This window comes from Pelophylax lessonae, assembly GCF_965119305.1.
Source record: "Pelophylax lessonae genome assembly, chromosome: 6".
Taxonomy (NCBI): domain Eukaryota; kingdom Metazoa; phylum Chordata; class Amphibia; order Anura; family Ranidae; genus Pelophylax; species Pelophylax lessonae.
Window position 1 is genome coordinate 9,752,553 of NC_138773.1, and position 107,222 is coordinate 9,859,774.

The 107,222-nt window shown below is 42.2% G+C and overlaps 2 protein-coding genes across 2 annotated transcripts in view; both read right to left on the reverse strand.

Annotated features, from left to right (window-relative positions):
• LOC309558203 (uncharacterized protein) overlaps positions 1–4,015 on the reverse strand; it is a gene marked incomplete at both ends in the record, with an annotated part of 14,835 nt that extends 10,820 nt beyond the window's left edge. Inside the window, one exon of the mRNA XM_082261223.1 lies at positions 3,688–4,015. Coding sequence (XP_082117349.1) covers positions 3,688–4,015 — 328 coding nt within the window. The remainder of the gene's footprint in view (positions 1–3,687) is intronic.
• A 31,647-nt stretch (positions 4,016–35,662) lies between these two features.
• Positions 35,663–106,384, reverse strand: LOC309558396 (uncharacterized protein; the record flags this gene model as incomplete). The annotated part of the gene is made up of 4 exons (XM_082261471.1): positions 35,663–36,210; positions 41,725–41,798; positions 98,179–98,302; positions 106,069–106,384. 4 exons carry the CDS (start codon positions 106,382–106,384, stop codon positions 35,663–35,665), a joined length of 1,062 nt encoding a protein of 353 aa, XP_082117597.1.
• Between the last annotated feature and the right edge of the window lie 838 nt (positions 106,385–107,222).

Sequence of the window (107,222 nt, forward strand, 5' to 3'; positions counted from 1 at the left end):
CCAACTGCAATGTTTGACCTCGTCCAAAAAAAAAAAGGGGGGGGGGGGGAGAGGAGTTGCTGTTGTGTAGCTGGCACTGGCTGTGAATGACTACACAGGAGTTGAAAGGCGGTGGGCTCTGCCCTCCTCCCACCCCTCTTCCCCTCTTTCTTGAGGTCAATAATTGCAGTTGGACACCTTTTTCTTTCAATGGATGTCTTCTTCTGAAATAGATATTGTGGATTGAGCCATGGTCCTTCCCTTTATGCATAGTCTGCTGGGTTTCTGAGTTTCCTATTTATCTATTGCCGTCTACCCTATAACCAGGCCTTTGAGATCCTTACCAGCTCAGAATATACACCCCCCTTTTTTCTAGGGGATTTCTTCCATTATATCCAGGTACACCCTCTGAACCCCTGAGGAACCAAATTTATGAAACGCTTTGGGATCATATCATCATCATCTTCCTCTTAGTTTGTGTATTTGATGAATACAGTTTTGCATATGTTGTTTTGACTATTGTGTGAGAGAGGATGACATTGAGGGTAACTGAGGTGAACAGAAATTGAACCCATGCTACATGCATTTTAGGGGATTGATACCCCATTATCTTTTAAACTGTGTTATAAAAAATATGTTTCTGTAAGTTTTCATCTGTGGGGAGGTTTCAGCACCACTAAATTCCCATTTCGTGATACCTTGGTGAACGCTACTCAACCCTTATTAACCCCTTCCTTTACTATTTCCCCTGAGCTATTTTTATTATTTGTAACTGTAATATTTATTTTTTAATTTGTTTTGTTTAGCTTTCAGTGTCTCAAAAAAAAAAAGGAAATTGAAAAAAAAAACCCTAATTTCAGGTGCTGCTTTATAGAAATATAGAAATATAGAAATATATATATATATATATATATATATATATATATATATATATATATATATTTTTTTTTTTTTTATTTTTTTTATTTATAGTAATTTATTTTATTTTAATACTGTGCAAAATAAAAATAAAAAACATTTGTTCCCATTTTAATGTCTGTTTGTTTATGGCTTTAAATAATTAAAAAAATGTCTATAAGTTACAAAAATAAATTGCAATAATGTAAAACAATAAAGAAAAACCTTGTTTGTCCCCCAAAAAGTCTGTATGCATTACTTTGTTATTTTAGGTAATGACAAAGTTAATACACAGGAACATAGTGAAAATGTAAATTTTTTCTCTGGTCCATCAGGAGTACAAGGGTTCAGTGTCTCAAAAAAAAGAAAATTGAAAAAAAAAAAAAAACCTTAATTTCAGGTGCTGCTTTATAGAAATATATATATATATATATATATATATATATATATATATATATATATATATATATATATATATATATATATATATATATATATATATATATATATATATTTTTTTTTTTTTTTTTTTTATTTATAGCAATTCATTTTATTTTAATACTGTGCAAAATAAAAATAAAAAAAACATGTGTTCCCATTTTAATGTCTGTTTGTTTATGGCTTTGAATAATTAAAAAAATGTCTATAAGTTACAAAAATAAATTGCAATAATGTAAAACAATAAAAGAAAACCTTGTTTGTCCCCCAAAAAGTCTGTATGCATTACTTTGTTATTTTAGGTAATGACAAAGTTAATACACAGGAACATAGTGAAAATGTAAAATGTTTCTCTGGTCCATCAGGAGTACAAGGGTTCAGTGTCTCAAAACAAAAAGAAAATTGAAAAACAAAAAACCCCTAATTTCAGGTGCTGCTTTATAGAAATATATATATATATATATATATATATATATATATATATATATATATATATATATATATATATTTTTTTTTTTTTTTATTTATAGCAATTGATTTTATTTTAATACTGTGCAAAATAAAAATAAAAAAACATTTGTTCCCATTTTAATGTCTGTTTGTTTATGGCTTTGAATAATTATAAAAATGTCTATAAGTTACAAAAATAAATTGCAATAATGTAAAAAAATAAAGGAAAACCTTGTTTGTCCCCCAAAAAAGTCTGTATGCATTACTTTGTTATTTTAGGTAATGACAAAGTTAATACACAGGAACATAGTTAAAATGTAAAATTTTTCTCTGGTCCATCAGGAGTATAAGGGTTCAAAAGCTTAAAGGGTTACAGCCAGATTTAAAAAAATGTAAAAATAAAAAAAAAAACATGGAAAGGCATCCAAAGCCTATAATAGATTCCAGTTTCTATATGTCCAAAAAATAAAAAAGAGATTTAATTTCTGTATATGGAAGGGCTCATTCCCAGTTCCAGCAAACCCTACTGCATATTCAGAAAAAAAAAAAAAAAAAAAAACAACTGGATGTGTTTCCAAATGTATAAAATAACAAAATGTAGCCCAATATTAATAGCTAAATAAAAAATGTTGCAGACTACTGATCCAGGAAGTATCCTTTAGGGAGCACAATTGAATTGTTTCCCCTGGTGAAGTAAATTGGATTATGCATTGAAATGTTTTAAATGTTTTTGAATTTTTTTTTTCCTATCTCCAGGGCTCTTACGATGCAAGTTTTATTTTTTCCTCTTGATTAAACCTAATAAACAAATGTCCACATAAGTCCACCTGACAAGCTGTGTAGCTATGTAACCTACCCCCATTATTAAAATAGTGTGAGTTTGTGGCGCGCTTCAGAAGTGAAAATAAAAATTCATTATAAGACGATGTGAATATATATATGATACTTGAATAAAACTGTGTTCTTTTGGCTGAAAATAATTGGTCACTTAAAATTGTACCTTGATTAAATATATTGCAAAATGTAGATAAATAATTAAATAATTACCTCGGGCTCAGTTAGAGCCCGAGGTACGATAAGGAGTTAAGGACGCCAGAAAGTGTAAAACCCCCCAGAAACGGACAGGACAGGAAATACCCCGAGGTCATAACAGGATATCGGAACGAGCAAAAAGCCCTCAACTATCTACCCGGAGGCTAAGTTGTATATAATAGGCGCAATATACACCTTATTAAGGTGAGAGTCCAGAGCACCTAGATGTGACACCTGGTGGAAGCAGAAAGTCACAACACTCTTCTTTTGCATGAGAGCACTTTTATACCTTTTGAAGATATTGAATGGAATTGCACCTTATTTTTTGATTCATTTATATGGACATTATGAACACTGCACTTTATTAATTTTTAATTGAAGAGTGAAAGCACACAGCACCTTTGATTGATTTTGAAGAAATATTTATACTGTATCAACAGGAATTTATTTATTTATTTATTGAAATACAAGCACCCAGCACTTTTTTTATATATAATCAACACAATATAGAGGCATATTGTAATTATTTAATTATTTATCTACATTTTGCAATATATTTAATCAAGGTACAATTTTAAGTGACCAATTATTTTCAGCCAAAAGAACACAGTTTTATTCAAGTATCATATATATATTCACATCGTCTTATAATGAATTTTTATTTTCACTTCTGAAGCGCGCCACAAACTCACACTATTTTTACCTGTTTTAACTGGTTTCTGGTACCAGTACCGTGGTGCTGCAGTAAGAAGAAAAATATACACCACCTCAGATAGCGCAGGAACTACCCATACATATAAGACTACCCCATTATTACTTCAGTACCTCATTCTCCTGTGTTGTTAAGGTGTGCAGAGCCCAATAAAGCAGAGGGGTTATTCTCACACTCACCAAGCTGGGCGAAGATCTCTCCTGTCTCATATGCATCCATTTTCCCCAAACCTCGGTTGTCCACCAACACAATATTACTTGTGATTTTATGTGGAATTCGCTCTGTTGTATGGCCTCCAAGATGTCCTCCATGTTCTTCGTCTGCCTTTGCCCAGTTCTGGTATTCACCATCTTGCCAGACGTATATACAGGTGTTAATGAATGAGGACTTTCCATGTCCCAACAATCCGAACAGCTGGATGAGGATTCTGTTGAAGCCCTGGTTGCCTCTTTTACATCTATCAAAGCTAAACTTATCAATGACGTGTCTAAGTTTGTCCATATCCATGGCTGCCTCTTGCAGTTCAGTCTTCCTTCTGACTGCAGAGAGTGAAGATTTCACCAACTTTAATGCCGACAGTAAAGGACTTCCTGCTGGTTTAGGTTTGATGATATGCATGTAAAAAATTCTCTTAAAATCGAAGGTGTAATGATTTCTCAGATTGTAAAGAGCTTGTTGTTCCAGTCACAGCCCTTCTTTCTGAGGAAATACAATGAACCTATCCTCTTCCTTGTTTTGTTTCATTTGTATCTTTTAAATTTTTTTGACACGTCACTTATATTATATTTAAACCCAAGAATGAAAATGTAATACATTTCAGCCTATGTGTCCTTAGATGTAATGTAATGACCACATTTGTTTTTTGTTGTTTTTGGTTCCAAAATTTTTATTGAAAGGTGTATGAAGGTGTGATGATGGTACTCACCGTCACTGGAGCTGAGGAACAGATATTTAATGGTTTGAATTGCTTCAGATGGGACAGTAATATTTGTCAGCAATATCTTCATATAGAAATATGAAGATTTCTCCCTCCCGTCACTTCCTCTAGCATTCCCCCCTTCTTCCTTTCACCCTCTCTCTACTTTCTCCTTCCCTCCCCCTCCCTCCCTCCCTCCCTCCCTCCCTCCCTCCCCGCCTCCGGTCCTTCTCCCTCCCACTCTCTCTCTTCCTCCTTCCTCCCCCTCCCTCACTCCTCCTCTCCCCCTATCCTGCCTCCCTTCTCTTCATTCCCTTCCTCCCCCCCTCATCCCCCCTCTCATGGCCTCTCCATGCTCCTCTTGCTTCTTAGCCTCACCTATGCTCTTCCCTCCTTCTCCCCTCCCCCTCTTCTCTCTTCATTGTCCTTCTCCTTCTTCCTCTCCTCCTCTTTCTCCCCCTCTTCTTCCTCTCCATCTTTGCCCCCCCCTTCTCTCCCTTAACCTTCCTTCTTCACCTCCCCCTTAGTCCACTCCCCCCTTACACTCTTACCTCCCCTCTCCTCATAGGTCCTCTTTATCTACCTTTCCTATTCGATCCCTCTCCCCAATCTTTGTCGATATGACTGAAAGATCTCATGTTCTATATATCATGGATTAGGGGCAAGAAGATCACTTGTCTGCTTTGGTCAATCGATTACTGTCATGGTACTGGCAAGATATGTAAGAATAACCTCCTTACTCAGTGTATACGTGTAACTCTAACTACTGCTTATGTCCATACTACAAATGTCATTCTGATGTGTTTACTATGTTGAATTATGCAATGACTTCTGTTATGTTTGTACTTCCTTAAACCTAATAAAAATTTCAATGAAAAAAAAAAAAAAAAAAGAAATATGAAGATTTAATACCACCTTACACAGTGTGTTCCATGTGCATGTCTGTGAGAGACACACAGGCTGCCATTGGCAGAATTTCCTATTGTTGTATATTGGGAGGGAATGTGGATTGTGCCTGTCTCATTGTTAAATGTTAATGACCTCACATTGTTCTGTCTGCATTAAGATAAGCTTATTACGGGATGTATATGTGTATGTGTATTGGCTGCTAAGGGGGAGGGAGGGTTGTCCCACAGTGTATATCTTTGTGTACACTGTATGGGAGTGTAGAACTCTGTTTCCATTGGATTGTGAATATCAGGGCCTGTTTTCAACAAGGTCCACCTGGGCTGTAACCTTGTGGGGGAAAACTGTATAAAAGTCTGTTTCTTGTTCAATAAAGTTGAGTTATACTTTACCCTCAATCTAGAGTCCTGTCTCTCATTGGGGGAATATGCTACAAGGGATTGCTATGTCCGTCATACTCCCTTGGATAATCCCTAAGCTCTTGTAAGAGCTTGTGTAAGAGCTTGTTCCTGTTTCTGCTGCACTCTCTGGGGAAAGAGAGGTTCACCCACTGGAACCTGTAGCCTTGTCGTAGGTCCAGGGTGGGTAGGAGACGGCGAGACCCCAACCAAGCTGCGGCGGTTCGTGGGGTCTGAGGTGGTTATGGTGTCTGGTGGAGTGCTTGGAGCCCTCGGGAAGCACTAGGAGCAGATATCCATCAACGGAGGTGCCCAGTCGGGGTGCCGGTTGATCCATTACAGAAGGGTTCAAATATTATCATACAAAAGATAAATGAAAATGTAACATTTTGATGTCAATGGTAAAACAGCTACATAAGAAGTATATCAAAATAAAGAGCCATAGAGATAGTTGAACATGAGTACGGAGAATAGAACAAGTATCTAGTAATGCATATGGTTTGATTAGGTTGAAATAAACAACTGTCTAGGTTTGAAGCAATAACAAAACTTCTGTCTGATACTGAAATATATCGGGCGAAAAACATTATATTTACTTGGGTGTTTAAGAAATTGTATAAGTGTGATTGAGTGTAAGATGCCAATATTTTGACAAACGGCCATGGGTGGCCTATTATCAGTAGTCATTGATATGGAGAGCTATTAAGAGAGAAAGGTATTTAGTAATGTAAAACCACAAAAGTGAGAAGGGACAGAAAAGAAAGGGGACAATGAGGCAAGAGTGGGGTGTAGATGGGGTTTGGGGAGGAAAAAGAAAGGGGGGGTTCCCTTTCTTATTCTCCACTGACAACTGAATAATATCTATATAGTGATATAGTAAGGTGTGAGGTTACAGGAGTCACATCTTGGGTTGTTGTGAGCTCCTAGTTAAACACAACACATCGACATGAGTCCTATCACACTCATCCCTTGGTTAGGGGTGAGTGGCCCCTTGTCACATTTTATAGCAAAGGGGTTTGGTAGAATGTGTAGAGTCAGTACGAGTCGAGTTAGAGTGGGGGATTAGGCTGACTTTGTCTCATCAGAAACTTGTATCTATCCGTGGTACGGAAGTGGTTCCAGCAAGCCCATGTATGTGATTTTTTTCAATTCATCTGAGCTATTCAGGGATGGTTGGGATGTGGGTTGATCTGTAGTGGTGAGGGATACACATTTCCGCCACATTAATCAGAGGTAGAACCAAGGTTTTACTGTAATGATGTGCTGACATGTCAGAGTGGTGGAGAAGAAGCTGTGCTAGCGTGTGCTCCAAGGGATATGTGGAAATCGGTGTTTTTAATTTGCATATCTGTGTCCAGAACGGCTGAATTAGTGGGCAAGACCACCAGATGTTTAACAACATGCCTTGTTCTCTGGTGCATCTCCAACATTTATTAGAAAAGTTGGGGTTGTATTTATTGAGAACTACTGGGGTTCGGTACCAAAGAGTTAAGACCTTGTAATTGGTCTCCGGGATCGAGGTGTTAAGAGAACCTTTGTGTGTAATCGTAAACATGTGTTCCCATTGATCCTTTGACATTTCTAACTGCATTTCTTTTTCCCAAATTGTGCACACCCTTGTTAGATTTGGTTAGAGTGCTTGATGAAAATATGTTATATATATATTGGAGATCCTATGCTATTGGGGAGTAGATTGGATGCATAGATGTTCAAAGGGGTTGAGTTGGCGAGAGATGGACGAGTCACGCTCAGCGTTTCGGAGGTATGTCTAGAGAGGGAGAGCGTTGTTAGTCAAGTTTGCTGCTAGAGAGGTATGTTCTATAAAATGTGCAATCTCAAAAAAATTGGTGTGCCAGAATATCTGGATGTTGCCAGATGTCTGCTAGAAATTGTGTGGCCATTTTAGAGGGAAAAGCTGGATTCGAGCTTTACCAGTGTAAGGGGACCGGGTACAGAAGAGAGATGTCGTTTTCGACAGGTTTCTCTAAAGCAGGGAAGCATTGAGTTAATTAGGGGGTGTTCCTTTCAGTTCGAGGGGGTATGCTGTGTAAGAATCCATGGTATTGTTTGTAAAGACTAGGGGGAGAAGGAGTCAAGCTGAACCCAATCCTTGCAGTGACCACGTATTGATGACCAATCTACAATTCTGGAGAGGTGACAAGCCCAGTAATATTTCTTAAGGTCTGGAAGACCAATGTCTCCTTTTGTTTTGGGTTTTGTCTATTGATCATAGGATATTCTAGGTAATTTCTGACTCTATAAAAATCTTATACACAGTCTCTTATAGGATTGGAAAAGGCCAGTGGGAGTCTGATGGGAACAGTTTAAAAAATGTATAAAATGAGGGAGAGAATATTCATTTTTAAGAATGCTGCCCTGCCAAACCAAGAAAATTGAGGTTTGTTCCACTTATTTAGGTCATCTGAAATAGTTTTGAGGATGAGCAAGTAGTTTTTAAAGAACATGTCCGAAAGAGTAGTTGTTAGATATATCCCAAGATATTTAATCTCATCACGTTTCCATTGGAAAGGAAAGTTATTTTGATATGGTATTACTGCGTCTTGTGGGAGGGTAATAATAAGAGCTCGTGTTATTTGGAGAAACTAATTTTAAAATTGGAAATGTGTTGGAAAAGTTCAAAATCTTTCAGAATATTTGGAATTGAAACATGTGGTTGTTTAATAAAAAGCAAAATGTCGCCGGCAAAGGCTGCTAGTTTGTACATGCGACCTGCAATCAGTATGCCTTTGATATGTTTATTGGACCTCAGACAACGTAAGAGGGGTTCTAGGGTTAGGACAAAAAGAATTGGGGATAATGGGCATCCCTGTCTAGTTCTGTTTCTGATGGAGAAGGGGTTCAACAGATGGCCATTGACTCAAACTCTAGCATTTGGCGTCATATAGAGGGACATAAATGAGTTGAACATCCGGTTCTGGAATCTGATATGTTGTAAAACAGCCCCCAAGTAGTCCTAAGCCAATCTGTCGAACGCCTTCTCTGCATCTAATGGATGAAAAATCCTTTGTGATTATGGGTGGTTATCCAATGGTGTAAATTCAGGGCCTTAATTGTGTTGTCCCTTGCTTCTCTCCCTGGGATAAAACCAACTTTCCCTATAAGGGAGGGTAAAAAAAGGTAGAAAAAGACTTGCTAGAATTTTGGCAAATATTTTGAGTAGAGATATCGGCCTGTAATTGCTAACTGATTATTTTTTCTTCTTTCAGTATCCCTGTGATGTGAACTTCTAATAATCTGTGAAAGGGAAGAGTGGATGAGGAAAGGAAATTAAAAGCCTTAAGGAAATGGGAAGAGAATGTGTCTGAAAAGGTTTTAAAATAAGTGGCTGTGAACCCCTCTGGGCCAGGGCTTTTACCAGATTTAAGCTGTTTAATTGCTCTTTTAAGTTCATCTTTAGGTATAGGGCTTTCTAGGAGGTGGGCATCTTCTTTTGCAATGGTAAAGGAAAATGAATTGGCAGCACTCCAGGTTGAGTCAAAATCCAGATTTATTGACTGGATATCCAAATATGACAATCGTGACAAGGTGAGCCAAAATCCAGATTTATTGACTGGACATCCAAATATGACAATCGTGACAAGGTTTTACCTTGTCACGATTGTCATATTTGGATGTCCAGTCAATAAATCTGGATTTTGACTCAACCTGGAGTGCTGCCAATTCCTTTTCCTTTATCAAGTTTTCACGGAGGCGATCTGGGGCATGCACCGGTGTGAGTCATCAGGCAATTACACCACCTTGAGCAGTGAGTTCTTGTCTCTTCTTTTGCAATGGGTTTAGGACCAATTTTTTTCAAGGAACTTCCTAATTATGGACTGCTGTGTGTCATTTCCTGTGTGTCTAGTTGAATGTCTGGGGAGGTTGTACAGATTAGAATAGTAGGAATCAAATTGGGCTGCAATGTCTGGAGAGGCAATGTAGGACCTTCTTTGGGGGTGTGTATGTTTGTAGTTGCTTTCTTTGAATGAATAGCTCTGGCTAGGAATTTTCCACACTTGTTGCCAAACTCATAATAGAGTTTTTGATGTAGGACAAATTTGCGTCGCGTTTTGCGGTCCAATTCTTCAAGTAGGAGTTTCCTAGTCTGAGTTAGGTCTTCGTATACCTGTCTTGCTTGGTATTGTTTATGTGCAAGCTCCAGGGTTTTAATTTTTTAAAGTAGGTCACCGATTGTGGCTTGCTGGGCCCTTCTCCAGGAAGTTTCTAGTGCTAGGAATATTCCCCGTATGACACACTTGTGGGTTTCCCATTTGCTAAGTGGGGTTGTATCATTCTCCAAAAATAATTCACTTATGCTGTTATAAATATAGTTAATGTCTGCTTCCGATGTCAGCAGCAATTAATCTAATCGCCAGATTTTTGTGAAAATATTTTTTGTTTGTAAAGGTCAGGGTCATAGTGATTGTGTGGTGGTCTGACAGGAGCATTGGCTCAATGGTTGCGTTTGATAAGAAAGGGAGGTCCTTCTGTGATAAGAATAAGTAGTCAATTCTAGAATATTTATTATGTGGGGCAGAGAAAAAAGTATAATCTTTGTCATTGGGATGAAGGTGTACGTCAGGTGTCATGTAAAAGTAGGTAGTGGATTTGCAGTTTAATCTGTCGAAGGACCTTATATGCCAGCGATGTAGACCCGGATGAGGTGTCTAATATTGGGGATAGTGCGACATTGAAGTCTCCCCCAAGGATGATTAAGCCTGAGTGAAAGTCTGCGAGAAGTTATGAGAGATTCCTAAAAAAGCTAACTTGTGCTGAATTGGCACTGTAGATGTTGGCTAAGGTTAAAGGTCAACCTTGAATCTTAACCTTTAGAAATATGTACTGTATCTGCCTTCTATGCCTATAAGCGAGTCCATGAGTTGCCAGTCAAGATTGTTAGAGATTTGGACTGAGACTTAGGACTGGGTTTTTGCGAGTGAATTAGTTGCATGATAAAACATAGGGAATAGATGGGGTTTGCGAGCTTGGGAATTTTATCTGTTCGAAAATCAGTTTCTTGTAGAAAAACGATGTTAGCTTTTAAATTGTGCATCATATTGAGGACTTGGCTATGCTTTTCGGGGGCAGTGAGACCACTTTGAGTGTAGAGGGTTTAGTGGTGGAGCGTGTATGCAACATTTTATCTATGGATAGTGGAGTGATAGAGAGGTGATGTACAGTTATTTCCCACAAATATGTGTAAGCAAGTTTAGAAAGCTAGCAATATCAGGGATGCTTTTGGTCGCTACGATAGTGTTATGATAGCGGAGACTGAGTAGAGAAGCAAAGAGAAAGTCGCCCCTGACAACGTCAATACGTGTGACGAACCGCGTTGGGTGGACCCTCATTGGTGGACGTTCGGACGCATGCCCAGTTGAGGAAGACGGTGGCCATTTTCTTGGTTAGAAACGGAACCACGCTAGTGACTGACCACACATGCACGCTGCTGCCACTCTGCTAAAATGTGAGTCTCTCTCTTTTTCTTTAATAAATTAATGTTTGATATACCACACCATGAGAGGCATTTCTTGCTTTGTCTTTTTGCGAGAACGCTAAAGCAGTCCAGTGGCTTAGGATGGAAGGCAGGATGTGAAAAATATGGTGCTTTGGATCGATGCTTCAGAGATTTATATCATCTGCTGTGTATGGCCTTTCTGATCTATTGATCTGGTAAGGGTATGTTTGGAGGACCTTTTTGGTGGCGGATCTATTTGAACCTCTAGCATTTCCAGGACTGTCGGTGTGGCTTCACATTGTCACGTGGATACATATTATCTTATATGGACTTTATCTGTCTATTTTTACGATTAGCGCTACATCCCTTATTATAAGAGAAAGTAAGAAAAAAAAAAGGAAGGGGGATGGAGGTCGAGAAAGAGGGGTGAGAAGACAAGGGTAAGGGAGATGGAGAGAGAGGGAAGTGGAAGAGAGAGTAGTCTGGAAGGAGGGAAGGGACAGTTAGCTCTCCCTTGGAATGGTATTTGATCTGGTGAGGATCTACAGGAGTGGTTGTGTTCCCGTCATGTGGAGAGGTTAAAGGTTTCTGTGTAGGTGAGATTAAAGAAGACGCCCAGTGCGAGGGGCGAAACATGTAAAGCTAACATCTAACGTCTGACGTCACATCCGGTCACATCCGGTGGTTGGAACGCAAATGGAGACAGCATCCACCACAAGATTTTGGAAGTTGATCTTATTTGTTTTAAATGTAAGTGGATTGTATTTTTATCTAATAAACATTGGAGTTCTCTCTTCCCGTTTGTATGAACAAGTTCATTTGGAGCCATTGGTGTAAGGAGGAATTATAGGAGCCCGACACCCAGGAGATATATATCTTACCTTACTTAAAAGGATTATAGAGGCATATACTTCACTGCTGATCCATCATCCACGCTCATCCCTTCTATTGTCCGGTGAGTGGGGACACAAGAGGGGAGCACAGAGTGAAGCACGAAGTTGTCCTATCACTATTTGTATTTTGAGCACCAACACTTTTAGAAGAACTTATTACACTATATAGTCATTGAAGACTATAAGGACTTTATCACTTGCCACTTTATTTGACATGAACTTATTTATTTATTGCTCTATTTGCACATTATAATTTTACATTGTAATAATATTTATATATTTTTGTAAGGTATTGCATTTATTTGGTGATATTAGTATGTTAGTACTTTATTAAGAGGAGCACAACCAAATTAATAATAACAAAAACAGATTATATTGATCATCCCTTTTGCACTTGTCACTTTTTACACATTTCACACAAAGGAGCAGCGCTGATATATATATCACTATACAACTCTCAAGGTATTTACCTTTGCTATCAGCAGTACATCATTTTCATAGTTATTTACCTTGGTTTTGGAGACACACAGTGATTTTCTCATTGGAGTGTACATTATATATTTTGGGAATACAACAAATTCATTCCTAATCGCGGGTTCATTTACATTTCTAGGGGAAGATTTAGTGTCTCGCAGAAGGAGGTTAGGTCTTCTGGTACATGAAGATTAGCTGTACGACCCTGTGAGGACTCAGATAAGCAGAAGGGGAATTTCCATCTGTATTGGATCCCTTTAGCACATGGCAAATTAAGGAGGGGGCGTAAGTCTCTTCTGTTTTTTGAGGGTTATGAGTGAGAGATCTTGAAAAAGTTGTGTATCTCTACTTTGATAGAGCAGGGTGTGGCGGTCTCTGGCCCTAGGCAGAATTTCCTCTTTCAGCTTAAAGTTAACAAGACAGCATATCACATCCCTGTCTCTGCTCCTAGGTTTTGGTGCCCTGTGTAAATGCTCATATTCTATGGGTGATTCAGGTGGTCTGCCTAGGAGGTCATTAAAGATGGCAATAGTGGCCTGAGCAAGTTGGTCATGTTCTACTCTCTCAGGGAGACCTCTTACCCGTATGTTTTGGCGACGTTCACGATTGTCTAGATCCTCCAGGTGTCTATGGAGATTTCTGATCTGGGTATTTTGAGATTGTGAAGAGGCTTGCAGTTTCTGGATGGCAGTTTCATGGCGGGTTGTTGTCTCCTCCAGATCATCCATCCTCATTGCCATGGATTGAATATCTCTTCTTAGATACGTGATTGCTGTTGCCAGCGTAGCTTTAATGTCCTCTGTGACTGATCTCAGGTCTTGGAGGTTAACAGGCTGTGAATTGCTGGATCCATTGTGCAGGGATTGCAATTATGATTGAGTTGATTGATTCATGCCTAGAGGACTGAGGCTGGAGGAGCGCTTTTGTGTAGGCCCAGTTAGAAACCGAGGCCTAGCATGTCTACGGCTGGAAGATTTCCGGGATGCTGCGGCTCATCTGCAAACCAGTGTCCCTAGGTGATCAGGACCTGGTTGGAGAAAGGTCTCCTATGGTTTTCGTGGTGTGTAATAGCTCAGCTAGGCTTCAGCTAATGCCTCTACTCTGACACATCAATAGAAGAAACTAGTAGGGCGGGGCTCCTGGACTCTGAAGGATTACACCGCAAGAGATGAGACAGCGAGACACACGCTCACGGCTCTAAAGATTAGCCTGAGCGGTGTGTTTGCTTTGCCTGATATCCCTAGTGTCAGGGCTTGACACCTCCAAATGTGAGTGTACATCAGATGTTTTTTTTAATAAATTAAATTTTTATAGGATTACGCTATGTCTGATTCTCCTTCTTCTCTATAACACTCCAACATTCTGGCTATAATGAAAATATAAGGCATTGAGGATCATTCATGCACTCTCTGGGAGATATAAGTGAGATTAAGAAAACAAAAAAGCTGCCACTTTGATACATTTACCACGGGTGTGTTCCTGCCTTTACCTTGGGATTTAAGCCTCTCATTCTGTCATCACTTACTCTGAGACTTGTGCACATTTGCTGGATTCACATTCAGTTTATTTTAATGGACTTTTCATTTAACCACTTAAGCCCCGGAGGATTTGGCTGCTAAAGGACCAGGGGTTTTTTTGCGATTTTTTACTGCGTGACTTTAACGGACAATTGCGCGGTCGTGCGACGCTGTACCTAAACGAATTTGACGTCCTTTTTTTCCCACAAACAGAGCTTTCTTTTGGTGGTATTTGATCACCTGTGCGATTTTTTGATCACGCGCTATAAACAAAAAAAGAGCGTAAATTTTGCAAAAATAACAATATTTTTCACATTTTTTTATATGAAATTCCCCAAAAAAAAAAGTAAAAATCAAAATTTTTTAACATTTTTCGGCCAATTTGTTTTATGCTACCTATGTTTGGTAAAAAAAATCGCAAAAAGCGTATTTTGATTGGTTTGCGCAAAAGTTATCGCGTTTACTAACAAAGAGAAAGATTTTTGTCATTTTTGGTGTTTTTTTTTTTTAACGCGTAATGGCGGCGATCTGCGATTTTTTTTTCGGTACTGCGACATTGCGGCGGACAGATCGGACCCTTGACTGACATTTTTGACACTTTTGGGGTTACCAGTGACATTACTGCAGTAATCAGTGCTATACATATGCACTGTTACTGCAAAAATGACACTGGCAGGGAAGGGGTTAACTTTATTGGGAAGGGAGGGGTTAAGTGTGTCCTAGGGGCGTGCTTTCTACTGTGTAGGGACATTCCTATTGGTGTAAAAGCAAAGATCAACCGTTCTACATAGTAGAACGGTCAGATCTTTACTTTTACACAGGGAGAACTGACAGGCAGCTTGTTTACACAAGCTGCTCTGTCTTTCTCCCTTCACAGGAGCGATCGCAGTGTGACTGGCGGACATCGAGTCCGCCGGTCACACGCACTGACTTGCCTGTGAACGAGCCGCGGCGGGCGCGCGCCTCGGCGGGCGCGCGCCCGCCCGCGATAGGCTCGCAAGTCAGTGACAGGCGAGTGACGTACCGATACGTCACTCTGCCTGGCCGGGGCTGACCGCCGCAGTATATAGTCGTGCGGCGGTCGGCAACCGGTTAAATACACAAAATTTGTATTTTATTGTAATGCACTGTATGGGTCGCACCATATATGATAGCGCTGCACTATTTTTGTTTTCTTATACTGTTTGATTTACTATTGATCAAGTGTTTCAGCTGCTTTCACAGTTATAATTTTCATATTTATTCACTTAGATTTTTCATTTTAGCGCAGGATTTTTTGTGATTTTTATTTTTAGATATAAGTGAGATTGCTGGTAATACCAGCTGTAATTCTAGTGGGTTAATTTAGTGAGCCTTGTGTGACACGGATGGTGGGATCATCACGAACGCACATTGAAAACACTTGCTATATGTGAATTGTGAGCACCGGCTTTTGACACCATTCCTGCACTGGCACTCTGCTATAATTGTGATTGAAAGACTGTGGACTTTTTTTTGGAAGATAGCATTTTAGAGTTATATATTGTGCATTTCATATGGGGTTATGAAATGTGATTTACAAAATTTCTGTGATTGTTATATATCATTTTTGCACTTTATACAAGAAATTTCCAGGATGCTGGTTAATTTTTTCCATTTGCACTTTAATTGATATTTGCGCTATGATTCACATCTTTATTTAATCTTCATACTTTTTCATATATTTAATACTTTTTTAGACAGTTATGTTCATACATTGCACATGCACTTTTTTGCACCGGACACTTTTTCATCAAGAAATTTAGTCCTATATATTTCCATTATTCGGATTACCGTTGTAGTCACATTGCACTTTTTTTGCATGGTGCACTTTTTTTTGGTCTACATAGATGTGTGTCAACATTGTTGCTACAATGGCTGACATCTTATAATATATATTGTTTTAATACACATTTTTGTTCATGCACACCCACACAAGTACCATATTTTGTTTTCACTTTTGGTGGTATATATAATTTATTTTATATATTGTCTCTAAGTACAAATTGAAATGTATATTATTTAGGAGATTTCAAGGTCTTGCACTGATTGTTATCATTTTTTCTCCCATTAATATGCAGATTATCTGCTATTAATTAGCTGCACTTCCCTATTCCCTGGATAATTAGCCTTGTAGTCTTAGGTGCTTGATTACTTTATCTATTATCCCCTCTTTTTATTTGAGAACAGCAGAGACATCTATTATTTACCACAAGGAAAAGAACCTCTGAAGCTGCCTACTTCATTGGAACAAATGAACAGCAGGTCATCTAGGTAGCGGCAAAATAATATAATGCCCCTTGGAGCACTTTTACTGCAGTATATTGTAGTGTGTCAGTGCAGTTTTACTGCAATATATTGTAGTGTGTCTGCGCAGTTTTACTGCAGTATATTGTAGTGTGTCAGTGCAGTTTTACTGCAGTATATTGTAGTGTGTCAGTGCAGTTTTACTGCAATATTTTGTAGTGTGTCAGTGCAGTTTGCCCCTTTGTGAGGATGGGATGAGTTCCGAGACTTTCCCCTTGTAATTGTGATCAAGGAGTGTTGCCAACCAATAATGATCCTTATCCTTGATGCCACAAATTATCGTGTCCTTTTGCAGGCTTTGAAGAATAAGGGAGGCCATGCACTGCAAGTTTGCAGAGGCATGAGAAGCAGAGAGTCCTCCTGGGCCACCAAGGATTACAGTATCTGGAACTGCCTCCTCCAAGCCACGTACAGTACTACTCCCAAGGTTTCTAGAAATGGAAAACCATCTCTTAAGGTTTGACATACGTCTTACTCTGCCTCAATACCTCCAAAACTGCCATCATTCTCCTCCTCCATTGAGAGAAAATAAATCCTCCTATTCTTCCTGCTGCTCGGCCTCTGCCTCGAGTGCCCTGTCCATAATGCCATGCAGAGTATGCTCTAGTACAGGGATCCTCAAACTATGGCCCTCCAGCTGTTGTGGAACTACACATCCCATGAGGCATTGTAAAACTCTGACATTCACAGACATGACTAGGCATGATGGGAATTGTAGTTCCTGAACAACTGGAGGGCCATAGTTTGAAGACCCCTGCTCTAGTAAGAACACAACAGGAATTATGTCACTGATGCATGCATTGTCACAGCTCACCTCAAATGGTGACAGTCCAGTGCATGCATCTTTTATCAGCAGCCATTGGCATGGGGGGGAGGGGGGGGAAGAGGTGCTCTGAGCCTGTTGTTGGGCCATACTCACACAGGTACTCGTCGATGGCCATCTGCTGTAGCATTGCCAAAGTTGAGTTCCACCAGGGGGGCATGTCACAAATCAGGTAGAATTTCCGCTGAATTTCATTCAATTGTACACTAGCTGTGTATGACCACCTGAAAAAGCTACAGACTCTTCTGGCCTGCTTTAGAAGATATTGTAACCCTGGGTACCTATTTAAAAAACACTGCATCACCAAATTGAGGACATGGGCCAGGCATTAATCAGAGAAGCAGCCAAGCGGACTATGGTAACTCTGAAGAGGCTGCAGAGATCCATGGCTCAGGTGGGAGAATCTGTCCACAGGACAACTATTAGTCATGCACTCAACCAATCTGGCCTTTATGGAAGAGTGGCAAGAAGAAAGCCATTGTTGAAATATAAGAAGTCCAATTTGCAGTCTGCAAGAAGTCCTGTGGGGGGGGGGGGGGACACAGCAAACATGTGGAAGAAGGTGCTCTGGTCAGAGCAAAAAAACAAAATGCAAAAAAGTGTGACAGAAAACTAACACTGCACATCACACTGAACACACCATCCCCACTGTGAAACATGGTGGTGGCAGCATCATGTTATGGAAATGCTTTTCTTCAGTAGGGACAGGAAAACTGGTCAGATTTCATGGGAAGATGGATGGAGCCAAATACAGGGCATTCTTAGAAGAAAACCTGTTAGAGTCTGCAAAAGACTTGAGACTGGGGCGGAGGTTCACCTTTCAGCAGGACAACGACACGAAACATCCAGCCAGAGCTACAATGGAATGGTTTACGTCAAAGCATATTCATTTGTTAGAATGGCCCAGTCAAAGGCCAGACCTAAATCAAATTGAGAATCTGTGGCAAGACTTGAAAATTGCTGTTCACAGACGCTTGCCATCCAATCTGACAGAGCTTGAGATATTTTGCAAAGAAGAATGGGCAAAAATGTCCCTCTCTACAGTAGATCTGCAAAGCTGGTAGAGACATCCCCAAAAAGACTTGCAGTTGTAATTGCAGGGAAAGGTGGTTCTACAAAGTATTGACTCCGGGGGGGATGAATACAAATGCCCCCCCCCCCACTTTTTACAGATTTATTTGTAAAAAAATGTACTATTATCCTTCCACTTCACAATTATGTGCCACTTTGTGTCGATCTATCACAAAAAAATCCCATTAAAATACATTTAAGTTTTTTGTTGTAACATGACAAAATGTGGAAAATTTCAAGGGGTGTGAATACTTTTTTAAGGCACTGTATATATCAAGTGAAAGGAAAATAATACTTTTTAAAAAAAAAAGTTTTTTTAATACATTACTGGATAAAAGAAACAAAAAAAACATGGTAGGAACAGCCGTAAAGTACACCAAATGTGAGAATGATATTAAACCAATATGGCTTCCCCCACCCGACGCATTCCTACTTCATGCCCACAAGGGACACCACACATCTCTCTTCAGCTACTCAGATCTGCTGATAACTAGTGATGTCGCGAACCTAAAATTCGCCGTTCGCGAACGGCGAACGCGAACATCGGCAAATGTTCGCGAACCAGCGAACATTGCGAACCGCCATAGACTTTAATAGGCAGGCGAATTTTAAAACCCACAGGGACTCTTTCTGGCCACAATAGTAATGGAAAAGTTGTTTCAAGGGGACAAACACCTGGACTGTGGCATGCCGGAGAGGGATCACACAAAAAAAGTTCTTAAAAATTTTAATTTTTTGATAGAGAGCCAATTATTGGAAAAATTAAAAAAAAAAATAAAAATAAAAAATTTCTTTGGATTTAGCATCTGGGGGGTCTAAAAAGTGTACCTGTGAAGTTTCAGCTCTGTAGCATGTCCGGAACCAGAAAAAAATACGAATTAGGGTTAGGGCTAGGGTTAGGCTTAGGGCTAGGGTTAGGTTTAGGGTTAGGGTTATTTTTATGGCTAGGCTTAGAGGGTTAGGGTTAAGGTTAGAGGGTTAGGGTTATGGTTAGAGGGTTAGGGTTAGGTTTAGTGTTAGGGGCTAGGGTTAGGGTTACGGTGAGATACTTAGGGTTAGAGTTAGTAGCCCTACCCCTACCCCTCTAACTCTAACCCTAAGCACTAAAAATAGCCCTGACCCTAACCCTAGCCCTAACCATAACCCTAACCCTAACCCTAACCCTAACCCTAACCCTAGCCCTAATTCTATTTTTTTTCTGGTTCTGGACATGCTACAGAGCTGAAACTTCACAGGTACACTTTTTAGACTCCCCCCAGACAATAAATCCAAAGAATTTTTTTTTTTTTTAAGTTTTTTTTTTTTAAGTTTTCCAATAATTGTCTCTCTATCAAAAATGACAATTTTTAAGAACTTTTTTTTTTGTGTGATTTAGTGTCTAGGGGGTCTAAAAGTGTACCTGTGAAGTTTCAGCTCTGTAGCATGTCCAGAACCAGAAAAAAAGATAATTTTTCAGTAGAGCAGGGATAGTGGGAACCCCTTTTACACCTATATGAATTTTTTTTTCTGGTTCTGGACATGCTACATATATATGTATATATATATATATATATATATATATATATATATATTAAAAAAAATACTCAAATACCAGCCCTCAAAGGGGCTTTTGGGGACAATATATATATATATATATATATATATATATATCACAGAACAAAAAAAATTACACAAATACCAGCCCTCAAAAGGGCTTTTGGGGACAATAGATATATATATATATATATATATATATATATATATATATATATATATATATATATATCCAAAAAAAAACTCAAATACCAGCCCTAGGAAGGGCTTTTTGGGGTGCTGTCCTTACAGCAGGAGTGTACCAAGAACACTGGCTAACAAGACCGGGAACTGTCCCTAGCTATAACAACAGCAGCAGCACCAGCACTTTCCCTGCTCTCAGTAACACAGAAATGATCTAAGATGGACGCTGCCCTTGCTTATTTATAGGAGGTGGGAGGGTGTGGGAGGGAGGTACGCTGATTGGCCTGGAATGTGTCTGCTGACTGTAATGTTCAGGGTCAAAGTTTGCCTCAATGATGATGTATAGGAGGCGGACCGAACATCGCATATGTTCGCCCGCAGCGGCGAACACGAACATGTGAAGTTCGCCGGGAACTGTTCGCCGGCGAACAGTTCTGTACATCTCTACTGATAACCACAGATTCTTAAGCCAACCCTATTGCCAAGATATTGTGACATCTATACAATCGCCCTTTAAGTGTAAGATTGAGCTTTCCAGGCGTCAGTGTTTCATATTTTCCTCCCACGGGCACCACCTGATTGAATATGAATTATACCTCTCACACCCCCGATGAAGGAGACATCCAAATTTATGAAACGTGTCGGGTGGAGGAAGACATATATATATCATTCTCCCAGTGTACTTTATGGTTGTTCATACCATATTGTTTTGTTTCTTTTATCCAGTAATGTATTAATAATACCTTTGTTTTTATAAATGTATTATTATTCTTTCGCTTAGTATATAAACGAGTGCCTGAAAAGTCCCAAAAATAAGGGAACCCCCATTGTCTGTGTGTCCAATTTCTAGGGATGTGGCATATCACAGAATTCAATCATCCTTACCTTGGTATTTCGGACACTGGGTGCTCCTCCCTCCCCATTCAAATATTGTTTCTTCTGCTGAAGCGTTGCCACACCGGTAAGGTAGCAGCCCAAACCTCCAAAAAAATCATGATCATCCACCTGCTGAACCACCAAATAACTACCAGTTACTCTTTATATTCTTCCAGTGTGGTCACCAGCACAAACTAATGTATACAGTAAGTACAGATTTTAATAACCACTTGCCAACCAGCCGCCGTACATAGTGCGGCAAAGTGTTTAGCAATAGTAGCCTTGCGGTGAGGCTACCTATTGCGCTTGCTGGTATGTATACAACCTTAGCAGAGATCTTGTGCAAAAAAAAAATATATATGTGGTATGTATGTGTCAAAATTTAGGATAGGAATATAGGAAATATAATGACTATTTCACACCATAAAATGCATATAATTCATTAACGGGAAAGTAAATAATAATATACAGTGCTTTGCGAAAGTATTCGGCCCCCTTGAACTTTGCGACCTTTTGCCACATTTCAGGCTTTAAACAAAAATATAAAACTGTAATTTTTTCTGAAGAATCAACAACAAGTGGGACACAATCATGAAGTGGAACGAAATTTATTGGATATTTCAAACTTTGTTAACAAATATTATTCAGCCCCTTTAGTTTCAGTGCAGCAAACTCTCTCCAGAAGTTCAGTGAGGATCTCTGAATGATCCAATGTTGACCTAAATGACTAATGATGATAAATAGAATCCACCTGTGTGTAATCAAGTCTCCGTATAAATGGACCTGCACTGTGATAGTCTCAGAGGTCCATTTAAAGCGCAGAGAGCATCATGAAGAACAAGGAACACACCAGGCAGGTCCGAGATACTGTTGTGGAGAAGTTTAAAGCCGGATTTGGATACAAAAAGATTTCCCAAGCTTTAAACATCCCAAGGAGCACTGTGCAAGCGATAATATTGAAATGGAAGAAGTATCAGACCACTGCAAATCTACGAAGACCTGGCCATCCCTCTAAACTTTCAGCTCATACAAGGAGAAGACTGATCAGAGATGCAGCCAAGAGGCCTATGATCACTCTGGATGAACTGCAGAGATCTACAGCTGAGGTGGGAGACTCTGTCCATAGGACAACAATCAGTCGTATACTGCACAAATCTGCCCTTTATGGAAGAGTGGCAAGAAGAAAGACATTTCTTAAAGCTATCCATAAAAAGTGTTGTTTAAAGTTTGCCACAAGCCGCCTGGGAGACACCAAACATGTGGAAGAAGGTGCTCTGGTCAGATGAAACCAAAATCAAACTTTTTGGCAACAATGCAAAATGTTATGTTTGGTGTAAAAGCAACACAGCTCATCACCCTGAACACACCATCCCCACTGTCAAACATGGTGGTGGCAGCATCATGGTTTGGGCCTGCTTTTTTTCAGCAGGGACAGGGAAGATGGTCAAAATTGATGGGAAGATGGATGGAGCCAAATACAGGACCATTCTGGAAGAAAACCTGATGGAGTCTGCAAAAGACCTGAGACTGGGATGGAGATTTGTCTTCCAACAAGACAATGATCCAAAACATAAAGCAAAATCTACAATGGAATGGTTCACAAATAAACAAATCCAGGTGTTAGAATGGCCAAGTCAAAGTCCAGACCTAAATCCAATCAAGAATCTGTGGAAAGAACTGAAAACTGCTGTTCACAAACGCTCTCCATCCAATCTCACTGAGCTCGAGCTGTTTTGCAAGGAGGAATGTACAAAAATTTCAGTCTCTCGATGTGCAAAACTGATAGAGACATACCCCAAGCGACTTACAGCTGTAATCGCAGCAAAAGGTGGCGCTACAAAGTATTAACTTAAGGGGGCTGAATAATTTTGCACGCCCAATTTTTCAGTTTTTTATTTGTTAACCGCTTGCTGACCACCGCACGACTATTTACTGCGGCGGTCAGCCCCGTACAGGCAAAGTGACGTAGGACTACGTCGCTAGCCTGTGAGCCTCTAGGGGACGAGCTCCCACCCCTGCTCGTTCCCTTACAAGTCCGCGCGTGTGACCGGCAGACCCAATGTCCGCCGGTCACTCGCCATCGTCTGGTGCAGAGGGAGAAAGGCAGGCGGCTACTGAACACAAAGCCGCCTGTCATTCTCCCTTGTGCAACTGCAGAGATCATACGTTCCTGCTATGTAGGATCGTATATCTCTGTGGTTACACGAAAAGAAACACCCCTTTACAGTTAGAAACACGCCCCTAGGGACACATTTAAGCCCTGTATCTCCAATAAAGTTAACCCCTTCCCTGCCAGTGTCATTTTTACAGTAAAAGTGCTTATGTATAGCACTGATTACTGTAGTAATCTTAATGGTACCCCTAAAAGTGTCAAAAATGTCAGTCACGGGTCCGATCTTAGGAATTGACAGGATAAATAATTGTCTACTGGTCACATGTGTTGAATTCCTCTGAGATCCATGCCTCATTCATTTTTATAAATGTGAGGTAGTCTACACTGTCATGAGCTAGGCGAGTGAGCTTATCTGTCACAATCCTCCCTGCTGCGCTGAACGTCCTTTCGGACAGGACACTGGACGGGGGGCAAGCCAACAGTTCCATTGAAAATTGTGCAAGCTCTGGCCAGAGGTCAAGCCTGCCCACCCAGTAGTCCAGGGGTTCACCAATCCTCAGATCGTCCACATCGGTCGTTAACCCGATGTACTCGGACACCTGTCGGTCTAGGCATTCCCTAATGCTGTATCCAGAGTACAGCTGTCGATGGGTCGGCTGAAAGAATGATCTCATATCAGAAGTGATCAACACATCTTCAAAATGCCCTCTTCTTGCAGGCGCTGTTGGATTGGTACCTGCAACTGTTTCTCTGTGGGAGGAAATTCCTCTGCCAGCACACGCAAAAGCAGAATGCAGAATTTCTCGAAGCAAGGCCTGAAAGTGCTGCATTCTGACGGCCCATTCTGACACTGTGTGCCAGAGATACATTCACTTGCCGCTGAACATGGCCATACAGCTCTGGAATGCCCTTCTGCGAGAAATATTTCCTGCCTGGGACCTTCCATTGTGGTGTTCCAATGACCACACATTTCCGAAAGGCCTCCGAGTCCACCAGTTGATATGGCAGTAGTTGGCGGGCTCTCAGTTCCGACAAGCCAGCAGTCAACTGTTGGGCAAGAGGGTTATCCGGCGTCATCATTTTTTTACGCTCCAACATTTGGGCCACAGAAGCCTGCCTTTTTTCCAGAACGTGGGGACGGCATGGTGGAAGGTGGAGTGGAGGACAATTGTGAGGAGAGAGGAGAAGGAGAAGAGGCTGGATGGTGAGAGCTTGGAGTGTGGCTTTGTGGGTTCTGATGGCGTTGCTCCCACTGGGCTCGGTGTTGGGAGTCCAGGTGCCTTCTTAAGGCGGTCGTCCCTAGGTGAGTGTTGGGCTTACCGCGACTTATGCGTTGACTGCAAAGGCTGCAGATGGCAACACTATTGTCAGCAGCGGACACATTAAAAAAAGCCCACACTGCGGAGCCATGTGCCGGCATCCTGGGAGCACCAAATGTAACTGTACATGGTTGATGGCTCGCTCCTGATACATTAGTGGTCTGCTATGTCCCTTCTGTGCAATGTAACTTCCGCATGCTTCTCCTCCCTATCTGCTGGTCCTTCTCTCACTCTCAACTCTCCTCCTCTTCCTCTCTTGTGGGCGCCTATGTGACGTCCATAGACACATCATCATCGACATCACCTTCCCCACCACTAACATTCAAGATCTCGGAGTAGGCAGCAACAGCGGGGACCAACCTCCTTTGGCTGATCTGGGTACTGTCGTCTGACTGCTGGGTGGCGGCTGTTGCTAACTCCTCTTCCTGATCCGATGCCAAGAATGTCTTGTGATGGATCGGAAAATAATTCCAGTGACTCAAGTGGAGGGTATATGGTGGTGGTGGTGTTGGTGGTGATGTCTTTTGGGGTGCACACAGCAGAGAGTGAAGAGGGTGCAGATAGAGAGGATGAGGAGGGTGCAGGAGAACAGTGGCGTAGCGTGGGGGGTGCATTGGGGGCCGGCCGCACCGGGCGCAACATCTGGGGGGGCGCAGTGTCATGTCAGATGTCACTGAGTCACTCACTCTGTCATAGGCTGGCCGCCGCCGCCCGCTGAGTCTGCTCTCGACTCTGCCCCTGGCTCACTCTCACTGCTTCGGCTTGGCCGCTCGGCTCCCGAATCCGATCCAGCCAGCGTCGCCCACTGTGGAGTGGTGGTGGGGGGAGACAGGCCAGGCGTGCGGTGCGGAGATTTACTGTCTGGGGGAGGGACTTACCCGCAGCGGCCGCCCAGCGCAGCACAGGAGACGGGGAGAGAAGAACCACACCAGGCCAGCAGCAGAAGAAGCAGGCGCGACGAGGAGGAGGAGGACCGAGGACGACAGGACAGGAGTCACAACAGGACATGAGTCAGCAATTTCAGCAAAGAAGGCAGGTGAGAGCCTGGTGACAGTGGTGCTGCAGCAGGAGGAAAACCTAGCCTGGGGTCAGTCGGGACAGGTGAAAAAAAGGTAGGAGTAGTGTACTGACTGTAATAGTCACTGTCTGACTGAGAAGACTTTGTAAAGGGCATCTATTTTAAGGGGAACCTGGCCTGCTGTAAGGGGGGAGATCTAAATGGGGGACAGGACCTCACCCTACTTCACCCTGGCCTGCTGTAAGGGGGGATCTATATGGGGGACCTCACCCTGGCCTGCTGTAAGGGGGGATCTATATGGGGGACCAGGTCCCCCATATAGATCCCCCTTACAGCAGGCCAGGGTGAGGTGAGGTCCCCCATATAGATCCCCCCTTACAGCATGCCAGGGTGAGGTGAGGTCCCCCATATAGATCCCCCCTTACAGCAGCCAGGGTGAGGTGAGGTCCAGGGTCCCCCTTATAGATCCCCCTCACCCTGGCCTACTGTAAGGGGGGTGATCTATATGGGGGAAGGGACTTCACCTTACCCTGGCCTGCTATAAGGGGGATCTATATGGGGGACCTCACCTCACCCTGGCCTGCTGTAAGGGGGGATCTATATGGGGGACCTCACCTCACCCTGGCCTGCTGTAAGGGGGGATCTATATGGGGGACCTCACCCTGACCTGCTGTAAAGGAGGATCTGTGGGGGACCTGCCCTGGCCTGCTCTAAAGGGGGATCTATGGGGACCCTGCTCTAAAGGGGATCTATGCCATAGATCCCCCTTTAGAGCAGGATCCACATAGATCCCCTTTAGAGAAGGCCAGGGTCCCCATAGATCCCCTTTAGAGCAGGCCAGGGTCCCCATAGATCCCCCTTTAGAGCAGGGTCCCCATAGATTCCCCACTTTAGAGAAATGTCCCCATAGATTATATGGGGACCATTCTCTAAAAGAGGATCTATGGGGACCCTGCTCTAAAAGGTGATCTATGGCGACCCTTCTCTAAAGGAGGTTCTATGGGGGACCCTGCTCTAAAGAATACATGTGCTTAGGGGGTAAGGGTTCTTTAACTAATCTAGTGGAAGAGACTCAAGTGCTAAAATCCCACGGGTTAGGGGGCGCAAATTACTTGCCTTGCCCCGGGTGCTGACAACCCACGCTACGCCACTGCAGGAGAAGAAGGCTGAGTGAGCCACTCAACCAAGTCTGGTGCGTCCTTTGACGTACCTTCTGAAACTTCACACTTTGGCTCCGGCCTACTGCTCCTGCCCTACCCCTACCACCCCTGCTTAAGGGCCTGCCTCTTCCTCTGCCTGTCATTTTTTAAAATTACCCTGTGACAAAAGTCTCTAGAAAAGCGCAGTATATGTGGAAGAAGTTATATAACATGCCGCTTCAATCTGTGGTTTTTGGGGGCCACTGGTCTATCACACCACTTGTACAAAAAATTGGCCAGTAAGTTTGGCACTGTGTGTAGCAGAGTTAACGCAGCAAAAGAGGCAATATTTTTGCAGGACACAAATACACTTATAAAAGTATATGACCATAAAGACATGTGTTTCTATATAGAAGGATCACATGAGCTCTGCAATCATTCCAGGGTGAAGAACGGTCAGCTGTGTTTATAACAGCTGACCGTTCTTTTCTTTCAACAGGGAGCGATTGCGGGTGTCAGGCGGCAATCAGAGCCGCCTGACCCATGCATCGGCTTCCCCGCTGCTGAGCTGGGGCAGGAGCGCGCTCGCCCCCTAGCTTCCTGCGCGCAACTGACGTAGATCTAGAGTTTGCGCAAGAGAGCCACCCTGCTGTAGTAAAAAGGCAGCGGGTGGTCAGGAACTGGTTAAATCAGTGTCAGTGTGTTTTACGTAGGATAAGGAAAAGCAAAATAGATTGTTTCAGGGCCCTACTACGGGGTATAAACAATAAGTAACATACACATATGTGGTATTGTTACGATCATCATGAACAGGAGAATTTATTTTGATTATTATTTGGTCATAAATTATGATAATAGCAAAAAATATACATCTACATGTTTTTTTTTGGATATGAATGCTATATCCTTTTTAAGAGATAGACAATTAGAAATTGACAGTATTTTCTCAGCTATAGTAGATATAAATCCATCTCAGGATCTCACCTCCAACCTGAACTCTCTGGGTAATGCCTTAGAGAAACAGGTTCGGACGTGGTGGGATTTTTGCACCTTTGAGAAATACATCAAAGAGCGTATTATAATGAGAAGTCTAAGGTGGGAAGTGACCCCCCCAAGACGCTCTAGATGATGAGGGATCCATGTCAGAGTGGTTGGAGTTTTTTAACAATGTTGGCATTAAATTGCAGGAATTGGTTTTGAAAAGGAAAAAAAACGCAAAATGAAAATTTTAGAGTAAAAAATAGCAGATTTAAAAACTATTTTAGTTAAAGATGAAGATTTACCAGCAGTTTTTAAGTTTAATACAGACATCAAGAAGAAGTTAGAGAAAATAGACAGGGATGCGCACAAGAAAAAAGTTAAAAAATACCATAGGGACCTGGAGGATTTTAGAAATAATTCTATCTACCTCTGGCAGAATCTGGGAGCAGGAGCTAACCCTAGGCCGGTCCGCATAGATGGACAGCCAGGATTACATCAGGGGAGCATGACACCAGCACCTGTTCCCAGTACTCCCAAAGGTCCCTATAAGTTCACTCAAGGTCCGCAGGGGCCTAAAGGGGCTAGGCCGAAAGACTCTAACCCCTATTATCAACAAAGAAATTTTAACGGTCATCAGGGAAACACGCGGAATTTCATGGACATTATTCAGGTCAGAGACCTGGTTCCCCCTATCCTGTTCCTACGCATAATCGGTATGAGCCACTTACCCATTATAATGATCATAGCTCCCCAGCCCCAAACCCACCTGGCCCTTTTTTATGGAGGAGGGGAAGAGGCGGGGGGGGGAGAGGAGGCAAACCGTGGAGAGGGAGACCCCTAGGGTGGGGTGCACCTCAACAACAGGGGATGTACCGCCCACAGTGGGGACAGCAGTCAGGTCCACACCATCATATTGGAGACCGAATGCAAGGGAATGTAGGGCTGGGCGGAAACAGCAACAAAAAAAGACGAAGGGAGTTCGACTAAATGGTATCTACAACTAAGCAGATGTTTTCTTGACAGACAAAGAATTTAATATATTGCATGCAGGTTTAAAGTGCGCCAAACAGAAACCAGTAAATAAATTCAATGTGTATATTGATTTGCACAAATATATAAGGAAAATTAACCTTAAAAAATATTATCTCAACCCTGGTCAGACTACAGGGACCACTAGAGCTGGGATAATGAATTATACAGTGGGAAAAGACAGTGGCCTTAAGAATAATTTGTTGTTCAATCCACAACAGTCCTCGAAACAGCATATTGAGGTTTTTAAAAATCTTGTTATCCGAGATCTGAAAGAAATCCCTACCAAGAAATCAGTCAACCCTAGATATATTCAGGAAGGGTTGGAATCTCTAGAAAAGAGAAAAAATGTGTAGTGTTGTTAAAAAAGGAGTACTATCACACTCAACTAACCTCCCTCTTGGCAGACACAGACACATATCGGGTGTTAGAAAGAGATCCAACCCTACAATATAGACGTGAACTGAATGTGTTGGTAGATAGAGGTTATGATACTCATATTCTTTGTAAAAAAGAAAAACAATACCTAGTACCAAGTTACAGTAGGATACCGACCATTTACACCTTGCCGAAAGTCCACAAGGACCAGGTAAATCCTCCGACAAGGCCTATCGTAAATGGAATTCAATCAGTGGCCTCCAGACTTGGCGAGTATCTGGACTATTTTTTACAAACTAGCGTTGTTCAACTGAGATCCTATCTACGTGATACGAAGGCTTTCCTACTAGCACTTAAGGAAGTAACTATACCGAGTAGTGGGGATGTTTTCTTAGTGACAGGAGATGTCGCTTCACTATGCACGATAATTCAGCACGAAGATGCCCTTCTGGCTTTCAATTGGGCCTTAAATAGTAGGGAAGATGTCCCTGAATGTCAAAAGAGGTTTCTAAGAGATGCACTTGATTTTTGTTTGGCGCACAATTATTTTCTGTTTGACGGGTTTTTTTACCAACAACAGAGAGGCGTGGCTATGGGTGCCAAATTTGCTCCTAGCCTAGCTAACATATTTATGGGTGAATGGGAAGATCGCTTTATATATGCAGACCAATATGAAGAACTTGTCATGTAATGTCGTTACATAGACGATTTGTTTTTCTTATGGGCAGGTGATGAACCCTCCTTGTTGAGGTTTTTCGAGAAACTTAACAATAATCCCAATAACATTAAGCTAGACTTCAATTGGAGTCGCACCAATATCCATTTTTTGGACGTAGAGATATCTCTTCTGGAAGGTGGGCTGAAGACTAAAGTTTACTTCAAGCTCACTGACCGAAACGGATATCTCCCCGTCCAAAGTGGACATCTTTATAAATGGTTGTCTAATATTCCAAGAGGACAGCTTCTCCGAGTGAGGAGAAACTGTACTACCGATGCTGATTTTGAAACCCAGGCTCAGATAATAAAACATAGGTTTGTGGAAAAAGGGTACGAGACAAATAAATTGAACACAACCATTGCGGAAGTAGGGAGTCTCTCTCACAGTGGCGGCTGGTGAAGTTTTAAGATGGGGGGGCGCAAGACCCCGCCCTTCTATTTTGACCCCTACCATTTCTCAGAAGCCCCACCCCTTATCGACTCCACCCATTTTGTCCCCTGTATTTTGCTTGCGTGAACAAATTCTCCCAATGTATCACATATATTAAGGGGTCTCTCAGTACTAGTATATCCAATAGGGAGCAGGGTATATCTAGTATATCCTATTATGGGATATACTGTGAGAGACACCCTATTATGGGATACACTGACTGAGAGTGGCACAAACCCCACAGTACAGACCCCATAGCACAAGCCCCACAGTACAGACCCCCTAGCACAAGCCCCACAGTACAGGACCCCTAGCACAAACCCCACAGTACAGGACCCCTAGCACTAATCCCACAGTACAGGCCCCCTAGCACTAATCCCACAGTACATGCCCCCTTTCAATGCACTGACCAGCGTACAGGCCCCCTTTCAATGTAGTGACCAGCGTACATGCCCCCTTTCAATGCAGTGACAAGCATACAGGCCCCCTTTCAATGTAGTGACCAGCGTACATGCCCCCTTTCAATTCAGTGACAAGGGTACATGCCCCCTTTCAATGTAGTGACAAGCGTACAGGCCCCCTTTCAATGCAGTGACCAGCGTACATGCCCCCTTTCAATGTAGTGACCAGCGTACATGCCCCCTTTCAATGTAGTGACAAGCGTACAGGCCCCCTTTCAATGCAGTGACAAGCATACAGGCCCCCTTTCAATGTAGTGACAAGCGTACAGGCCCCCTTTCAATGTAGTGACCAGCGTACATGCCCCCTTTCAATGTAGTGACCAGTGTACATGCCCCCTTTCAATGTAGTGACCAGCGTACATGCCCCCTTTCAATGTAGTGACAAGCGTGCATGTCCCCTTTCAATGTAGTGACCAGCGTACATGACCCTTTCATCCATCCATGATGATATATATAATGATATCTGCACACTCTGGTCTGGGCCCGGCCTGGGTAACTTGATATTATTCTTGCACCGTGACCTGCCTGTACCTACCTGTTCTGGCCTGGGTCCATCCCTCCATCCATCATGGAGGGATGGACCCAGGCCAGGCCAGAACAGGTAGGTACAGGCAGGTCACGGTGCAAGATTTATCAAGTTACCCAGGCCGGGTACAGACCAGACTAGTGCTGTGCTTCATCAAGGATGGCGGCAATGGCATTGGCAATTTGGCATGGCAATGGCTGCTGGCTGGCATGGCAATGGCTGCTGGGCTGCTGGCTGGCATGGCAATGGCTGCTGGCTGGCTGGCATGGCAATGGCTGCTGGCTGGCTGGCATGGCAATGGCTGCTGGCTGGCTGGCAATGGCTGCTGGCTGCTGGCTGGCATGGCTGCTGGCTGCTGGGCTGCTGGCTGGCATGGCAATGGCTGCTGGCTGGCTGGCATGGCAATGGCTGCTGGCTGGCTGGCATGGCAATGGCTGCTGGCTGGCTGGCAATGGCTGCTGGCTGGCTGGCATGGCAATGGCTTCTGGCTGGCAATGGCTGCTGGCTGGCTGGCATGGCAATGGCTGCTGGCTGGCTGGCATGGCAATGGCTGCTGGCTGGCTGGCATGGCAATGGCAATGGCTGGCTGGCTGGCATGGCAATGGCTGGCTGGCTGGCTGGCAATGGCTGCTGGTTGGCTGGCATGGCAATGGCTGCTGGCTGGCTGGCTGGCTGGCATGGCAATGGCTGCTGGCTGGCTGGCATGGCAATGGCTGCTGGCTGGCATGACACTGGACGGAGGCCTTAGGAGGAGGAGGAGGACTGAGGACTCATTTACCGGGCTGCTGCTGCACAGGGCTGGACTCCTTTCTTCCGACCCGACCGGCGTGGCCGTCCGTCACCTCCTCACCTCACGCTGCGTGCCTTGCGGCCTGCCTTAATCCGAAGGCCCGCCGCCGCCCGATCCGAGTCCTGACTGGCTTCAGTCTCCTCCTGAAGAACTGAGCGGAGCGGTTGCGTCGTTTTCTCTCTCCGCATGCTGCTCGGCTGGAACTGAAGGCGGAAGCGGGGATCGTGACGCCGGGGCGGTGCACCGCCCCACGCGTCACGTCGCCAGCTGATGTCCCACTGTGATTGGTCCAGGCTGGAGACTGGACCAATCACAGCCAGGATATCACGAAGGTGGGGGTGGCCAAGCGTTCCTTCCGGCACCCAGGTTACGCCCCCAGAAGGCAGCCAATCGGCGCCTCTTCTGGGTCGTAAACCCCACCCCCCCTTTAGCCACCACACAGGTCGGCGATTCCGGCGAACCGATTTATTTTTTTTTTTTTATATAACTTTATTGTTCTTTTTGTCTTTTTTTTTTCCCTTTTTTTTTTTCCCTTTTTTTTAGGGGGGGCGGCGCCCTGGCGCCCCCTATGCACGGGCTGCCACTGCTCTCTCGGGAGTATTACCTGAGGGACGTTGTGAGACAACCTAGACAGGAGCATGAATGGAGTTTCATTACTCAATATAGTGCACAGTACCAAGAGGTTGAGCAAATCTTTAAAAAACACTGGCCTGTGTTATGCATGGATAAAGTTTTAGGCGGAGTGTTATCGAATACTCCTTCATTTATATATAGGAGAGGACCCACGTTTGGGGATCAGGTTGTTAAAAAAGTTTTGGACTCTCCGGTTAAACCAACCATGTTTTGGGATAAGACTACAGGTTTTTTTGCGTGTAGGAAATGTAAATCATGCAGACAGGTACATACACATTTGAGGAATTTTACAACCTTTACGTCCCCATCTAATGGACAAATCTTTGAGATTAAAGATTTGATAACATGCAATAGCACGCATGTTGTGTACTGTTTGCAATGTCCGTGTAATTTAATTTACATTGGAAGAACCAAGCACACTATAGCCATAAGAGTGTCTGAGCATATTGCAAATATTCGTAAGGGTTTTAAGGATCATAACGTATCCCTACATTTCCGCCAGTTTCATAATTGTGATCCTACATTTTTTAAATTTTGGGGTGTTGAAAGGGTTGATCCAGTGTGGAGAGGATCAAATAGAGTTCATGAACTTTCGAAACGCGAAATTCACTGGATATACCTCACAGAATATTTCCACCCCAAAGGGTTAAATATTGATTTAGATATCAATTGTTTTATTAGTAATTATTAATTGTTTTGGTAGGTCACAATTTATAGCTTTTATACTTGAGGTCTGCATTTTAAAGTTTTAAAGTTAGATTCAAATATTTATATTTTTAAATATTGGAATGTAATTTTATATTTTTAACACTGCTGGGTGATTTAATTAATGTATTTATCCATGTAATTTAAATGTGGATTCATTGTTGTTATATTGCGTAGTTTTAAATTACCAATTTCTGTTTTTTCTTCCAACATATTTTGTGTTTTTTAATACAGTAATATGTTTTTTCCATGTTTTTTGGGTTATATGGATTTGTGGTATTTAAGTGTATAAATGATTGCTTATAATTGTAATTGTATTTGTACAATGACAGGCATTTGGACAATGCATGGATGCTGCAAAGTAACGCCATGGGGTCATAAGTTATACATCCGGAATCATTTCCTGTTTTCCGTGCACTTTTCTACGTGAATTTGATTAAGCCCGCACTTTAGGATGTATGGGCGGATGCCGGTAGTTTTTGGAAAGTGTGGACACAGGCTTTGGGCGGATGTCCTGCTATTAGCGTCGACGTCATGAGGGCGGAAGTCAGGGAGACATCCGACTTCCGGTTAGGCGGTGAGCGGGTCTAGTGCGCCTGTGCCGTAAGACGCATAAATATCGGTCGGCCGCGCCACGCACTCACGCTCTCAGTGGAAGTCTGTAACGACGAAACGCGTCAGGACGTGAGTGCGTGGTCGCCATATACAACAACAGACGCCACGCTTGGCCACGCTACGAGCACCTGGAGGATACGGGGCAGTGGCGGCTCACAGTGCGTGCATACATTTGCTAATGCCTTCGTTTCATTGGACTCCTGTAAGTAGGACCAGGAGGGGAGTGGGGTCAGTGTGGTTTGGTTTACAGTGTTACAGAATTACGCTATGTGCCCCCACTCTTTTTATTTCCATGACTTGGTGAATGGAATTTTGTCTGAAGGCTACTAAATGTCACTTGGAATCGGGATCTAAAGAGTGTGGAGATACGATCCGGGGACCAGTTTGTGGCTTATGGGAGAGTTCTGATCTAGCATCTGGTGAGTGTCCAGAGTGAGGGGGGAGCACCGGTGTTTGGTGGAGGTTTAGTGGATGACAGAGATATCCTTCACACCCTTCCCTTTGATCGGATCAAGTCACACTGGATTCCAATTGATACTTATCAGAGACTTTATATAGTTGTCAAGCGATTCCTTTTTGCATGATTGACATTTAGCTGTGTATAAGTACCTGTTTGGTGTACTTACTAGCACTGCTAGTGTTGTGGTTATATCTATCTTTTTTAGATTATTTCTATTACACCTGTTACATTATACTATATTGTTTTCCTTTGATAATAATAAAAAAAATGAAATAAAAATCAGACTATACTTATTACCATTTAGCACAAAAAGAAAGCCCAATTTGTCCTGAAAAAAACTCGGTATAATCCACCTGGATGCACAAAGTAGTTGTGATGACATTTACAGAACACATGTCAAAGTTGCAAAATTGTGTTCAGGCATTAACATTTATTTTACTGTCCGTCACAAAGGGGTTAACTCCGCAGCACCAGAAGATCACAGCTATGGAGGTATCCGGGGGCAAAGGACGTCAGATTTCAACCTAACACAGTAGCCACCAGCTCATGGGTTACTCTTCATTCATGGTAATTACCATCCCTTTAAATATAAGTCCTGTCTTCTACCTGGCTGTGCTGTGTGAAACTGCTTGGAAAATTTGAGGACTGAAAGGACAGTAATAAAAACCCTTTGTCAGGAAAATCAACTCTCACATGTGTGTTTTATTTGTGTATTTAGCTATTTGCTAGGAGTTTAGCTGTTACAATCAAAGCATGCACTCCTTTAATTGTATATTGTAGGTGTCTATTGCTGTAGAAGATTCCATGGAGGTGTAAAAGATTTTGTGAAGGTGTAAAAGATTTAGTGAAGGTGTAGATGATTCTGTGGAAGAAAAGACAGTTCTGTGGAAGTGTGGTAGATTCCATGGAGGTGTAGAAGATTTCATGAAAGTCTAACACATTCTGTGGAGGTATAGAAGATTCTGTAGAGATGTAGAAGATTCTGTAGAGATGTAGAAGATTCTGTAGAGATGTAGAAGATTCTGTAGAGGTGTAGAAGATTCTGTGGAGGAGAAGACAGTTATGTGGAGGTGTAGTAGATCCCATGGCTGTGTAGAAGATTCTATGAAGCTATAAACAATTCTGTGGATGTGTAGAATGTTCTGTAGAGGTGTAGAAGATTCTATGGAGGTGTAGAAGATTTTATGAAGGTGTAGATGATTCTGTGGAGGAGAAGATGATTCTGTGGAGGTGTAGTAGATTCCATGGAGGTGTAGAAGATTATGTGGAGGAGAAGACAGTTCTGTGCAGGGGTAGAAGATTCCGGTAGCGGAGGATACACAGTGCTGGTCTTGTGTCTTTTAGGAGAATAGGACCCCCATTTTTACACTCCTCCTTAGTGGAAGACTTTGCCCTGCTGCTTAACAGATATAGCACAAATATTTTTTTCTAGAATTTCTATAATGTTTTTGTGTAATGCTATGTATGCTTCTACTGCTTCTTATCAAACAATCCAAACAATTTCTTCCCTCCTTTGGCATTGGCTCCCCGTATTGCCTGGATTTCCTCCTGATATTTCACTTGTTCCAATGATCTCTGTCTCTCCAACTCTTCTCTCCACTTTCTCAGTTCAGCTTCATCAGCTTCTCTTCTCCTCTGTCTCTCTCTTTCTAACTCTTCCTCTTGTCTTTTTAATTCTTTTTCCCTCATTGCTTTGTCAAAGGCTTTCTTTCTCTCCAGACTTTCCTGCTCCATCATCTTCTCTCGCTGATAAACGTAATTGAAGAAAAACTGTTTGCGGTCATACATCTCCTTCACTGGATTCCGTGTTCGATGTTCTACCCAGAACTGAGCATCTTTAATGACTTCCTGTAGGAACTTCAGCACTTCCTCGTGTCTTCCTCTGGTTTTAAAATGGTCTTCATTGGTATAATTTTCAAATGCAAAAATCCTTTCTATGCCCATTTCCCTGAAAGAGGACTCAACGCTAGTTAAGTTTCCATAGGTCTTGTGGGTGAGAACCACAATGGGATAGATCCCTGGAAGGAGAAGAGAAAGGAGTTACATTCAAATATAGAAGAGTTCAAATGACCCGATATTGGTCAGATGTAAGCAAGGATCCTAAAAGAGGAAAGGCTTTCTTGGTGGGTTGCAATCCTAACTACTATGACCCCTGTTCAATAATATGATAGCAGCTTGTGTTCAAAGAAGTCCAAGCTGGAAAGTTTAGCTGGCACAATATCATTGAAATCAAAGGACAGTCTCAAGATCTAGCAAAAACAGTCCTGACGCGTTCCTTATTTAATGCTTTTTTTCATAATATAATTGTTTTCTTTGAGATTCTTCTGTAAGTTAGGGGTAGGCAACCTTTGAGAGGTGGAAATCTACCTGAACAACGTGAATGAGATCAGGGATCATCGGGGCTCAGCGCCTTTATTTATTTTTATTTATTTTAAAAAGAAATAAAAATAAAAAAAACATCACTGTAAAAATATAAACTTAGCCTACCTTAAAGGTGGACAGTGTCAGTCAGTAGAGCATTAGACAGTGTCAGTAGTTTTTTATTTTTATTTTATTATTTGATGTTTTTATTATTTTTTTACAATTTTTTACTAATTATTTTTATAAACAAGCAAAAAAAAGCAAAAAAAATTTGGGGGAGCATACCCATGTATTTCTAAAGCTGGTGCAGCTATGAACCAAAAGACATGTATATTAAAAAAGAATAGCGCACACATGCAAAAGAAACTACCAAATTGGAAGACAATCCATAAATAAAAATGGGGATTTGGTCCCACCATATGGCTATATAGTGCTCAAGCCCACCACTGCGTCAAAGTACCCCATTATCAGTGGGTCCTACACTATCCATGAAAAAGAGATGAATCCAGCCTTTCTAACCCTTGGAGATAAAACTCCTTGCTGGGAGAGATGTGCAAATGCACTATAGGGGACTCCTCCTATATCCACTTGATAGTGGACACTGATTGAGTACAGGTGTGTGTGGGGGGTGGGGTGGGTTGCTCAACCTCGATAGTCTGGTCAGACCGAATACATTTCTAATTTCTTTTGCATGTGTGCGCTATTCTTTTTTGATATACATGTCTCTTGGTTCATAGCTGCACCAGCTTTAGAAATACATGGGTATGCTCCCCCAAATTTTTTGCTTGTTTATTATGTATTCAGTCTGACCAGACTACCGAGGTTGAGCAACCCTCCCCACCCCCCACACACACCTGTACTCTATCAGTGTCCACTATCAAGTAGATATAGGAGGAGTCCCTTGTAGTGTTTTTGCACATCTTTCCCAGCAAGGAGTATTATCTCCAAGGGTTAGAAAGGCTGGATTCATCTCTTTTTTATGGATAGTGTAGGACCCACTGATAATGGGGTACTTTGACGCAGTAGTGGGCTTGAGCACGATATGGCCATATGGTGGGACCAAATCCCCATTTTTATTTATGGACTCTCTTCAAATTTGGTAGTTTCTTTTGCATGTGTGCGCTATTCTTTTTTAATATACATGTCTCTTGGTTCATAGCTGCACCAGCTTTAGAAATACATGGGTATGATCCCCCAAATTTTTTGCTTAATTATTTTTATAATATTATTTTTTTATAATTTTTTTGCATTTTTAGGAGATCCGTTGGGGGTTTTTCTAATTATTTTTATAATATTATTTTTTATAATTTTTTTGCATTTTTAGGAGATCCGTTGGGGGTTTTGGTGAAATATTATGGGTCTAAATAGTCCCCTGATGTCTCACATTTGAGACAGAAAAAGGGACTGAGGACACAGATTTCCCAGTCCCTTTCTCTGCAGCCTCAGCTGCACTGCACAGTAAACAAATGGGAAGTGCTCTGTGCTGAATGGCTTTCTGTTCAATCACAAACTGAAGCATAGTAAACACAGATTACTATGATTCAGCTGTGAAATGAACACCATCAGTGATCGATACCGATTACTGACTGCATTTATTCAGGAAAGGAAGGGGCCAGTAAGTTACATAGTTATCAGACCCTTCCCCTGATCTCCATCGTGAATAGATCCCCTGAAACAGCTGGTAGGAGAGTGGAGGGGAGAAGCCGGCAGCTCTGTGGGGGGCCTGGATGAGCACACAGGGGGGCCGGGTAACAGAGGAACGATGAACCTGGAGAAGAAGGGCAGCGGTGGCTGCATTTCCTAGAACCAACTGCTGTATTTTCCTCCCTTCACCAGCTAAATGCTGGGAGAGGAGGAGAAGCAGGCATTCAGCTGATGCAGGAAGGAAAATGCAGCCATCGGCTTTAGTAAATGCCGCCTCCACCACCCCTCTTCACCGGGTCCTGGGGTTGGCAACAAAGGGATGTGATCTACCAGTCACCTAATCGACAGGTTGCCAACCCTCATTCTAAACCATTGGGGTGAGATGTCTGTTAATCTCCTTTTTTTAAAAAACTTTTCACTGTTTGATCTTACCTGTATGATTGCATTCTAGTTGTTAGTTCATACATTGTTTTATTTGCCTTCCAAAAATTCATCATTTGTAAACATGAATTTTGTATTTTTCCTTCTTCTCTTCTCCATCTGAGGCTACTGCTCAGAAAATGTTTTTTCTGTTTTTAGATAGGTGTATTACTGCCGTCATGGGAGATGCTTAGATTGGATTTCCCTCGGTTACCCATAGCAACAGGCAAATAAACCTATCACTTTAAGTCCTTGGCTCGGTCAATGAACAGTCGAGGGGATTTGTTTTGTTTTTTGTATTTTATAACAGGGATGGGAGAAGGGATGAGTGGGATACTCCAACTAGAAACTATGCACAAACTTGAGGACAACTATCTGAGGTGTGTGCGGCAAGGCCGCTGCCTCCCTTTGCCACTGAGGTGAAGATTGTAAAGGTGTACTATATGTTGCGATTCTCTTCAGGGTCTAACTTGGCACCCCCTTTCCTTACTCACTGTGTGCGCTGACTCTTGTCTGCTGACCTCCCTGGAGTGGTCCCCTTCCTGGGCAGACCCCAGGAAAGCTCCCTGTTACTCTCGGACACTGTTTTTTGCAAGAACCTCTGCCACTGCTCCACTGTCAGCTCTGCTGGACCACACAGCTCAGCCCCACACTTCTGGTCCACAAAGCCAACTGCCTGTGACCACTTTCCAACCTGACAGGAGGAGAGACAGCCGTTACCCTCCTCCCGGGACCTGGCTTCCCGCCCAAAGACACCGTCACATGTGCCCTCGGCTTTTATGACCAATCCCATGTTTGTGCCCTTCCACTGGGATTGCCACAAAAGCCTGTGTGTCACTGGCTGGGTTTTCTCCATTGTCCAACAAGCTCCCCTATTGGATACAGTGGGGACACTCCCTCAGACCAAGTAAATCACACCTGGACACATGTAACAGGCAGAACTAGAAATTTTGCTCCCTGATAAGCAGAAGAGCAAACAAATGCTTTTACCTAGCATCTGACAAGGAGGGTGCTACATAGGTAAACTTTTTGACAGATCTTTGCTATGGAACTCAAATATACAGTATCTCACAAAAGTGAGTACACCCCTCACATGGCTAATTGGGCCCAATTTGGACATTGTCACTTAGGGGTGTACTCACTTTTGTTGTCAGCAGTTTAGACATTAATGGCTGTGTGTTGAGTTATTTTGAGGGGACAGTAAATTTACACTGTTATACAAGCTGTACACTCACTACTTTACATTGTAGCAAAGTGTCATTTCTTCAGTGTTGTCACATGAAAAGATAGAATAAAATATTTACAGAAATGTGAGGGGTGTACCTACTTTTGTGAGATACTGTATGTTTCTGTTAGGTATTAGAAATGAGAGTAGTGATTTCGCAGAAATTGATTTTGCAGTTACCTTTTAGATTTATCACATTATACAATGCATATTGCTTAGGTCAAAGTTGCCTTAAAAATTACATGGAAGGAGCTGCTCCAACCACGGGGAGCCATTCAAAGCCCATGAAAATACTTTATTTTTGCCTTTCCAATGGACTTCAACGCGTTTCGTCTGAATGGCTAAATTTTGCTGAAATGTCCTGATTTTTACTAGCATATCAATGAAGGGAAAAGTCACAATTTTACTCATCGCTTCTAGACACCTATTTGCCCTATAAAACTTTATAGGAAGTTAGTGGAGATAGGTAATGAGTAAGTTCAATTCCATTAACCTCCTTCAAGAACCTCTAGACAAAAAGAAACAAGGGCGCCAGGTCAGAAATAGGAAGTGTTAAAAACAAAGTTTATTGCTGAACAGTTACATGAAAGCAGGCCAGGATCATTGTGATGGCAGGCAAAGGCATAGAACCCCCAAACGTTGGTGGACTGGAGGGTGACGCAGGACCCGGGATACCAGCACCGGATGTGCTGCTGAGAACCAGAAACGGAGAGCGTTGTGACACATGGACAGTGTCCGTCTGCACCTCCCCCAGGGCATTAATGATGCAGCGCCGGAAGCCGGTGATGACATCACCTACCACTGTTGGCTCCTCCACGGATGCCAGCGAGGGACAAGAGACAAGCAGTGGAGAGGGCGGGCAGCAACGTCGTTTCCGAGGATCAACCTTCTTCATCAGGCTGGTCTGCCCCTCCACAGGAAGAACAATTTATAATCCTGTTTCAGACGGAACAAAGGAAGTAAATAAAGGTGAATAGGGAGATTGGAATTAATATAGATTAATGGCTATACAACCAAATGGGGGAAAAAAAATAATAGATAACAACAGAGAAGGTCATACTAAATAGACCTACCTCAGGTTAAAAATGTATAATATATATATATATATATATATATATATATATATATATATATATATATATATATTATATAAATGTAAGAATATAAGAATAAATAAACAAATATTAAAATGGATATCAAATAAAAGGGGCAAACCCTCCAATCCACCCATGACATAAGAGGAATAGACAAGCATCTCTTATAAATATGAACCAACTCTTAGATTGCACAGGTGTACTGAGAGGAGGTGAAAAAAAAAATGCAGGGATTAGCAGAGTGTCAGGGAAGGGTCTATCAAAGTAAATACCCCAGTTACATGGTTTGCAAGTGTAAGGCTCCGTTCACATAATGCAGATGTCACAGAGCATGCACATTCCCATGCATCGCATGTAGAGCAGTCCCTCCCACTTTTACTGCAATGTGGCTCCACCCACATATTGGAATGGCACGCTATCCATTATTACCCTCATCCCTCTCTCTTTCTCTCACCCCCCTCTCTATTTAATTGAACCTGATTAAAATTTTAAATTTGTTTTAATCAAAATTGTTTGCATTTTCTTTTTATTTCCAAAAAAAGGCCCACCAAAATCCTCAGCCCCGGGCCCATGGTGCTCTTAATCCGGCCTTGCATACAATATCTGTGTTCTCTTCATACACAGATACCAGGAGGTGTTTAGGGAAAAGACAACCTATCACTTCCTCCTATTTTAGAGAAAAGACTGGAGGAGAAGCAAAGAGAGAAACGTTTGAAACATTTGTCACATTTTGTAAAAAAATTCTTGTCCAAAATGTTTTATTTCAGAGTATGAAAATGAGAACTTACCAGTCAGATCTTTGGCTGTATGAAGAACGCTCTTCAATTCTTTATCTACCTCGGGGGAAATGATATGCTTCACACTAAACAAAAGGGATGAAGACATTATTTTCTAAAGCTCAATAGACAGTAATATGTATATATAAATAGATCTAAAATTAGGATAGATCAAAGGGACCATTAGGTATAATAAAGCCTTCAAAACAAACTCCAGGCACCCAGCTAAAAAAGATAAAAAGATGTTTTACCAAGGACTTATATTTATGTCCACCCAGTCTTTAGATATACAGTGCCTTGCAAAAGTATTCGGCCCCCTTGAACTTTGCGACCTTTTGGCACATTTCAGGCTTCAAACATAAAGATATAAAACTGTAATTTTTTGTGAAGAATCAACAACAAGTGGGACACAATCATGAAGTGGAACGAAATTTATTGGATATTTCAAACTTTGTTAACAAATAAAAAAACTGAAAAATTGGGAGTGCAAAATTATTCAGCCCCCTTAAGTTAATAATTTGTAGCGCCACCTTTTGCTGCGATTACAGCTGTAAGTCGCTTGGGGTATGTCTCTATCAGTTTTGCACATCGAGAGACTGAAATTTTTGCCCATTCCTCCTTGCAAAACAGCTCGAGCTCAGTGAGGTTGGATGGAGAGCGTTTGTGAACAGCAGTTTTCAGTTCTTTCCACAGATTCTCGATTGGATTCAGGTCTGGACTTGGACTTGGCCATTCTAACACCTGGATATGTTTATTTGTGAACCATTCCATTGTAGATTTTGCTTTATGTTTTGGATCATTGTCTTGTTGGAAGGCAAATCTCCGTCCCAGTCTCAGGTCTTTTGCAGACTCCATCAGGTTTTCTTCCAGAATGGTCCTGTATTTGGCTCCATCCACCTTCCCATCAATTTTAACCATCTTCCCTGTCCCTGATGAAGAAAAGCAGGCCCAAACCATGATGCTGCCACCACCATGTTTGACAGTGGGGATGGTGTGTTCAGGGTGATGAGCTGTGTTGGGGACATACTAAAACATTTAATGTGGAAAATGGCTTAATGTAGCTTAATGAGTAATAAAGTGCCTAAACCATAATCAATTGCCCTGAAACTTTGCACAGACTAAGTTTTTAACTTTCCTAATATATCCTAGAAGTTTCATGTAGTTTGGTCTTCCAGGAGGCAAACAAGGGACATTAAGCTTGTTTTTTGGGGAGCTTAATGTGGCTTAACGTACAAAAAAGAGCTTAGATGTTAACCAATTTCCCCCAAATTCTGAAAATTTCAGATCATTTGGTAAATCACACCAAAAGTTATTCACATTAAGCTGTTTTTAGCAATCATAAAAACACGTGGCTTAATGTGAAAAGAGCTTAACGTACCAAAATGTGCCTAAACCTCAACCAATTGTCTTGAAACTTTGCACAGCCCAAGTTCTGCACTTCCCTAAGCTATCCTGGAGGTTTCATCGATTTAGGTCTCCCACATGGAAAACTGGGGACATTAAGCTCTTTTTTTGGGGAGCTTAATGTGGCTTAACGTACAGAAAAGAGCTTAAATGTGAACCAATTTCCCCCAAACTTGGCACAATAGAAGAGTCTATCGTTTCCAACATATTCTGAAAATTTCAGGTCATTTGATAAATTACACCAAAAGTTATTCACATTAAGCTCTTTTTGTACAATACTAAAACGTTTAATGTCCTTAGCTTAATGTAAAAAGAGCTTAATGTACCAAAATGTGCCTAAACCTCAACCAATTGTCTTGAAACTTTGCACAGCCCAAGTTCTGCACTTCCCAAAGCTATCCTGGAGGTTTCATCGATTTTGGTCTCCCACATGGAAAACTGGGGACATTAAGCTCTTTTTGTAGGGAGCTTAAAGTGGCTTAACGTACAAAAAAGAGCTTAGATGTGAACCAATTTCCCCCAAACTTGGCACAATAGAAGAGTTTATCAATTCCAACATATTCTGAAAATTTCAGATCATTTGGTAAATCACACCAAAAGTTATTCACATTAAGCTGTTTTTAGCAATCATAAAAACATGTGGCTTAATGTGAAAAGAGCTTAATGTACCAAAATGTGCCTAAACCTCAACCAATTGTCTTGAAACTTTGCACAGCCCATGTTCTGCACTTCCCTAAGCTATCCTGGAGGTTTCATCGATTTAGGTCTCCCACATGGAAAACTGGGGACATTAAGCTCTTTTTTTGGGGAGCTTAATGTGGCTTAACGTACAGAAAAGAGCTTAGATGTAAACCAATTTCCCCCAAACTTGGCACAATAGAAGAGTCTATTGTTTCCAACATATTCTGAAAATTTCAGGTCATTTGATAAATTACACCAAAAGTTATTCACATTAAGCTCTTTTTGTACAATACTAAAACGTTTAATGTCCTTAGCTTAATGTGAAAAGAGCTTAATGTACCAAAATGTGCCTAAACCTCAACCAATTGTCTTGAAACTTTGCACAGCCCAAGTTCTGCACTTCCTAAAGCTATCCTGTAGGTTTCATCGATTTTGGTCTCCCACATGGAAAACTGGGGACATTAAGCTCATTTGATGCCATTGCCATCCATTGCCTGCCATCCTTGCCATTGCCATCCATTGCCTGCCATCCATGCCATTGCCATCCATTGCCTGCCATCCATGCCATTGCCATCCATTGCCTGCCATCCATGCCATGCCATTGCCATCCATTGCCTGCCATCCATGCCATGCCATTGCCATCCATTGCCTGCCATCCATGCCATTGCCATCCATTGCCTGCCATCCATGCCATTGCCATCCATTGCCTGCCATCCATGCCATGACATTGCCATCCATTGCCTGCCATGCCATCCATGATGATAATGATATCTGCTGCAGATATCATCATCATGGATGGATGGATGGATGGACTCAGGCCAGAACAGGTAGGTACAGGCAGGTCACGGTGCAAGATTTATCAAGTTACCCAGGCCGGGCCCAGACCAGAGTATGCAGATATCATTATATATATCATCATGGATGGATGGATGATCCATCCATCCATGATGATATATATATATAATGATATCTGCACACTCTGGTCTGGGCCTGGCTTGGGATATTATTCTTGCACCGTGACCTGCCTGTACCTACCTGTTCTGGCCTGGGTCTATCCATGTGGGATACCTAAATCGATGAAACCTCCAGGATAGCTTAGGGAAGTGCAGAACTTGGGCTTTGCAAAGTTTCAAGACAATTGGTTGAGGTTTAGGCACATTTTGGTACGTTAAGCTCTTTTCACATTAAGCCATGCGTTTTTATGATTGCAAAATAGAGCTTAATGTGAATAACTTTTGGTGTGATTTACCAAATGATCTGAAATTTTCAGAATATGTTGGAATTGATAAACTCTTCTATTGTGCCAAGTTTGGGGGAAATTGGTTCACATCTAAGCTCTTTTTTGTACGTTAAGCCACATTAAGCTCCCCAAAAAAAGAGCTTAATGTCCTCAGTTTTCCACGTGGGAGACCAAAATCGATGAAACCTCCAGGATAGCTTTGAGAAGTGCAGAACTTGGGCTGTGCAAAGTTTCAAGACAATTGGTTGAGGTTTAGGCACATTTTGGTACGTTAAGCTCTTTTCACATTAAGCCACGTGTTTTTATGATTGCTAAAAACAGCTTAATGTGAATAACTTTTGGTGTGATTTACCAAATGATCTGAAATTTTCAGAATATGTTGGAATTGATAGACTCTTCTATTGTGCCAAGTTTGGGGGAAATTGGTTCACATCTAAGCTCTTTTTTGTACGTTAAGCCACATTAAGCTCCCCAAAAAATGAGCTTAATGTCCCCAGTTTTCCATGTGGGAGACCAAAATCGATGAAACCTACAGGATAGCTTTAATAAGTGCAGAACTTGGGCTGTGCAAAGTTTCAAGACAATTGGTTGAGGTTTAGGCACATTTTGGTACATTAAGCTCTTTTCACATTAAGCTAAGGACATTAAACGTTTTAGTATTGTACAAAAAGAGCTTAATGTGAATAACTTTTGGTGTGATTTACTAAATGATCTGAAATTTTCAGAATATGTTGGAATTGATAAACTCTTCTATTGTGCCAAGTTTGGGGGAAATTGGTTCACATCTAAGCTCTTTTTTGTACGTTAAGCCACATTAAGCTCCCCAAAAAAAGAGCTTAATGTCCTCAGTTTTCCACGTGGGAGACCTAAATCGATGAAACCTCCAGGATAGCTTATGAAAGTGCAGAACTTGGGCTGTGCAAAGTTTCAAGACAATTGGTTGAGGTTTAGGCACATTTTGGTACGTTAAGCTCTTTTCACATTAAGCCACGTGTTTTTATGATTGCTAAAAACAGCTTAATGTGAATAACTTTTGGTGTGATTTACCAAATGATCTGAAATTTTCAGAATATGTTGGAATTGATAAACTCTTCTATTGTGCCAAGTTTGGGGGAAATTGGTTCACATCTAAGCTCTTTTTTGTATGTTAAGCCACATTAAGCGCCCCAAAAAAAGAGCTTAATGTCCCCAGTTTTCTGTGTGGGAGACCAAAATCGATGAAACCTCCAGGATAGCTTTGGGAAGTGCAGAACTTGGGCTGTGCAAAGTTTCAAGACAATTGGTTGCGGTTTAGGCACATTTTGGTACGTTAAGCTCTTTTCACATTAAGCCATGCGTTTTTATGATTGCAAAATAGAGCTTAATGTGAATAACTTTTGGTGTGATTTACCAAATGATCTGAAATTTTCAGAATATGTTGGAATCGATAGACTCTTCTATTGTGCCAAGTTTGGGGGCAATTGGTTCACATCTAAGCTCTTTTTTGTAAGTTAAGCCACATTAAGCTCCCCAAAAAAAGAGCTTAATGTCCCCAGTTTTCCGTGTGGGAGACCAGAATTGATGAAACCTCCAGGATAGCTTAGGGAAGTGCAGAACTTGGGCTTTGCAAAGTTTCAAGACAATTGGTTGAGGTTTAGGCACATTTTGGTACGTTAAGCTCTTTTCACATTAAGCCATGCGTTTTTATGATTGCAAAATAGAGCTTAATGTGAATAACTTTTGGTGTGATTTACCAAATGATCTGAAATTTTCAGAATATGTTGGAATTGATAGACTCTTCTATTGTGCCAAGTTTGGGGGAAATTGGTTCACATCTAAGCTCTTTTTTGTATGTTAAGCCACATTAAGCGCCCCAAAAAAAGAGCTTAATGTCCCCAGTTTTCTGTGTGGGAGACCAAAATCGATGAAACCTCCAGGATAGCTTTGGGAAGTGCAGAACTTGGACTGTGCAAAGTTTCAAGACAATTGGTTGAGGTTTAGGCACATTTTGGTACGTTAAGCTCTTTTCACATTAAACTATGCGTTTTTATGATTGCTAAAAACAGCTTAATGTGAATAACTTTTGGTGTGATTTACCAAATGATCTGAAATTTTCAGAATATGTTGGAATTGATAGACTCTTCTATTGTGCCAAGTTTGGGGGAAATTGGTTCACATCTAAGCTCTTTTTTGTATGTTAAGCCACATTAAGCGCCCCAAAAAAAGAGCTTAATGTCCCCAGTTTTCTGTGTGGGAGACCAAAATCGATGAAACCTCCAGGATAGCTTTGGGAAGTGCAGAACTTGGGCTGTGCAAAGTTTCAAGACAATTGGTTGAGGTTTAGGCACATTTTGGTACGTTAAGCTCTTTTCACATTAAGCCATGCGTTTTTATGATTGCAAAATAGAGCTTAATGTGAATAACTTTTGGTGTGATTTACCAAATGATCTGAAATTTTCAGAATATGTTGGAATCGATAGACTCTTCTATTGTGCCAAGTTTGGGGGAAATTGGTTCACATCTAAGCTCTTTTTTGTAAGTTAAGCCACATTAAGCTCCCCAAAAAAAGAGCTTAATGTCCCCAGTTTTCCGTGTGGGAGACCAGAATTGATGAAACCTCCAGGATAGCTTTGGGAAGTGCAGAACTTGGGCTGTGCAAAGTTTCAAGACAATTGGTTGAGGTTTAGGCACATTTTGGTACATTAAGCTCTTTTCACATTAAACTATGCGTTTTTATGATTGCAAAATAGAGCTTAATGTGAATAACTTTTGGTGTGATTTACCAAATGATCTGGAATTTTCAGAATATGTTGGAAACGATAGACTCTTCTATTGTGCCAAGTTTGGGGGAAATTGGTTCACATCTAAGCTCTTTTTTGTACGTTAAGCCACATTAAGCTCCCCAAAAAAAGAGCTTAATGTCCTCAGTTTTCCACGTGGGAGACCTAAATCGATGAAACCTCCAGGATAGCTTATGAAAGTGCAGAACTTGGGCTGTGCAAAGTTTCAAGACAATTGGTTGAGGTTTAGGCACATTTTGGTACATTAAGCTCTTTTCACATTAAACTATGCGTTTTTATGATTGCAAAATAGAGCTTAATGTGAATAACTTTTGGTGTGATTTACCAAATGATCTGAAATTTTCAGAATATGTTGGAATCGATAGACTCTTCTATTGTGCCAAGTTTGGGGGAAATTGGTTCACATCTAAGCTCTTTTTTGTAAGTTAAGCCACATTAAGCTCCCCAAAAAAAGAGCTTAATGTCCCCAGTTTTCCGTGTGGGAGACCAGAATTGATGAAACCTCCAGGATAGCTTAGGGAAGTGCAGAACTTGGGCTTTGCAAAGTTTCAAGACAATTGGTTGAGGTTTAGGCACATTTTGGTACGTTAAGCTCTTTTCACATTAAGCCATGCGTTTTTATGATTGCAAAATAGAGCTTAATGTGAATAACTTTTGGTGTGATTTACCAAATGATCTGAAATTTTCAGAATATGTTGGAATTGATAGACTCTTCTATTGTGCCAAGTTTGGGGGAAATTGGTTCACATCTAAGCTCTTTTTTGTATGTTAAGCCACATTAAGCGCCCCAAAAAAAGAGCTTAATGTCCTCAGTTTTCTGTGTGGGAGACCAAAATCGATGAAACCTCCAGGATAGCTTTGGGAAGTGCAGAACTTGGGCTGTGCAAAGTTTCAAGACAATTGGTTGAGGTTTAGGCACATTTTGGTACGTTAAGCTCTTTTCACATTAAACTATGCGTTTTTATGATTGCTAAAAACAGCTTAATGTGAATAACTTTTGGTGTGATTTACCAAATGATCTGAAATTTTCAGAATATGTTGGAATTGATAGACTCTTCTATTGTGCCAAGTTTGGGGGAAATTGGTTCACATCTAAGCTCTTTTTTTGTACGTTAAGCCACATTAAGCTCCCCAAAAAAAGAGCTTAATGTCCTCAGTTTTCCACGTGGGAGACCTAAATCGATGAAACCTCCAGGATAGCTTATGAAAGTGCAGAACTTGGGCTGTGCAAAGTTTCAAGACAATTGGTTGAGGTTTAGGCACATTTTGGTACGTTAAGCTCTTTTCACATTAAGCCACGTGTTTTTATGATTGCTAAAAACAGCTTAATGTGAATAACTTTTGGTGTGATTTACCAAATGATCTGAAATTTTCAGAATATATTGGAATTGATAAACTCTTCTATTGTGCCAAGTTTGGGGGAAATTGGTTCACATCTAAGCTCTTTTTTGTACGTTAAGCCACATTAAGCTCCCCAAAAAAAGAGCTTAATGTCCCCAGTTTTCCGTGTGGGAGATCAAAATCGATGAAACCTCCAAGATAGGTTTGGGAAGTGCAGAACTTGGGCTGTGCAAAGTTTCAAGACAATTGGTTGAGGTTTAGGCACATTTTGGTACATTAAGCTCTTTTCACATTAAGCTAAGGACATTAAACGTTTTAGTATTGTACAAAAAGAGCTTAATGTGAATAACTTTTGGTGTGATTTACCAAATGATCTGAAATTTTCAGAATATGTTGGAATAGATAGACTCTTCTATTGTGCCAAGTTTGGGGGAAATTGGTTAACATCTAAGCTCTTTTTTGTACGTTAAGCCACATTAAGCTCCCCAAAAAACAAGCTTAATGTCCCTTGTTTGCCTCCTGGAAGACCAAACTACATGAAACTTCTAGGATATATTAGGGAAGTTAAAAACTTAGTCTGTGCAAAGTTTCAGGGCAATTGATTATGGTTTAGGCACTTTATTACACATTAAGCTACATTAAGCCATTTTCACATTAAATGTTTTAGTATGTCCCGCTGTGTTGCTTTTACGCCAAACATAACGTTTTGCATTGTTGCCAAAAAGTTTGATTTTGGTTTCATCTGAGCAGAGCCCCTTCTTCCACATGTTTGGTGTCTCCCAGGTGGCTTGTGGCAAACTTTAAACAACACTTTTTATGGATATCTTTAAGAAATGGCTTTCTTCTTGCCACTCTTCCATAAAGGCCAGATTTGTGCATTATACGACTGATTGTTGTCCTATGGACAGAGTCTCCCACCTCAGCTGTAGATCTCTGCAGTTCATCCAGAGTGATCATGGGCCTCTTGGCTGAATCTCTGATCAGTCTTCTCCTTGTATGAGCTGAAAGTTTAGAGGGACGGCCAGGTCTTCGTAGATTTGCAGTGGTCTGATACTCCTTCCATTTCAATATTATCGCTTGCACAGGGCTCCTTGGGATGTTTAAAGATTGGGAAATCTTTTTGTATCCAAATCCGGCTTTAAACTTCTCCACAACAGGATCTCGGACCTGCCTGGTGTGTTCCTTGTTCTTCATGATGCTCTCTGCGCTTTAAGCCCCCGTTCACACTGGGGCGACCTGTGAGGCGACCTGGTCGCCTCACAGGTCGCCGCAGGTCGCCTCCCATAGGGAAGCTGCGGACCCGTTCTGATAGGAGCGACACAAGTCGCTCCGACTCAGAAAAAGGGTCCGGAGCTTCTTTGGGGCGACCAGGAGGCGACCGCCATAGACTTCAATGTTATGAAGTCCGTGGCGGCCGCTCCGAGGTCGCGGCGCGCTGCTCGCACCGCGACCTCGGAGGTCGCGGTGCGAAGTAGCGTCGCCCCAGTGTGAACGGGGGGTAAACGGACCTCTGAGACTATCACAGTGCAGGTGCATTTATACGGAGACTTGATTACACACAGGTGGATTCTATTTATCATCATTAGTCATTTAGGTCAACATTGGATCATTCAGAGATCCTCACTGAACTTCTGGAGAGAGTTTGCTGCACTGAAAGTAAAGGGGCTGAATAATTTTGCACGCCCAATTTTTCAGTTTTTTATTTGTTAACAAAGTTTGAAATATCCAAAAAATTTCGTTCCACTTCATGATTGTGTCCCACTTGTTGTTGATTCTTCACAAAAAATTACAGTTTTATATCTTTATGTTTGAAGCCTGAAATGTGGCAAAAGGTTGCAAAGTTCAAGGGGGCCAAATACTATCGCAAGGCACTGTATATAACTTAAATGATAAATTAGGGTAATCAGTGAGGCGCTACTACTAATTAGCACACAATCAAAACAATTAAATATAAAGTGTTGATGACAAATATTGTGCTTAATTAATTTGAATTAAACAGTGCAATTCACATAAAAATATTTTCAAAAAATGTGTGCTTGAATATTAGAAATATAAATATAAAGTGCATTTATATCTTAACAAAATAAAGTGCAAAGTTTTAAATATTCTCAAAGTATTGGTGCTCAAATAATATAAATATAAAGTGCATAAGTATTCAAGTGATCTCAAAAATAAGTGCAGCGATTATTTCATGCACAGCCAAGTGCTACTTTTTGTAAAGAGATTTAGCACCCATAGTCTTTTTTTTTTTTTAATTTTTTAACCGCTTGCCGACCGCCGCAAGTAGATATACTGCGGCGGTCAGCCCCGGCCAGGCAAAGTGACGTATATATACGTCACTAGCCTGTGACCGGTTTGTGAGCCAATAGCGGGCGAGCGCGCGCCCGCCCCGGCTCGTTCACTAAGGATTCCGCGCGTGTGACCGGCGGACCCGATGTCCACCGGTCACACTACGATCGTCGGTAGAGCGGCAGAAAGGCGGGCGGCTAATGTAAACAAGCCACCTGTCATTATCCCCTGTGTAAAAATGGAGATCAGACGGTTCTACTATGTAGGACCATTGATCTCTGTTTTTACAATAGTACACATGTCCCATCACAGTTAGAAACACGCCCCTAGGGCACACTTAACCCCTCCCTCTCCAATACAGTTAACCCCTTCCCTGCCAGTGTAATTTTACAGTAACAGTGCATATGTATAGCACTGATTACTGCAGTAATGTCACTGGTACCCCCAAAAGTGTAAAAAATGTCAGTCAAGGGTCCGATCTGTCCGCCGCAATGTCGCAGTCCCACAAAAAAAAACGCAGATCGCCGCCATTACTCGTTAAAAAAAAAACACCAAAAATGACAAAAATCTTTCCCTTTGTTAGTAAACGCGATAACTTTTGCGCAAACCAATCAAAATACGCTTTTTGCGATTTTTTTTTACCAAACATATGTAGCAGAAAACAAATTGGCCGAAAATGTTAAAAAAATTTGATTTTTACATTTTTTTGGGGGGGAATTTCATATAAAAAAATGTGAAAAATATTGTTATTTTTGCAAAATTTACGCTCTTTTTTTGTTTATATCGCATGATCAAAAAATCGCACAGGTGATCAAATACCACCAAAAGAAAGCTCTGTTTGCGGGAAAAAAAGGACGTGAAATCCGTTTAGGTACAGCGTCGCACGACCGCGCAATTGTCCATTAAAATCACGCAGTAAAAAATCGCAAAAAAAAAACCCTGGTCAGGAAGGGGGTAAAATCTTCCGGGGCTTAAGTGGTTAAAATCCAACAAATGGTGATTAGTTCATAAAGTCCATTCAAACGATTTTGCCAAGTGATATGTGCTCCTATTATTAAGACTCTGTGCTGGTGTTGCTTGTTCTGCCACCAAGTGCAAAATTGGCCACTCACCAAATGCACTCAGGCCACTAGGACCTATAGTGCTTGTAGTGTCCCTCTCACTGGAAGGTATCTCCACTAATGGTAGCCGGGTTCCCACACAGGATCCAATAATAAATTCTCTCAAGAAAAATTATAAAATCTTCATTGCGCAATGCCCTTTATTAAAAACTTCAATAACAAAATAAAATCCAATAATATTCTATACAGTTTGGAATTGCTGCTCCGCAATAGCGTGCCTTCCACCAGCGTTCCACCCCCCACCCCTCCTAGTGGGGTGGAATGCTAGAAAATTACTTAGAACCCCCAAAATCATATATTTTTAAGCAGAGGCCCTAGAGAATAAAATGGTGATTTTTGCAATTTTGTATGTCACATAATATTTGCACAATGGTTTTTCAAACACAATTAAAAAAAAAAAAAAAATACACTTTAATGAATTTCAATCCACACAAACACAGTATATTATCCATTTCTTGGTAAAAATATGAAACATGGTGTTACGCTGAGTAAATAGATACCCACGCTCATGGAATGGCGCCAAACTACAGATTCCATGCACGCTCATGGAATGGCGCCAAACTACAGCATTTAAAAATCTCCAAAGGAGACGCTTTACCCCTTAAGCCCCGGAGGATTTGGCTGCTCAAAGACCAGGGCCTATTTTGCGATTTGGCACTGCGTAACTTTAACGGACAATTGCGCAGTCGTGCGACGCTGTACCCAAACTAAATTGATGTCCTTTTTTTCCCCACAAACAGAGCTTTCTTTTGGTGGTGTTTGATCACCTGTGCGATTTTTATTTTTTGCGCTATAAACAAAAGAAATAGCGACAATTTTGAAAAAATAACAATATTTTACAAATTTTTTTATATGAAATTCTCAAAAAAAAAAGATAAAAATATAATTTTTTAAAAATTTTAGGCCAATTTGTTTTCTGCTACATATTTTTGGTAAAAAAAAATCACAATAAGCGTATTTTGATTGGTTTGCGCTTAATAGTTATTGCGTTTAATAAACTACGGGAAAGATTTTTGTCATTTTTATTGTTTTTTTTTTTTAACGAGTAATGGCGGCGATCTGCAATTTTTTTGCAGGACTGCAACATTGCAGCGGACAGATCGGACCCTTGACTGACATTTTTGACACTTTTGGGGGTACCAGTGACATTACTACAGTAATCAGTGCTAAAAATATGCACTGTTATTGTAAAAATGACACTGGCAGGGAAGGGGTTAACTTTATTAGAGATCCAGGGGTTAAGTGTGTCGCTAGGGGCATGATTCTAACTGTAAAGGGGCGTGGCTTGTGATGTAACCACAGAGACATACGATCTTACATAGCTGGATCGTATGATCTCTGCTGTTACATCAGGGAGAATGACAGACGGTTGTGTTCACATCAGCCGCCTGCCTTTCTCCCTCTCCAGCGTAAGATTGCGAGTGACCGGTGGACATCGGAGCCACCGGTCACTCGCGCGGGGACCTCAGTGAACGAGCGGGGGCGGGAGCGCGCCTCCAGGGGCACGTGCTCGCCCCCTACTGGCTCCTGGACGAGTGATGTTGTACTACGTCACTTTGCCCAGGAGGGGCTGACCGGCGCAGTAAATGTCCTTGTGGCGGTCGGCAAGTGGTTCAAAGCCTTTACAGGTTATCAGTTTAGAGTCACACAGGAGGTCTGGTGCTAAAAATATTGCTCTCACTCTAACCTTCACAGCAATACCTGACATGCGTTCACCTTTGCGAATGAGCACAGTGGGACGGGGGCGCTTTCATTTTTTCTTTAATATTTTATTAATTTTATTAGAATTTTTTTTATTTTTTTGCATTGCCTCTTTAATTCATTTATTTTTTTCTGATCTTTTATTTCTCTCATTGATCTCAACATCTGATCACATCCAGATCATTGGGATTAAATGTTTTCCCAAGCAAAAACTGGGTTTGTTGTCAACCGGCAAAACCAGAATTGACCAAATACTCATTGCTTCCAATTTCCTATACTGTAGAGATGATCAGGGATATTCAAGTCCCTGATCCCTTCAATGGTAAGCCGGTGTAACTGTCAGCTTCAGTCCCAGGCCCCACGATTGGACGAGAGAGCCTGGAGAGGCACAGGAGGGTGGCAGGAAGGGGGGGTGGGTGACCCGTTCCACTGCCTACAAAAGCGGTCCAGCAGCTAAATAGCTGCTAGAAGTGCTTTTACATAAAAGAGAATTGGCTGATGAAAAAAAAAACAATACTGGGTTGATGCATGTAGCTGCAGGAATTATTCAGGCATAACACTTGAAACCAGTGATGCAAGGATATATTAATAATACAGAGCTGCATTAACTTGTGGCCTTGGGTGTGGAGTTCAGATTTTTAAAAAAAAAACATTTTTGTGCAGAACTTTATCTTTTGCAATCTAATATTTCTATTCTTGCTTACTTTTTACTTACTCTACCTTTCCATAACTGGTTATGCTGTCTTAGTACTACCCAAAATTATATAAATCCATGTGTCAGAAACATCATACCGGCCATAAGAAAGATCATGGCAGCTATAAGGCTCATGTATGTGCACATAAAGGTGTGACAATGTACACTTACGGTATATGTTTAACAAGTCAGACCAGTGTTCAACGCCAAAAACCTAAATAATTGTGAAACAAATTGTGAGCAATTGGTCTATCCGACCAAATACAGCGCTTGCTTTGTGTTAATTCTAAACCAACACTCTAGTGAATATAAAGTGCAATAGTGTTAAATACAATTCCACAAATATTAGAGTTAATATAAGCATATATAAGTAAACTGGATAAAATTCTGAATAAAAATCAATTCCTGTGGATAAAAACGTGCATGAATCTTGAGAAAATAATATTTTCTCAAAATTTTTCTCAAGATTCATGCACGTTTTTATCCACAGGAATTGATTTTTATTCAGAATTTTATCCAGTTTACTTATATATGCTTATATTAACACTAATATTTGTGGAATTGTATTTAACACTATTGCACTTTATATTCACTAGAGTGTTGGTTTAGAATTAACACCAAGCAAGCGCTGTATTTGGTCGGATAGACCAATTGCTCAAAACTACCTCACTATTTTTATACAGCAGCTGCTAACTCACATATGTATTTATTTATTTATTAATATTAGATTGCTCTTTTACCATATTCGCCTTTTTCCAGTGGCGCGTGGAAATATACTAGTATATTTTGCACCTTAATTGTGAAACAAATGACTGAATATTATCTCTCTATACCATATACAATTTTAACCCCTTCCTGCCTGGAGAGTGCTTGTTATGGTTTGGGGTTCCTTGTTATAGTTTGGGGTTCATTGTTATGGTTTGGGGTTCATTGTTATGGTTTGGGGTTTCTTATTATGGTTTGAGGTTCCTTGTTATGGTTTGGGGTTTCTTGTTATGGTTTGGGGTTTCTTGTTATGGTTTGGAGTTCCTTGTTATGGTTTGGGGTTTCTTGTTATGGTTTGGAGTTCCTTGTTATGGTTTGGGGTTTCTTGTTATGGTTTGGAGTTTCTTGTTATGGTTTGAGGTTTCTTGTTATGGTTTGGGGTTTCTTGTTATGGTTTGGGGTTCCTTGTTATGGTTTGGGGTTCCTTGTTATGGTTTGGGGTTTCTTGTTATGGTTTGGAGTTCCTTGTTATGGTTTGGGGTTTCTTGTTATGGTTTGGAGTTCCTTGTTATGGTTTGGAGTTTCTTGTTATGGTTTGAGGTTTCTTGTTATGGTTTGGGGTTTCTTGTTATGGTTTGGGGTTCCTTGTTATGGTTTGGGGTTTCTTGTTATGGTTTGGGGTTTCTTGTTATGGTTTGGAGTTCCTTGTTATGGTTTGGGGTTCCTTGTTATGGTTTGAGGTTTCTTGTTATGGTTTGGGGTTTCTTGTTATGGTTTGGAGTTCCTTGTTATGGTTTGGGGTTTCTTGTTATGGTTTGGAGTTCCTTGTTATGGTTTGGAGTTTCTTGTTATGGTTTGAGGTTTCTTGTTATGGTTTGGAGTTTCTTGTTATGGTTTGAGGTTTCTTGTTATGGTTTGGGGTTTCTTGTTATGGTTTGGGGTTCCTTGTTATGGTTTGGGGTTCCTTGTTATGGTTTGGGGTTTCTTGTTATGGTTTGGGGTTTCTTGTTATGGTTTGGAGTTCCTTGTTATGGTTTGGGGTTTCTTGTTATGGTTTGGAGTTCCTTGTTATGGTTTGGAGTTTCTTGTTATGGTTTGAGGTTTCTTGTTATGGTTTGGGGTTTCTTGTTATGGTTTGGGGTTCCTTGTTATGGTTTGGGGTTTCTTGTTATGGTTTGGGGTTTCTTGTTATGGTTTGGAGTTCCTTGTTATGGTTTGGGGTTCCTTGTTATGGTTTGAGGTTTCTTGTTATGGTTTGGGGTTTCTTGTTATGGTTTGGAGTTCCTTGTTATGGTTTGGGGTTTCTTGTTATGGTTTGGAGTTCCTTGTTATGGTTTGGAGTTTCTTGTTATGGTTTGAGGTTTCTTGTTATGGTTTGGGGTTTCTTGTTATGGTTTGGGGTTCCTTGTTATGGTTTGGGGTTCCTTGTTATGGTTTGAGGTTCCTTGTTATGGTTTGGGGTTTCTTGTTATGGTTTGGGTGTGACAATGTACACTTACGGTATATGTATTACAAGTCAGACCAGTGTGCAATGCCAAAAACCTAAATAATTGTGAAACAAATGACTGAATATTATCTCTCTATACCATATACATTTTTAACCCCTTCCTGCCTGGAGATTGCTTGTTATGGTTTGGGTTTCCTTGTTATGGTTTGGGTTTCCTTGTTATGGTTTGAGGTTCCTTGTTATGGTTTGGGGTTTCTTGTTATGGTTTGGGGTTCATTGTTATGGTTTGGGGTTTCTTGTTATGGTTTGGGGTTCATTGTTATGGTTTGGGGTTCATTGTTATGGTTTGGGGTTTCTTGTTATGGTTTGGGGTTCATTGTTATGGTTTGGGGTTCATTGTTATGGTTTGGGGTTCCTTGTTATGGTTTGGGGTTCATTGTTATGGTTTGGGTGTGACAATGTACACTTAGGCTACATTCACACCTGAGCGTAGCGTTTTTCGCGCGTTTTTTACCGCGATTTTACCGCGATTTTTGCGGCGTTTTTTACCGCGATTTTACCGCGATTTTTACCGCGATTTTTGTGCAGGCGTTTTTAGATTGAATAGAGATCAATGGAAAACGCCTGTAATCTGCCCAAAAAGAAGCTCATGTACTTTTTTGAGCGTTGGGCGTTTTGTATACAGCGTCAAAACGCTCAGATGTGAACAGGGGCCATTGAAATGAATAGGATTTGTCTTGTTGGGCGTTTTGAGAGCTGATCCTAGAGCAGAAAAACGCCCCAAAAACGCCCCAAAACGCCTAGATGTGAACGGAGCCTTACGGTATATGTATAACAAGTCAGACCAGTGTGCAATGCCAAAAACCTAAATAATTGTGAAACAAATGACTGAATATTATCTCTCTATACCATATACATTTTTAACCCCTTCCTGCCTTGAGATTGCTTGTTATGGTTTGGGTTTCCTTGTTATGGTTTGGGGTTCCTTGTTATGGTTTGCGGTTGCTTGTTATGGTATGGGGTTCCTTGTTATGGTTTGGGGTTGCTTGTTATGGTTTGGGTATCCTTGTTATGGTTTGGGTTTCCTTGTTATGGTTTGGGGTTGCTTGTTATGGTTTGGGGTTCATTGTTATGGTTTGGGGTTTCTTGTTATGGTTTGGGGTTCCTTGTTATAGTTTGGGGTTCATTGTTATGGTTTGGGGTTTATTGTTATGGTTTGGGGTTTCTTGTTATGGTTTGGGTTTCCTTGTTATGGTTTGGGTTTGCTTGTTATGGTTTGGGGTTCCTTGTTATGGTTTGGGGTTTCTTGTTATGGTTTGGGGTTTCTTGTTATGATTTGGGGTTCCTTGTTATGATTTGGGGTTTCTTGTTATGATTTGGGGTTCCTTGTTATGGTGTGGGGTTCATTATTATGGTTTGGGGTTCCTTGTTATGGTTTGGGAATGCTTGTTATGGTCTGGGGTTGCTTGTTTTAGTTTGGGGTTCCTTGTTATGATTTGGGGTTCCTGTTATGGTTTGGGGTTGCTTGTTATGGTTTGAGATTGCTTGTTATGGTTTGGGGTTACTTGCTATGGTCTGGGGTTGCTTGTTATGGTTTGGGGTTCCTTGTTATGGTCTGTGGTTGCTTGTTATGTTTGGGGTTCCTTGTTATGGTTTGGGGTTGCTTGTTATGGTTTGGGGTTCATTGTTATGATTTGGGGTTGCTTGTTATGATTTGGGGTTCCTTGTTATGGTTTGGGGTTCCTTGTTATGGTTTGGGGTTGCTTGTTATGATTTGGGGTTGCTTGTTATGGTTTGGGGTTCTTTGGTATGGTTTTGGGTTGCTTGTTATGATTTGGGGTTCCTTGGTATGGTTTGGGGTTCCTTGTTATGGCTTTGGGTTGCTTTGCTGCTTTAAGTCCTTGGCAGCTTGTCAACTATACATTCTACATTATATCAAAGCATGTTTGATGAAAATGTGAGGCCCTCTGTTCCAAAGTTGAACTGGAAATGGATATTTCAATGCTATAATGTTGTAAAGCACACTAGTAAATCCACCAAAGAATGGCCCAAAAAGAAGAAATGGAGAGTTATGGATTGCCCTAGTCAAAGGCTTGATTGATCCACAATAAAATTTTTTTGAGGAAGTGAAACATGGACAGGTCATGCAAGGAAACCTACAAACATCTTTCAGCTCTAGGAATTTCATATGGGGAAGTGAGCAAACATTTTAGAGTCAATGTCAGAAACTGGAGAGCAGTTTAGGTGTTAAAGAACTAAAACATAAGAACCAAAGTGAAATGCAGAAATAGGAGTTTAAAAGACCAAAATCCAGGACAGGCAGTGATGGCATGCTACAAGAGTGGAAAGATGCTTAACAGTGGGCAGATAAAGGAAGAACATGGACTTGAAGTGCACCCAAAGAGGTGGCATTTGAGATGTATGATGGACAATGGACAACTCGAGAAGGTGGCCAGAATGAATGCAGATTTACATGCACAGTACATGAGCTCCATGAGCTCATGCAAATGCACAGTGCGCAGGCAAAAACGGGTAAAGGTGTAAATATGCTACTGGGCCTTTCATCCCTGAAATTTCTTCAAATATATTAATAGTAAAAAGGTTGGGTCTGAGCATGTTGGCCCTTTACAAAATAATCACGAGTGGGTGACTGGGGACAAAGAGAAGGCAAATTTACTGAATACCTTCTTCAGCTCTGTATATACAAAGGAGCATGGGGGAGCTTGTGTCCATAATGAGGATGATAATGACACAGCCCCAAATGTTCCACAAAGGCTCAAAAGTGATAAGGTCCAGAAATATTTCGACAGAATAAAGGTGAATGAAGCGAATGGACCAGATGGCATCTACCTACGCATCCTAAAAGAATTGAGCACTGTAATTTCAAAGTCTTTGTTTCTAATTTCAGGGACTCGTTATTGACTGGAATAATACCACTGGATTGGCGTAGGGCCAATGTTGTGCCTATATTTAACCACTTACCCACTGGGCACTTCTGTTTTCAGATGCCTCTCCTGGACCCGTCTCCACACTGAAGCCGCCACTGACACTGATGCTGGGACCAGACCGAATCGGGTGTAGAATAGGTAAATACAGTGATTTTTGCTTTACAGGGTTAAATAGAATAGGTATAGAATGTGGCACAGAGCAGGTTTAGTGTTAGTTAACGACTTACCCACTGGGCACTTAAACCACTTTCCTAACCAGACCAATTTTCAGCTTTCAGTGCTCTCACGTTTTAAATGACAATTACTCAGTCATGCAACACTGTACCCATATGAAATTTTCATCTTTTTTTCAACACAAACAGAGCTTTCTGTTGGTGGTATTTAATCATCATTTGTTTTTTTTTTTTTTTTGTTTTTTTTGCGCTATAAATGAAAAAAAGACTGAAAATCTTGTAAAAAATGCATTTTTCTTCGTTTCAGTTTTAAAATTTTGCAAATTTAGTAATTTTTCTTCATACATTTTGGCCAAAATTTATACTGCTACATATCTTTGATAAACAATAACCCAAATAAGTAGATATTATTTGGTTTTTGTGAAGGTTATAGAGTATACAAGCTATGGTGCCAATGATTGAAAATTGATCACACCTGATGTACTGACAGCCTATCTCATTTCTTGAGACCCTAACAAGCCAGTAAAGTACAACTACCCCCCAAATGACCCCTTTTTGGAAGCAGGCATTCCAAGGTACTTAAGAAGAGGCATGGTGAGTTTTTTGAAGTTGTAATTTTTTTCCACAATTCTTTACAAAATGAAGAATGTTATGTTTATTTATTTATTTATTTTTACAAAATGGTCATTATACCAAGCTATTTCTCACACACAGTATATGCATACTTGCAAATACACCCCAAAATACATTCTGCTACCCCTCCTGAGTATGGTGATACCACATTTGTGGCACTTTTCTAAAGCCTGACCAAATACAGAGGCCCAACATCCAAGTAGCACCTCCAGGTGTTCTAGGAGCAAAAATTACACATATCCTTTCATGACGACCTATCACAATTTTGAGAAAAAGCAGAAAAGATAAATTCGAATTCTGTGTTTTAAACCTGGGATCTTGCCAACATCCCTAATGTATATGGAACAACAATAACCCCTGAGGATTGGGACTTTCAACGGCAAGAATCAGGACTTGAGTATGAAAATATATAAATTTTATTCCACATATAATAAAGATAAATAATACATAATCACATATAAAGTATATGATAAAAACAAGGTCATAGATACGTCTTGGAACCAGGAGGGTCTGAGGTGTCTGGATCGGACTAGACGCGTTTCGGTCCAAATGCCTTTCTCAATGGTCCACAAAACACCAGAGCTCAGACTAGGAGCATAAAAGGTAACAATGAGTATAATACAAAGAATGAGTATAAGGTTAAATTTAACATGTATTAAACAATGTTAAAAGCAATGTAACACAAAATTCATTATACATAGTGTTTGTCGTATTTAGATGTAAAAAAGAGGGGGGGCAAAAAATGCCTCTATGATTACGTACCAGATATGTAAGACCTCTGTGAAATCCAGGACGTGAGACCAAAGGGATGGGCCTTGGTGGATGAGAAAAAGGCCTTCAATTGACTATGGCCGCAAAGAGTATATGCTAATCAAGTTGGGTCTATACAGGATAGACTAAAGCAATATGTTAATATTTGTATGGGTTTCCAGGGGAGATTTCAATATTTGTAAGCCAAATACACAGTGGTATGGCAAATGACAGTGAGAAAGGAGCTCCACGGACAGAAAATCCCACGAGGATCTCCAGAGTGAGGTCAGAAACGCACAGGTCATCTAGAAAGTTATGAAAAGATATAGAAGAAAAATTCAATGAAGTCTGTCTATCATGGAAAATAAAAGGGAAAGTAGGACAGAATATTATGGGTACAGAATACCTGTAAAGTAGTAGTAGACTAGGTATGTCCCCCGATGGATTTATGATGCTGGGACGTGTCCAGCCATGCATCCCTGTTGACATGGAATATGTCAAGCCTGAAATCATGAGGGATATCAAAGGGTAAATAGATAGGGAGTAAATGTAAAGATAGAAAACGGTCTCGTTTCTCAACGTGAGTACTGCAATTGGTAGGAAAAAAGGAAAAGACTAAGTAGGGAAAAAGCTGAGTAGTGAGGAGGAATATGGAAGCAGTGTGTAGTCTGGGATAGAAGTTACTGAATAAGAGAAAAAGTGGTACTAATAGGAGTCTCAAAGGGTGCCCAGGTATCGGAATAAATATTAGCCAGAGTTCAAATAGCGGAGAACAGATATCCTAGGAATCAGAGATAGAAATAGCTATTAGAAATAGAAGTAACAATTAGAAATAGAAATAACAACACAAATGCAAGTAAACGCCCCCCAACTCCTTCAGGGCCCCCACTCCCATCAGATACACGACGTTTAGCTCACATGAACTTACCGGTTAAAAACACACTAGAAACCAAACACATAGCAATTACAGATACCACGCATGCCATGGCCGCAGATAACACGGATTTTGAGGATCACTCATGAAACTCAACCTCTTCTAGTGATGACAGTGATATCATTAATCTTTCAGATTACACTCTGTCACCAGCCCAAATATCTTTACTGCGTAAAGGTCTCACTTTTTGTCCCACCACTGATATAGACAAATTCACTTTCAAAAAAGATCTAAATCTATTTGCTCGAAAAATTCTCTTACAAAGTCAACACGCTCAGAAACATAACCCTAAACTACTGCAACCCAAAACCAAAAAATTAGAAACGGAAGCTTTAGATACACTAATTGCCTTACTAGAGGAACAAGACGGTTTAGACCTAATAGACAGGATCGATTTGGACTCGTTATTAAACGAACATCCTCAATCTGGCGCAACAAACCGCTTTCAAAAAAAATCGGACAAATTTCCTGCTCTAAACAGTAATACCAATCTGGCAGCTTTTGTCATGCTGGTATCCCAAGACATTGAGAAAATCAAACTTTCTCCTCAGACTCGAGCCTCTAATCTCAGCCTAGAAGAAAACCAGGCACTTACTGCCCTCACCAAACAATTACAATTGACTATTAAGCCCTCCGACAAGGGAGGCAATATAGTCGTTATGCATAACCAACAATACGCCAATATGTGCTGGAAAATTCTTAATAACTCAACCTGGTATCACAAAATATCCAGAACAACCATCGATAAGTATTTTGCAGAATTCTATGCCTTGGTGGACAATGGTTACTTAACGGGTTGCATAGATAAAACCACTTGGGATTATTTGAGAATCAAATTCCCTACTATTCCTACCTTTTATAGTTTGCCTAAAGTCCACAAAAATAAAAACGACCCGCCTGGACGACCCATCGTCTCGGGTAGGGGCAGTATATCAGAAAACTTAAGTAGGTATGTGGACAGCAAACTGTATCCATTTGTGCAAACTCTTCCTTCCTTTGTAAAGGATACCATACACCTCCTTCAATTGTTGGAGGGCATGTCGATCCCTGCGGATGCCCTGCTGGTGGCCATAGATGTTGAAGCACTATACAGCTCCATCCCCCACCAGCAGGGTATCCGCACGGTCGCACATGCCCTCACACAATCCAACTCAGATTCCCCAGCCACACAAAAATTTATTCTACAATCACTTGAATACATTCTTACTCGTAATGTATTCTCTTTTGATGGTTCCCATTTCCTCCAGGTACAGGGCGTTGCGATGGGGACATGTTGTGCCCCATCGTACGCTAACCTGTACCTGGGGGAATGGGAACGCTTTTTCCTCTCTGAGGAACAACATTTGAAATACACTCAGCACATATTGGCCTGGCATAGGTACATTGACGATGTACTCATTGTCTGGACAGGCAATGAGGAATCACTTCTAGACTGTGTTCATTCTATGAACAGAAACAATTTCAACCTCTCATTCACCCTTAGTTACAATAGCAATTCCATTGACTTCCTGGACATCACAATCAATAAAAATCAATTAGGAAATATTACTACCACACTATTTAGAAAACCCACCGCCGCCAATACAGTACTTTACGCAACTAGTGCTCATCCAGCTCCTTTAATAAAGTCTATCCCCTACGGGCAATATTTGCGACTTAGACGCAATTGCTCTGAAGACCCCATTTTCAAGTTGGAAGCAGATAAACTTAGAACAAGACTGACCTCTAGAGGCTACACACAAACTTGCCTTAAAAAGGCCTATCGTAGGGCCAAATCGCAACAACGACAAGACCTCATATTCAAAAAATCGATCAAAACTTCACGTGACAATAATCAGATCCAACATCAGGCACGTATTATAACCTCGTACACGAAACAACATGACAGAGTTTACAATGTCCTTAACAAATACTGGCACTTACTCACATGTGATCCACATCTTAATCCCTTTGTTACTGACCAACCGGCGATAACTTATCGCAAGACCCGTTCACTCAAGGACAAGTTAGTTAAAAGTGAATACACAGGTGAATTTCGCCAAGATCCATGTAAACGCCTAGGAACTTTTAAGTGTGGAGGGTGCAATATATGCCAATACATCTGTACAGACCCCAATATAATTTTGCCCAATGGTTCCCCATATAGACCTCTACATTTTTCCAATTGTCAAACGATAGGAGTAGTCTATCTCCTCCTCTGCTGCTGTGGGTGCTTTTATGTCGGGAAGACAAAAAATGAATTCCATAAACGAGCTCAACGACATATTACATGTATGCGCCAACGCAATCCTGATCTCCCTCTTGGGAGACATGTTCTGACCACACACAGCGGCATTTTTCCACGCTGTTTTTTTGTCGTCCTTGACCGTGTGCACCCCAGCAGCAGAGGAGGAGATTGGGACAAAACTCTTTTACAGAGGGAATCCAGATGGATCCATAACCTTAGAGCTACCATCCCCCCAGGACTTAATGAAAACATTAGTTTCAAGCCCTTCCTTGAAGGGTTTTCATCAGGGGGATGGGATCCATAATCTATCTGTGGTTAAACGACAACACTATGAGGTAATGCTCTTCTGTGCAACATCTGCTTCATTTCAAAATTACCAAAAGTACATATATACCCATTACATTTTGGACACTATTTCCCTCTTTTTTCCTCCCCCTTGAGGACATCATCCTATGACAATATCCTGGGGTAATGTCTTTAAATATAATTCATGCCTCATTTTAAAATTACCTCAATACATCCACATACCCATAACATATGGGATAGGATTTCTTTTTTCCTTCCCATTTATATATATAGAACAAATTAATTTGTCCACATCACACAATATACAAGCACCACTTCGTGGTCACTCAATATACCCTCCTTGCAGTAGCTTTTTGCTCCGGTTTTTCATTCGAGTGCCATTTCAAAGTATCTAATATCAATCCACATCTTTTTTCTATATTTGCCTTTTCTTCATGTAAATATGTGGCTATTCAATACACCTTTCTTGCAGTGGTCTTTTGCTCCTGTCCCTATTGAATGCTACTGCAAAATATCCATTATCAATCGACATCCACCTCTTCATTTTTGTATCTTTATGTAAACATAGAGTTTGCCGTGTTTATTTGTCTATAGTCTTGACTTTGTCCCCTCAGCTGCAGCCAAGTGTCAGTGACACTGTATGCTCCCCGTACAGATTCTCCCCCCGGCGCACATAGGGGCGTTCCTCCGCCCCGTCACCGGTCACCTGATCCCGCCATTGGCGGAGATTCAGACCCGGACATTGTGCGTCGGCGTGCCCGGAACGCACGCCGCGGCCAACCCTGTGTGGGCGGCGTCTGTGCGCTCCAGACACGGGGGACCTCTATTGGTCCGCACTCGCCCTGGGAGGAGACTGGACGCAGGCTCCGGCGCATGCGCCGGCGTACTTAATGGCGGACCGCGCTCTATTCAGAGCGCGCCGCCATTACTCTTATGCACAGACCTATACAGGTAAGTTACTTTCTCCCTGGTTTTTCTAAAAATTGCTCATAGGACCCGCTTTCGTCACAATACTCTGGTCAATATTTATTCCTGGTACTTGGGCACCCTTTGAGACTATTACTGGGACTATTTTCCCTTTACTTAGCTATTTCTATCTCTGATTCCTAGGATATCTGTTCTCCGCTATTTGAACTCTGGCTAATATTTATTCCGATACCTGGGCACCCTTTGAGACTCCTATTAGTACCACTTTTTCTCTTATTCAGTAACTTCTATCCCAGACTACACACTGCTTCCATATTCCTCCTCACTACTCAGCTTTTTCCCTACTTAGTCTTTTCCTTTTTTCCTACCAATTGCAGTACTCACGTTGAGAAACGAGACCGTTTTCTATCTTTACATTTACTCCCTATCTATTTACCCTTTGATATCCCTCATGATTTCAGGCTTGACATATTCCATGTCAACAGGGATGCATGGCTGGACACGTCCCAGCATCATAAATCCATCGGGGGACATACCTAGTCTACTACTACTTTACAGGTATTCTGTACCCATAATATTCTGTCCTACTTTCCCTTTTATTTTCCATGATAGACAGACTTCATTGAATTTTTCTTCTATATCTTTTCATAACTTTCTAGATGACCTGTGCGTTTCTGACCTCACTCTGGAGATCCTCGTGGGATTTTCTGTCCGTGGAGCTCCTTTCTCACTGTCATTTGCCATACCACTGTGTATTTAGCTTACAAATATTGAAATCTCCCCTGGAAACCCATACAAATATTAACATATTGCTTTAGTCTATCCTGTATAGACCCAACTTGATTAGCATATACTCTTTGCGGCCATAGTCAATTGAAGGCCTTTTTCTCATCCACCAAGGCCCATCCCTTTGGTCTCACGTCCTGGATTTCACAGAGGTCTTACATATCTGGTACGTAATCATAGAGGCATTTTTTGCCCCCCCTCTTTTTTACATCTAAATACGACAAACACTATGTATAATGAATTTTGTGTTACATTGCTTTTAACATTGTTTAATACATGTTAAATTTAACCTTATACTCATTCTTTGTATTATACTCATTGTTACCTTTTATGCTCCTAGTCTGAGCTCTGGTGTTTTGTGGACCATTGAGAAAGGCATTTGGACCGAAACGCGTCTAGTCCGATCCAGACACCTCAGACCCTCCTGGTTCCAAGACGTATCTATGACCTTGTTTTTATCATATACTTTATATGTGATTATGTATTATTTATCTTTATTATATGTGGAATAAAATTTATATATTTTCATACTCAAGTCCTGATTCTTGCCGTTGAAAGTCCCAATCCTCAGGGGTTATTGTTGTTCCATATCACAATTTTGAAGTCCCTGGAGCACCAGAACAATGGAAACGCCCACAAAATGACCCCATTTTAGAAAGCAAATACCACAACACATAATCTAGGAGCCATAATTTGTCTTTTGAACATGTCGTTTTTTTCCACAAGTTTTTAGAAAATGTGGAAAGAAAATGAAAAAATGCATTTTTTTTTACACAAAATTGTCCATTTATAAGATATTTCTAACACATAGCATGAACATAGCAAAAATGGCACCCCAAAATACATTCTGCTACTCCTCCTGAGTATGACGAAATCACATGTGTGACACTTACACAGCCTAGCCACTTACAGAGGCCCAACATGCAAGGAGCACCGCCATTTCCTGACTTCCCATTGAAATTTTGTGAGGCACTGATAAGCACTGAAGTGGCACTGATGTGGCATGGATGAGACACAGGTTAGAAATGATGTGGCATGGATGAGCACTGATGTGGCAATGATGTGGCACGGATGAGCACTGACGTGGCATGGATGTGGCACAGATGAGCACTGATAAGGCACGGATGAACACTGACATGACATAGATGTGGCACAGATGAGCACTAACGTGGCATGAATGTGGCACGGATGAGCACTGACATGACATGGATGTGGCACGGATGAGCACTGACATGGCATGGATTTGGCACGGATGAGCACTGATGTGGCATGGATGTGGCACAGATGAACACTGACGTGGCATGGAAGTGGCACGGATGAGCACTGACATGACATAGATGTGGCACAGATGAGCACTAACGTGGCATGGATGTGGCATGGATGAGCACTGACATGGCATGGATGAGGCACGGATGAGCACTGACGTGGTATGGATGTGGCATGGATGACCACTTATGTAGCATGGACGTGGCATTGGATGAGCACTGACATGGCATGGATGAGCACTGATGTGGCATGGATGTGGCATGGATGAGCACTGACGTGGCATGGATGAGCACTGATGTGGCATGGAGGAGCTATGGATAAGCACTGAGTTGGCATGGATGGGCACAGATGAGGCATGTATGTGGCATGGATGAGGCATGGCTGAGGCATGGATGTGGCATGGATGAGGCATGGATGGGCATAGTTGAGGCAGGGGATGGGTGCAGCTGCAGTCTCTCTCCTCACACACTGTACCATTCGTTGGGTAAAGTGTGCGAAGAGAGGAGAGAAATGAACTGGACATGTGCCAGTTTGTTGACAAGTGATCGCTCCTTCATTGGACGGAGCAATCACGTGGTAAAGGGCCGCTGTCATTGGCCCTTTACCACGATCTGTGATGCATGCCCCTGGACTTTTACTTTAATGCATTCCTTGCATTAAGGTTAATACCCCCCCCTTTTACTTACCTGAGCCCTCATTCGCTCCAGCACCATCCACGTCTGCAGCTCTTCTCTCGCCTCACTTTCAGGTCTCACTGGGGCACTGGGGCACTGGGAACCATTGGCTCCAAGTGCTGTCAATCAAAGCCAGTGATGAGGAAGTGAGGGCGGGGCTGAGTCCTGCTGTCTCTGTCAATGGACGCAACAGCAGGGCTCTGTGGTGAGCACGCATGTGTGCCCCATGGGAAGCAGCTTCCCATGGGGTCACTGAACAGAGGGAAGGGGCCAGAAGCATCAGCTGGAGACCCGAAAAGAGGAAGTTCGCAGCCACTCGATGCAATTGTATTACACAGAGCAGGGGAGTATGGACATGTTTGTTATTTTTAAAAAAATAAAATGGGAAATATGCTGCGCATAAATAGATTATAAGGGAATGTTCATTCCAGACATAAAATGCAATATAAAATTGGTAAAAAACGAATGAGCTGCCAACACTTGACCCTGAATTAGAAAAAACAGATCATAATAAAACAATAAAACAGTATAGGTGTAGGGCTTAAAACATGATGTAAAAATGAACAGCACAGTCCATTGACTTAAAAAAGTCCACACATATAAAACATTAATGTTGAAATTTTTCTTCCGGAAAGATGAAATGTGTGCTCCCAAAGCCACTCCAAATATCAATATCCCAGTGCAAAAAGTACCACCACCAAGGGATAAGATTGGCCTCTTACCACAACAGGTTGATCCCCATGACAAGGATCAAAAACAGCGTATATGAAATCTAGATCCACTGACAGATCCTGCACCTGCACCCACACCGATCGTATCCACTCCTCTCAAGGTGTTTGAATATAAAAAGGAAGGGAGACAACTGCCATAGTGTAGTACTGTTTGGGTTACTTTAATTCACATAAACTGACAGTTTGTCATGGGGATCAACCTGTTGTGGTAAGAGGCCAATCTTATCCCTTGGTGGTGGTACTTTTTGCACTGGGATATTGATATTTGGAGTGGCTTTGGGAGCACACATTTCATCTTTCCGGAAGAAAAATTTCAACATTTATGTTTTATATGTGTGGACTTTTTTAAGTCAATGGACTGTGCTGTTCATTTTTAAAAAAATACCTTCACATTCACTTTAATAAAAGACCACATAGATTTGTTTTTTCTAGAAAACAATACTTTAAGCAACAAACAGCATAGCTTCATGAAAGACAGAAGTTATTAAACAAGCCTGATTTCTTTTTATGAGAAGGTAAGTAAAACTTTGGATATAGGAGGGGCTGTGGACGTGGTATACTTGGACAGAGGGGTGCCTGTGGCTATGGTATACTTGAACAGAGGGGTGGCTTTGGACGTGGTATACTTGGACAGAGGGGTGGCTTTGGACGTGGTATACTTGGACAGAGGGGTGGCTGTGGCTATGGTATACTTGGACAGAGGGGTGGCTGTGGATGTGGTATACTTGGACAGAGGGGTGGCTTTGGACGTGGTATACTTGGACAGAGGGGTGGCTTTGGACGTGGTATACTTGGACAGAGGGGTGGCTGTGGCTATGGAATACTTGGACAGAGGGGTAGCTGTGGCTATGGTATACTTGGACAGAGGGGTGGCTGTGGACGTGGTATATTTGGACAGAGGCATGGCTGTGGACACGGTATACTTGGACAGAGGGGTGGCTGTGGACGTGCAATACTTGGACACAGGGGTGCCTGTGGATATGGTATACTTGGACAGTTGCGTGGCTGTGGACATGATATACTTGGACAGAGGGGTGGCTGTGGACGTGGTATACTTGGACAAAGGGGTGGCTGTGGACGTGGTATACTTGGACAGAGGGGTGGCTGTGGGCGTGGTATACTTGGACAGAGGGGTGGCTGTGGGCGTGGTATACTTGGACAGAGGGGTGGGTTTGGACGTGGTATACTTGGACAGAGGGGTGGCTGTGGGCGTGGTATACTTGGACAGAGGGGTGGCTGTGGGCGTGGTATACTTGGACAGAGGGGTGGCTGTGGGCGTGGTATACTTGGACAGAGGGGTGGCTTTGGACGTGGTATACTTGGACAGAGGGGTGGCTTTGGACGTGGTATACTTGGACAGAGGGGTGGCTGTGGGCGTGGTATACTTGGACAGTGGGGTGGCTGTGGGCGTGGTATACTTGGACAGAGGGGTGGCTGTGGGCGTGGTATACTTGGACAGAGGGGTGGCTGTGGGCGTGGTATACTTGAACAGAGGGGTGGCTTTGGACGTGGTATACTTGGACAGAGGGGTGGCTTTGGACGTGGTATACTTGAACAGAGGGGTGGCTGTGGCTATGGTATACTTGGACAGAGGGGTTGATGTGGACGTGCTATACCTAGACAGGGGGTGGCTGTGGACATGGTATACTTGGACAGAGGGGTGGATGTGGACGTGCTATACCTAGACAGGGGGTGGCTGTGGACATGGTATACTTGGACAGAGGGGTGGCTGTGGACACACAAACAAATAGGGTGCTCGTGGGAAGTTCACCCGCCGCACCTGAAACGAAAAAAAAGGGTGCCAATTAGTGCCCATCAGTGCCTCCTCATCAGTGTCACCTATAGCCAAAGACGACTACAGCTTGGGCTTTATTTGCTGTGACGGCGTACATGGACGTCCTCCAATGATAATGCTGCTTATGCACCCCCTTCCAACTTGGCTGATAACAGATCGGGGGAAAGGGCCAATCACAGAGGCCCTTTACCACATGATCAGTTGTGTCCAATGACAGCTGATCACAGAGGTAAACATAACCCTGTTATTGCCTTTTCTTTCCTCTGACAGCATGAGGTGAGAAGAAGAGACCCGATAACAGGCTTGAGTTAAAGGGACATCAGCACTAGAGATGGCCTTGCGGTTCGCGGCGAATTTTGCTTGTTCGCTACCAGCCAAATTTGCGAACACATGGCGTCGTTCGCGGCGGCCATATTTGTTTACATTAGCGAGAACTTTGACCCATGACACAGCCGTCAGGTGGAACGGGACGGCCAATTGAAACATTCCATCACATGGACATACCCCCTACCCTATAAATAGACCCGATCTGGTGGCTATTTCACATTCCGCTTTTTGCCAGTGTAGGGAGAGGTCTGCTGTGCTCATCAGGGAGAGATTGCTAGACAAAAAATAGCGCTATGAAGAACCACAAAAGTCCTTTTCAGGGCTGGTATTTCAGTATAGGTCTACTAGTATCTTTTGAGTTTAGGGAGAGGTATCCAGTGGTTGCTTTAGGGGCAGTTAGAGATCAGCAACAGTCACACACATCGCTCTGTTAATGTCCACAAAAGTCCCTTTCAGGGCTGGTATTTCGGTATAGGTCCAGTCTCTCTTCATTATAGGGACAGGTTATCCAGTCTGTGCTGTAGGGGCAGTTAGAGATCGTCATCTGCAGTGACACAAATCGCTCTGTTAATGTCCACAAAAGTAATTTAAAGTGCTCCAATGTTGTCATAGGGTCTACAGTCTCTTTAGTATAGGGAGAGGTATCCAGTGGTTGCTGAAGGGGCAGTTAGAGATCGTCAGCAGTGACACAAATCGCTCTGTTAATGTCCACAAAAGTCATTTAAAAGGCTGCAAATTGTTTTGTATTGCTGTGCAGTGCACTAAAAAGGGGGGGTCGGGGGCGGAGGCGGGTAATCCACAGTATAATATACTTTGTAGAAAGCATATTATAGTGGATTAGTAGTATTATTGTGCACTGTGCAGCATTGTGACAGGTGTGGTGGTGAGACTGAACGTTTCTGCAGCAACACTACACACAGTGACAAAAGCACTTATAATGTATTATAACTGGTGTGATACACCAATTGCCCCCCCCCAATACCACATATTGAAGTGGGGTGTTATCTGAGTATACTTTTACATGTTTATTTCTGTCATGCAACAATATTGCCTCGTTTGCTGAGTGAAGTCTGGTACACAGCGCCAAACTCACTGGCCAATTTTTGGAACTGGTGTGTTACACCAATGCCCCCCCCCCCCAATACCACATATTGAAGTGGGGTGTTATTTAACAGTATACTTTTCTAAGATTGTATTTTAGTCCTGCAAAAATTTGGCCTCTTTTGCTGTGTTTACTGTGCTACACACAGTGACAACAGTTACTGGCCAATTATTTGTAGAACTGGCGGACTGACGGACCGGCAGATAGGGAGGAGAGGCAGGCAGAACTTGCATTGCACAAGAGGTACAAAGCAAACTGCAAATGTATCAGGAGCGAGCCATCAACCATGTACAGTCACATCTGGCGCTCCCAGGATGCCGGCACATGGCTCCGCAGTCTGGGCTTTTTTTAATGTGTCCGTTGCTGACACCAGTGTTGCCATCTGCAGCCTTTGCAGTAAACGCATAAGTCGCTGTAAGCCCAACACTCACCTAGGGACAACCGCCTTAAAAAGGCACCTGAAATCCCATCACCAAGCCCAGTGGGAGCAAAACTGTCAGAACCCACAAAGCCACACTCCATGCTCTCACCGTCCAGCCTCTTCTCCTTCTCCTGTCTCCTCACAGTTGCCCAACACTCCACCTTCCATGATGCCGTCGTCACGTTGTTCTGGAAAAAGGCAGGCTTCTGTGGCTCAAATGTTGGAGCGCAAAAAAAGATGTCCGACAGGTGTCCGACGACATCGGGTTAACGGCCGATGTGGATGCTCTGAGGAGTGATGAACCCCTGGACTAAAGGGTGGGCAGGCTTGACCTCTGGCCAGAGCTTGCACAATTTGCAATGGAACTGTTGGCTTGCCCCCCGTCCAGTGTCCTGTCCAAAAGGAGGTTCAGCACAGCAGGGGGGATCGTGACCGATAAGCGCACTCGCCTAGCTCATGACAGTGTAGACTACCTCACATTTATAAAAATGAGTCATGGATCTCTGAGGAATTCAACACGTGTGACCACCAGTAGACCATATTTCATTGAAATTCCTCATCACAGACCACAAATATCTGCCAGACCGCCATCCACCCACAACAATTCCTGGTCCTTGTCTTCGTTAAATACAGCGGCATAAAAGGCATTTCTTGTCCATTAAATGGACATACAGGCCGACACTTACTGTTCTGTGTACTGTGAATGCCTACTGTACCTCTAGCCATCAAAAACTAAGTTCTTCGCTGTCAGTTCAACCCATGTGAGCTCATTTTTGCCGCCTATACGGAGACTTCCGGTTCCGGCGCTCATGGGGGAGGAGTAAGTGATCTAGGCTCCTGCATGGGCCGGGTCTCTGACACCGCATGTAAAGCCATCCTGAGGGACGAGAGCGTGATAGCGGGGAAAACCGGTAGACTTCAGCTGCCAGTGCCTGCCTACACCGCAGCGACATTTGTGTGTGTAGGGGCGAGTGGAGAGCGGAGCAGAGTACCTGCTATACTGCTATACTGCCCATACCGCTCACATCACTGTGCCTATACCGCCGCTCGCACCGTCGTGACACCCATAAGCAGGGGAGAGCAAGAGAGAGTGGGGGAGAGCGGAGAACGGAGAGCGGAGCAGAGTACCTGCTATACTGCCCATACCGCTCACATCACTGTGCCTATACTGCCGCCCGCTCCGCCGCGACACCCGTGAGCAGAGAGCAAGAGAGAGCGGGGCAGAGTGGGGCTGATTTCGGAGCTGCCTGAGAGCTGACCGCACGAGCAGATGGATCGGTTTATGGAGCGGGTCCGCTCCCAGGGCCTTCAGGGCAGCAGCACCGCCGCAGAGGCATCCCACACAGGCAAGTCATCTGATGGGTCTATCAATGTATCTATCACTTCAGCCATACCTACTATGTCTACCATATCTGCTACATCTTCCTCATCTGCTGCATATGCTTCATCTGTTACATCCATATCCACTGCATCTACCACCCGTTTGATGGGGGTCCATAAAATGGTCATCTCGGCATCTACAACTTATCCTTTGGAGGAGGACTCTAACACGGCAGCCAAACTTCAAACTATCACTAAGACACAGGAGGAGGTGAGAGAACATGTGATAATGAATACCCATGCTCAGTCCAGCATTTCTGAAATCCCTCCAGAGGATCCCTCCTGTGGTCGGATAGCAGAAGGAGTGGCAGCATTGTTGGCACCCACGATTAAACACACAGTGGAAACAGCTATAATGCAGGGGCTTACACAGATACAAAAAGAGTTGCAAATGCACAAACAGCAAATACAGGAAGCAGAAATGAGAATCTCCTCTTTGGAAGATGAAATGACAGACAACAATAGAAATATATCTGCACATGACAGCGCTCTGCAGTTACTGCAAGAAAAGATAGAGGACCTAGAAAACCGTTCTAGACGGAATAACCTCCGTATTATCAGGGTCCCAGAAACTTTTCAATCTGAGGCGCTCACTCATCTCTTCTCTGTTACAATACCAAACGCACTAGGAATAACAACTACCTGTGTAGTAGAACGAGCACATAGGATTGGCAGCATTAAGGAAGGCAAGAATAACTTTAGGCCAGTTATAGCAAGATATCTGAACTATGCAGATAAAAATCTTATCTTCCAGCAATTTAAGCAACAGCATAAACTGCAGATTGAAAGCCATTCCATACTAATCTTTGCAGATTATTCAGCAGAGGTATCAAGGAAGCGTAAAGCATTTTCCATAATATGTACAACTCTGTACCATCACAAGATAAAATTTACCCTTGCTTACCCTGCAATACTGTATCTCACCTCGGCAAAAGGTGAACGTATATCCTTTAAAAACCCCGCAGATGCGGAGAAGTATCTCATCTCTATTAACTTACCTGTGGAAGAAAGTTCATACTCAATTAGAAAGGCAGCTTTATCCAGGAAAGCCCGGATTGACCTTCCTAGAGACACTAACAAAAAGGCCAAAATAGGGGTAAACAGTGTAGGTTGATAGGTATGGAGGAGATGATGATCCGCCTACCCAGCTTGGGCACAACCGATTGGGGCGCCTGAGCTGGATATGTGAAACGGAAATTGGATCTATAATGTTAAAAGGCCTTGCTTTAAAAAACCCTAATTCAATCCAACTCAACATAAGTATACTGCTTAGCATGTACCTTATATATAATTTTTCTTTTCCCTTTCTTTTTCCTTTTTTCTCTTGGGTATAGTTGGTACTTTTGAAAGGCCCTATAATGGGCACATAATGGATAATGGGTAATGAATGTGTGCTACAATTTCTCCTAAATGTAGATGACACCCTCACGGTTTGATATTATGGGCACTCCTTCACATGTAAAAAAAGGTGAAGTCAGATACATTTTTAGTGTACAGGAACATCCCTTCTAAGGGACCTCCTGTTTTTCTTTTTTCTTCTTTCTTTTTTTCTTTTGTTTCTCTTTTTTGTTTTATTTTTTCCTATGTTTGTGTTATATTCTATTCAATATTTCTCATCCCGCATAGCCAATATTTGAGAGAGATGGCAGACACTCGACCGAGGTACCTACATTGCACTTTATATATGAATAGTGATATTGAACCATATTGTCAGATAATATGGCCCCCTTGAATATCATATCTTGGAACGTGAAGGGTTTACGTTCCCCAATTAAACGAATGCGTATCCTTAGACCTAAAACGATTAAAAGCCGATATAGCGTTTTTGCAAGAAACACATCTAGGGGCAGATTTTATAATTTATAATTCTTATAAATAAGACGCTGTCCTACAACATACACTTTGTACATACAGACTTACTGGGTAGGAAGGAATCAGCAGTAATTCAATTACCTGAACATTCTCTTCAAATTTCGAACATATATGCACCTAACTCTCCCACCAAGGCATTTTTTGAGGAGACAGTAGCATGGCTCTGTCAGGATCAAGCCACACACTATATAGTAGGAGGAGATTTTAATTAAGTTATGTATCCACGAGAAGATCGCAAAACAGTGTCTCCACCCCCTATCTCTTCAGTTCAGGCCCCTTATGAAGAACGCACTACGGTTCTCTCTGATATGATGGATTCCCTGAAGCTAATCGATTATTGGCGTGTTAGCCACCCTATTGAAAGGGAATTTACCTTTTTTTCATATCCTCATAACTCCATGGCCCGACTGGACTACCAGTTTTGTACACAAAATCTGGTTCCATATATAACCTCATCAAACATATACGATATAGCAATCTCTGATCACTGGTTACTTGGCAGATAACGAAGAGTATGTTCATTTTTTACAAACCTCTTGGGCTGAATATCTTTTATATAACGGGGAAGAGTGTACTGACCCCATATTATTATGGGAGGCGGGTAAAACGGTTCTGCGGGGCAATATTATATCTTATACTACTAGATATAAAAAGACTTTAATGTCTACTTACACACAACTTAGTGAACAACTACGAATAGCTCAACAGAATATGAAACAGTTTAATACTTTAGAAAACATTAACCAGTGGCATAACGCTAAACAAAATTTTGATCTATGGGCAGAAAGGGTGGAACAAATAAAGCGCTCACATTTAGAGGCCAAACTTAATCGGTTTGGTAACAAACCCAGTAAGTTAATGTCCAGATTAATAAAGGGGCCTCATATCCCGACACAAATAACTTCCCTTCGTGACCAGCAAGGACAAGTTACCCATTCCCCCGCAGCCATCACGGCTATCTTGGAGAAATACTATGCAGATTTATACGCTAAAGGCTCCATAGACTCAGAGGCAGCGGTGGAATTATTAAACACCATAAATCTTCCTTCCCTGTCAGAGGCTCAAATAGGCTCGATTAACTCACCGATATCTCAAGGCGAAATAAATAATATTATTAAAACATTAGCGAATGAAAAAGCTCCGGGACCTGATGGTTATACGAACAAATTTTATGAGAGAATTCTGGATAGTTTGCTACCTCATCTTACATCTTTGTTTAACGAATTATGGACAAAAGGTACTTACCTTTCAACAGGGTACAAATCATATATTAAACTTATCCCCAAAAAGGGCAAGGACATTTTACATCATGGTTCGTATCATCCAATTTCGTTATTAAACATAGATGCAAAGATATTGGCTAGGTTGATAGCCACTAGAATAGCCGTAATTTTACCATCTCTCATCCATGAGACACAATCAGGTTTTGTCAAAGGTCGATCAGCCACTTAAAATATCACAAAGGTTATAGCAGCCATGGAACATGCAAAGGAAAACCCGTTAAAAACAATGGCCATAGTTTCTCTTGGGGTGTTCGAGGTTTGGCCGAATTTAGAACTTTTTGCCCAAAAAGTTTGGAATTCGGTAACCAGCACCGCCCAAAATGCAATGCTTCAGGAAATGGGCTTTAAAAGCCGTGATTGGACCAGAACCATTAGCAAAAGCCAATTGAGGGGGCAGGAGAATGCTAGGAATGTGATTGGAGTGACTAGGGGGTCCCTAGACCAATCATTAGTAAATACGCCCCCCAGTATATAAGATCGCCCCCCGCCATATTCCTAGCATTGTTATACGGGACATGGAAGAGAGTGGAAGCAGTTCTGTTAATTTTACTTTAAAAGTGTCATTTAGCATTTATTAGTGTGAGGAAAGGGATATCTAGTGTAGTTAGAGTGCTCCTTTACACTTAAGTTAGCTTCAAAAATTTAGTTTCTGTAGGGAAAGTATGACGTTTCAGGGGACCGTAGTGTAGTGTAGGGTTAACTGACAGTGACTGCTATGGCAGGGTGACAAATCCCTTCCATAGCAGGGTGACCGCTATAGAGAAAAGATAATTTCTCTGAATAGCTTCGGCACAGGCATGTGGCTTCTCACCAGCCAAGCATTTTTTATGCTGCAGGGGCTGCCACTGTCAGTGCTTTTTTGAGGACATGTTTGATGTCAGACATGACATCTGAACATGTGTATAGGGGATATATATACACATATATGTCTGAATATACACCCCTAGACATATATAGGTGTGATAGTAGCAGAAATAAATGCTTGCGCTAATGAAATCATTTACAGGAATATATTTCTGCTACTATCACACCTATATATGTCTAGGTGTGTATATAAATATATGTATGTGTGTATATATACCACAATACACAAGTTCAGATGTTTTGCCTGCCTCAAAAGAACCCCAAAAAATGCCAAAAAAAACGCTAGCGTCAAAAAAAAAAAAGCCCAGGTGTGTTTTTGCGTGCATTTTTTGGGGGGTTTTGGAGGCAGGCAAAACATCTGAACTTGTGCACAGTACCACTATACACAAGTTCAGATGTTTTTCCTGACTGCAAAGAACCCAAAAAAATGCCTTCTATTAAACCGGCAAGGTGTTACAGCAGCGAAGCCAACTACCTGTCCTGAAAGTGTTCTAATACAAACGATCTTTTTTTTTCTGGTTCTGGACATGCTACAGAGCTGAAACTTCACATGTACACTTTTTAGACCCCCCAGATACTAAATCCAAAAAATAAAAAAATCTCTCTTTTTTTTTTTTTCAATAATTGGCTTTTTTATCAAAAATGACAATTTTTAAGAACTTTTTTTTGTGTGATTGATAGTTAATGGGGCATGACCCAGAACCCTAGGCACTTTTTAGGGGCATTTATTGGGTTTTAGGGCTTAAAAATTGTGTTTTTTGATTACCGAAGTTCGGGTCCCATTGATTTCAATGGGGTTCTGAAATCCGAACCGAACTTTTGGGAAATTCGGGTGTTCTGGTCGAATCGAACTTTTCAAAAGTTCGATCATCCCTATACAACATATCTTAAATGACTTTAAAAAACTTACAGGCCTTAACCACTTTACCACCGGAGGATTTTGCTGTCTTACGCCTGGGCCACTTTTTGCGATTCGGCGCTGTGTGACTTTAACTGACAATTGCTCAGTCGTGCGACACCGTACCCAAACAAATTTACGGCCTTTTTTTCCCCACAAACAGAGCTTTCTTTTGGTGGTATTTGATCACCTGTGCGATTTTTACTTTTTGCGCTATAAACAAAAAAAGAGCGTTTATTTTGAAAAAATAATATTTTTAACCTTTTTGTTATATGAAATTCCCCCCCCCCCAAAAAAAAAATGTAAAAATCTATATATTTTTTTTAATTTTTGGCCAATTTGTTTTCTGCTACCTATGTTTGGCAAAAAAAATCACAATAAGCGTATTTTGATTGGTTTGCGCAAAAGTTATTGCGTTTACTAACTAAGGGAAAGATTTCTGTCATTTTTGGTGTTTTTTTTTTAACGAGTAATGGCGGCGATCTGCGTTTTTTTTTTTTGCGGGATTGCGACATTGCGGCGGACAGATCGGACCCTTGACTGACATTTTTGACACTTTTGGGGGTACCAGTGACATTACTGCAGTAATCAGTGCTATACATATGCACTGTTACTGTAAAAATGACACTGGCAGGGAAGGGGTTAATTTTATTGGAGAGGGAGGGGTTAATGTATGCCTGGTGCTTACTAACGTGTGTGGGGGGAGGTGACTGAGTGACACAAGGACAGATCGCAGGTTGAGCTATGCTGAACCCTGCAATCTGACCCTGCCTGTCACCTAGGAGATCCGCCCGCTCTGTTTACACAAGCGGGCGGATCTCCACACTCGATTCCCCGACGATCGGGGAAGATCAGCGGCGATCGCTGGCCCGACTCCCGCTGTGACTGAAAACAGCAGGAGCGTGCCTCCGGCAGCGCGCGAGCGCCGCCTACAGGGGGAGGAGTCCAGCGATGTAGGTCTACGTCGCTGGACGATAATGAACCACTTTGCCGCAGTACAGTCAATGTGACTGGTCGGCAAGTGGTTAAAGTAAACTATAATAAGAGTGAGGTTCTTCCGCTTGCTACTTCTACCATACTTCATTGGGATACATCCTGCCCTTTCCCTCTTGCACAGTCATATATTACGTACTTAGGAATTAAAATTAGTAGGGATCTGTCCTCATTGTATACGTTAAATTTTACTCCATTGCTTGAAAAGATCAGGAAAGAATTGTATATGTGGCATAACCTACCCCTGTCATTCTTCAGGAGATGCCACTTAATTAAGATGATCAGTTTCCCACGCCTATTATATCAGTTATAAACCATACCGCTCCTATTGAAGCATAAAGACGTTCAAATTCTGAACAGAGCTTTTTCAAAATTTATTTGGCAAGGAAAACGCTCACGAATTTCGCTGGATAGGTTGCATGTCCCGAAGAAGTCAGGCGGGGGGGGGGGGGGGCTGGTCTTCCAGACTTTAGACTGTATAATCTTTCATGTCTGATGAGGTATGGGTTGGACTGGCTCGTGGAAGGAAACTGCTATACTAACAACACTTTGGAGGAACAAATAGCTCATTCTCTGAGTCTGGCGGGCATTCTGCACAGTAAATTTTCATCTTTACCAAAAACTATACAACAACATGTTTTGCTAAGAGATACCTTTATAGCCTGGAGAGAAATTCACAAGAAATTACACGTACCACTCGGTATTTCAAAACACCTACCGTTGGTGGGAAACCCAATGTTCCCTCAGGCAAGGGACAATCTAGCCTTTGAATATTGGAAATCTAAGGGTTTGGTGAAGGCATACTCTTTAACCACTTTACCACCGGAGGATTTTGCTGTCTTCCGTCCAGGCCAATTTTTGCGATTCGGCGCTGTGCGACTTTAACTGACACTTGCGCGGTCGTGCGACGCTGTACCCAAACGAAATTTATGTCCTTTTTTTCCCACAAATAGAGCTTTCTTTTGGTGGTATTTGATCACCTGTGCAATTTTTACTTTTTGCGCTATAAACAAAAAAAGAGCGTTTATTTTGAAAAAATAACAATATTTTTCACATTTTTTTATATGAAATTCCCCCCCAAAAAAATGTAAAAATCAAATTTTTTTTAAATTTTTGGCCAATTTGTTTTCTGCTACCTATGTTTAGTAAAAAAAAATCGCAATAAGCGTATTTTGATTGGTTTGCGCAAAAGTTATTGCATTTACTAACTAAGGGAAAGATTTCTGTCATTTTTGGTGTTTTTTTTTTTAACGCGTAATGGCGGTGATCTGCGATTTTTTATGCGGGACTGCGACATTGCGGCGGACAGATCGGACCCTTGACTGACATTTTTGACACTTTTGGGGGTACCAGTGACATTTCTACAGTAATCAGTGCTATATATATGCACTGTTACTGTAAAAATGACACTGGCAGGGAAGGGGTTAATTTTATTGGAGAGGGAGGGGTTAATGTATGCCTGGTGCTTACTGACGTGTGGGGGGGAGGTGACTGTGTGACAGAAGGACAGATCGGATGTCCAGCTATGCTGAACACTCTGATCTGTCACTCCCTGTCACTATGGAGATCCGCCCGCTGTGTTTACACACAGCGGGCGGACCTCCAGACTCGATCCCCGACGATCGGGGCAGAGCAGCGGCAATCGCCGCTGCTCCTCCGCTGGCCCGACTCCCGCTGTGAATGAACACAGCGGGAGCGAGCCTCCTTGATATCGGGATCGCGGCACTTTGCCACAGTAGCCTCCATGTGAGCGGAGGTAAAGTGGTTAATTAAATGGAAAGTGGGACTTCCAGGCTTAAACCCAAACCTTTCCAGGCCCTTGCCATAGAATATGATCTTCCTAAATCACATTTTTTGGCCTATCACCAAGCAATTTCGTATATATCTTCATGTGCATCAAGCCTGTCAGAGGGCTTTCAACATACAATGATGGACACCCTAATGCAACAGAGGTCTTATTCAATATCTACGATATTTAAAACTTTACAAGAGGAATTGCTTCCCCCCTCTACAGGTAGACTCTTTAAAAGTGGCATACAGATTTTCCTGGACCAGAATTTTCACACCAGATACTTCAGGGCTATAGGTATATTAGGACACTTACTGTGAATGAGATATGGAGAGATACTCAATTTAAATGTATCGTTAAAGCCTATATTCCAGCCCTCTTTACTAGGGATAAGAGAACTAAATCAGTATGTCCTCTTTGTATGTCAATGAGGCCTATATTGGCCCACAGATTTTGGCACTGTCCCAGAGTGATTCCATTCTGGGATAGGGTTGTGCACTATGCCAATACAGTAATGAATACCCGTCTATGGAAATATCTGCACCACATGTTATTTGGAATTAATTTGCCGAATACTCCTGCTCACGTGAGCCCTGCCCATTGTCCCTCCGTGGACACATTTATGTTTTTTGGCGGCTAAGAGGACTATCCTAAAATCATGGATCCAACCTAGTCCTCCTACTCTATCTGCTCTTAAAAGGGAGCTTCGGTCATTATTGTATAAGAAACGTATGGATACAGTCTTACAACATTATATTCCTACAAAAAGTTTTTTTTTTGACAAATGGCAACTCTTTATTGAGCAGAAACTTACGGACGCGGACATTCAATACTTTATGAAACCCTTCAGGTATACGGATTGGTACTTAAGGGCGGAAGTAACACAAACTTTGGGAAAATTAAAGATAACTGCCCCGTAGGTCTGACCACCACTATCACCCTCTTTCTCAAATTGATTTATTCCCTGTCTATATTTAGGCCTTATTCATATGTATGGAGTGTTGATGGATCAATATTCTAGGATACAGATGATCTTTAGTAATAATTAAAATCAATCAAATGGACCAGCCTATGTTAGGATGTTGAGAAATTATATCTTCTTTTGTATTATTTTATCCCCCCCCCCCCCTTTTTTTTTCTTTCTCTTTTTTTTTCTTCTTTCTCTTCTTTCTTTTTCTTTTTCCATTGTAGAGTATAGACTTTGATATCGTGATTGTTATTATTATTATTATTATTATTATTATTATTTTTTTATGTTTATATGATTTGTTGGTTATAAAATTTAATAAAAATAGATTAAAAAAAAAAAAACCTAAGTTCTTTGCTGTCAGTTCAACCCATGTGAGCTAATTTTTGCAGCCTATACAGGCCGACACTTACTTCTGTATACTGTGTGAATGCCTAATGTACCTTCAGCCACAAAATACTACGTACCTAGTTGTCAGGTAAACCCATGTGAGCTCATTTTTGGAGCCTATACAGGCCACCACTTACTTCTGTATCCTGTGAATGCCTAATGTACCTTCAGCCACAGAATACTACGTTCTTAGCTGTCAGGTAAACCGTGGGCTAATTTTTGGGGCCTGGAATGACCAACACTTGCTTCTTTATCCTGTGAATGCCTAATTTTTCAGACTGGAAATGAAAATCAATGCGTCTGTAAAGGTTCTGCCAAATTGTGGAATGGATGCGGACCCATTTTACAGATATGTGAATGGACCCTATATGTATTAGACATGTATTTACCGGCTGCTGTCAGTTCTGGCTCATTTATGAAAAAAAATATATATTTTTTGCTGTAAAAAAAAAAAAAATTTAGGACAACTTTTTCAATTTTAATACTTCTGTTATGACATTATCCATGTGCTGGGACTATTTGTGCACAGTTAGTACGTCTTTTGTGGCTGCAAATATGACCTAAAGGTTTTTAAAGTTCGCCTCCCATTAAAGTCAATGGGGCCAGCCGCGAACTCGCGGTTAGCGGACTTTTGAGAATTTGCGGCTGGCGTTCGCGAACCGCATCGGCCGATGTTCGTCCATCACTAATCAGCACTCATAATCATTGTTTTGAGTTATCAGTGCAGTCTCAACAGTCCCCACCAGTGCTGCCAATCATTGCCCACCAGTGCTGCCAATTAATGCCCACCAGTGCTGCCAATCAGTGCCCATCAGTGCCTCTTAATCAGTGTTCCCTATCTCAACAGTCCCCACCAGTGCTACCAATCAGTGCCCACCAGTGTTGCCAATTAATGCCCACCAGTGCATGCACATGCGCTGCACAGTGCATTCTGTGCCCTGATTGAGCAAAGCTTTCCCCGCTGACAGCTGATGACTCATCATTTGTTAAGGACGCTGTGGCCAGTGCTGTATCTAGGCCGAGGCCGACAAGGCCCAGGCCTAGGGCGGCATGTTGTGGGGGGGCGGAAAAAAAGCCACCCCCCCTTGCACAAACCCCCCCCCCCCCCCCCAACCCGTCCTCCCGGGTACCGGCAACGTTCTGTATCCTTCCGCCCTCCGCTGCACACAAGCAGTCCCAGGCGGCCGGCGGCTTGAAGAAGAAAACAGACTTGTGAGCGGCTTGCCTTTCACTTCAGCTGCTGAGGGGGCGGCGAAGGCGGCGTAATTTGCCAGGGGGGAGGGAGGGGATGGACAGTGTCTGCCACCTCCATAGATGCTGCCGGTAACTTCACCTAATTTAGGTGGTGGGGCGGAGCCTAATTCTCCGCCCCCCCTCCTCCGCGCGGCCGCCATCCCTGCACATCCCCGCCCTGGGCTGCCCTGAACAGTTTTGGACGAGAGGAGAGAGACAGCAGGGGATAGAGTCCACAGAGCAGAGGAGAACCCGGGAACCCCCAGGCCAGGACAGCAGGAGCCAGGAGCGGAGCAGGTACCGTAAAATTAACTTACATTTAAACTGTGCTGTGTGTGCACCGACTGCAGTACATTTTAACAGAATGTGAACTGTTTAATGACATTGCATTGTGATTTCATCAAGTGTTTCATGCATGCTGAAATCAATGAAAAATCATTAAACAGTTTACATTCTGTGAAAGTTCATGTACTGTAAAAAAAATGTAAAATAAAATTAAATCTAAAAAAAAAAAAGTACTGCAAAGTATGCTCTGTTACTACGCTGCCTGTATCTTGGCCTAGGCCGACAAGGCCCAGGCCTATGGCTGTTCTAGGGATTTTTTGCAGCCCCCCCACACAAAAAAGCCCCCTCCCTCCCTGACCTGTCCCATGCTGCCTCCCACCGCTACAGGCTCCACATTACTCAAAATAACTGGATCCTATAAGATGCATAAATATGAGATAAATAAAATCACATCCATAAGAGTCCATAAAGTCCATTAATAAGGTGCATAGAGCATTTCAAGGTGCATTCATGAGGAGTCCAAAGTGCAATCATCCAGGATCAATAGTGTAAATTATAGGACCACCCTTGCTTGCCACCACCTGTCCCGGCACTGAAGGTGGTGGCAAGAAAGGGTGGTCCTATAATTCACACTATTGATCCTGGATGATTGCACTTTGGACTCCTCATGAATGCACCTTGAAATGCTCTATGCACCTTATTAATGGACTTTATGGACTCTAAGTGCCGGTTCACACTACTGCGGGTGCGCTGATCGCATGTAATATCGGAGCGCACTGCTCCTTCATTACATGTGATCGGATGTGCGGATGCGAATTCAGCCATACACTTTGTATGGCTGAAATTCGCACTGCACCCGAACAAAAAACGCACATGACCCTTTTTTCCAGCCGCATCAGGATTGGATCGCACAGTGGTTCACACTTGTGCAATACGATCCTGTGCGAACTGTCAGATCGCACTGCGATATGCGATCAAACTGGGGGTGTCGTTAACATTTAATTGACACCCCCTGTGTATCGCATATGGCAGTGTGAACTGCCTCTTGTGCGAATGCGATGCGGGAACAGGCTGCAAATTTGCAGCCTTCCCGCATCGCACAAGTATGAACCAGCACTTATGGATGTAATTTTATTTATTTATCTCATATTTATGCATCTTATCAGAAGAACCAGTCATTTTGAGTAATCACATTGTATTGGCACTTGGCAGTGTGTTATAGTGGGAGGTCATCACCATCCCTGCGCTACTGAAATTCCAGTTAAAGAGCCAGTTCTTTTTTGGTGAATTTTATTTTACATGCTGTGATATTATTAAACTGAAGAGGCTGCACTGATTGCCACTGATGAGGCTGTACTAATGGGCACTGATGATGGTGTTTGATGGGTACTGATATGCTTTATGTTAATATTGTTAAAGTTGCTGTTAATGTTTATTTTTGGAACCTAACTCTGCATAAAACATTTAATAGTGTCCTTTTTATGAGATCATTTACAGGGGTGTGTTTAGGGGTGGGGGAGGAACTCTTAAAGCGGAGTTCCGGCCTCGGGGGTCAAATTTAGATAAAAATACCCCCGGGACAGTCAGGGCTAGTACATTCCATAATGGCTAGCCTCTGAACTGTCCCGGGTCGCACTTACCTGTAAGAAGAAATACTTACCTTAAAAAGTTCTTCTCCAGCGCTGCCACCTCAGCGCGTCCTCTTCTTCTGCCTCTTCTGTGGCGTCGGAGTCCCACAATGCACTGCACCGGCCCCGCTCGTCACTTCCGGTGCAGGCGCGGCATCCTTGCACAGCTGGGCCTAAATAGGAATGGGCATGGTTTACAGACAACAGGGCGGATCTTAAACAGGAAGGGGTGTGGCCTTGACAGGAAGGGGTGGATCATAGTTAAATTAGGGGGTGCATGAGATTAGTCAGGCCTAGGGCAGCACAAAACCTAAATACACCACTGGCTGTGGCCACCATTTTTCTTATAGTGGAGTTCCACCCTATTATTTAACCACTTGCCTACTGTGCACTTAAACCCCCTTCCCATCCAGGCCAATTTTCAGCTTTCAGCGCTGTCACACTTTGAATGACAATTGCGCGGTCATGCTACACTGTACCCATATGAATTTTTTAACATTTTTTTCACACAAATAGAGCTTTCTTTTGGTGGTATGTAATCACCTCTGGCTTTTTTATTTTTTACAAAAAAAAGAATAAAGACAGAAAATTTTGAAAAAAAAAAAAAGTTTTTCTTATTTTCTGCGAATAAATTTTGAAAATAAATTTTTCTCCTTCACTGATGTGCGCTGATGAGGCGGCACTGATGGGCACTGATAGGCTGCACTGATGGGCACTGATGAGGTGGCACTTATGGGCACTGATGAGGTGGCACTTATGGGCACTGATGAGGTGGCACTTATGGGCACTGATGAGGAGGTACTAATATGCCGCACTGATGAGCACTGATAGGCGGCATTGATAGGCGGCACTGATAGGCGGCACTGAAAGGCAGCACTGATGAGCACTGAGAGGTGGCACTGCTGGGCACTGAGAGGTGGCACTGCTGGGCACTGAGAGGTGGCACTGAGAGGTGGCACTGCTGGGCACTGAGAGGCGGCACTGACGGGCGGCACTGATGGGCACTGATAGGCGGCACTTATGGGCACTGGCGGATGGCACTGGACACTGACGGGTGGCACTGACGAGCGGCACTGATGGGCAGCACCATCAGTGCCCACACTCAGTGCCCATAGTGCTGTCAGTCAGTGCTCATCAGTGCCTATATGAGCAGACACTGACTGGCAGCACTATGGGCACTGATTGTGGGCATTGATGGGGGGCACTGATGGCGGGCACTGTGGGCACTGATGGGGGGGCAATGTGTGTATGTTTTTACCTTTTAGTAATCAGGGCACTGGTGATCAGTGCCCTGATTACATGTCTCTGTGTCCCCGGCGGCTAACGGCTCCCCCTCCTTCCTCACACTGCAGGCTCCGTGTGAGGAAGGAGCGCAGGCGATGAGAGATGATCTCATATGTTTACATATGAGATCATCGCTCATTGGACGGCCCGATCACGGGGTGAATGGCCGCTGTGATTGGCCATTCACCACGATCTGTGATCGGCCGTGTCCAAGGGACACGGCCGACACAGATTTTCCCCGCTGCGCGCTCGCGGGAGCGCGCGGGGGGCGTGTCACTGGGAGGCCGTATAAAGTCCGCGCTGCAGCCGTATATAGGCTGTAGCGCGGATGGGGGGAGGTTAACTTTGCAGTTTCCGTTAGATGAAAACATCCTGAAAAAAAATTCGATAGTTATTTTTTTTTGTTTCACTTACCTGATTTTTTCTGAACATTAACTTACCTTCCTTCCACTTCCTCCTCCTGCGGCCGCTGCCTTCGACATCACTTCCTCCTTTGCATTGACTCCTGGGAGATGAGCGTCATCAATCCCAGGAGTCAATGCGCCTGCACCGGTGTCACTCGTCATTTCCGGTGCTGGCGTGTCATTCCCTGCCGACGGATTAGAACAGCTTCTGGGCATGCGCAGAACCCGTCGCGGGATGACGCACCTGCATCGGAAGTGACGAGTAGGGCATTCTGGGACTCCAACATCATGGAAGAGGACACGAAGAGGACGCTCCGGCTTCAGCTGCCCACACCTGAGATGGCAGCGCTGGACAAGACATTTTCAAGGTAAGTTTTTCTTTTTACAGGTAACCTAAACAGGGGAAAGTTCAGAGGCTATCGTTGCTTAAATGCACTAGCCCTGACTGTCCTAGGGGTATTTTTTGCTAAAAAAAACAAATTTAGGGTGGAACTCCACTTTAAAAATTATCACAGTTGCTGGTTGTTGAGTACTCGGGCATTAACAAACAGCTATTGTTACCACAGGCTTTCACTACTAAAATACCACATCACTTCATAAAATAGCACATGTGGTATTTTAGTAGTGTTTTTCAGTGAATGGCAACATTTTTTTTAGAAACACGCTATGCTCTATTTTACTGCATTTCTTAAAGAGGTAGATACCGCTTCATGAATAGAGCCCAGTGTCTTTTTTGTGACCCATATCATCCTGAGGAAGTCGACTGGAATCTGTGAGACATGTTTGAAGCTATCCACATTCCTCTGTGACTTTCAATTATTTTTTTAAGCTTTTGTTCATGTTACGTACATAATTTTTTTTGACCAGGGGATGATAAAGGTTCATAGTATGGGTTAAATATGTTTGGGCTGGTGGAGCCCAAGGGGGTTCTTGGGCTCTCCCATTCCATCAAGGAAACCAGGACCACAGAATACTGCTCCCCTGGGGAAAGTAGGAAGAACCAAGGAAGATCTGTTCCCCAATCCCTCCTGTATTATGTCACTTCCAGGGTCACAGCTGTTCAAATACAATCTGTGCTTGAGTAGTTGCATTGGAGGGCAGGGGAGTCTTTTAGACCCCCAATGTCTCCATAAAGAGTGCCCATGCTATCACCTAGGGGGCTTGTTAGGGGCTATACAATTATTAGCTAACCCACACATACCAAACTTGTTAAATATAGCTACATAGTTACATAGTTAGTGAGGTCAAAAAAAGACATCAGTCCATCCAGTTCAACCTATGATGTGTGTGTGTGTTTGCTGTCAATAGTACATTGTATACCCCTGTATGTTGTACATTGTATACCCCTGTATGTTGTACATTGTATACCCCTGTATGTTGTACATTGTATACCCCCTGTATGTTATACATTGTATACCCCTGTATGTTGTACATTGTATACCCCCTGTATGTTGTACATTGTATACCCCTGTATGTTGTACATTGTATACCCCTGTATGTTGTACATTGTATACCCCTGTATGTTGTACATTGTATACCCCTGTATGTTGTACATTGTATACCCCTGTATGTTGTACATTGTATACCCCTGTATGTTGTGGTTGGTAAGGTGCTCATCTAATAGTTTTTTGAAACTATTGATGCTTCCCTGCTGATACCAGTGCTTGTGCAAGAGAATTCCACATTCTTACCACTTTGCAAGTAAAGAACCCTCTATGCAGTTTAATGTTAAACCGCTTCTCTTCTAATTTTAATGAGTGGCCGCTAGTCCTTTTTTTTTTTTTTTTTTTTTTTTTATTACATTGTATTTTTATTGAAAAATTTTGAACAAGTACAAAATAATTCCTTAGGAACATTATAAACATTGAAAAAAAACATTAATAAGTGGGACTCGAGAGAGTCAATGTATTACATAGATACAAAAAAAAAAAAAAAAAAAAGACAAAATTAAAAGAGAGAGCAACAGTAAAACCTGTAACAGTATGACCTGAGGGATTTAGGGCAAGGCAATGTAATGAGATAAGTTAAGATGGGGAAGCTAAGGCATAGGGTGCAGGGAATTGTATAGTGTAGTTAAAAGGTATAGTCCCCTATGGCCTCTATCAATTAGGACCCGGAGGCGAACCATAGTCTGAGTCATTCCAGGCACCCCATGTATTATTGAAATGGGGACTAGCATCTCCCACTAATGCTGTCATTTACTCCATTCTACATATGTCTGAAATCACCTTCAATAACTGAGTTTGATTAGGTGGGGTAGTAGATAACCAATGTAGGAGAATTAGTCTCTTGGCTGCTAATAGGATAAAGGAAACAAGTTTATTCGGAAATTTCCCTAAAACAGGGAACTCTCTCTACGCCAAACATCTAGAGATCTTGGATGTAGACGACCAAATTTTATCCCAATTAGGGAGGGGGATAGAACATTGTGGAATGGAGGAACATTTACTCATATAGGAATGAAAAGTTATGGACATTGGAGTTGCTTCGTGGAGTAATTTATAGATGGAGGAAATTAGGTGGAGTTGGTGCGGGCCTGAGCACAAAGAAGTTCAAATGTGGTGGGCTTGGATAGGACCAATGAGGGCATAAGCATGGAGAAATAGTGCTTAATTTGGAGATATAGGTAAAAAGCGTGTTTAGGGATGTGGTATTTGGACTGGAGTTCCTCAAATGCGCGAAACCTACTGGTGACTGGATAAATAAATTGGCGCAACTCGAACAGGACTGCTTGCGCCCAGGGTGAGACACGGGCTTGTGATAAGCTATCTGGGATAAGAGGGTTAAAAAGTACATTGGTTAGGGGAGGACATGGCGAGGAGAGAGAGAACTTATTTACACATGTATGCCATATTTTTATAGTGAAAAGCATTGTAGCCGAACATAGACTCTGAAATTTGGGGTGTAGGTGAGAAGAAGAGGACCAGATCAAAGAGCATGGATGGGAGAGATATAGGGAACCCATCTCAATTTCTGACCATGTGTTTGGTGCCCACTGGGAATACCAAGAGGAGATCAAACGAAGGTGGGATGCAAGGTAGTATTTGAGGACATCAGGAGCTCCCAGACCTCCCCCATTTTTGGGGGAGAAGATCACTGAACTGGCAACCCAATGCGTCTTATTGTTCCATATAAAGTTAAGAAACCAGCGTTTAGGCGTTTTTAGTTGGGACATGGAAATCTGTACTGGAAGTGTCTCAAAAAAATAAAGCAACTTAGGCATGATGGACATTTTCAGGACGTTCATCCTGCCCAACCAAGAAATAGGGTATGAATTCCAGCGAGTTAGCATGTCTCTAATGCCTTTGAATAAAGGCAGATAATTATATTTGTAGCAAATTTTCCAGGCATTGAGCCTGATGTGGGTCTGCCATTGTTACCGGTTACCTCTCCAGCCCATGTGTGCTGCAACCCTGGGTGTAAGAACTAAAGCATTGTCCACTCCGGCATCTTTTTGTGGTTTTTATTGTATTTAAGGGGATGGAAGAAGGGAATGAGTGGGATACTCCTTTAGGCTTCAACTAGATACACTTGGGACTTTATCCTTGAAAAATGCCTGTTGGCACTTCCTTGACGCCAGCCGGTGCCAGCCAACGCTCACTAACACTGCGAACACACTGTAATTTGATAGAAGTGCTGAATCCTTGACTTAAAGTCCAGAAGATCCAGGACTGTGAACTGTAGAACTCCTGACACTGTTGTACTGTAAAGCCACTGAATACTCCCCTCTCGCCTTGCACTGGCTTGAGGTAGTATGCTGTAGATTTCTGTAAAGCTGCAATTGTTAATTGACACACTCTGTACAATTCAGGTTCCAACTACAGGTGCCCCCTTTAACCTTGAACTCTTTGGGGTCCACTGACTATGTACTCCCTCTGTAACTTCAGGGTCCTCAACCTAGGTACCCCCTTTACAGCTAGCTGACACTGGATCCCAGAACCTCTTCCGGAGTAGTCCCCTCTAACTTCAGGCAGACCCAGAGGGGCAATCCGCAGTACTCACGACCTCTGTAGGCTTTCCTGGGACTGGACCCCTCTCGCTCTCCCCAGGTTCTCGGCACACCGGATCCTCTCAGCTCAACTCAGCACTCTCTCCGGATTCTCAGGCAACACCCCGAGACATCCGCTTCCTCAGACAGGAGTAGAGACAGTTGTTCTCTCCCTTCTGGGACTCTGCTCCCGTCAAAGACACAGTGTCACGCACTTCCCCCAAACTTATACCCACTCCCAGAATCCTTTGCCTTCTGGGGTAGTTACAAGCTGGGATGTGTCCCCTGATTGGGCTTCCTCCACTGCCCTATGAGGAGCCTTCTCACAGGAGCCAGTGGGGAGACTTCCCCCTCAGCAAGCACATCTGGAAACCATGACACCCTAACTATACAAATCACAGCCCTGCTGTTAGGCAGACAAGACCCAATATACATTTGCCTACCACCTACCTGTAGGGTGCTACATATTATAGAGACAAGGATGATGATCTGTATCCCTAGGTATCTAAGGGCTGCAGGACTCCATCTGTATGGATAAGTCTGCTGTAGAACCAAGAGGTCCTCCGGGGGAATATGGAGAGGCATAGCTTCTGTTTTGGAAGTATTAATTTTATAGCGAGATAAGAGGTTAAACTTAGACAACAGGGCATAGAGGTATAGGAGGGAAAGGTGAGGGTGGGTCAATGTTAGCAGAATATCGTCCGCAAATAAGGAAAGTTTGTACTCCCTCTGCCGCATGGAAATTCCCCAAATGTCCAGATGGGCCCGGATGGCAGCCGCCAACGGCTCTAGACATAGTATAAATAGGAGTGGGGATAATGGATAGTGCCTAGTACCATCCAAAAGGTCTGTGACAAAAAGAAAGACATCCAAACCCGGGACGAAGAGTTAGAATAAAGGGCCTGAAGGGCTGATATAAAGGGTCCCTTAAAGCTAAAGCAAATTAGCGCAGCAAACATACTGTACAGGGCCAGCTCAATCGATCAAACGCTTTTTGGGCGTCCAAACTTAAAATGATAACGAGGAGTCAAACTCTATTTAACGTATCTATCAGGTCAATGGTGTGCCTAGTGTTGTCCCTGGCATGCCTGGTTGGAACGAAGCCCATCTGATCTTTGTCTATCAGTTTGGGTAAAAGTTGGGATAGACAGTTAGCGAGAATTTTTATAAATGTCTTATAATCAGAGTTTAGGAGTGCTATTGGTCTGAAGTTGTCGGGGGGGGGGGGGAGGGGAAAGGTCTTTATTCGGTTTTGGTATAACACTGATGAAAGAATGTAGTAATGAGGAGTGAGGAACCTTTCCATTTAGTAAAGAGTTATAGAGGGATAATATGTGAGGGGCCAAGATGTGAAGGTAAGTCTTGAAGTATGTATAAGGGAGCCCATCAAGGCCAGGGGACTTATGGGTAGGTAATTGCTTGACAGTATTGGAGAGTTCCTCTATTGTGATAGGGGCATTCAGCTTTTGTCGATCAGAGGAGGATAGGTTAGGTAGGTGAATGTCCTCTAAGAAAGAATCAAATGAGTCCTGTTTAAAGGGTGGGTGAAGAGTTGGAGATAGGCAATTATAGAGTGTTTGGTAAAAATCTTCAAACACCCTGGCCATAGTCTGGGGACAGTGGGGAGGCGCACCAGTAGATTGTATTAGGGTGTCATTGAAAGAGTGGGAGGAGTGGGGATTAAGCTTAGATACCAACATCCTATGGGGTTTTTTTGAGAATTCATAAAATTTCTGTTTCGCCCAAAGCATGAGATTTGGAAGTCAAAGATTTGAGGTGATTACGCAGAACTGTAACCTGTCGGAGATAGGCAACCGCGGGGAGGACAAGAGGCAACGTTTAGCGGTTCCTAATTTGAATAGAAGGGCTGATTTTTGGGCAGCTGAATTTTTTTTTAGGCGAGAGTCAGTGGATATGCATTGTCCTCTAAAAAAAGCCTTGTGCGTCTCCCACAGGGTGGACTCCCCCTCCACAGAGCCTACATTCAACTCAAAGAATTCAGTTAAGGCCTGTGAGAATGTCTCCCTAGTGGCAGGCTTGTTTAACAGGGATTTGTTAAGTTGCCAGTGGCATTTCCTAGGAAACACCTTTGATAGAGATAAGTCAAGAGAAAGTGGAGCGTGATCAGACCAGGTTATCAAACCCAGGTCAGACAACACCACACTAGTCAAAAGTGGAGCTGAGACAAAGAAGTAATCCAGTCTGGAGAACATCTTGTGAGGAGGGGAATAAAAGGAAAACTGTTTGCTGGTTGGGTGTTTGATCCTCCAAGCATCAAACACATGAGTCTGGATCAGCCTCCAGAATGAAGCAGATAGGGATTTCATTGAGAGAGGTGAATTGGCGTGAAATAAGGATCTCCTATCTCGTGAAGGGGAGCAGGCAACATTAAAGTCACAGCCCACAATTGTAAATGGATGAGGGGATTTTTACAATAGCTCAAGTTTTTAGTAAATAATTTTATCTGCCCAGTATTTGGAACATTCTTAAGCATAAAGTGAGCAGACATATATTCACATTCCAAAATCACATAGTGACCATGAGGGTCCAGACGGGAGGACTTCATCTGGAGAGGACAGGTGCATTTGACGAGAATCGCCACCCCGGCCTTGCCAGATGAGTCCGATGCCATAAACGAGTGAGGAAAGTATCTAGCAGCGAATTTGAAAGAGCCTCCAGGACGGAATTGCATCTCTTGGATCAGAATCACGTCAGCCCCGGATGCCCTAAATCATTTTAGTATGGCCCAGCGTTTCTTGATGGTGTTAAAACCTTTAACATTATAAGATAAAAGTTTTAAAGCCATAGATGATTAGAAACATGAAGCACACATATTCTGTATAGTATGGGGAGTGCCACGGTGGAATATGAAAAAAAAGAAACTGAATCGGAGTGAAAAGGAAGAAAAAAAAAAAAAAGAAAGTAGTCTCATGAAGAAGTCAGTAGCATAACAACCAAAAGGCCTCAAAGGCCTAAAAAAGGAAAATAATAACCAACAACTGAACAGTTGAAAACCCGAGAAAAAACAATGTCTCAGGTGCCTACGGATTATACCACGGGACAGGTGGGGAGACATGGTGACTCCACCAGATGGCCAGAGAGGGGTCTCAGTCTCCCTCTCTGACCCAACAGTCAGTGAATAAAGAAGAAACAAATTACATTACAACACCTGAACTGCACCATGGGACTTGTCAACCTTCCCAAACATAACAATGGGAAAAAAACAAGGATAAGCCCGGGGGAGAAAGGGTTTTGTGGGGCCTAGGGCCAAAGCTGGATCCTGGAAGGCAAACACGGGAAGATCAGGTGGGGTACTTGGTCAGGCGGGAATGTTGGGGGGTAAAAGAGGTCTTCTTCAAGGACCCCCTAGCAGGTGTCCAGATCCTGGCAGGTGCAGAGGAAGCTCACGGTGTGGAAGGTGGTGGAGGACTTTAAGGAAAGCTTCTCTCTCATGCAGGTCGCGTAGGGTATGCTATCATCCATCCCTCATGACACTCAGGCAAAACGGGAAGCCCGAATAGTAAGGGACTTTGTGAGAATGGAGATGTGCAGTGATGGGTTGCAGGGAACATCTCTTTGCCAAGGTGATTGGAGATAAATCGCTGAAAATTTGGATCTTGTCTCTTTTGTAGTCGATGTGGGAACGGTTGCGGGTAGCCACAGTGAGGTCGTCTTTGCTATCATAGTAATGAAAACGGACTACAACATCTCTCGGCCTGGCTCCAGCGGGAGGTTTGGGGGCCAAGGACCTGTGGGCATGATTGAGTCACCAGTCTATGTCAGCAATATTTGGTGAAAGGTAATTGAAAAAGCCCAAGAGGTAGGGACGGATCTTGTTGTCAGGCACATTTTCTGATATCCCGCAAATACGTAGATTTTGGCGCCTTTCCCTGTTATCCAGGTCTTCCTGGTGCACTTGTAATTGGGAGACTGAGTGTCTTAGGGATGAGTTTTCTTCTTCTAAAGCATGCACATATTGGATCATGTCGCCAAACTTAGTTTCTAGGCCATCTGTGCGTTCACCGATTTGATCAATCTCTCCCCACAGTTCATGTGATAATTTCCCCACTTCCTGAGCTATATTATGGGTCAGCTGATGCAAAAGCACCTGTCATTTTTCATTCAGTAGCTCAGGGGTTAAGAGAGAATGAGAAGGGGGCCCCTGGAGACAGAGAGGGCTGCTTGTGAAAAGGTTTCAGCTGCGGATGCAGCGCCCCGACCGTTCGAGTCATCCTGAGAAACCGAGGCCGGGGATGCAGGCCTGATCAGGAAAAGCTCCATTGCTGCAGTAGACCGTGTGTCGGGTGGAGGCCGGGAATAGGGCTTTTGATAGCTGATTTTGACCATGGGCCATTTCAAAGGAGTAGGGGAGGTAGGGTCACTCACCCCTGAGACGATTGGAGGGGCCGCTGAAAGCAGTGCAGGACTGGAGCTCACTCAGAGTGCGTCCGCCATCTTGGAAAGCCGCGCATGCACCCTGCGAATCCTTTTATATTCCCTTTCACTGAATAGTTTGTTCCCTATGCTCAAGTCACCAGTAAAATATTTGTACATTGATATCATATCCCCTCTCATCGTCTCTTCTCCAGAGAGAATAAGTTCAATGCTTGTAGTCTTTCCTCATAGCTGAAGATCTAGGCATGTAAGTATTAACCACTTAAGCCCCGGAGGATTTGGCTGCTAAAAGACCAGGGATTTTTTTGCGATTTTTTACTGCGTGACTTTGACGGACAATTGCGCGGTCGTGCGACACTGTACCTAAACGAATTTCACGTCCTTTTTTTCCCACAAACATAGCTTTCTTTTGGTGGTATTTGATCACCTGTGCGATTTTTTGATCATGCGCTATAAACAAAAAAAGAGCGTAATTTTTGCAAAAATAACAATATTTTTCACATTTTTTTATATGAAATTCCCCCCCAAAAAAATGTAAAAATCTAATTTTTTTAACATTTTCGGCCAATTTGTTTTCTGCTACATATGTTTGGTAAAAAAAATCGCAAAAAGCGTATTTTGATTGGTTTGCGCAAAAGTTATCGCGTTTACTAACAAAGGGGAAGATTTCTGTCATTTTTGGTGTTTTTTTTTTAACGAGTAATATCGGCGATCTGCGATTTTTTTTGCGGTACTGCGACATTGCGGCGGACAGATCGGACCCTTGACTGACATTTTTGACACTTTTGGGGGTACCAGTGACATTACTGCAGTAATCAGTGCTATACATATGCACTGTTACTGCAAAAATGACACTGGCAGGGAAGGGGTTAACTTTATTGGACAGGGAGGGGTTAAGTGTGTCCCTAGGGGCGTGTTTCTAACTGTGCAGGGACATTGCCATTGGTGTAAAAACAAAGATCAACAGTTCTACATAGTAGAACTGTCTGATCTTCATTTTTACACCAGGGAGAATGACGGACGGCTTGTTTACATAAGCCGCTCCGCCTTTCTCCCTTCACAGGAGCGATCATAGTGTGACCGGCGGACATCGAGTCCGCCGGACACACGCACTGACTTGTCTGTGAACGAGCCGCGGCGCCCGCCCGCAATAGGCTCGCAAGTCAGTGACAGGCGAGTGACGTATCCATACGTCACTCTGCCTGGCCGGGGCTGACCGCCGCAGTACATAGTCGTGCGGCGGTCGGCAACCGGTTAATGACCGCTGGTCATGAGGAGGTTAATGTCTACCCAAGAACATTTACTCTTGAAGTAAAACGTATATTTGTAACCATACTAGATGCACAATTATCTTATTGTTATTGCATTGAAGTCACAGCTTTAAAATTTAAAGAGGACTCTCTCACTTACCTGTGTACAAAGACGGGGAAAATGAAATCGGAGGTTTTTACTAATTTCTCTGACTTTTCAATTCTGTCAATAAGTTTGAAACCCTTGGTCCATTCCACTTGTCCCCCCAGTGGAAGTAGATTACCTGGAAGTGGAAGGTCTTTTAATTACTGACTATGAACAACTTTCAATCAAAACTTCTAAATCAATAAATATTGGGAAGCAAAGACAACTAAAGCGGTATTAAACCCAAAACCAAAAATGTCATATATTGCAGCTTACCGATCATAAGATGTTGTAGCTGCATTAGTTTTCTATTTCCTTTCAGGTTTTACCTGGTGATCTGGCCAGTAACACATCTCCTGTATTAGAAGGATGAAGGAGCACATTGGCACCTTTGGGTAACAGCATTGTCAGTCTGGGGGAAGGAGACATGTAGATAAAAGGAAGCTGGCAGCCTGATCTTCTGCATTGAAAAGTGTATTAATCCAGGTGTGGTATAAAAACAATACAGGGCTTATGCGTTTCGGCATGTAGCCTTCGTCATAGCCAAAAAAAACCTCAGAAGAACAACATATTTATATACAGTACATATGCAGATATGTATGTGGGAAAGGGAGTTAGATGTGCTAGAAGATTTAGGTACACTAACAAATTGAAGCCAAGCTCATGCTTACACTTTATAATTAGTTACAGCGCTTACAGTGCTGCCCGTCCCTCTCCCTGTGCCAATCCCTGTGGTACAGTAAGCTATACTAGGCCAATAGAGATTCCTGTTCCCTGAGCAGCGCTGTTAATTGGTGTATAGTCCTGGCTGGGGGCTGCATTATACATAGTAACAAATGATGTGGGTTCATTGGGCTTTAATGTAAATCTATTCTCTAGATGACATTTGGTTTCCTTTATATATCATAAACAATTGCAATTAATTTTTTCAACACAAAATCTCAATTTCTCAATTTTTTCCTTATTTCAAATCTGCTGATCTTTTGCAGCTTCTATCATCCACTTCTCATCTAGATGCACTCAGACCAGGGTCAGCTGCACATCATTACCCTGGAGCATGGTTGCACAGTTTGTTTCAATGTTGTCTCCGCCATGGTACAGGGTAACGATGAAAAATCATAAATGGGAGATAAATGTCACCCCATAACAGGAAGTGTCTGAATATCGAGCTTCATGCCAGGATCACCAGAGATTAAAGTGGTTGTAAAGGCAGAAGGTGCATTCTATGCATGAAGATAAAAACCTTCTGTCCCCCCTCAGCCCCCCTAATGCTTACCTGAGCCCCATCTCTATCCAGCGATGTCCACAAATGCCTTGACTGTCCCAGGACTCTCCCTCTTGATTGGCTGAGAAAGCAGTGGTACCATTGGCTCCTGCAGCTGTCAATCAAAGTCAGTTAGCCAATTCGGAGAGAGAGGGGATGAATGGATACATGGAGCTGCAGCTCGGCTCAGGTGCCCCTAAAGCAAGCTGCTTACTGTGGGGGCACTCAACAGGAGGGAGGGGCCGGGAGAGCCGAAGAGGGACAAGAGAAGAGGAGGATCCGGACTGCTCTGTGCAAATCCAACTACACAGAGGAGGGAAGTATAACATGTTTGTTATTTTTATTTTTTTAAAAAACAAGACTTTACAATCACTTTAACATGTTTGGAGTTACATTAGGATGCTGAGATTTATAAGAGTTTTTGGTAATTGGGTTTGCATCTACCTAATATATTATTATTTAAGCACTTGAGTCCCCAGATATTTTTACATCCTACAGTAAATCCTCTTCAGTCTATTTTTTTTTTTTTTTTGTTTAGGTGATGTATTGGTCCTGCATATTATATATTTTAGCATTTGTATTCTACCCTAGTATTATATCTAATTTTGTTTTTTGAGATACAGGTATACAGGAATATAATTTACTAGAAAATTTGGATACACACACATACAGTATACAGTATATGAATCCAAATTGTCTACCAAAAAATTTGCAGTACCTTAACAAATAAATAAATAAAAAATATTGGAAATATAGTAATAATGACCAAAATGTAAAAAAAAAAATACATTGTCCTGCAAGTTTGTTATATTTCACCAATTTTTATTTATTATTTTTTATCTGTTTTAATTGATATATACAGTGCCTTGCGAAAGTATTCGGCCCCCTTGAACTTTGCAACCTTTTTCCACATTTCAGGCTTCAAACATAAAGAAATAAAACTGCAATTTTTTGTGAAGAATTAACAACAAGTGGGACACAATCATGAAGTGGAACGAAATTTATTGGATATTTCAAACTTTGTTAACAAATAAAAAACTGAAAAATTGGGCATGCAAAATTATTCAGCCCCTTTACTTTCAGTGCAGCAAACTCTCTCCAGAAGTTCAGTGAGGATCTCTGAATGATCCAATGTTGACCTAAATGACTAATGATGATAAATAGAATCCACCTGTGTGTAATCAAGTCTCCGTATAAATGCACCTGCACTGTGATAGTCTCAGAGGTCCGTTTAAAGCGCAGAGAGCATCATGAAGAACAAGGAACACACCAGGCAGGTCCGAGATACTGTTGTGGAGAAGTTTAAAGCCGGATTTGGATACAAAAAGATTTCCCAAGCTTTAAACATCCCAAGGAGCTCTGTGCAAGCGATAATATTGAAATGGAAGGAGTATCAGACCACTGCAAATCTACGAAGACCTGGCCGTCCCTCTAAACTTTCAGCTCATACAAGGAGAAGACTGATCAGAGATGCAGCCAAGAGGCCCATGATCACTCTGGATGAACTGCAGAGATCTACAGCTGAGGTGGGAGACTCTGTCCATAGGACAACAATCAGTCCTATACTGCACAAATCTGCCCTTTATGGAAGAGTGCCAAGAAGAAAGCCATTTCTTAAAGATATCCATAAAAAGTGTCATTTAAAGTTTGCCACAAGCCACCTGGGAGACACCAAACATGTGGAAGAAGGGGCTCTGCTCAGATGAAACCAAAATCAAACTTTTTGGCAACAATGCAAAACGTTATGTTTGGCGTAAAAGCAACACAGCTCATCACCCTGAACACACCATCCCCACTGTCAAACATGATGGTGGCAGCATCATGGTTTGGGCCTGCTTTTCTTCAGCAGGGACAGGGAAGATGGTTAAAATTGATGGGATGATGGATGGAGCCAAATACAGGACCATTCTGGAAGAAAACCTGATGGAGTCTGCAAAAGACCTGAGACTGGGACGGAGATTTGTCTTCCAACAAGACAATGATCCAAAACATAAAGCAAAATCTACAATGGAATGGTTCACAAATAAACATATCCAGGTGTTAGAATGGCCAAGTCAAAGTCCAGACCTAAATCCAATCAAGAATCTGTGGAAAGAACTGAAAACTGCTGTTCACAAACGCTTTCCATCCAACCTCACTGAGCTTGAGCTGTTTTGCAAGGAGGAATGGGCAAAAATTTCAGTCTCTCGATGTGCAAAACTGATAGAGACATACCCCAAGCGACTTACAGCTGTAATCACAGCAAAAGGTGGCGCTATAAAGTATTAACTTAAGGGGGCTGAATAATTTTGCACGCCCAATTTTTCAGTTTTTTATTTGTTAAAAAGTTTGAAATATCCAATAAATTTCGTTCCACTTAATGATTGTGTCCCACTTGTTGTTGATTCTTCACAAAAAATTACAGTTTTATATCTTTATGTTTGAAGCCTGAAATGTGGCAAAAGGTCAAAAAGTTCAAGGGGGCCAAATACTTTCGCAAGGTACTGTATATTATCAGAAAAGGAAAATCAGCTGCAATACATGCTTTGTGGTCCATAATGTGTTTGCCACTAATTTTCATAGACATTGCACTAATAGTATATATATATATACTATTAGTACAAGGTCTGTGAAAACATACACATGGACCACCTAGCATGTATTGCAGCTGATTTTCCTTTTTTGATAATTGCCTGCTGCCAATTAAGACAACTATGAGGTGGAGCCTGTGATCTTTAGAGCTGCTATTTATTTCAAAGTTTTATGTCTGTAATGACAAAGGCCTTATAGGCTGAAATTCGTCAACTGATTTTATCTGTGTTTGTACTTTCTGGCTTTACAATAAAATTAACATTTCTTAAGAGCAACCAGTGTGCGGATCATCTTTTTCTACATTATTCTTCTCATCCAATGACTGCGGATCGAGCACCTGGGAGCTCTGTCATCAATTTGTTATATGGGTAGTAGCACTGATTTTTCCGTTAATATTTTTCGCACCCCTATATATTTCCAGCAAAATGCAATTAACATACAAGTCTACTGATTAAAGTGTTGTAATATTAATGTGGTTTTAATGTAGTGTAATGGAATAGTAAAGCTCAAAGTAAAGTGAGTTTACCTTTATTCTGCTTTCGCACTACATTGCAACCCACACAAGAGTAAAAAAAGTGGTAAGTGTAAATTGTTAGGGTAACAATAAGTTATGATTAAGTTGAGTTGAGGATGGCACATATTAGTGCAATGGCAAATTTTAATGCAGATTATAAAATCATGCTGACCCATGGATTTTACTGATCCCCACTACTACTCGTACAACATGAAATCTCCCAGGGCCCTTACATAGTATACAAAGAGATGGGGTCTCCCAGGTTATGACATTGAACAAGTATGACCATGATCATGTGGCCATATCTGGACAATGTTGTCAAAGCTATCCCTACCCTTATGTTTACACAGTTACATAGTAAATGAGGTTGAATAAAGACATCAGTCCATCCAGTTCAACCTGTACAGGTGTGTGCGTGTGTGTGTCGACCATCGGTTCGACCCGAACATTGACTGTTCGAAATTCGGCCGAATTCCGAACTTTTTGCTGAAAAAGTTCGGAATTCGGCAACCAGAACCGACCAAAATGCAATGGGACAGGAACTGGGCTTTAAAAGCCCGTGATTGGACCAGAACCATCAGTAAAAGCCAATTCAGGGGGCACGAGAATGTTAGGAATGTGATTGGAGTGACTAGGGGGTCCAGAGGCCAATCAGTAGTGAATACGCCCCCCAGTATATAGGATAGCCCCGCCAAATCTCTAGCACTGTAATACAGGGATGTGGAAGAGAGTGGAAGCAGTTCTGTTACTCCTGCTTCAAGTGTCATTTAGCAATTATTAGTGTGAGGAAAGGGATATTTAGTGTAGTTAGGGTGCTATTTTCCACTATAGTTAGATTTAATAATCTAGTTTCTGTAGGGAAAGTGTTAAGTGTCAGGGGACCGTAGTGTAGTGTAGGGTTAACTGACTCTGACTGCTATGGCAGGGTGACCAAACCCTTCCATGTCAGGGTGACCACCATAGAAAAAAGATTGTTTCTATTAGAATTGCAGTAGAGCAGGATAGTGGCTTCGCTACTTTCACACCTGTCCGTTTTTGTTGCAGGCGTTTATTGGGCCTTATTGTGGATGTCTTTGGAGGCAGGCATAACATCTGAACTTCTGTGTAGGGGTATATATATACACACACACATGTATGTATATATACACATACACATATATAGGTGTGAAAGTAGCAGACCCCTATGCCTGCGCTAATTAAATTATTAGCAGGCATAGGGCTTCACTCCTATCACACCCATATGTGTGTATGTGTATAAATACATATATGTGTGTGTGTATATATACCCCTATACAGAAGTTCAGATGTTATGCCTGCCTCCAAAGACGCCCAAAAAATGCCCAAATAAACGCCTGCAACAAAAACGCCCAGGTGTGAAAATAGCGGAGCCACTATCCTGCTCTACTGCAATTCTAATACAAACAATCTTTTTTTTACTGGTTCTGGACATGCTACAGAGCTGAAACTTCACAGGTACACTTTTAGACCCTCAGACACTAAATCCAAAGAAATCTCATTTTTTTTCAATAATTTTTTCAATAATTGGCTCTCTATCAAAAACAACACTTTTTAAGAACTTTTTTTTGTGTGATTAATAGTCCCTGGGGCATGACCCAGAACCCTAGGCACTTTTTAGGGGCATTTATTGGGTTTTAGGGCTTCAAAATTGTGTTTTTTGATTACCAAAGTTCGGGTCCCATTGATTTCAATGGGGTTCTGAAATCCGGGCCGAACTTTCGGGTAGTTCGGCTGTTCTGGTCGAACCAAACTTTACAAAAGTTCGATCATCCCTAGTGAAGAACCCTTTACGCATCTTAAGGTTAAATTGCCTCTCCTCTAATCTCATTGTGTGGCCACGTGTCTTCTTGCACTCCTTGAGACTAAAGAGGTTTTTTACCTATGCTTGGATCGCCATTGAGGTATTTGTAAATCAATATCATGTCCCCTCTCAGGCGTCTTTTCTCCAAGGGGAAAAAATGAAGTGCTTGTAATCACTCCTCATAATTAAGGTCTTGCAATCCCCTAATTTGTTTAGTTGCCTTTCTTTGGACTCTCTCCAGTTCCAGCACATCGTTTCTGAGGACCGGCGACCAGAACTGGACAGAATACTCCAGATGCAGTTGGACCAGAGTTTTATAAAGTGGTAGGATTATAGTTTTATCTCGGGAATATATCCCCTTCCTTATGCATGCTAATATTCTGCTGGCTTTGACAGCTGCAGCCTGACATTGCATGCTATTACTTAGTCTATCTTCTACTAAGACTCCCAGATCCTTCTCCATTCTGGATTCCCCCAGAGGTTCCCCCCTAGAGCATAATTTGTTTTTATATTTTTTGCCCCCAAGTGTAAAACCTTACACTTCTCTACATTAAACCTCATTTGCCATGTAGTTGCCCACTCTGTTATTTTGTTCAGGTCATTCTGTAAAATTTCTAAATCTTGATGAGAAGTTATTGCCCTGCATATCTTTGTGTCATCCGCGAAAACTGAGATTGAGCTACTGATTCCGTCCTCTACATTATTGATGAATAAGTTGCACAAAATTGGTCCCAGGACTGAGCCTTGGGGGACCCCACTTACCACCCCAGACCAGTCTGAGTATTTCCAGCCCATAAATAAAGGGGACCAGGTGATATCACTGGTTGTTAAGGACACGGCAGGTACCAGCACCCACTGCTTCCTTAGCAATTGGCAGGAAGCTGTCATAGATAGTAGGAGTAGAAATACTAGTAATATACAGTATATGACACTTGGCTCCTGCCAAATGGATAAAAAGTCAGGCGTAAGTATGAAGACCCGAACAAGCTGAGTTTGGTCCAAACTTGTGTTTGTTTCAAAATTTGAGCTCATCTATAAAAGTATTGTATTTCAGTGCACCAGAACATTCCAATAGGTTCTGTGTGAACAGATATTGTTTCCATCAAAACTCCTGCTTAAGTCTATAGGAAAGCAAAAGCAGCTTAACCTCATCATGCCAGCCGAATGCTCATATGTGCCCCCCATGGTAGCTGGCAGTTACTGGAAATGCATACTAGCCATCGGGAGCTTTCCAATCATGTGACCGCTGTGACAGCCAATCACAGTGGTAACATGACTGGAATGCCTGCCTCCGCCTCTTTGTGTTTAGAACCCTTAAAGGGCCGGTGGGAAGGGGTTAAAGCAGATAGAATGCAGGTAAGAAGGAGGTTATCTGCAAGTCTGATACACCTGCAAATGAATTCTGAATATTCTCAAACTAATATCAAACACTAGCTGAATGTATCTGAAAGTTTACTGTATTTGCCCACACAAGCTCTTCCAAGTTTTGTTTCTTTAACTGAGACATATGATTGGGAAATGCTGATTTATATCATGCATTAAAATGTCACTTATTTAAGCATACGTTTTGCCACAGCAACCAATCACCATTTTTCTACCAACTCCTCTAGAACTTTACAGAAAACAAGCTGGCTGCTATCGATGATCAGAAAATTGTCCCTATCTTCTGTTTTTAGAAGTTCACATGGTATACTTCAATTCCATAAAAAAGGAGTTATTTGATGTAGTCACACTCACCAAGCTGGGCAAAGATCTCTCCACTCTCATATCCATCCAGTTTCGACAATCCTCGATTATCCACCAACATGATGTTACTTGTGAGTTTATATGGAATTCGCTCCATTGTATGGCCTCCATATCCTTCGCTTACCCCTGCCCAGTTCTGGTATTCACCATCTTCCCAGACGTATAAACAGGTATTAATGAATGAGGACCTTCCATGTCCAAACAACCCAAAAAGCTGGATGAGGATTCGGTTGAAGCCCTGGTTGCCCTTTGTACATCTATCAAAGCTAAAATTATTAATGACGTGTCTGAGCTCCTCCATATCCATGTCTACCCCCCGGAATTATGACCTTCTCCTGATTGCAGTGAATGGGAAATCCCAATTTTTTTTGTTTTTTTTGTCTTTATACTCCATGCAAAGAACTCCCTCCTTGTTTTCAACTGACAGTATATGTGCATCAATTACCGGAATGGTGTTCTTTATTGCCTGAAGTCAAAAGTACAAAGATTACTGTCATTAAAGTTACAGGATAAAAGCAAAGCTCTAAGAGCCTTTGTCACAAGAGAACCAGTCACTCAGCAACTAAAAAAACGTGTACATCCCTCCCTACATTTCATGGGAGGTGAAGAAGACTGCCATTGTCCGATATTTCAGTTTAGTTCAATCTCTGTTATAAATGATCTATTTGTTGTAACACAAAGTAACTTCTAACATCTATCAGAGAGTATAGTAACGGGAGGTGGAAATTCAGCATCAAAGTGTAGAGGAGAGAATTCCAAAGCAATTTAGCCTTCAACAGCAATATTTCACCCAACAAGGATTATGAAAATTCTCAAAGTGATAAAGAAGAATAAAACAATGCTCTAGGGTAGAGACATAAAACCACGACGAGGAAATCTCACCATTGTGGGAGGGGCAGAGACACAAACTACTGCAGGGAAATCTCACTATTGTGGGAGGGGCAGAGACACAAACTACTGCAGGGAAATCTCACCATTGTGGGAGGAGCAGAGACACAAACTGCTGCAGGAAAACCTCACTATTGTGGAAGGGGTGAATAGAAAAACTACTGCAGGAAGATGTTACGATTGTGTGAGGGGCAGAGACACAGAATACTGTGGAGAAATGTAACCATTGTTGGATAGGTGAATACAGTCCATACCAG